Below are 107,746 nucleotides of genomic sequence, written 5' to 3' on the forward strand. Positions count from 1 at the left end.
GAGGCATGTCTGATGGGGGGAGAGAAGGAGGGCGCCCCCACCTTCCTCGGTTCTCCCTGAGGGACGTTCATGCCCGAGTGTCCTGTCTTCCAAAATATTGGTCAGTCTCCACTTTTCCGTTGTAGTTTTTTTTTTTAGACTTTTTTTTTAATTTATAGAGAGGGAAGGGAGGGAGTTAGAGAGAGAGAGAGAGAGAGAGAAACATCAATGATCAATGTGCTGTTGCTGGGGGTCATGGCCTGCAACCCAGACATGTGGCCTGACTGGGAATCGAACCTGCGACACTTTCATTGTAGTTTTGTCATTTCTTTCTCGTCTACCTCCTGTCCACACTCTCGTCCCCTCACTCGTTTGCTCTCTTCGCTCATTCCCAAAGTCAGTTTGATCCAACGTCATTCATTCGTTCAGCTAATTTTCATGGAACCCAGTGAGCAAGGCCGAGAATTAGGGACGATGGTGGGTAAGTAGAAAAATAAAATGTCAGCAAGTCAGCGTCCCTAAGAACTTTATCGACTAACCGTGGTGATGAAGCCTGACCCCAGATGATGTGACCACAGCATGACAAGTGCTCTAGGAGCACTGGCACTCGTGTCAGGGGCTTTAGGAGAGAGACATAACCTGAGAATGGGTAGCCCAAGAAGGCTTCGTGGAAGAGGTGGTATTTGAGTCGTCTTGAAGAATAGATAGCACTCTAATAGGTAGAACCGAATGGAGTCCCCTTTAGACCAAATAACAAGTGTTTAAAGTGGAGAAAAGAGCCAATAATTCTTCTCTTGTGTAGCATTTCCTACATTTTCACACACAAGAGAATCACTTGGGGCCTGTTTAAAATGCAAGCTCTAGTATTCCAGAGATACTCAACTCATTAGGACCGGGAAGGGCCCGGAAATGTGCATTTAAAATAAGCTGCTGCAGGTGGTCCTTAGGCTGGCCAACTTTGGGCCAGACTTTGAGTGACAATGCCTGTTGAATATTTGAGACGTATGGATTCTGGAATCTTCCCAGTGTGTCCTAGCTTACAGGAATCAGACCTCGAACTGCTATGGGCAGGAGAGAAGGTGGACACTTAGTCCCCAGAGCACTCCCCTGAGATCTTAAGTCTCCTGCTGCTGCTGCTGAGAAAGGACAGTACATGGCATTGGTGTGACCAGGGTCTGGGTGGGTGGCACTTCTCAGCAGTGCAGTGTAAATAAAAAATGAAAATAGAAGCCCAGATTAGCGAATGGACTCTGGTCCTCACAGCTCTGTGTGGCAATGCCAGAGTCAAGTTCACAGGAGGCTGGCCTGTCTCTATCCCTTCTGTTGCATTTTCCAACTCTCTTTCACCAAATCACATTCTGTGCTTTGGGGAGAGGCGGCCACACCACTTTGGCTCTGAGCTAAAATGTGAGTGCTCTGCCCAACGGGCGGAAATTTCCCCACGGTTCCAACGCCTACGAGAAAGAAGCATTAGCAATCTTAACACTAGGAAGTTTCTTTAATATTGTTCCTATTATATTTTTAAAAGATAACATTTCTACATATGAGACTCTCCCTTTTTTTCTCCCTTAACATTTCCCATTTTTGAAAATTCATTTGTGCCTGTGATGTCCTTTTGCTTCTTCTTCTTATTTACTTATTTATTTTTACAAATGACAGGAACCCATTCTCCTATGAAAGGTGAAAATACTGTATGTAAGACTAACTGGCAGGTATGGAGCCCTAATTTGGGGGCCAGGACAAGTCTAAGAGCACGTTACCTTGTTTAGTCCCCACCAATAACCATACATGGTGGGTATTATGCCTAAGGCCATTCTCTGGACGGGGAAATTGTTCCCATAAGGAGGGCATAGGCAGCTGTGCCCAATGTCACCAAAGAAGATGGGCAAGACGAGGACGGAACCAACCACTGGACCCAGGGAGATGGAGACTTGGAAAGTGAAACAGAAGGAATAGTACAGCGGGGCGAGAGTCTGATGGGAGGAGAGGAAAGAACGGGCAGAAGAGAGAGAGGGGGAGACGTGAGGAAGGGCGGGCAGCAGGTGCAGGCAGCCCTCTGTGAGACTTCGGCTCTAAAGCAGAGCAGAACGAAGAGCGAGGGGGCCAGGGAAGGGGTTTCAAATACAGGCCCTGCCAGGGCATGCCGTGTGGGCTGCAGGGAACCGTCTAGCAGGGAGGAAACTTCAGGGCACAGGAGAGGAGGGAACCGAGGCGCAAAATCCTTGCTGTTCAGCCCTTTTCCCAGGCAGGCAGCAACAGATGCGAGGAGAGATGTGGCTCAGCAGGGGGCAGCGGCGGTGGGAAGGTACAGTCTTGCTGTATCACTGGCTTCTGCTCTCTCAGTGAGATGAACGGGGTCGGCACACGCGATGGGGAGGGGGAAGAAGGCGGAGGTTTGTTCTGACTGGAAGGTATGACAGTGAGCTTCTGGGCTGCGTGGACCACATCGATTCAGGAAACACCGGCGGCGGCGGTGCTGAAGTCCCACTGAGATGTGTGACTGTAAACTTAAAAGAAGCCGCTCAGCCTGGTCGCGTGGTTTTAACCAGTCAAATCCAGCCCAGCCGTCTGGTTGCACAAACAGAGCCGGCAAAGAGCCTCGTTTAGCTGGGTCGGGGTCTTGCCAGGACGATGCGACCGAGGGAGGAATCAGCCAGGGTGCTGAGAGTGCGCGGAAGGCGCCAGACGCCGTGATGGGCCTCGGAATCTCAGCCGGGCAGGAGAGAGAGGTGGGAGAGTGTGACGGGGACAGAGCTGCAACTGGGGGTGGCGAAAAGTCTGGGAGGTGGACGGTGGTGACAGTGGCAAAACAATACGAATGTCTTTAATGCCCCTGAGTTGTACACTTTAAATGATTACAATGGTAAATATGTATATGTCACCCCAATAAAAATTTTTTTAAATACCAGCTATTTACAAATATTGATACATGACCTCATCTCACATAAATTAGAAATTAGAACCTCTGGGGTTGGCGCCTAGGCATGAGTATTTTTTTAAGATTTTTAAAATATTTTATTTATTTATTTTTAGAGAGGGAAGAAAGGAAGAGAGAGAGAGAGAGAGAGGAACACCAGTGTGCGGTTGCTGGGGGCCGCGGCCTGCAACCCAAGCATGTGCCCTGGCTAGGAATCGAACCTGTAATGCTTTGGTTAGCAGCCGCGCTCAATCCACTGAGCTATGCCAGCCAGGGCTGGCATGAGTATTTTAAGGGACTGTGTAACTGCTGAATTAGCACGTTTTCTTTCATTCGTTCGTTCAACAAACACACTGAATGTGCGTTATGAGCTGGGCAGTAGGGGTGCCCTGTTAACCTCAAAGGTCAAGGTTCCTGCTCTCATGGAGCTTACCATCCTGTGGGGAAGGATGGACAACAAACCTGTGAACAAACAAATATTGAACTGCAACTTCAGAAGCCTGTTCCAGCCCTGCCAGCGAGCTTTGACTAAGAGGGTGTGTTGAGCCCTGGCTGGCGTAGCTCAGTGGATTGAGTGCGGGCTGCGAACCAAAGTGTCACAGGTTCAATTCCCAGTCAGGGCACATGCCTGGGTTGCAGGCCATGACCCCCAGCAACTGCACACTGATGTTTCTCTCTCTCTTTCTCCCTCCCTTCCCTCTCTAAAAATAAATAAAATAAAAATTAAAAAAAAAGAGGGTGTGTTGGAGATGGACAGGATGTGGGGGGGCTGTGGAGACGGACGGACTCGAGGCCTTTGCTGCAGGGAAAAACCAACCACCGGCTGCAGCGAGATACGGCGTGGAGGTGGTGCTTGCATGGTGCTGATGGGTTGGGAGCCACAGGTGAGCGGGAGTGAGGAACAGGATGCCTCCCAGGCTTCCTGCCCGAGCACAGGAGGGCCACCCAAGGGATGCCAGAGAGGTAGTTCCCGTGCTAGCCTTCCTGCCAAGTGACTGTGTAACCTTAGGCATATGACAGTTTGTGACTTAATGTCCTCATCTGGAAAAATAGGGACAATGATATATCTCAAAACCAGAGCAGTAAAAATAAAAATAAAAAATAAATAAAAGTAAAAAAATAAGCCCTGGCTGGCGTAGCTCAGTGAATTGAGCACGGGCTGCGAATCAAAGTGTCGCAGGTTCGATTCCCAGTCAGGGTACATGCCTGGGTTGCAGGCCATGACCCCCAGCAACTGCACATTGATGTTTCTCTCTCTCTATCTCCCTCCCTTCCCTCTCTAAAAATAAAGAAATAAAATCTTTAAAAAAGTAAAAAAAATAAACGTATGGACAGTGAAAATGCTGCACTATGTTTCTTTATCGTAGCCTTTTAGACATTCACATCTCGGTTTTCTCATTCTTTGTCTTAACAGTCCCGTGTGGGTCCATTTCTGTCATCTGGAAAACGAACCAGGCCATGTCTCTGGGCTGGCTGTCTCTTGTGCTACCTCTACGCCCAACCACCCAGAGATCTCAAAGCAGTTTGTAGATGGTCACCACTATTTCCTGTGTAACCTCGTCAGGCCCCTCTGGAGGGGCAGCATCTGACTGCCATGCCACAGCCAGGCAGGAAGGACCGGGGTAGCCAAGTGTCTCCTTGCAACTCAGGACAGTCACTGCCAAGGCCAAGAGGTCGGGCCCACCCAAACCCATTCAGTGATTTTGTGTTTCACATACTCCAGGATTTAATTAGCAAGTGGAATAACTTCAGCTTGCTCAGGGTGTCCACCCTACCCGTCATCGTCAGCCCCAGGGCAGTGAGTGAGCAGGGCAAATCCTCAACAGGCTTCCGTTGGGACAAAGAGTCCATTTCTAGGGTGATTCCTCCACAGGCTGGAGAATTGAGCAGTTCCCCGTGGTCTCCAGTAGAGGTCACTCTAGACAGGCAAGCGCTGCCCCAGAGGCTGGAGCACTGACTGGAAAGGAATGCTGGCTTTTGGCTCCAAAAATGAATCTGACCCAGCTGCCTGGACTTGCCGCTCCGGAGTGCCAGGAAACGTCGGTTGCCAGTTCCCAGCGATGGAGCGGGGAGGAAATATCCAGTTGCGTCCCATGCAATGGAAAGCCCGCTTCCCTGGAACCAAAACAGAAACCGGGAACAAACACCACAGCCTTCCCCTCTGGCTCTCCCTAACCCCTGAATCCCAAACCACAGGCTTCATTCAATTCTCCGTGGTTGCAGAACAGAGGTCATATTTTCCGACGTGTTTAATAAACTCCAAAAGCTGCGTTTCCCTTGCCTTCTCGCCTGGAGCATGCCTTCCGCCTGAGCCAGCATTCCGTTTTAGGGCCCGAGGACAGCGCGTGAAGGAGTGTGTTTTCTCTTCCCTTCGCAGGCTTCTGCAGATTTAGGGAGTTCGGCCGGGAGGTTCCGGGTGTCTTCCCTTCTGGCAAAGATCCTCCGTTTCTGAACGTTCTGTCTTACGAGGCTGAGTGAAATAAAGCACGCAGTGCAGTGTGTTGAAGTCAGAGCCTGGCCCTCAGCTCTTCCACGAGTTCACTGTTATGTTATTACTGTGATTACGGCGTCTGGACCAGGACGCGAAGATGATTGTCAGGCAGGACCGAGAGGAGCACGGCCGGTCGCAGGGATGCAATGCTACCCCAAGGCCCCTCCCAAGGTGGCCGGACAACCTACACCAGACAGTCACCAGGAACAACCTCTCCCTTGAGCGGCTTGGCCCCGGGAGAAGGCGAGGCAGCATGGCATCACAAAAGCCAGTAATTCCTGTGTTAACAGGCACCATTTACTGGCTGTGTTTTACGTGACAGTATAGCTAAGGATTTTAATTGGCAACTAGAATAATGCCAAATGCATCACCCCTTTAACTCTTCTTGTTATCAGCAGTATAGTTCGGAGGAACTGACTCGTACTGGGTACTGACCCTGCGCTGGACACTGGCCCAGTTCTTCTCGCCCATCTAAGCTTCAGAGTCCTCGGCCGTAACAGCGAAGGGCACGGTGAGAACTAGCCAGTGATGGACATTTTCTGCTTTCTTTAGGCTCACTTAAGAATAGGATAGGATTGCTTATAAATCAAGTCCAATGCTTTCTGCTTTTCCAATTCCTTCTTTTTTATACTTCTCGTTTTGATCTAGCTGAGTGTTTTAGGAGATGTTGTGCACTCACAAAACGGCGGGGGTGGGGGGGGACGTTGACTAACGCCGCCGTCTCCGATCTTCCACTCTGAGCGCCAAAGAAACGAGGCAAGTTGCTTCAAAGTCTCGCTGGCAGCCTTTCTGGGGCCAGGAGTCAACGTCGTTCCCGAGGCGTTGGCTCTGCTCAAGAAATCAAGGCCCCACCCTCTCCCACGCCGCCGCCATCGTGAACGTGCAGGCTTTAGGAAAATCAGACCTCCACAAGCAGCACCACGAGTCAAGAACAGTGTAAAGAACAACCGCCCGGAGACCAGAGGGAGCACATTACTCACTCGTGCTGATATTTAGGAATGTCAGGTGGGACTGCCTTTTGCTGTACTTATCCACATGGAGGCCGAAGATGAATCAGGCAGGCAAGCCGCTCCAGGGGCTCCTGGGATGCAAGGGATGTGAGCCAGAGAGAAAAGGATGCCGTCCGGGCTCCTACCTGACATTCTGCACGGGGGCGAGTCCTGCGCCAGCTTGGCCAGGTGTGGAGGCCATGAGCAGACAGCGCGCAGACCTGAATCCCAGGAGCGACCGAGGGATCGGAAACGGAATGCAAATGGAAGATGGAAGAGCTGGATGGGCTTTCATTTAGTATTAGAGGGGCAGAGGCCAACGAGTGTCTTCGAGCACAGGGAGGGTGGTCACCACTGCTGCCCGTCACGACGGGGCGCCAGACACACTCCCGCTGAGCGAATTCAGGTTCAGTTCGAGCGGAAACTTTCCGACACACAGTTCAGTCCTGGAATGTGTTTCCAACGTCTCAGCATTTCTTTCGGTCGGGGTGATTAAGCACTCGTTTGTCTGACAGGAGACTGGAGGCCCATGAGCGGTCTTAGCTCTATATATACACACGGTTGCCATGCTAACGGCATGGCAACAAATACCCCCTTTATCCAATAAACAGGTGCACCTTAGGACGGGAGCAGGTTTAACTTCACCACGTTGATCCTGGATAAACATCAGATTTGTGCGTTCTGCAGAACAGAGACTGGACTCCGGCAGGTGGGCTGGGGGGAGAATGCGGGCGGGGGGATCCTTGCTGATCTCAGTGAGCCCCTGAGCACTGTCGCTCCAACCTGTCCTGCGGACCCTCCGGCAGCTGAAGGCAAAGCAGCGTGACCTAAGTCCCCGGGGAATGTCGGCAATGTGGGCTGGGCGAGCGGGGAATGTTGGGAATGAACCCACAGTCCAGAGTGCAGGCCTCACCGTCCCACTTCGCCCTGCCCTGACATCCTCCACCAACGATGAGGGATTCTCCGACTCTCCGCTCCGGGAGCAGTGAGTCCTGCATCTGAATCCTATTGTTTCTCTGAGCCCTTGGGTGTTACTGTAGCGAGAAAGACTTCGTCCAGCCTGGCCCAGCTGCGGAGGACTGAAAGTGTTGTTAAAACACTCCCTCGCCCTGGCTGGCGTAGCTCAGTGGATTGAGTGTGGGCTGCGAACCAAAGTGTCGCAGGTTCGATTCCCAGTCAGGGCACATGCCTGGGTTGCAGGCCACGGCCCCCCAGCAACTGCACATTGATGTTTCTCTCTTTCTCCCTCCCTTTCCTCTCTAAAAATAAATAAATAAAATCTTAAAAAAAAACACTCCCTAAACTTGGGGTCCACCAAGGCCACACGGGCAGGTGTCTTTATCATCAAATTGGTCTGCCCGATATTTTCCAAATTGTCCCGTCATGGTATTCTTCAAAGCTCATTTCCCTCAAAAGTGGTTTTTGTTTTTTTTTTTATATTGACAGTTTCTGGAAGGAAGCTCAGGAAACTCACATATTACTTGCTTCCGGGGAAAGGAACTAGGAGGTGGGGGAGAAGAGTGGGAAGGAAACCTAATTTTACTTTATACCTCTCTGTTTCTTTTAAAGACCTTTTCTTTCTTTATTTTTAGAGAGAGGGGAAGGAAGGGAGAGAGGGAGAGAAACATCAATGCGCTAGAGATGCGTAGATCCATTGCTTCTCCCATGCCCCCTACTGGGGACCTGGCCTGAAACCCAGGCATGTACCCTGACTGGGAATCGAACCTGTGACCCTTTGGTTCATAGGCTGGTGCTCAACCCACTGAGCCACATCAGCCAGGGCTCTCTGTTTCTTTTAAATGATTTATGCACATGTATTACCCATTTTAAAATAAATCTGATAATCTTTTAAGCATAAGGTTTTATAAAACTCTGGGTGGAATTCATCTTAGTTCCTTTCCTCCCATACCAGGTTTTTTCCCCCCTTTCTTATTCAGCTCTCCATGTCGCTGATAGCCACAGTGACCACACTGGCCCCTCACTGACCTCCGCCATGTACCATGCACTGTGCTCAGCACCGTCTGCTCCCCATCTCAGGTAAGCAGCCAATGAGAAGTTTCCGTTCTCCAGGTCCTACGGCCGAGGAAACCCAGGCTCACCGAGAGGCCCCCTCGAGCTAGCCGGCAGGCATCAGATCTGGAATTCAGATGTGGGTTTATCTGACTTGTGACCCGCACAGCCTGCTGCCTTGCTCAGCTGCAAGAACGCTGACGTCGAACATACGAGGAACTTTCTCCCAAATTCCTCTGTCAGCCAAACCCTTCCAGGGCACAGAAGCGGTGAAACACAGTTGATGCACATTCTCCGCCTGATAGCAGAGCCGGGTTTTCAGTCCCTCTGCCTTTTCGTGTTGGGGGCCCAGGTTACTCGGCAGAACGGCCGACTAGCCGGCTCATCCACATGTGAGGCCTCTGGTCCCCCACAACCAAACCCTGGGCAGGGAGCCTCTCAGTGGGGCCTGTCTTAAGCAGCATTCAAATGTTAAAGGGGACGTTTTTGGCATGAGTTAGAATATACCGCCAATACATACACCAGCCCTATTTCTGGCTTCAGGGGAAAGCTCTCGGGCTCAGAGCGGAGCCGTGAGAATCGCAGAGGCCCCACGAAGGGACAAGCGCCTGCATTACTGGTAGTTTCTATGGACACAGGAAGAAAGGAAGGGCTGCAGCGAAAAATAACCAAGCGGCCAGCAATCCGAGACAAGGCTGCAGAAGGCCAGGTGGGATGACAGCTGATCATCTATTACGCGCCCTCACGGAGTCCTTGTCACCCAAAGATAGAAAGGGGTTGCATAAACAGCCATCAGTTCCTGCAACTTTTGGGGGTGGAAATCAAGGCAAGGACCTGGTCATTGTCCTGATTTAAAATCGCCTTCCTTCCTGTAGCTCATTCACACAGCTAGGGGAGGAGGGTTTCTGATGGGTTTCATGTATTTTACAGTTCAAGAGCATCTTTTTTTTTTAAAGATTTTATTTATTCATTTCTATAGAGGGAAGGGAGGGAGAAAGAGAGAGAGAGAGAAACATCAATGTGCGGTTGCTGGGGGTCATGGCCTGCAACCCAGGCATGTGCCCTGACTGGGAATCGAACCTGCGACATTTTGGTTCGAAGCCCGAGCTCAATCCACTGAGCTACGCCAGCCAGGGCTCAAGAGCATCTTCACGTGCATTATTTCATCTGATTAAGTATCTTCACAGACATGATCTAATTTCTCCACCGAGGGTCCTCATCCTTTTCCAGCCCTGGTTTCCAACAGCCTCTCTCTCCACACTCCACGCCCCCAACAAGCAACCGAGTGAGGGGGGGGGCTGTCTGGGAGCAGCAGCAGCAGCAGCAGCAGCAAGGGTCTAGGTCTGCAGGTTCAGCCCAAGGTCGAGCATTTTTGTTGAACATGTACTTGATTTTAAACCACGAGGGTCACGTTCGCGTCCAGTGTGAGCACTAGAACAAAATTTAAGAGCGATTCCTTCCACCTTCTTTTCCAAAGTTTGCATTCGTGTCAATCATGAAATTAACCGCTTGCAAGCATAAGCAGCCATCCGTGGGCCACGTGGCTGGGCAGCACAGGGGACAGAGTCAGCCCGAGCCACGAGACACCGTCCTTTCCCGATGCTCACCCATCCCCACCCAAGAAGTCCCAGCGGGATGCCAGCCTCCTGGTTACTCAGGGCTGACCGCCGCAGTTCCCCTCGCCCGGCCCTGGGAGGCTGAGTCCCGACGGGTCGTTAAGATTCTGGAAAAGAGCTGAAACCGTGCTCTGGCGGAGGGGGACTTTCCAGGAGAAAACGAACCTTCTCAGAGAGCAGCGGTTTAAACAGTTACAGTTTTTTCATTGGTTCCTCCAAAACAGAAGAAGTCCATTGAATTTAAATCCCCCTCAATGAGGAGAAAAGTAAGTACTAAAACAGGAGACTTTGTTAGAGTCGAGCTTGGGAAGACCACTGACTGTTAGAGCATCTAAGATTCTTTTCATCGTCCAAGAACCAGGAATATCGTCCCCACTGAGAATGCATTTCATTAAGGAAACCCAAATGTTTATGTTTTAGGAAGACAATTTTTCTTCCTAGAAGACGCATCATCCTTAACTTGAAAATTATGAACTACATCAAGCAACAATGCTGAAGAGAAAAATAAAGTCTGTTGTGTTTTTTCTCTCGTTTAAAATTTCCTTCTTTTTTCCTCATGCCGTAAATTGGGTCTTCGTCGCTTTTTCCGTTTTTAAATCTGTGGCCTACAGACCGTCTGCCGTGGCCACGTTGCTCCTCTGCACCCCTGGAATGGCCCGGAAGAGCCTGGCAGAGCCGGGCCGGGGGCAAAGAAAACAAAGCTACATACGGTACCTTCCCGTTAAGCCTGGATTTTCCCTTCTAGTCCAGAGGCTGGAAGGGCACATTCGTGGCGGCTGGGGTCCCGGGCGTGTGCAGCCGGCGGCCGCTCCCTGCAGGACGGCCCCCAGTCTCACAGCCCGCGGTGGACCGGGCGGCTTAACTCTCCCGCTGTGGGCACGGTGTGATGAATGACAATCTTAGGGCGTGTTTTCAGCTTCAACCCACAGCCCACTTAGTGTGCGACCCCGAGCAAAACCACATAGCCGGGTCAACCCCCATTTTTGCCTTCCAGAGAATGGGTGCGATGCTGCTGGCCCTGCGGCTGTTTCCCAGGAAGGTCCTCGGCGGGAGGGAGGTCATGGGTGGAAAGGTGTGCGAGGTCCCGAAGGAACGGTGGCGAGGGAACGCAAGGGTTTATGATGAGAACGGCAAACAGGTCAGCCCAGGATAGACATCCGAGGTGTACTAAAGTTCACTTGATTCTGAACAGCACGCTGACCGCGCCCATGATAAAATCAAAACAAAACCAAGGCAACACACTGTGTACGTTGGCCTTGACAGCAAGAGGAACCGCTCAGCCGCGGGGCTCTCTTCTCCACGGCACCCACAGGGTGCGTGTCCGGGGAGGGCCCTGTGTTCCTTAGCTGACAGGGATCGCGCCATCGTCCCTGTGCCGACAGGCGACGTCCCAGGTGCTGCCCTCTGACAGGTCCCAGAGCAACGCCCCCTTCAAACCCTCCCGCCCTTTCTGGGGGGCTCGTCGGTCTTGTGGACCCCATAGATGACTTCCTGGAAGCTGTGACAAGCTCCCTGGGGAGGAAGACCCCTCACCGTGAGTGGAAGCAGCCTCTGTCCTCCAGCGAAAAGTCTGGGGAAGGCACTCATGTGGCCTCAATGGGACTCGATCCCTAAAACGACCCACGTTTTTGAACAGGAGTAGTCCATTTCCAGGCGATGCCAGCACCTCCGGGCACTGCCCAGTCAGCCCACAATTCCTGCCCTTAGCAGAAAGGGCCGTGGGCGAAAAGGTGCAGGGGAACTGACAGAATCTCCTTATTTCCCTTAGAAGAGGGACCGGCACCAACCTTGTGGGGGAAGGACCTGACCTCAGGTATTTGCGTCCGGCAACTATTTTTCCTCTGGGGGTGTTTCCCATCATTTCTGCTCAGGGGCGACGCCGCACGTCTCTGGTTTCAGGTCACATGATCAGGCCCTCCGGCAGGTGCCGACTGTGCTGGGAATCTCGGGAATGATACGCAAACCAAACCGGTCATTCGGTGCATAGTAGTCTTTCACTACGGGAGGCTGCGGAGCGGTGCATTTAACAGTCTGGTGTCTGTACCTGCACGACCAGGCACTTTCACTCCTGCGTGTCCACCCAAGGGAAATGAAAACACAAGTGCATACAAAAACCGATACACGATTATTATTCAAAACGATTATTATTCATAATAGCTAAAGAGTGGAAATACCCAAATGTCCATCAACGGCCGAATGGATAAACAACACGTGGTCTGTCTGTCCGTAGCATAGAATGTGACGGAGTAATTAAAAGAACACCTGTTCTTTTAATGGACGAGCCTTGAAAATACTGTGTTAAGTGAAATAAGCCAGTCACAAAAGATCTCATAGCGTCTGGTTCCATTTAAGTGAAATGTCCAGAACAGACAAACCCATAAAAATGGAAAGTAGACTAGGGGTCGGCTGAGGCCAGGGGAGGAGGTTGGGGACAGGGGGACGTGATCGCTAGGGGGTGCAGGGCTTCTCTTTGGGGTGCTAGAATGTCCTGTCATTGCTGGTGGTGATGGTAGCACGACTCTTGAATATACTAAAAGCCATTGAATGCATGTACTTAAAATATAGAGGAACTGTACGGCATGTGAATTATGTCTCAAAATGACCATTAAGAGAACACCACCTGGCCTCTGGAGCCGGACTCCCTGGTCCGAATGCTGCTCTTCCACATTCAAGCCGTGTGGCCCGGTGTCCAGTTACCCGGGCCCTCCGGCTTCCTTTGTTCTCGTCTCTGAAATGGGGATGGGAACATTCCTATCTTTATGGGGTTATTATGAGTTTTCAGGTAAAGCGCAGCGGTACCTCTGTGCTTATCCTCAGTTCGTTCCGGAACTCGTCAATGGGTGGCAAGCAAGCGCCCAGTGCTGAAACATTTTTTAAAAGATTTTATTTATTTATTATTTTAGAGAGGGAAGGGACGGAGATAGAGAGAGAGAGAGAAACATCAATGTGCGGTTGCTGGGGGCCATGGCCTGCAACCCAGGCATGTGCCCTGACTGGGAATCGAACCTGCGATGCCTGGTTTGCAGCCCGCGCTCAATCCACTGAGCTACACCAGCCAGGGCACTTTTTTTTTTTTTTTGGTCAAAATGCCATGAGTCCTGGGTCTGACAAGGTCGGGAGCTGACGAGTACGGAGGCATGACTGTTCATAGTAAACCCCACACGAGGACCAACTGTTCCTGATGTTACTATTAGCCAGGCGTCTCCCAGGACATCCCCTCGCTGGCTTTGAGGCCCCCACGGAGCTGAGTTAGAAGGGTGCTTCGACAGCACGAGTTCAGGGGTGGGTGGATATTTTTGTGGGCCAGCTCGTCAGAGGACCTTGGAAAGCCCTCCACTCGCTCATCAGTCGAAATCATCTGAACACGCGCCAGGGACTGTTCTAAGTTCTGGGAAGGCAGCAGGGACCAAAATAGACATTATTTCCTGTTCAGATGCGGCGTATACCCTAGCAGAGGAGACAGACGATGAACAAATAAACAAGAAAATGTAGCAGACAGAGGTCAGGACTGTGGAAGAGGAAAAAGCTGGAATGACGGTCACTGGGGATGCACCAGACTGGGGCCCAGGGGAGATGTCCTAGAGAAGGGGACTTCTGATGATGAAAACCTCTTGGGGCTGGGGGTGGGGCACTCTGGCTGTGGGAATCGCCAGAGCAAAGGTCCTGAGGCAGGAACACACCAAGGGTACTGGGAGAAAACGAAAGAAGGCCAGTGTGGCTGGAACATGATGAGTGGCAAGGCGTGGGGTGGTGGGGAAAAAGGTTGGAAACGCAGGTAGGAATCAGATCATGCAGGGTCATGTGACAGCATGACCCAGGGTCACCAGCCCCCAGCGCGGTTCCCAATGATCCCTGCCTCTCGGCATTAAATTCCTGTGTGGTCCCCTCCCACACTGAATAAAGCTGTCTTGTGTACCCAGCCAGTAGGACAGTATAGAAATGATGGCATGTGACTTCCAAGGATAGGTCACAAAAGACATCGGGGCTTCCGCCTCGTTCTCCCCTGGAACGTTCGCCATGTCCTGAGGTGACGCAAACATCCCTATGGAGGGAGGGTCCGAGAGGTGAGGTACCGAGGCCTCCTGCCAGCGACCAGCGCCACCTTACCAGGCATGCGAGTCAGGCACCTTGGGTCTCGCAGCCGCCCCCGAGCCTTCAGACGACTGGGCAACACCTGGATGGCAACCTCGCGAGAGATCCCGGAGTCCGGTGTTATCCGGCCAAGCTGCTCCCAGATTCCTGACCCACAGAAACCGCTCAAGATCACAGGCGTGCGTTGCTTCATAAACACCAAATTGGGGGCCAATTTGTTATGCAGCAATAGGAATCGAATACACCAGAGTGAGGCCCTGAGATTTTAGTGTAAGCGTCATGGGAAGCCATTCAAGGAGTTCAGGCAGGGGAGCGGCCCGATCTGACTTAGGCGGTGAAAACCAGACGCCTCTGGCAGGTGGGCGGTGACTAGACATGGGGCGGCTGGAGAAAAAGTAGGAGCCCGGTCATGGCCGGTGTTGATGGCGGCCTGGACTGGGCAGCGGAGTTGGGAGTGAGCGAAGTGGACACCAGTGGGATTGTGGGAGAATCCTGTTTGTCTGGGATTCTTTCCTTAAGATGAGACGTGGACAGGTTAGGGGTGTCATTCAGAGTTGGAGCCTAGAGAACGTGCTGATAATTGCATGTGGGAAGGGAGGAAGGGAAAGGATCCAGGTTTGGGCTGCAAAGGGGGGCATGGGAAGAAGGAAGCTGTTACAGGGGAGAGGCCAGGAGCTCGGTTTCAGATGTTTCAAACTGGAGGTACTTATTGGACATCCAAGTCGAGGTGTCAAGTAAGCAGTTGGGTCCCTGAAGCTGGGGTTTAGAGGAGAGATTAAGACTGATAGAAATAAATAGGGGAGCCATTTGCATGAATATGGTATTTAGGGACCACAGGACTGCGTTTGGCCACTTAGAGACTGTAGCCGAGAAGAGGAGAGACCCTCCCCTCCCCCCATATCTAGGGTGGGATAGGATCCCTGCCCCCCATCAGAGGTGGAGCTAGCCCAAGGGATGCGGCAGGGGGAACCATCGGGGTGGGGGAACCATCGGGGTGGGAGAGGACCAGGACAGAGTGGTGGCCCAGAAGCCAGCAGAAGAAAGTACTGTAGTTTTTCAGACTATAAGATGTACCACTTCCCCCAAATTTGGAAAGAAGGGGGGTGTGTCTTATAGTCCGAATGCAGCTTACCTGGCTCACTGTGCGGTAGGGTGGGGGGGGCAGTGGAGCGGGGTCACAGGTCATTAAATATTTTACCACATTTTTTGCTTCAAAAATCTGTTTTCCTATTTTCCTCCTCTAAAACCTAGGTGCGTCTTATGGTTCAGTGCATCTGATAGTCCTAAATATACGGTACTTCCAAGAGGGAGAGCCGGGAGCCGAGAGTAGCTGTTTGTGTGCTAGGAAGCGCCTCTGTTGTCCTCCACATCCTGACCTTCACTGACAACGAGCATTCCTCTGCGGGACCTTTGACTGTTTCTCCAGGGCTCCCCGTCCCGGTGCAGTCACGTGTCCCCCTCTGCAGCCGGGCGAATGTCCCGCTGCTCTGGGAGGAAGCTGGCCTTCCGCTCCTGTCCGCGCAGCTACCGGATTCGACCCGCCCAGTTGTAGAGGACCCCTGTGACAGCGTGCAGATGCAGCAGGGGACTTCCTCCGTCCTTTTAGATCTAGACAACATGAAGTGGAGCTCCATTTGCAAGAATTCTCTGCGGGACCTTCTGTCCTCACGGTTGCTTCTGGTTCCCAGCTGAACGGGATTCTCCCACAATCCCACCGGTGTCGTTGTTCCTTACCCAACAGCCCCGACCGAGATGTGAAACTCACCCCTGCCCCTTAATTTCTACTAAACCAACCACTCACACAGGCACCTATACATAGAGATATTTCTATTGAGGTTCGGGGTGGGGTTGGGGAGGTACACAAATTTACTACATTGTAGAAACACGAGCAGCTAACTTTAGAACTTATTCTCTTTCTGGTTTGCTGCTTGCAGACCGAGGCGTTTCGGGCCTCATCCTTCCTTAAAATATTGATCAAGCATTTTCCTAAACAGAGACAGTTTCCTCCCTATCGCTGTTGCTGACCCTGTCAGGGCACAGGTGTGCTGGTAAACAGCCGCTCTGATCACCTGTGAGGGGTCCAGAAGCAGCAGGGCCCCGTCCGTGCTCCGTGGCACCCACACCTGCGGTGCTAAGAAGCCGTGCAAAGCCGCGTCCGGAGAGCCAGACAGAGAAGCACGGAGCCGGTGCTCGGGACACGGTGCTGGAGGAGGCTCCCGGGGGTGGGCTGGGAGTAAGGCCGGCTGGCTGTCTAGGCAGCCGGGACCTGGAAGACATCCTGGGGCTTCCTGTCTCCACTGGCTCCTTTTTCTAGTTCATCTACGAACCCATCTTTCTTCCTCCCAAACCCGACTGTCCCGTTTCTCTGTTTCAAAGTGTCAGCGGGGGGTGTGCTCTCATTCATCTTCTGGCCATTCATAACGTCCTTGGTTCCTCCGAAGACGGCCCCAACCTCCTTCAGCAGGACCTTCGGCGGCACCCGGTCCTCGCTCCGCGCCAACCCCCCTGACCACGGCAGGCAAAGCAGATGAGTCTCAAGTCCCGCTGCTGCACAGTGAGGTGTGGCTTCCACTCGGGGAGATCGGCACGGCTCTTCCTGGGCACGTGGAAGACCCGGATGTCTTCAACATTTCTGGCCTCTACGGACTAGAGGTCACTGGCAGCCCCCTAGTTGAGACCACTGAAAACGTCTCCGGGCGTTGCTACGTAACCCTGGGGCACAATCACTCCCAGCTGAGAGAGGAGATACAAATATCTTACTGAGGCGTAATTTAAGAATAATAAAACACCCTGGCTGGCGTAGCTCAATGGATTGAGTGCGGGCTGAGAACCAAAGTGTCGCAGGTTCGATTCCCAGTCAGGGCACATGCCTGGGTTGCAGGCCATGACCCCCAGCAACCACACATTGATGTTTCTCTCTCTCTCTCTTTCTCCCTCCCTTCCCTCTCTAAAAATAAATAAATAATCTTAAAAAAAATAAGGTCTAGGTGGTACACAGCATTGTGTAAGTTTGTGAGGTTAAGCTGTGCCCATCTACACACAGCTTTGGAGTCATGTCCTAAAGTTGTGTTGCCATAAAAGGAGATGGTTAAGACAGAATGGATCATTTCAGGGTCTTTGTTACCGGCTGTCAGATTGCCCAGCAAAGATATTGTAATAATGTACATCGTAATGAAAAAAATGTATAAATGTGTGAGTTTATACAAACCGCAGCCTCAGCACGATGAAATTTTATCGTTTTATCTACCTGAATAGGTGAGACACGGCACCTCTGTGCCCGTTTTCGTTGAATTGTTCTTTGCTTACTAGTGAGATCAACGCCCCTCCCCCCAAATCAATTCCTGATATTTGGGTTCTTCTTGTGTGAACGCTCCGCTCACATCCTTTGACCACTCGGTCCCTCCTTTCAAAGAGCCCGGAGGCGGCCAGAGGTCCGTCTGAACCACAATCGTTGCTCCTCAGCCCGTGGCAGAGCGCGGGTCCCGACGCCGATTTCTGGCGAGGACCCCGGATTCTGAGGGTGGTGCGTACCTCCGTCGAGTTCAAAGAATCAATCGCAGCCCAGGGACCTGCAGCGATCACCATTCCGTCCTGCCACCTTTAAACAAATGAGGAGGCAGCAAGGGTGTTGCCAGGAGGAGGAGGCTGGGGTGGGAGGGGGACAGGCTTGTTGCTGCTTGGCTGTGAGTCAGCGTGTCCCTCCTTGTTCAAAAATGTGAAGCAGCCCTGCTGGGCGGCTCACGCTCTCTGACTCACCTGTCGTGTCTCCCACCCAGGCGAGGCGAAGCCTTATAAATAAACAAGTATGTTTTCCGGATGATGCTTTGTTTACGCTAAACGAGCTTTTTCGAGGCACCTGGGGCCGAACAGAGGCCCTTTGTTTGTGTAACTGACAGCACACGACAGCCAGGCTGTGGAAACCTGGGGGTTGTTCCTCCCTCTTTCTCCCTGCACTTAAGTCCGATCAGTCACTGCATCTGGCCTGGTCTGCCTGCTCAGCATCTTTCAAACACATCAGTGTCTTGCCACCCGGGCTGCTACCACCTCGGCAAGGGGCTCTTTCGCTCAGAGCCTCCTCTCTGGGGGTGTCAGACTGTTCTTGCTTCTCTACAACCGATTCTCTGCTCTGCAGCCAAACCGAGGATTTGTATACATGCCAATCAGATGGGGGCACTCTTAAGTTTCAAATGGGCCAATTGTTTTTCAACGCCCTCAGAATGAAGCTCAAAACTCTAAGACCCCGCATGAGCTGCCTCTGACTTCTCCAGCCAGCCTTGCCTCTTACCACTCCGCCCTTCCCCGTTCCTGTTCCGGTTTTGTAGGAGTTCCCGCATGTTCCTCAGTCTCATACCTTCCTTCCCCAGCGCCTTTGCACATGCCGCCCCCCCTACCCCATCTGCAATGTTTGTCCTCTTCCCTCTGTCCCTCTGCCTGGCTGACTTGCAGTCTTCCTTCAGACTGAAGCTTCCACATCGCTCCTTCGGGGAAGCCTTTCCCAGCCACCCAGGACGCGGTCATCAGGACGCCATGTAATCACTGATCTGTTTAAGGTCCTGTCTCTTCCGCTGCAGTACTGACTTGAAGGCAGGGGTCCTCTCGGTTTCATTCATCCTCACAGGCCTGGCATCCCGGCCCAGGCCTGGCACACACGGGGACTCAGTAAACACGCGCTGGCCGATCGGCAGGGCAGCCAACACAGTGTGTGCAATGTCACCGGTCAGTGTTGAAGGGGTTCATTCCAGGCTGCGTTGACAACTCTGAAACATCTTTCTTAAAGTCACATGACATTGCATTTTTCGGTTATATCTCTTCGATATTCCACAGGGTCGCCAAACGAGTGAAGCAGCGAATCTCTGTTGAGCGGAACAGCTCAGCTGAAGTCACTGGGTGTCACCACACTAGCTAGTGTAACAGAGACATAACACCGCAGAAGGGACGGGGGCCTCTTGCTTGGTGATTCATTAGCTGCATGGCGGAGAGTGTCACATAGGGCAGACCGCTTAACGCCGAAGGTCTCCTCCTTTCCTCCTCCTTTTCCCTCTCTCTCCTCCTCCTCCCCTTTGCCTTCTCTCTTCCCTCTCACCTGCACCCTCCTTCTTTCATTTTAAGAGAGATGAGAACAATGAAGGTGTTTATTCAGCTAGGGGAAAGAGCCAATGAAAAGGAAGCAGCTGAGGATACTAGAGAGAGAGAAGATAATTGGCTATCAGCTCATGTATTCAACAGACATTTATGAGGTACCTGCTATGTGCCAGGTACTTTGTTAATCAGCAGTGACACAGAGGTGACGGGGACACATCCCTGGAGTCAAGGGGCTCACAGTAAGGGAAAGGACACATAAATGCATAACATTATTCACTATATAAAGCCTCGCTATGGTATGACCCAGCTCTGTACAGCATTACACACAAAGAAAAGTCAGTTGGCATCCAAAATAATTGCGATGAAACTTCAAATCCTTTTATAAAGTGTCTTGAGGAAAATGCCACGGGGTGGGGGGAATTACATCAATGATTTACAAGAAACGTTCTTAAAATCGTACTTTTCACTTCCCTCTTCTCTCCTCCTATCTGCTAAGAAGAGTTCTGTCTTTACCTGTGAGGTTCCCAGGTCAGGTTACAGTATCAGGAGAACAAGGGAAAGGGATTTCACCTATCTGCCACTCTGCCTCAAAGCTGCTCCTTTCCCTTCCTCCAAACTTCCTTCAAACTTCCTCTAGCTCCTTCTTAATCCACACCCTCTTTGCTCTTCTCTCTTCACTTTCTCCTGCCCTCTTTTACCGCCCCCCCCCCCCCGCCCAGGTACCAGTAACTCCCCACCCTATCAGCTGCTATAACCAAATCACTCAGGGCTCAGCCCTTCCCCATCCCACCTTCCACCCACTATCCTGACAGCGTGCGGTGACCCGGGCACCTAACAGGCGCAGACAGCAGCCTCCTTAGCAGGCAGGAGGAGAGAGAGACACTGTGAATACTAATGCATTATTGATATTGTTTTCCTGCCAAAGATAGAAAACAATGTGGTAAGTGAAATGATACACTTATCTACAGAGACTTTTGAGAAAACAGAGCAGGGACAAGTCACCCTGACCTTGAAGGACAAAAGGAGGTGAGAAGGGCATTTCAGGCGCAGCAAACAATGTACGCGAAGCCCAGAAACGGGAACCAGGCACGGGTCAGGGGAGGGACTGAGGATACAGATGGGGAAAGGGAGAGACGTGTCTCCTCCTTGGAGGAGTGTTGAGAGGGAAATAGAAGCAGATGAAGTTGGATGAGAAATCTCCACTGGAAGGCCCTCGCCTTCTCCTCAAGGCCGTTTTGGTAGGGAGAGACAAGGGAGGCTGCAGAAAAATGAAGAAGGATGGGTATAGCCCCCTGGGGTTGCCAGACAACCAACTAGATGTGGCCATAGGGACGTCAGAGCCACCAGAAGGCCAGCCAAGGTGCAGCTAGAGTGGTTGCATCGGCACGCTTTGGCTCGAGTGACTTGACTGACTGCTTCGGCGAAGCTGTGTGGCTGGGAAGACTCAGAGGGGGTGGTCAGGAAAAGAAGGACTGCAGCACAGCGCCCGGAACTGGTAGGCACTTGCTCGGTTCAGCTGGGCTGAGTGATATTCATAAAACCCAATGAAGCAGAGAAACAAATGTGGCCAGCGTGGGGGTGGTGGGCAGAGCGGGGTACAAGGTGAGGCAGGGCAGGATTATTATTATTTTTTTTTGAATGTGTATTCTTTTTTTTTTTTAAAGATTTTATTTATTTATTTTTAGAGAGGGAAGGGAGGGAGACAGAGAGAGAGAGAGAGAGAGAGAGAGAAACATCAATGTGCGGTTGCTGGGGGTTATGGCCTGCAACCCAGGCATGTACCCTGGCTGGGAATCGAACCTGGGACACTTTGGTTCCCAGCCCGCACTCAATCCACTGAGCTACGCCAGCCAGGGCTAGGGCAGGATTATTATGTCGCATTCGTTAACCTTCCAGCTGTAGCCATGCGAACCTTCTGGGAGGAAGGGGAAAGACATTACGACAGAGGCCATCGACTAGTGCAATTCAGCAAGCATTTCCGGGCTACTCGGCCCTGAGTACAGCGCGGTGGGGACGGCCAGGATAAGCCAGCGGCCTTCAGGGAGCCTGAGGTCTTACAAAAGCAATGCTGTACAGAGCAGTTTTGCAGAGGACACAGTGGAGGCAACGAGAAAAGAGACACAGTGCTATAGAGAGTTTCAAAGACTAAGAGTCAGGGAGGGCTTTTGAGCAGGCAGAATTTGAGGTGGACCTACAGGATAGGATGGGCATGCATTGAATCTTGGCTTAATTGGTAGTGTGGGTCCTGAGAAAGAAGATACCTACTAAGAAGGGCTCCTGGTGGCTAACTGGACTCACATGTTAAAGAACAGAGCCCATACAGGGGCTGGTATTACAAACTGCACCTCAGGGAGACACCCGCACTGAACTACCTGCCTCTGCCCCAACCTGCTGTTCCGCAAAGCTTTGCTGCCATTGCAGCCAGCCCTTATAAAGGAGTTCCTGGAATCGTATTTTAACCAATAGGAAGGACTGAGGCGTTCCCCATTCAGTCTGAGCTGTGGGGACCGGGCAGGGATTTCTGTCCTTATAAGTCAGTTCCCCTCTGGCTCTGGGAGCGTGCTTCCCCTTTGCACTGAAGGCTAAAGATTGCGTTTCCCTGTCTGAGCTGGAATACCAGAGGTGTCTCTCCAGAGCAGAGCGGCACAGCACAGGCCAGAGCAGAGCCCACTGTGGCAGAGTGGAGCAGAGTGGTGCAGCACCAAGCACACTAGCGAGAAGCAGTGCAGAGCCAGCTGGAGCAGGGCCTGGCCCAGAGCTGCCTCACAGCAGAGCTGTTTCACCCTGAATAGTTCCCTTCTTCACCACATTCCAAATTGGGGATTCTTGCTGGTGTTGAATTGGTGCCAAGGACCACCACCATCTGTCAATAATAGGAAGGAAACTTCAAAGCACAGGCGGCCTCTAGGGCAAAGGAGCAGAGGTGGTAGGGTCTCAGGTGCATTTAGGGCAGTGACTTCAACAGGTGTGCTGCAAGATGTTTTAAAACATGCAATACCTGACTATTTCGTCGGGGGCACCTGACCTCTTTTCCCTTAGACTGTCAAATGAAAAACATGACAACAGCCAACACAACAATAGCCATCCGGTGTGAATGAATCAAAATTATATCTATTTTTTTAATCATCAGATCAGTGGGCTGCAGAATTTTAGTGATTCGTTTATGTGCTGCCACGAGATGAGAAAGGTTGAAAATAGCTGATGTAGGGGATGGTGGTGAGCGTGCGTGGCTGCAGGAGCGTTTGGCCCGTGGGGAGTTAAGCCTGGAGACAGGTCTCAGTTGATTTATGAGGGCTTTGAACGTCAGGCAGAGAGATACGGACTTTGCCTATTTGCAGAAACAAACTGCAGAAGATTTCTGCATGCAGGAAAGTGACACGATTCTACGAGTGTTTTAAGCAACAGCTAAAACAGTTCGAACATACAAGATTAGTTACTGAAATGGCAACCTTCTTGTCCAGCTGAGACGAGAGATTTTTAACTCCATAATTAAATTCATTTAACAGAGGGAAGGGGTTCTTATTTCCCAGGACCTTAGGACTGTCTTCCATCTGTCTTTATAAACAGATTTAAAAAGAAAGAAACAAAAAACCAAGTCTCCAGGCTTGGATCTCTGGGAAAGCAGGAGTAAATACTGACACAGTCTTGCTTTGTTTTCCCTAGAGAGGTCTCCCAGGCGATTTCTCTAATTTTCTAGAAAAAAATTTTTAACTTTTTTTTTTTTTTTCCCTTGAGAGTTCAACCGAGCTGAGGGAAAAACGGCAGTATTGCCTTCGATTTGCCAGCTTTGGTTTGGACGCAGTATTAGTCCCCGAGGGACTCCCAGCAAAGCGTCTCTGGGCATTTGTTCCAGGCAATAAGGACGGAGGTTAAAAGTACGCTCTCTCCAAAGGGCTTAGTTAAAACAGAAAAAAAAAAAAAGCGTGGAGATGGATGTCTCTATCCATCTTTTTAGGATAATCGAGTAAAGAAACTAATCAAGGAGGAAGCCCTGCCGCCGCTACTGGTCAGGACCTTTGCACCAGAAACCGCCTTGGTATTATTACACCTAAAGATGCATCTTAGTTGCGTGCTCTTAGGCTGGGATCACTTGGGACTTGATTCCGCCAGGCTCCCAAAGGGGCGGTTGCAGCTACAGCCTAGCGTGCTGCACAGCCAATAAGAAGCCAGAAGTCCCCGCCCATCTCAATTTTTGACCAATCGGCGCCCATAATTTTAGCTTGCTAAATGGCGTCTCCGTTGTCTGAGAAGGGAGGGAAGTCCCCTTATAGTTGCCAGCAACAGACATGGCTGCGGCCCCTGGAGGAGGGGACCCTAAGTGAGGAGGGGGCAGGGAGGGAGAGAACGCGGGCGAGGAAGACAGGCCCCCGGGCCCGGGTAAGTACGAGAAGCCCTGTGGCCCGAAGCAAGGGGCACAAGGGAGCAAGGGGGCGTGGGGCTCCGCTTTACGCGTCCTCTGATTCTTGGCTGAAGCGGGAGGAGGCTGGGGTCTGCACCCCGAGAATGGCCTCCGGGGATCCCTTCGGAGGGTGTGTCAAGGCACTGGCTCTGACCTCCAGGTCCTGCTCATTTCCTACCCTCAGGTGCTCATACCTGTCCTTGGCCCTGGCTAGGCCCGTTGTGGGGGTCCCAGGTCAAAAATCTAACTCTCCCACCAACAAAGAGACCTGCCCGGGGTTTGTCGCGCATGGGCCCTGGCCAGAGGGCTTCCACCGCTGACGTCTAGTGTATTTATAGGCATCTGGGAATCCCCATCCCTGGCCCCACCACGACCCCAACACAGACGGTTGTCTCCCTTGCGCGCGCCCACAGCTGCTGCCCTGGCCCTCGTGCTGACCGAGTCCCCTGTGTCTGGATGGATGGAGCCAGCCCAGGGGCTTCTGTGTCCTTTTTTTTTTCCTTTTCTGCCTTCCATCGTAACCAGACTCGTTTAAAGACTCATTGGAAGCAACCAGAGGAACACAATAGTTGGCATTCTGTAAACTGATATCTATGCTGTGTTCTCATTCCTCTGCCGCACACCCCTAAGGTCCGGCTCTTACAGTCCCTCGTGTGCCATGGTGATGGTGTGAGCCCCTGCGCAGTGCCCTGTGCCAGACAGGAGGGAAACCCCGCGCTCTTTCATTGGTGTGTAACCACAGGCTGCACTTTGGTGTGCTCATTGATTCGGTCACGTGCTGCGCTACAACCCACTCTCTGTTCGGAGTTTTTGTGTGGCTCTTGCGGGGGGGCGCGTGGTGGAGGGGAGCTCTGTATTGAGTCTCTTTGCTTCTAGTATGGGATTTTGCGCGTTGGGAGACGGGTAGTTTTCTTATGCTTGATCCAAGACATTCAGCTTTAGTGGCGTAATTCGGTTAGTTATGTCTGGTACTCTTAGAAGATGGAAGTGAGGAGAGGGAGGTTTTGTCTTTGTTTTTTTTTAAACACATGCATATTTCCTGTAGTATGCATCTTATCGGTGAGCTTCTAAGTCTGAGGAGAGGGGATTTTTAACTTTTTGGTTTTACGGATGGGGACTAACTATTGGGAGAGGCAGAGAGGCAGGGCCGGGGTCACCGAAAGCCAGGCTGGAACCCTGGAAGTCCCGATCCTTGGGTTTTTTATCCACTGGAGCCTGTTGTTTCCTGGTGCGATCGGACAAATTCAAGTTCCCTAACTTCTCTGAGCCTCTTACAGGGGACTTGGAGCTTTAAACGGGATGGTACACAAAGGATCTCTAGCCTAGGGTCTGGCACTTACTAGGTTCTTCACACATTTTTGCATCCATTCATTTTGAGTCACCAGCAGGCAGCTCACTGGCTGATTTCTTCTCATAATATTTCCTGCGATCTTTCTCTGGACTTGGGGACATACGTGATGACCATGATTCTCGGGGAAGGCAGCGAGGGGTGGAGTCTGGGCAGAGTGGCCTCTTCCTCCATTTTTGGGAACCACTGTAGCGCCCTTAGAGATGCTGCTAAGGGGCGTGTGTTGTGTCAGAGCACAGCAGAGCCGGTAAAAGGTTGGGAACCGCTGAAGGAAGAAGGAACGCCACTGCGGTGTGTCTTTATAGTGATCTTGGCAAAAAGAAGTGCCCATCTTAGTCTTCCAACGAGGGAGTTTAAATTAAAAACAACCAAACAAACAGCAATGGCACAAATAAGGTTCATTATCCAGAGAGGCAAATAAAGGTGACATGTGGATTAAACAGTTTGAAAATCACCGTGAAGACCCACACACACCAGAGCACAGGCTGTCATTAAGCCTGGAAAGGGTGGGGGAGGGCAGCGTGTTCAGATAAACGCCACAGATGCTCTGCACGTCTTATTTTAGCTGCCACGTCGTTAACTTGACTTTCTTGCTCGCTGGTTCTTTTTGTCAGAACCATGGGAAGGAAAACCACTTGTGGTTGGATACCAGGGGGGCAGCGCGTTGACCGGGGAGGTGGAGCACAAACAAACCCCTCGATGATCTGCTGCCAAATAATTGAGAGCTGGCCGCGCTTCGGCCCCTCCCCGGACCCCGCTCCCCGTGCGGTGACCGGTGACCCGGCATCAGCAGACCAGAGCCAGGCCGGGCCTTGGGAGGGAAGAACACAGAAAGCCCTTCACGCTTCTATTTTGAGAAGTTGCTAGGGAGTGCCAGCTCCTCGGGTTGAGAATCAGCCTTTGGGAAAGCTTAACTCCTGCAGGACAAATGGGAAACGAAGGTCGCAGTCCTTGGGTTCCCTGACCCCTCTCCCAGCTGCTCTTCCCCTAGCGCTGGGCTTGGGGAGCTGTTTCCACAGGGAGAGGGGGGAAGGCCAATGTGTCTGTGACCTACACCCAAGGCTTTAGTGGACCCCAGGTGACGAGTCAAGGGTGAGCTCTTCCGATGGCCGTCAGAGCTGGGAAGGCGCAAAGCCTCTCCGTCCATCCCTGGTGTCCAGACGAGAAAGTCCCGGGTCACGGATGGCACTTCTCCGCTGGTAGATGAGTGTCAACAGTTTGTACCTTGTTATTGTGTCCGCGCTGTTTCCATGACAGTGTGATTCTTTACCTAAAAGATAGGCTCCTTCCGAAAATACTGTTTGAGCCCTGGCTTCCCGGTAGGCCCGGATTGGTCGACAGCGGCACCGGCGCACTGCAGGGCGCCCGGGCTAGGCCGAGGTACGGCAGGGGTGTTTTTCTTCCCCACGGACCTGCCAGCCAGAATGTGTGGTTTGGTTGGTGAGCAGGGGTTTGTGTAATAATAAGCTTTGCCTGTGGCTGCCAGGACGGTAGTAAACAGTCGGTCACGTGGCATGGGGAGCAGGGAAAGGGCCAGATTTACACCCACACGCGGCCTGCGTCCTGCTGGGCACATCTCGCACTGATTGCTTGGGGGTTTGCTAGCTCCGAAGGCCGAAAGGGACTGAGGAGAGGGGTGTCCGAGGCAAGGAGACCCCTTCAGAACCTTTGGGAAACTAGAGATCTTAATGGAATTGTACAAGCCCAGTTTTCTTAACTTCAGGATCCTCTTGGAAAAAAAGATTCGTGGTAGAAGTCTCCCTTGGTAGAACAGGAAAATATAGGGAAACACTTGGATAGGACCTACCCTGGAGAGAGGCCCAAAGGCGCGTTTAAAAAGGGCATACCACATCTCTAAAGTTGACACGGAGCGTCTTTTCATGTGTGGAAGCCACTAAATTTCTTTTTTTTTATAGGGATTAAATCTTTTTTTAAAAGATTTTATTTATTTATTTTCAGAGAGGGAAGGGAGGGGGGGAGAGAGAGAGAGAGAGAGAGAGAGAGAGAGAGAGAGAGAGAAACATCAATGTGCGGTTGCTGGGGGTCATGGCCTGCAACCCAGGCATGTGCCCTGACTGGGAATCGAACCTGTGACACTTTGGTTCGCAGCCTGCACTCAATCCACTGAGCTACGCCAGCCAGAGCTGGATTTCTTGGTTTCATCATCTCTCAGGGTGAGAAGAGACCGTAGAAAGTCATCCCTTTCTTATTTGCAACCTGATGTGTTCCTCGTCTTCGTAATTTCCCAGCCTCTGCTTGGATCTCTGTACTGACGGGGAGCCCATCCCCTCCCGGGGCAGCCTATTGGCTTTTCTTAAAAGTACAGTCTTAAATATGTAAAAGATATAGTTCATATGAAGTCCCATTCTGTCTCCTTATATCTCGTACTAGACTTACCCCTCTCCTTCCTGGGACACGGCATGTTTGTTCACGCAGCCTGAATATGAATGAACTGTGGGCAGCCATGTCACTTGTATTGAAATTATATTCATAGTAGTTTGATACAATGGTTTCTGAACCTCAGGGCAGGACTTTGTATTGAAACGATTACAGTTAAATAGAATCCTTTAGATTTGGCCCATCATTCAGCCTGTTGAGATCTTCTTGGATTTTGACTCCGGTCTACTTTTCAGGTTTATGCCATCCAAGAATTTGATTAGCATACCATCTGTTTCCGCACTCAACTCATTGATAAAATTATCGACTGGGACGTCACCAACCAGAGAACCCCGAGGCTTGCTGTTAAAAGCCTTCCTCCAGCAGAACATCAATCAGTCCACCCGTTAGTACTCGTTGGCCAGGTTTTCCGGCAGAATACAGGTCGGCCAACCTGTGGTTGGGGTGTGTTGGGTGTGTTGGGCGTGTTGGGTGTGGCTAGAGTGCAAGCTCAGGTGATGAGGGTTGTGCTAGATGGGGTAAGAAGGACGGCCAACCCCTTGCCTCACCCTCAGCCTGAACCTTGGACGCCCATTTAGTTCTTTGTGATGCTGGTTTGTTTTTTTTTTTAAGATTTTATTTATTTATTTTTAGAGAGGGAAGGGAGGGAGAAAGAGAGAGAAAGAGAGTGAGAAACATCAATGTGCGGTTGCTGGGGGTCATGGCCTCCAACCCAGGCATGTGCCCTGACTGGGAATCGAACCTGCGATGCTTTGGTTTATAGCCCGCACTCAATCCACTGAGCTACGCCAGCCAGGGTGGTTTCTGTTTTTTAATATTGCTAATTTATTCTTTTTTTTTAAGATTTTGTTTATTTATTTTAGAGAGAGGGGAAGGGAGGGAGAGAAACATCAATGTGTGGTTGTCTCTCATGCACCCCTTGCTGGAGACCTGGTCTGCAAGCCAGGCATGTGCCTTGACTGGGAATTGAACCGCAACCCTTTGGTTCGCAGGCCAGTGCTCAATCCACTGAGCCACACCAGCCAGGGCTGTGATGCTGGTTTCCGAGCTTGGCAGCAGGAAGCCCCCAGCCGCTTGCTTTCGTGGCTTCTCTGTTTGCCTTTGTCTAGCTACTTGTCCTGACAAACCAAGGAGATTGTATCGTAATTTTCTCCTAACTCTTCTACCTGTAATTTCTTCCCCTCTCTTGTCTGATTTATTCTCCACCTTCGTCAGCCACTCAGGAACCTTCAGTGACTCCTCAGGGCCTCTTGGTTTTGGCCTTCAGGGGACTGTGCATTTCAGCCCTTGATTTCCTGCCCCCCACGTGGCCCCTCATTGCCTCGCTCTTCCCTGCCCGGCCTTCTGCTCTAACCAAACTAGTCAAATCACCGTCGTTCAAAAAGGCTCCCGCGTTTCCTCCTCGGTGCCTTTGTTGGGACCTCCAGTTCTTGCTTGGGTTGCTCTCATTCTTCTCACTCCTGAGCTTTCTTAAGGGTGTAGCTCTGGCCTGGCTTCGTCTGGGAAGCGACCCCTGGCTCCCAAACCCCCACGGGTCTCTTTCTCCTCGAAATGCTGCAGCTCCTGTTGGCAGCTCTCCTGTAGTATGTCAATGCCAACTTGAAATTTTTTTTTTAGATTTTATTTATTTATTATTTTTTTTTAGAGAGGGAAGGGAGGGAGAAAGAGAGAGAGAGAGAACATCAATGTGCAGTTGCTGGGGGCCGTGGCCTGCAACCCAGGCATGTGCCCTGGCTGGGAATCGAACCTGTGACGCTTTGGTTCGCAGCCCGAGTTCAATCCACTGAGCTACACCAGCCAGGTGAGGCATCTTAATATTGAGTCTTCCATCCATGAGCAGGACAGGATGTAACCCTCCATTTACTTAGGTCTTCTTTACTGTCCCTCAGCAGTGAATGGTCTTACACGTATTTTTGTTAAAGTTATTACTAAGTATTTTGTGTTTTTTTATACTATTATAAGTAATATTTTAAATTTTTCTTTTTAAAAATTTTTATTTATTTATTTTTAGAGAGAGGGGAAGGGAGGAAGAAAGAGAAGGAGAGAAACATCAATGTGTGGTTGCCTCTCAAGTGCCCCACTGGGGGATCTGGCCTGCAACCCAGGCATGTGCCCTGACTGGGAACAGAACCAGCGACCCTTTGGTTTGCCTGCTGGTGCTCAGTCCATTGAGCCACACCAGCCAGGGCTAAATTTTTAGTTTTCCTATATTTCATAATAGCCTATTGACATTTAATTTATATTTACATTTTGTATTTTGACCCTGTATCCTGAAACTTTGGCCACTTATTTGTTCTAATATTTTATTTTTATATTCCTAAAAAATATGTTTATATTCCTTTTACATGTACAATGTAGTCTTCTGCAAATAAAGACACTTTTCCTTATTTCTCTACAGTCTTTATGCTTCGTTTCCTTTTTCCTCCTTGCTGTGGAGTTCTCATTCCTTATCTCAGCAGAACCGATCACATTTCCTGTTTGCTGAGGACAGTAATGCCAACTGCTATGTGTCAAATACGGTTCTAGACCCTCGGCATCCAACATTTTACCTCACTGTTGCTGCACCTCTAGGATTGGGTATTATCATTTCCATTCTATGAGCAAGGTCACTGAAGCTCAGAGAGACAAGTCACTTGCGAAGGTCAGTTGGCATCCGATACGTGGTGGAGTCAGGACTTGAACCCAGGGCTATCTGGCTGTGAAGCCTGTGCTCTTTTTCCACAGCGGGCCAGGAACTGAACTGGCCCTTTAAGGACCCAGCTGCTGGTGTCAGATCAGCAGCTGAGCACGGCTCTCTCCCAGAACCCCATGTATGGAGCGATGGGAAAACAGAGGCTCTCAGAAGCATGCCCTGCTCCTGGCTGCCCTCTCTGAACCTCTGTGGTTCCAGCTGGCAGCAGAATTGTTTCACTGTTTCGGTGTTGGCAGGAGTTACGTGCAATTCCCCCCTGGCTCCCGGTCCCTTTCCCTGTGTGGCGACGACCTCATCCAGCCCCGCTGGGACGGAGTGTCATGGGGACCTGGAGCTGTACTTGTAAACAGGGCCCAGGCAGCCTGACTCAGAGTGGCCTCCGGGAGAAGTGGGTTCGGCCTCTCAGGATCCCGTTTCAGCTGCCTGCCAAAGAGCAAATGTCACTGCAATTCACTGCCTGTCTCCGACCCCCGAGGGGCTTGCTCAGCGTTGAACGCCCCGGCCGCAAAGGCAGGGACCGCAGGCTCGGCCGCCCTGGCCTGTGACGTCGGCCCTGGTGCCACCCTGCGAGGAGTTGGATGGGATCTCAGAGAGGGGCTGGTGGCAGCAGAGCCTCGGCCTCCTGCCTGGGGTCCCCTGGACACGGCTCCTTTTGTTTCTAAACAGTGCTCTCGTGGTTCGGCTCTGCGGCCTTCTGGCCGGCTCCTCTTAGCGCGGCTTTGCCGCAGGCCCCCGGAGAGAACTGCCCTCGTCAGCAGGTTAGCGGTTTCTGCACGAGAAGTCACCTGGCAGCAAACCAGATGACTCAGTGGCACTCTTTACCCAGGCACGCCCTGATCTGAAACCATGAAAGTGTGTTGGTTGTCAGGATGGGTGGCTGAGGGTCAGGGGTCATGTGGGAGGGGCCTGGAGTGGGGAGGTGGGGCTAACCATCACCTTCCAGATTGTAGTCGGAATAGCTCACGTGTGTTTGCGGAAGGATATCTGCTCAGGTGCCTGGTGAGCACCGCCCTGTCAGCAAATTGCCCGAGACGCCCGGCTGGCTGCGGGCAGGTGTGTGTGGCGTGGACGGCGTGTGTTCCCAGCACGTGGCATGTGCTCCGGGTGGCAACCTCAGCAGGAGCAGGTCTCTGCTTTCTGTCATCGCCACTGCCCCCACCCCCCCGCCACCCTCCTGCTTATTCCAGCTGTGTCTGCGGTCCAGTTCACCTTAAAGCTTCCCTTCACTTCCTCAAGAGCTGATAAGCCAAGGGTTGCCCTGCCTGCCCGGAGCAGCGAGTGAAAGCGTGCACACGAAAGGAGACACTCGTGCCTCTGAAGATGACGGTTAAGAGATGGAAAGCTCGCCCCCGCCCCCCGGGCATCCCCTCCGACGCCCTCGCCCTCCTGGCCCCGGAGACGGGACTGCCTGGGGAAGCTGTGCTCGGGGACTGGGCTGGCCGGGGCCTCTGTGGTCGGGGCGCCACTTCCCCCTCCGCCACTCTGTTTGTTTAGAGGACACTGTCCTGTTTCACAATAGCCGCCTGTCCCGGCAACCTGGACTGATGTGATTTCTTTCTCATTCTCTCCCCGCCCCCTCCCACCAGATGCTGCGACTGTGACAGAGTCACTGGGGTTTGTCCATGTTGGGGAGGAGCCTTCCTTTCGGGGGTGACCACACTCACCTGGGCATGCCTGCAGGACTCGGGGCCCATGGACCCGAAGGAGAAGCGTGCGGTAGGTGTATTCGGTTCCCTGGTGGGGATTGCCTGTGTGTCTGTTGCACCCTCCCCACTTGCGTTTGCCTGGGAGGTCCTCCTTTGGGGTCCTCAAACCGAAAGTGAGAGAGGGGCGGGGCTCTGGGGCTTGGGGGTTGGGCTCGGCTGGAAAGCAGAGGCTCAGGGAGCGGCGAGTGCAGGGCAGAGGCAGGCCAGGCGGTTAACACCGCTGCCAGGCAGCGCGGTTCTGCTCTGACTCGGGCTGGCCGCGAGCCAGTCTCTCACTTCTTGCCCGGGGCTGTGTAATTCCGTCTGTTTGCTCCTCGCCGGGGCTCTGCCCCAGCCTGCTGAGCCGCGGCGAGCGAGCACTGTCGGGCAGCCTGTCTGTGGTTAGGGCAGAGCTCCCGGTCAGACTGCAGACGGAACTGCACCGTCAGCGGGAAGGGGGCCGCTGGGAGGGCGGTACGGACCCCCCCACACACTCCCAGCCTGACCTCAGGTGCGCCTGCCTGCCGGCGCACTGGCTCTGTGTGCAGGTAGATTTGTCATCCGAGGGTCCCACTCCTGGATGAAGGCTGCCCTCGAGGAGATCCTTCGGCCTCTCGCCTGGGCTTGCGCCACACCTTCCAGCTGGCCCCTCCATCTCTGACTCCCTGACTCTGCTGCCAGAGAAGGCCGCCCAAAATGCGGGGCTGACCTTTCGTCGCCCCTGCTTACAGGTTGTCGGTGGCTTTGTGCCACCTGCTGAAACCTTTCTCGTAGAGGACAGAGCCCTCCCTGGTCCTGCTCCTGGCCATTGGCCCTGCGTCCCCAGCCTTCCCTGCCTCGGGCACACACTTCCCATTTAGGCAGTCACCCTGAAATGCCCCCCACCCTTCTCCCGGGCAAACCCCTACTATCCTTTCTTCCAGACTGAGTGTAGACATCCCCTTCTCCCGGTAAATCCTCCTTCCCCTGCCCAGAGGCCCCTCCTTTCAGCATCTTCAACCGCTGCCCTCATACTCGCTACACCGCGTTGGATAACCTGCCCGTGCCCTGGCTCTCAGCATAGGCCCTGGCTTGATAAATATGTATTAACTTGAACTTATGGATCGTGATCTTCCTGCCACAGAGATCTTGGGAAGTGTGCAGAGGGAGCTCCGGCCTCTAGTGGCACCTGGCTGGGTGCCTGCTTGTGCAGCTCTGGGCCTCCCGCGCCGTGGGCCGGCTGTGGAGTGACCTGTGTGCCTGGGCCCGCAGCGGGTGTGTCCAGCCCCCTGTTCACAGAGGCTTCCGGCTGCTCTGCGGGTGGCCACCCCAGCAGTGCCTGGCACACAAGGAAAGCTACAGTCACCCCTAGTGTGGGTGCACCTGCATGCCAGGGGTTACCAACTGCAACCAAGGGTTGCAATTCCAGGGAGCACCCCTACCTGCACCCCCCCCCCCATGCCCCGGGCTCTGTCTGGGTAAGGCTGACTATCCCCAAAACAGAGGACAGTACTGTCCTCTGGTCCCAGCCTGTTGCTGAAACCTCAGTTCCCAGTAATTTGGGGAAGCAGAGTTCTGTGACCAAGGGGCTGGCTTCTCTCTCAAGCCTGGGGAGGAGCACTTGAGAGCCCGGGCTGGTTAGTTCTCAGGGGCCATTTTTCCTGGAGGATTTCCCTTTTTGCTCGTCTTTCTCCGTCTGGCTCGCTGAGTCCTGAGCTGGAGAGCACCGTCCCCGTCCCCGTCCCCGTCCCCGTCACCATCAGCAGCTGCTGTACTTAACAGCGCTTCCCTTGGGTGTGTGGAACTGCAGGCTCCGCCGGGCAGGTGGCCCCTGGCTTGGAGAAGCTTCCGGCCTGGCTGAGGAATTAGTAGTACGAGCAGCTAAGTCATAGCACCTGACGGGCTTTCTGCCCGAGGTGCCTGGCGGCAGGCGGTGGGACTGGGCTTCTCAAAGCAGAGCCTGCGGCCTCCGCCAGTCACGGCTCGGGCGGGGGCGGGAGACGGAGAGCCGGGCGGTGGCCGCTGATGGCCAGGGGCCTGCCGTCCCCGGAGGCAGCCCAGGATCGGCGAGGCCGCTGCTGGCGGATGTTCTGCACCCTGTGCCCCATCTCTTTGTGACCTCCCTGTCCTCAGTGCGTCCCCTTCAGAGCCTCCCCTCCCCCCCTCCAGTCCTCCAGCGCAAGGTGGACACGCTGTAGCAGTGAGGTCTGGGTTCTGCATCTGAGAGGCAGAGAAGTGGGCAGCGTTGGGGGGATGGGGGGCTCCCGCAGAGCCCCTGGCTCGGACCTGGACCCCAGCGCTGGTCCTTCCAGGGCCTCTCGTGCAGGCGGGGGGCAGGGGGCGGGGACGGGTGGGTGTCGGCTTCACCATGGTTCCCCGGGAGCAGCTCCTTGGTAGAAAACTAAAGGGGGACCCTGACCCGGGAGCAGGGGTCAGGGGGGCAGGAGTCTTCCTCCTTGCGGTTTGCTAGGTGCAGCCCCAGGCACAGACAGCAGCCGTCCTGCCTCCCACGGGCCTGGGCCTCGGGGTGGCTTCCTGCCCTTAACTTCCCGAAGGCCGGGGCCCCTCCCTTCCTTCCCCACTCAGCCCTGGGTTTGGGAGGGGGCTGTGCTGGAGAAGGGGGAGGGGGTAAGCTGGCAGTGAGAAGTCCTCCCTTCCCTGCAGCTCCAGAGACCGTGTTGTCTAGGCAACGAGGGCCCGGGAGAGCCACGCTCAGGCTCCAGCCCGCGCTCGGTGGCTATTGGACCGTCGGGCTGTGTCCTCTCCCTCGGGCTCTTGCAGCCCCATCCTCAGGGCGGCCTGGACGGAGGCAGAGAAGTTTCCCACACAGTCCCGGGACCTCTGCCCTCCTTCCCCCAGGGGAAGTGCTGACGGCTTCCTGCTGTCCCCCTCGGGGGCCCAGAGAGATGCTGAGGGAGGGGCTGAGGCGGGAGCCCAGGTCACAGGCCTCCTCCTTCCGGCCGGGTGTCCGCCGTCTTCTGGTCCCAGGAGCGCGTAGGCAGGCCCAACTGCACCCAGGTGCTCGTCAGCTGCTGCCCCGGCTCCTCGGGCTCCTTGAAGAGCAGCTGCTGGGGTCCCGATACCACCTGGTGGGCAGGTGTTGGCTCCCAGATGCTGGAATCCTCACAGGCCCGCCCTTTCAGGGCCGGCTCTGCCCTCTGCGCTGGATTCTTCCACTCGCTTCCCGGCCCCTGCCCCGCCCCCCTGGAAGTCATGCTTCAGACTTCTCTGTTGCCAGCTCTTCCCCCTTCCTCGCAGGATGTGCTGCTATTAATAACTTGCAAGTCCCCCCCACCCCCTTCCTGCAGCTCTGGCTGCAGAAAGAGCTGTGGTTGGCGTGGCTCCACACTGGGAGTCTCGGTAATCCGGGGGAGCCCTCACCTGGCAGGCTGTCCACTGTGGGGCCCCTAACCTTGCCCAGTGACTTGGGCCGTGGAAAGGAGCCCAGGTGCTCCTTGATGCCTGCAGTTGCCTTGACGACCGCAGCGGCGTCCTGCACTGTTCCTCCTGGCCCCACACCCCGCCCCCTCTTGGCTGCAGGTCGCCCCCTCTGCTCACCCGCAGTGGCCTCCTCTGACTAGCAGGCCACCCCCTTGGACATCTGGCAGAGCATCTACAAACTTCTCCTCGCAATTCTCTCTCTCCTCCCCCCTCCCTCCCTCCCCCTGGGCTGCTGTGCAGCCTGCCTCCTCCTCCTCTTCCCTCCCTCCGTCTGCAGCGGGCCTGGAAATAGGCTGAATTAATCAGCAGATCGGAGCTCCACCGGGCTGCGTGCGGTCGCTGCGGCACCCGCGCCTCGCTCACACGCTCCGTAGCTCTCTCCCTTTCTTCTCTCTCCCTCTCTCTCTCTCTCTCTCTCTCTCTCTCTCTGCTGTGTGGGAAGTTCCGTAGCCGACTCCCCGTGGCTCATGCTCTTTAAGCAGGCAGAGCTATGGGTGCCTCTTCAGGGCAAGCGCAGCAAAGTGAGTATGCCAGTGTGGGTGCGCATTTGTGTCAAAACGCCTGTCCCCTGCTTGGTGCGGGGGGAGGCTTTGGGGACGCGGTTGTTGAAAGCGGTTGCAGATGGATGCCCACCGGAGGGAGGCAGCTCCGGTTGCGAGGTAGCTGGGGGGGTGATGGAAGGAGGCCGGGATTGGGAGCCAGCATGCTGGTGTGTTTCGGGACTGGCGGCAGCCAGGTCCCCAGGTCACCCGGAGTGGGAGTAGAGCCCAAGTTCCCAGGGGGGCACCGGCCGCCTAGGGGCTAGGACCTGGGTCTGCACGCATCAGCCACAGGCAGCTCTGGGCCCGGGTGCCGGCCCTCCTCGGGGGGGCTGCTGAGGGGGCTTTTCTCTCTGGAGAAACGGAGCTGGGGTAATTCCTTCCTCGGCCTGGGTGGTGCAGGCAGAAGCAGAGGGGCGAAGGTGCCACAGTCGGCCGGTGCCTGGACAGTGAGGAAGGGGTGGGAGCTGGAGGCGCTGGCTGGCCTGGCTGCAGGCAGCGTCAATTTGCATCTGGCCAAACTCAGGAGAGATTTATCATGGCTGCTAAAAAGCACCTTGGCTCTTGTGGCCAAATCTGTGCTTCAGGGATTCAGGTATCACGCGGTGTCCAGCTTTGGGTGCCGGCCCTGCCTGCCGTGGCCAAGGAGGCTGTGATGGTGGGGACCTGGTAGAGGGACCGGCCAGTTCTAACTGGTGGTTATCTACTGCCGTCAAGGCCAAGGGTCAAGGTCTAGATTCATAACCTGTCTACCTGAGCCTGGAGGACCTCGATTCCGCTTGCTCCCCAAACAGGTGGAGTAGGAAGGAAAAAATGGCCGTGCCGACAGAGCCTTGCAGGAGCCCCCAAAGGACAGGGGTTGGGGGCTGCGGGGGGCTTCTGGCTCTGGGCCAGCGGAGCAACCTGGCGAGGGGGGCGCAGGAGAGCACAGGTGCGCACAGGTGCGCTGACTCGCTCCCTTGACCCAGATGCTCGGCTCCAGGCCCTGCAGGGCTGGGCCTGTTTAGCAGCAGATCCCCTGCGGTTCTGGTTTGACAGAGGTCCCTCCCCATCCTGCTGCCCCCCCAACCCCCCCGCTCTGCCGGTGTCTCCCGTGGATGATGGGACAGAGAGAAGCAGCCCAGCGCGCGTGGGGGTTCTCCACGAGCCTCTCCCGAGCCCGGGCCTCCCGGAGCCTCGAGTGCCTCTCTCTTGGGGCCGGTTGCGTGTGGGCAGTCAGACCCGTGGGACTGGGTCGGTTCTGTCTGCAAAGCCTCAGTGGGCGGAGAAGCAGGGCCTGGCCTGGCCTCCCCTCCAGTGGAGAAGCCCCCTCGAGCCGTTGCTTGTCCCAGGGACGTCTCCGGAGGTGGAGGAGGTTTGTGGTTTCTGAGCATCTGGGAAGCAGGAAGAGCCTTTGGGTCCTTAAGGCCAGGCCGATGTCCCTCACCCCTGCTGGCCCCGGGGGAGGAGGGGGCAAGAAAAGCCGACCTCGGGCTGCACACACACAGCTCGGGTCCCCGTTTCTCAGACCTGCCATAGCCGGCCTCGCCCAGTCGCCCCAGTGGTGCCCAGGCACCGTAGGGCGCCCGGCCTAACTCGTGCCGTGAAAGGGGTTGGCAGAGCCCATCAGCCCTCTCGGAACTTCCCTCGGGAAGGGTGAAGGTCTTCCACCAAGGTCTCCCCGGCCGTGGCTGCCGCCCCACCGGGGAGAGAAACCATGTCCCAGGAGAGCAGCGGTGACTCTTCCTGGGACTGGGCTCTCCTGCCAGAGAGGGGCGAGCTGTGGCCTTTCGGGTCGGCAAGTGGCCGTGGCAGTTGGACGAGCGAGGTCCGGGCGCGGAGAGGAGGCTGGCCCCGCAGGCTGTGTGCTTGCCCCCGGGCCAGCCTGTGCGGGCAGGCACTTTCTCAGGGCGGCATGTAATTACAGAAGGACTTCTTTTCCCTCCGCCGTACTGTCTTTAATCATCAGTCTGGGGCCGGCGCTCCTGGCCAGACTCAACATGCGGGGGCAGACGCACACAGTCAGCTCTGCAGGCCCCCTCCTGCCCCCGTTGGCCCTGGCCCGGGAGCCTCTGCCGTCCCGTGCCTGGTGCCCGGAGAGCAGTGGCCGACAGCTTCTAGGAGCCTGGGGGCGGTGGGGGGTGGGGGCAAGTGCATGGCCAGGCAGGGGAGGAGGAGGTCCTGGGGTTGGGGCACCTGCAATAAGGCAGCAGATGTCAGGACAGCCCCAGGGTAAGCAGAGGGCAGTCGCCGAGTGTCCAAGTTCCACAGGCCTGGCTACAGGAGAGACAGTCACTGCCCTGGCTGGCGGGCAGCTCCTTTTAGCCCGTCCGTCTCTGCCTGCCCCAGGCTGGTCCCTGCTGCAGGCCGAGCAGCTCCCCAGGGGACCTGCGGCCCTTCCTTCCTCCCGCCCAATCCCTGCCTTTGTGGCACGAAGCCTTTTTCCTCCTCTGCGGGCCGGACCTGCCCTGCCTCCTGGCGGGGTTTTCTCCCGTCGTGGGTTCTGGAGGCCTGGCTAGGCAGTAAGGTCCAGGGCTGAGGACCCGCAGAAGGCTGAGCCCGAGGGAGAAAGGATCGGAGGGGAGGGCAGGTCCTGGCGACCCTGCTCTCTCACTGTGGCCATTCCCAGCAGCTGTGCCTTCAGACTCTCTCCCTCCCTGGACCGGGAGGGCCGGGCGTCCCCACCCCGGGCCAGCTGCTCGGACACGGGAAGGCCTGCAGTCTCCTCTCCCTTCTCGCCTCCCCTGACACCCTCCCAGCGGCTCCCTCCCCTTCCATGTCAGGAGTCAAGGAGGCGGGTGCAGACCTGAGCGCTGGTTTGGGCCACGGCCCCCTGGGGAGGCCCCAGGAGCCCTGCCAAGGGATGCGGGTGCTTACTCACGAGCACAGTATTTAGGGGGCAGGCTCCCTGCCCGGTCTTCCTGAGCTGGAATAAGCCGTTGCCCCCCTGGGGAAGAAGCAGCCCTTATCTTCCTAATCCCCCAAAGCCTCTGTGGAGAGTGGGGATTAGATGAGTTACCAGCAAGGGATCTGGGGAGCCTTGGGGCCAGGCCCGCTCCGGAGCCCACCCTTGTCCCTCAGGCCGTGGAGGCTGGCCCTGGGCCAGGGTGGGGACTCTCTTTGGGCAGGCGGGACAGGCCTGCAGGCGCAGGGACAGCCCCCCAGCCCAGCGTGCTCTTGCGGTCTTGGAGACGGGTGTCCCTCGAGGGGTGAGGCTGCCGAGGCCGGGAGCCTGCGTGGCAGAGCCCGGGCAGCCCCTGGGAGGCCGACAGATGGGGCAGCAGGAGTAGGGGAGGCTCGAGGGCAGTGGGCTGCGGCAGCCGGGGCGCCACCGGCCCGGCAACTTCGGTCAGGGCTCAGTGGGTGACCCCAAGTCCCGTTCCTGGCGCCCCAGGTCCAGGGCTCCTTCCACCCAGGAGCGTTGCCTGGCGGGAGCTCACGATGGTGCTCTTCAGACGGCTCTGCGATCATTTGCTCCGCCTACAGGCACTGCCTTTCCCGGGGTGTTCTTTTTCCTAGGACCCCCCACCCCGTGCATCGGATTCAACCCGGGGCAGGCCCCACCCGCAGAAGTTTTGGTTCAGTAGGTCTGGGGCAGGGCCTGGTCGGCCGCTTTTAAAGGCTCCAGGTATGCCTGCTATAGACCTGGGGGGCGGGGGCAGCCCCACTCCCCACCGCCCCCGCCCGATAAGGCATTGCTGGGATCCTCGAGGCTGCGTGTGTGTGTTCATTGTCATCGCTCGCTCAGCGAGAGCTCGCCAGGCTGCTGCTGGGTACTGGGCGCCGTCCCAGCAGCTGGTGGGGGACAGTGTGGGGGTGGGAGAACTCAGGACCCGTTTTTAAGGAAAGGGCAGCCTTGTGGGGCCGCCAGACAGGTGACTCTGTGACTGCAGTTCCGCACGGGGCAGCCCGTGGCCAGCCAGGGTGCCCAGGGTGCTACTGGAATATGAACCCTCCCCTCCAGGTGCAGCCCTGGGTTTTGCAAACTTTTCCTAGAGCTGGTGACGTTCGAGCTGAGTCTCGAAGGGGAGGTGAGAGCTGTCTGGGGCAGGGAGTGTGTTCTTGGCGGGGAAAATGCAAAGCGGTGTTCACGCGTGGGGGGGCGTGGCCTGTGTCAGGAGTGGCAGGCAAGGAGGCCGGCAGGGGACCGGGCACGCTCGGGACCCTGGACCTGGTTTCAAAGGAGAAGGGGCCCGGTGATCGGGCACGCACTCACGCTGGTGGGTGTTGCGATGGCTTTGGGCAAGGTGGTGACTGGGGGTTGGGAAGAGGAGGGTGGGCCGGGGGTGGGGGGTCCCCTGCTTTGGCCTGGGTGCCCCGTGAGGTGGCGACTGCAGAGGAATGCCGGCTCTGGGGGGGCATTGGGGGCAGGTGGCCGTTCCTGGGCTCGGACCCATGGACTCAGGTGTCTCTGAACCAGCCGTGGATTCGGGGCGGTGGTCGGGCTGGGGGTGAGATCTAGGGGGTGCGAGCTTATCGGTGGGGCGGCAGCTGCGTCTACTATCACTATGGCCGGGTCGCCCCGGAAACGGACGTCCTGCTGTGAAGATGTGTGGGGCGGACCATGGGGTCGGAGGAGGGGAAAGGGCAGAGTCGGAGAAGGAGGGACAGGAGCGGGGCAGGGGGCTCACTGAGCAGAGGCCAGGCCAGGGGGTCCCTGGTGTTGCCATCCTGAGGGAGGGGGCATAGGCGTCACTGGTGCACAGTCCTTTCCTGGGACTGGCTGTCGTTTCTGCCAGGTCGTGTCCTTCTGGCGTCACACGGCTCCGTCCTCCCTCTCTGGGAGATGATGGGGTTCCCCCTAGTATGTTCTCCAGGGACAACGAACCGCTAGCCTCCCCGTGCTAGCCACCCCCCGCCCCGTATCTAACAGCACGTAAAGGCAGCAGCAGTGAGGCAGGCAGGGTGGGGGGCCGGCGGTGACCACAGCCCTGGCGGCGCTGGGAGATGCTGGTGGCGGCGGGTTGAAAGATGAGTGGCAGGTGAGTTAGAAGACACGGGGTGTAGTTAGTTTTGTTTCTGTTTTAAACTTGGCTTTGAAGAGTAGGGGAGACCGCGTACTCAAACATCTTTTGGTCTGGTGGAGATTCGAACTTGCTTACACCCCAAGGGTCAGGGGCTAGTGGAGGAAGAGGTGAGGATTCAGGAGGAGGGAGGCAGGGCCTGGGCAGGGGCAGGGGGAGGGGAGAGCCCCGTCCTGGCGGGGACCTGGGGCTTCCGGGGACACGCCGAGTGCTTCCTGCTTCCCTGCAGGACGAGCTGCCCTCGGCCCTGGGCCTGTCCACCCGGAAGGCCCTCAGCATCCTGAAGGAGCAGCTGGAGGCGGTGCTGGAGGGACACCTGAAGGAGCGGAAGAGGTGCCTCACCTGGAAGGTAGGCCAGAGCCTGGCTGGGATGGCAGAGCAGCTCGGGGCCCTTCTCAGTGCCCCAACTCACCCTGATGCCCCGGCGGCGCGACGCCCCTAGGACTCACCGAAAATCAGAAAGGAGCTGGGGTCCCTTTCGCAGATGGCCCGGCCCCTCTTGCTGTAGGAGCCCAACAGACTGGACCCCAGCTGAGCCCGAAAGGGGAGACTGAGGCAGCCACAGGGTGGGGTGGGTACGGGGGGGGGGGTATGGGGGAAGGCGGCCCCTCACTCCGCGGCCCCTGTGCTCCCCAGGAGGTGTGGAGAAGCAGCTTCCTGCACCACAGTAACCGCTGCTCCTGCTTCCACTGGCCCGGCGCGTCGCTCATGCTGCTGGCTGTGCTGCTGCTGCTGGGCTGCTACGGGGGCCAGCCGGCCGGCAGGTGGGGGCTCCTGCCTGGCCTCTCCCTCCCGGGTCTGGGCTGCTCCTTGCCCCGCCCGGGACACCCCGGGGAGATGGGCTGCTGCCCCCACAGCCGGCACCTGGGCTGTGCAGCGATTCCCCAGTCCCTTGGCTGGCTGCTGGCAGGACGGGAACTTGACCCTCTTTTCAGGGGGGTCTGGGTGGGGCGTGAGTGAGGAGCCCAGGGCCCTGGGTTGGCCGCGCTGGTGCTAGTAGCTCTCACCCGTCCCGCCAGCCACGGGGTGGAGCTGGTGAACGCCTCGGCCCTGCTCCTCTTGCTGCTCCTCAACCTCCTCCTCATCGGGCGGCAAGACCGGCTGAAACGGCGGGAGGTGGAGCGGAGGCTCCGAGGGATCATCGACCAAATCCAGGGTGAGACCACGGGTCAGCCATGCTGGGCGGGGGGGAGCTGCCCCGTACTGGCTCGGCGCCCGAACAACCCCGTCCCGAGCGCCGGCCCGCAGGCAGGCGTTGCCTCTGGTCGGCACTCTGGGGGCTCCGGGCGTCAGCGAGTCAGCGGGGTGACCTGCCCTCTTCCCAGCAGCACAGTGAGGGCCGTGGGGGCTGCAGTGGGTGCCCAGGGGGGGCCTGGGCAGGCAGGCGGCAAGTCGCAGCCCCGGGGGCTTGTGGGCTTGCTCTGTCGCTTTGGAGACGGGCAGGGAAGACCCTCTCTCGGCAGGAGGACCGTCGGGAGTTCTCCTCCACGTCTGCTGTGGCAGCTGGTGCTGGGCCAGGGGCGGTGGGCCGGGGACCAGAGGAGCCTGAGAGACCTGCGAGCACCGGGGCTGGGGTCAGGGAGCCAGGAGCCCCGGGGGAGCTGCCCAGCTCCCGAGGGAGGAGGGACGTGCTCAGGCGGGCAGGTCTCTGCTCGTCCAGCCGCTCGGCCAGCGCTCCTGCAGCCCCCGGCCCCGGTGCCGGGGTTGCGGACGACATTAGGCTCTTTTGGGAGATGGTGGATCCAGCTTTCTAGGAGTGTGCGGTCTCGTGAGAGAAGCAGCACCTACTCTCGTGAGACCACTCTCTGATAGTGTGGGGCGGCAGGGGCCGAAGTGCTCAGTGAGAACCTGATGCGGTTAACGCACTGCAGCCGGGCGCTGGCTGCTGGGAGTGTAGCGGTGGTGACCGGGAACCGTGGGCCCTGCTCTCCAGGAGCTCCGTCTTTGCTCAGGAGCCAGCAGCGGCTCCCTCTTGCTCATCGAACCATTCCGCGTGGCTTCTCGGAGCCTCTGGCACGGGCTCTGACCTTCCTTTCCAGCCTCTGCTTTTGCTCCTCATCCTCACGTTAAAACTGCTCCCACGCCCAAACCCGCCGAGGGCTCCCCTGTCCCCGTGCCTCCGTCCTGCTGTCTTTCTCCCTGGCGTGCATCTCCCTCACCGCCTGCGGCTGACAAGAAATCCTGCCCATTCTTCAAGGCTTCTCTCCCGGGCTCCCTCTTCCAGGGAAGCCATCTCTGATTGCCCTAGCACTTCTGTGCTCCTGCAGCTCTGGGATCTTCCCTGAGCGTTCCTCGCACGTGCGCTTATGTCGGCGGAGTCGCCTGCCCACGTGTCTCTTCTTCCCTCCCAGGCTGTGGCTCCTCAAGGGCAGGGACCTTGCGGTCCTCGCTTTGTACATTTGTACCCCCGTGGGGCTCAGCGCACTCCTCAAAACCCTCGGCAGTGTCTGTGAAGTGCACCCGAAAGGGACAGGGGTACAGAGGAGAAGAGCTTCCGGTGTTCGGAGGAGGCGGCCATGCCTGGGGCTGGGTGCTTGGGAAAGGCTTCCCCGGGCAGGCAAAGCCCCGTGCGTGGTGTGTGCGGGCTCTGCCCGGTGTGCGGAGCCCTGGGTGAGGCGCTCTCCCTCTCCCCGTTCTCTCCAGACGCCCTCAGGGATGGCAAGGAGATCAAGTGGCCCGATGCCATGTACCCCGACCTCCACATGCCCTTCGCACCGTCCTGGTCCCTGCACTGGGCCTACCGAGACGGACATCTGGTCAACCTGCCAGTTAGCCTGTTGGTAGAAGGAGACATCATAGCCCTGAGGCCCGGCCAGGAATCCTTCGCCTCTCTGAGGGGGATCAAGGTAGCTCGGGGCTTTCCCCCCTCCCCTGGAAGGGCCGTGGGGGAGCCCACGGGCCACGGCGTGAGGGCCCCAGGCTGAATCCCAGAGCCTCCCTCTGACTCGCAGACTTCTGGGCACAGGCTGCAGGGGAACGGAGCGGGGCTGGCTGGGACAGCGTTCTCCGCCTTGTCCTGTTCTTTCTCCTCGGATCCTCCTGCTACCGGGAACCCAGTCCCACCGGCCCCGGCCCAAGTGACTCTTTGCCCGCCGACGGCCCCCTGACCCCATGATACGTCTCCATGTAGCTGGAGTCATCAAGGAAGGGGGGCCTCCCATGGAAGCCCTTCCTCGCCCTCACGCTCCTCCCCTTCATCCCTGGCAGGACGACGAGCACATCGTCTTGGAGCCCGGGGACCTGTTTCCCCCTTTCTCCCCACCCCCTTCCCCCCGGGGAGAAGTGAAGAAAGGGCCCCAGAACCCGCAGCAGCACCGGCTCTTCCGCGTCCTCGAGACCCCCGTGATCGACAACGTCAGGTAGGGGCGCTGCCCTGCCTTTCTCCCGCCGGCCCGACTTCTCTTCTCCAGCGCCTCCGCGAGCAGGAGCCACGGGGGAAGGGCCTGCCCCCGCGGCGGCCCCTCCGGGCAGGCCCCTCTCTCTCTGTGGGTTCTTCCCTCTGGCGTCCGGTGAGCACTCCGACCCGGTGGTGGCTCTCCCTGCCCCCCTGTCCCAGCTCTCAGGCGGCTCTGGAGGCAGTGCGGGCCACTCTCCAGGGGTCCCATGGCTGGGACTGGGGGACTAGCGGGAACCGCAGGCCTCAGGGATGCTCAGGGACAGCACGGGTGTCTGGGCTTTGCCCTGAGCCCAGGGTCACCTGTTTCTGCAGATGGTGCCTGGACATGGCCCTGTCCCGCCCCGTCACCGCCCTGGACAACGAGCGGTTCACGGTGCAGTCGGTGATGCTGCACTACGCCATGCCCGTGGTCCTGGTGCGTGAGGCGTGCTGCGCCGGGGACGGGGGAGGGCAGTGGGGGAGCCTGAGGGGCAGCTCGGGTGAGCGTGGGAGTGGAGGTGGGGGTCCTAGGCTGAGCCAGCCAGGGTTGGGGGTGAGCGGGCAAAGGGCCGGGAGGCTCAGGGCCCGGGTCCCGCTCCAGGGGACAGGGGTTAAAGCGGCGCCTCTCATGCTCCCACCAGGCCAGCTTCCTCTTCACCAACGGCCTGCGCTTCATACTGAAGGCCCCCGGCGTCACCTCCTGGCAGTACACTCTCCTCCAGCTGCAGGTGCCAGCCCCCTTCCTCTCCGTCGTGCTTTTCTCTTTCCCTGGGGGCTGGGTCCCCTCGTCCCTGACCGCCCTTCTTTCTCTGCAGCCCAGGGGTCCCCCGGGCTTCAGCTTAAGAACACTTGATTCCCTTGCTGCCTGCTGTCCCCGACAGCTGTCCCTTGCCACTCAGGGAGTGGCCCCGGGGCAGGGGAAGCCATGCCCTGCTCTTTGGGGGCCAGCAGCTCTGCGGAGCCGTCACTGTGGTTCCCTCTCTCTCAGGTGAACGGTGTCCTGCCCATCCTCCCCCTGATCTTTCCGGTCCTCTGGGTCCTGGCCACCGCCTGCGGAGAAGCCCGTGTGCTGGCCCAGATGAGCAAGGGCTCCCCCAGCTCCCTGGTAGGAGCCCGCAGGGAACGGCAGCGGGAGCCCAGCCGTCCCGTGGGCCCGGTGCACGGGTGGGCCCTGGGCGGTCCTCCTGGGTGTGCTGCCCTCCGGGGGCGGGCAAGCGTCCACCCTGGCTCTCAGCAGGCGGGGGAAACTGGGTGTCTGGGTGTCCGGCTGCTCAGTGTCCTTTGCCACAGACGTTGGGAGCCTTGCTGGTGCGGGGCCCCCACCTGCCAAAGTAGGGGCCTGTGTGCGGAGGGCAGTCCCCTCCGTGAGGCTCACGCCCTCTCCTCCGTGCAGCTGGCCAAGTTCTCGGAGGACACGCTCAGCAGCTACACGGAGGCCGTCTCCACTCAGGTGCGCTCCCCGGGCGGGTTCTCCCCGACTCCGCCACCTCCCAGCCCCCCCAGGGGGCTCTTGCAGCCCCAGCCTCCGTCTCCCCGCCAGGCAGTGTGTCGCCGCCTTGCCCACACCAATGCCCCCCACCCCCACCCCCACTTCCTGGTGCCTCCTGGACTGTTCCCCGTGGTGGCCGCAGAGGCCGGCTCCTGGGAACTGTGGCCGTGTCCCAAATGCCCCCATGGACTCCCTCCCCCCAGGAAATGCTGCGCTGCATCTGGGGCCACTTCCTGCGGGTGATCCAGGGGACGTCGCCAACGCTGAGCCACAGCTCCAGCCTGCTGCACAGCCTGGGCTCCGTCACGGTGAGCGCGGCCCTCCCGGCGGGAGGACCCTGCCTCGGCTGCCGCTCCGAGCCCCTCCCCCAACCCTGTCTCCCCCTGCAGGTCCTGTGCTGTGTAGACAAGCAGGGCATCCTGTCATGGCCAAACCCCAGCCCAGAGACCGTGCTGTTCTTCAGCGGGAAGATGGGGCCCCCGCACAGCAGCCACGAGGACCTCACGGATGACCTGTCCGCCCGCTCCTTCTGCCACCCCGAGGGAGAGGAGGAGGTGCGGTGGGCGGCCTTGGAGGGCCGAGGCGAGGAGGAGGAGGAGGAAGGAGGAGGGCTTGGGCACCGTGAGGGGTCTGCTCCTGAGCGGCTCAGGCCAAGTCCCCGGACAGGGCAGCGGGGGGAGTAACCGCCCTGCCCCCGGCCCCTGGCCGCTGTCGGGCCCGGTCCAAGGCCTGTGCCCCCGTTCTCCGCAGCCGCACGAACGAGACGCCCTCCTGGCGGGCTCCCTGAACACCGCCCTGCACCTTTCCGACGAGCAGGCGCGTGACAGCTGGCCCGGCGACGGCCCCAAGCCCCCCGAAGCCTGCTCCTACCACAGGGCGCCCGGCCGCGGCAAACACCCCTCCGGCTCGAACGTGAGCTTCAGCAGGGACGCCGATGGCGGCGACGAAGAGCCCGGCAAGGTGAGAGGAGGGGGCGGAGAAGAGGAGGGGGCGGAGAGCGGCCCCCTCATCGGGCACGGGGTGTCCGGGGCTGCTCTGCTGCAGGGGCCCACGGGGTCCTGCCCGGGCTGGGGGGGGCTGGCGCCCAAAGCCCAGGCTCTCGGGTCTCCAGGCTGGGCCAGGCAGGACACCTCCTGTGGCTTCCCCCACCCGGCTCCTCTGTGCGGGGGGGCCCTCGCCCCTCTGCGGGTCTCTCTGATGGCCGTGGGTCGGGGGGAGGCGCTGTCCCCCAGTCCCAGCCTTCTAAAGGCCGAGAGCCGGCGGCTCCTTCCGGAACGTCCTCCCCTCCAAAGAAGGTCCTTCACTGTGCCCTCCCTGGTCTGCTCACCCCTTTCTAGGGTGTTGCCAGCGCTGCTGGCACAGAGTCTGGGAGCAGTCAGGGGCCTCGGAAGGACAGCGAGGGGGTCCCTGGGAGGGAGGGGAGGGAGAAGCATGAGCATGCTGCGCTGGGATTGGGGTGCCTCCTCTCAGGGGCACCCTGCACCCCGCCCAGCCTGAGGCCCCCCTCTCGCCTCCCCGTCCCCCCCAGGGCCAGCCCGGGCTGGAGGGCGAGCCCTATGAAGCAGAGGACTTTGTGTGCGACTACCACCTGGAGATGCTGAGCCTGTCGCAGGACCAGCAGAACCCCCCCTGCATCCAGTTCGACGACTCCAACTGGCAGCTCCACCTCACCTCCCTCAAGCCCCTGGGCCTCAACGTGCTGCTGAACCTGTGCAACGCCGGCGTCACCGAGCGCCTGTGCCGCTTCTCCGACCACCTGCGCAACATCGCCCTGCAGGAGAGCCACAGCGCTGTGCTGCCCATCCACGTGCCCTGGGGGCTCTGCGAGCTCGCCCGCCTTATCGGTACGCGGCTCCCAGCGGGGCTGGCGGCTGGGCGCTTGGCAGAGGCCAGGCCACCGGCTCCAAACAGACCAGTCCCGGGCGTGGCGTCAGTCGAGATCACCGGGAACCCTTTTAGCTTCTGGGCGTCTCCTTCAGCCGGGCACTGCTGTTCGGCGGTGCTTCCTAACCCGGGAAGTCGCTGTGGCAGTGGCTGTGGCTTGCAGAGGAGGCAGGAGCCAGGCCAGCGTGGCTTTCACTCTGTGCCACCAGGGAGGGGTGCTGGGTGCTGGGTGCTGGGTGCTGGGTGCGGGCCCCCTCCCCCAGGCTGTGAGTGCTGCCCTCTCCGGCAGGCTTCACCCCCGGGGCCAAGGAGCTCTTCAAGCAGGAGAACCACCTGGCGCTCTACCGCCTCCCCAGCGCCGAGATGGTGAAGGAGAGCTCCCTGGGGAGGCTGTCCTGTGTCACCAAGCGGCGGCCCCCGCTCAGCCACATGATCAGCCTCTTCATCAAGGACACCACCACCAGTGAGTCTCCCGGGCTTGGCCCACATCGGGCCAGACCTTCTGGGAGCTCGGGGCAGGGCTCCTCATCTGTCTTAGGAGCGCCGGGCAGAGGGGCACTAGGCCACTCCCGAAGACCCCCGACACGGCAGGGATCAGGTGGGGGGACTAGGGCTGGGATGGCGGCGGTCACCGAGGATGGGACCGTCTGTGGCACGGGCAGCTCGGTGCCCACACGGCATGCCCGGGGCATCCTGCGCAGGCTGGCTGTGCTGCTGCGAGGCCGGACGGTCCCCTGCGCCCCCGGGGGCTCTCTGGCACCGTTCCCGAGGTCGGCAGTGGGTTGCCCGTGAGGTCAGAGCCGGGCGGGGGAGGCTCGGGCACTCACAGCCTGGCCTTCTCACCCGCGGCCCTCAGGCACAGAACAGATGCTGTCCCACGGCACGGCGGACGTGGTCTTGGAGGCCTGCACAGACTTCTGGGACGGAGCCGACATCTACCCTCTTTCGGGTTCCGACAGGTGGGTGAGGAAGCACACGCCCGTGGCCGGAGCCTCCGGCCCGGGCAGTCCGGGCGGTTGGCCTTCCCAGCTCACGGGCCTGGGGCGTCGCAGGACCGCTGGCCTCACGTCCGCCCCTCCTCCCCGGCAGAAAGAAAGTGCTGGACTTCTACCAGCGAGCCTGCCTGTCTGGTTACTGCTCCGCCTTCGCCTATAAGCCCATGAGCTGCACGCTGTCCTCGCAGCTCAATGGCAAGTGCATCGAGCTGGTGCAGGCGCCCGGCCAGAGCAGCATCTTCACCGTGTGCGAGCTGCCCAGCACCGTGCCCATCAAGCTGAGCACCCGCCGCAACAGCTGGAGCTCCGACGGTACCTTGCACAGCCGCCCCGGTGGGGGCCGGAGCGGGAGGGCTCCCCGAGGGCTGTGGGGTGATCCCCGCAGAGGGCACAGCGGGCACAGCCCTGGACCTGGAGTGCCGTGGCGGCACTCACTGTGTGGTGACACAGGCAAGCCCTCCTGTTCTCATGCATAAAGCTGGTGCTGCCTCTGTCCCCCTCCTCCCGGTTCCCTGGGGCGCTCCTCCAGTGGGATGACACATGGAAAGTCGCTTTCTTTGAAAGTGACACAGCAGCAGCGGTTACGGAGCCTCAGCCTACTCGAGTCGGACAGGAGGCCGGGTCACAGACCCTGCTGGCACAGAAGGGCCCAGCGCTCTGCTGCCCCCCACCCCCGACTCCCCACTCCGCCAACCACAGGGTTTTATGTAAGACCCAAGAGACCGTGAACTGAAGCAGTCGCCAAGGGTGGGGCCAGCCCCCTCGCCCGGGGCAGGGCTGGGCTGTTGCTGCTACTCCGTGGGATTGTCGCCGGACTGATGAGTGCCTTTCATTGTCTTCTCTCCCGTGTCTGTCGGCTCCGCCGTGTGTCCCGCTCTGTGCGTGCGTGGTCCGCCGTGACCTGCGTGCCCCTCGTCGATCTGGGTGTGGCATCGGTGTGTGCGCGGCCCTGGGCTGCCTCCCGGAATCTGCCGGTTCCTGGGTGTCCTGACCGGGCCTCGCCTCGGCTGGTCCTTGTGCTGCGTGCCCCCCCGCCCCCCCCCCCCCGAAGAAGGGATCGGGGAGGTGCTGGAGAAGGAAGACTGCGTGCAGGCCCTGAGCGGCCAGATCTTCATGGGCATGGTGTCCTCCCAGTACCAGGCCCGGCTGGACGTCGTGCGCCTCATCGACGGGCTGGTCAACGCCTGCATTCGCTTCGTCTACTTCTCTCTGGAGGACGAGCTCAAAAGCAAGGTGGGGAGAGCCCCCCCGCCCCGCCTGCTGGTGCCCCGCTGCAGCCACTGATCCTCATGCCCGTGGGCTCTGGGGCCCGTCTGCTCACGGCCGGGTGCCTCGTGCAGGTGTTCGCAGAGAAGATGGGCCTGGAGACGGGCTGGAACTGCCACATCTCCCTCACGCCCAACGGCGACATGCCCGGCTCGGAGATCCCGCCCTCCAGCCCCAGCCACGCCGGCTCCCTGCACGATGACCTGAATCAGGGTGAGAGCAAAGGTTTGTGGTGCGGACGAGGTGGGGGTTTGAGGTGGGGTGGGCCCCCCGCTTGCAGCTGTACTAGAAAGTGCCCCCTGGAGCCCTCTGGACACGCACATTCCCGTGGAAAGCGGCTGCAACCTCCCCGCAGTAACGGCAGCCAATAGGGGCGGGGAGGACACATAGGCAGGGAGTCCCCTGCCATAAAAGGGCAAGCAGAGGCCCTTAGAAGGCTGGCCCCCAGCTGAGGGACGGGCTCTCGTCCCCACAGTGTCCCGTGACGACGCAGAAGGGCTCCTGCTGGAGGAGGAGGGGCACTCGGACCTCATCAGCTTCCAGCCCACCGACAGCGACCTCCCCAGCTTCCTGGAGGACTGCAACCGGGTAGGGCGGTGGGCCTGCGCCCCGCACCCCTGGAGGGGGCATGTGGCAGGTCCGGGCAGGGGAGGGAGGGCGGGGGACCCTTCCCTTGGACCCCGGGGCCAGCGGCGTCTCTGCTTCCCGCAGGCCAAGCTGCCCCGGGGCATCCACCAGGTGCGGCCCCACCTGCAGCACATCGACAACGTGCCCCTGCTGGTGCCCCTCTTCACCGACTGCACCCCCGAGAGTGAGCGTCCTGTAGGCCCCTGGGGGGGTGTTGGTTTCCCGTGCAGGGGGCAGAGGAGCCCGGGCTGGAAGGAGCTGGGGGTTCTGGTGGGCCGCAGCCCTGGGTGTGCCCATTCTGGGGAGTCCGAGGTGCCGTGCGACGGGGTAGCACGGTCGCAAAGGGGAGCCCACTTCCCGCCACCTCCTTCCCGTGCTCCCGCCCTGTGGGTCTCCGCCCAGCACCTCCTGTGGCCTTGACTGCCTGACGTGGCACCCCGACTCTGCCCCCCAGCCATGTGCGAGATGATCAAGATCATGCAGGAGTACGGGGAGGTGACCTGCTGCCTGGGCAGCTCTGCCAACCTGCGGAACAGCTGCCTGTTCCTCCAGAGCGACATCAGGTCAGGGGGGCCCCAACTGGGGTTTGCCTCGGGCTGGGGCGTAGGTTATGGCCGATCTCACCCTGGTTGAGGGGACCGGGGGGCCTGGGCACGGTGGGGAGAAGAGGGATCGGACGCTTGCCCAGTCCTGTGGGAGACGGGGTCTTCGCGGAGGGCAGCCAATGGGAACCCGTCCCCCCTGCGCCGCGCAGCATCGCCCTGGACCCCCTGTACCCATCCCGCTGCTCCTGGGAGACCTTCGGCTACGCCACCAGCACCAGCATGGCCCAGGCCCCGGACGGCCTCTCCCCGCTGCGGCTCTCGGGCCACCTCAACAGCCTGCCCTGCTCGCTGACCTTCCGCCAGGAGGAGACCATCAGCATCATCCGCCTCATCGAGCAGGTGGGGGCTTGGGCTGGCGGTGAGATGGGGTCCCGGGGGGGTGGGCCTGCTTGGGGCGGGGGTGTCGTGACACGGGAGTGCCCCCCTTGGGCTGCCAAGGGCCAGCTCGCCTCCAGGCAGGTAGGGTTGCATCAGGGCTCCGGGCTCTTGGCTGAGGCTCGTTGGCTCCGGGGTCTGAGAGAGGCCACAGCCTGTCCCTCCCGATCCCTAGGCTCGGCATGCCACCTACGGCATCCGCAAGTGCTTCCTCTTCCTGCTGCAGTGCCAGCTGTCTCTCGTGGTCATCCAGGTGAGCCGGCCGGCGGCAGGCGTCGTCCCCTCCCTGCCTGCTGCTTTGCTCAAGGGCCAGCTCAGAGTCCCAGGAGCCCCCAGAGCCTCTCCCAACCCCTGGGCTTTTTTGGAGACGGCCCCACGAGCAGAACAGTGTGCCCACCAGCCCCGGCTCCTCTGGGCCGAGACGCGAGCGTCTGCCCAGGCACGGGGCGAGGCAGCCCCGGGTCTCCCAGCGTCCTCCTTGTCCAATCGTGCTTTCGAGTCTGATCGTGCTTTCTGGGCCCTCCCCCCGGTCCAGTTCCTCTCCTGCCTAGTGCAGCTGCCGCCGCTGCTCAGCACCACCGACATCCTGTGGCTGTCCTGCTTTTGCTACCCCCTGCTCAGGTGAGCAGCCGGCTGCCCCTCTGTGCCCAGGCAGGCGGGGCTGGGACGTCACCCCGCGCGCCCCCAGGAGCCCAGGTTCAGGGACCCCCCCGGGGGAGACGCCCCCTTGTCTTAGCCCTGTTGCCCACCAACCGCGCCCTCGCTCCCAAATCCCAAGATTCCTACGTGGGGATTGAGAGACAGAAGGCCACGGTGGCTGCCCTTCATCCGGTCTCTGCTTTTCAGCATCTCTCTGCTGGGGAAGCCCCCCCACAGCTCCATCATGTCGATGGCAACAGGGAAAAACCTCCAGTCCATTCCCAAGAAGGTGAGCGCAGCAGAGCCAGTGAGCCTTGCCCGGGGAACGTGGGCGCAGGAGGGGCTGGTCCTTGCGGAAGGGAGCGGGCGGGATGGGGCTTCCGTGTCAGTGTCCCCACCCAAAGGGGAGGTGGGGCACAGAGCCGGGTGGGCAGCTCTACCTGCCCCCCTCCGCCGGCACCCCCCGGGCCTGCCCGTTTACTGAAGAGCCCACTGGGTCCACGTGCCGCGGGGGCCGCGGCGCCTCTGGAGTCACGGCCTCCGTCCCCCCGACCCCCCCGCAGACCCAGCACTACTTCCTGCTCTGCTTCTTGCTCAAGTTCAGCCTCACCATCAGCTCCTGCCTCGTCTGCTTCGGCTTCACGCTGCAGAGCTTCTGTGACAGCTCCCGGGCCCGCAACCTCACCAACTGCTCCTCCATCATGCTGTCCAGGTGGGTCCCGCTCTCGGCCCCCTCCCCTCACCCCGGGGCCACTTCCCCTGGGGGGCCCAGACGGGGCTGAGCCCACGCCTTGCTTTGGCAGCCACGCCGACACGGCCCCCGCCTGGTTTGGTGACTTCGCCAACGGCCTGCTGCCGGCGCAGAAGCTCGCCGCCGCCCTGATCGTCCTGCACACTGGTGAGGGGCTTCTGGAGGGGGCGGCAGCAGTGGCCGGTGGGGCTGCCTCAGGGACCGGGCCCCAGCCCCTGGCAAGTCTGACCACCCCCGCTGACCCTGTTCTCTGCAGTTTTCATTTCCATCACCCACGTGCATCGGACCAAGCCGCTGTGGAGGAAGAGCCCCCTGACAAACCTCTGGTGGTCCCTGACCGTGCCTGTGGTGTGAGTGTGGCCCAGCTGGAGGGCTGGGGGGGCGGGGCTAGGCTTTGGCAGGGCTGTGATTGGAGGGGGCTGAGCCAGGGGTTCAAGGGTGCCCTTCTTGAGCTGGCGGCGCTGAACAAGGCAGGGAAGGGAGCAAGAAGACCCAGGCTGACGTGGAGCTGCCGACCCCGCCCCCCTCTGCCCCCCCCCCCCCGCAGGCTGCTGGGGCAGGTGGTCCAGACAGCGGTTGACCTGCAGCTGTGGACGCACAGGGAGAGCCATGTGCACTTTGGCCTGGAGGACGTCCCTCTGCTGACGTGGCTCCTGGGCTGCCTGTCCCTGGTCCTTGTGGTGGTCACCAACGAGATCGTGAAGCTGCATGAGATCCGGTGAGCCCCCAGCAGGGCGCTCCCTCCGGGCCCCGGCGTGTTCCCTGAGGTGCCGCTGCCCGGACACCGTTCCCCTGCCTTCTGGCGCCCCCCGGCCCCGCGTCCTGCCCCGCCCCCCGACAAGGGCGCCTGTGCTGACCTGGACTTCCCTCTCCTGCCCCGCCAGGGTCCGCGTCCGCTACCAGAAGCGACAGAAGCTGCAGTTTGAAACCAAGCTGGGCATGAACTCTCCCTTCTGAGCCACTGACCACGGTGGCCACAGTAGCCCCGGCCCCTGGGGCTAACGCCAGACCCAGTTGAGTCTGGGGAGTCGGCATCATCATGAACGATCCAGGGTTTGCCCTCACGCCCTGTGGCTCCGGAGGCCCAGGTCTGGGGTGAGGCCCGCTGGCGCCCTGGCCCCCGGGGCCACTGTGGAGGGGCCGGCGAGCGCAGCCTTGTCATGCAGCCCGGGCTCCTCCCTGGGCCTCCCAGGGCACCTCGAATGTACGGCCTCATGTGCTTAGCGGTGGGCTCCCAGCCCCCCTTCCGGGCCACCTGGAACCCAGGGACCTCTGCTCTGGGGTCTCTGGACAAGGCTGTGAACTGTGGGGCTGGAGCCTCGACATCGCCAGCCAGGGCGATTCGCATCCTCTCTGCACCCCTTAGCCTGTCTTCCTGGGGCCCGGAAGTGGCCGGAGACCTCCCCTCCCTCCCTCTGCGGGGGAGCCTTGCCCTGGACCCCCTTCCTGCGCCTGCCTTGGAGCTGGCCACGCGAGTCGGTCTCGGGGACACGGCCCCGGGCTCCTTCCGGCCCCCACCCCGTAATTCTCCCGTGAGAATGTTTTTACTGGTGTATATTTTTTACTGGAAATGAGCCTTTGAGGAGTGAATGTAGTCTGGTTTGTATTAAAACTTATAAATTGCTTAACAAAAACCTGTGGCTGGTCCATGAGGCAGCCGCTGAGGGGAGGAGAGAAGGCCCGAGCCTCCCTCCTCCTCCGCCCACCTCGACGGGAGCCCGGGGGTCCGGGGCGCACATCCACACACACAGGCCGGTCACGTGGAATGACACTTCATTGGTGTTAGTTGGGGTGAGAGGTGAATGGTTACAGAACCCGGGCCCGGCCGGCCGACCGGGGCGGGCCGTGGGTGCTCTTCCTGTGGTCCGAGGCCCCTCCCCCCTGCATCTTCTCAGGCAGTTATAGATAGAATAAATTCCATTTAAAATATATGCATTTCTCTCTGCTTAAAAAATATTTACAGTTGAAAAAGTCTGGACGTTGGGGGTCTGTGAATCCCACTGCCCCCACCCCCACCAGCCCTGCCTCACCTCCCCAAGGGCAGGCAGGGGAGGGCCCAGCGTCTGGCCTGGGCACTGCCACCACCGCCGGGCAGGCCCCCGTGGCTTATTTACATGTCCTACGTACACCTGTGGGGACCCTGCCGGACACGTGGCCGCCTCTGGCCTCGGCCCCAGAACGGCACAGCAGGTGGCGAGGGGACCTTGGCACAGGAACTGGAGACACTCGGGGGAGGCAGGGACGGCACCCCAGAGGCGCGGCACCACCTGCTTCTCCCCGGGGAGGGAGCTCTTACCGGGGCCCCCGTCCGAGGGGCAGGGCTCCCCGCTCGGGTTACACACTGGAGGGGTTTTCGCTGAGATGTCGGGTTCTGATGAGTCCCCTCGGACCCCCGTGGGAGTGGGCGATCGCCGAGGCCTCCACGGGACCGCAGTGCTGACAGCCACTGGCTTAGAGCAGCGGGAGGGGCCCTGACAGGGGAGCAGGAGCTCCTTTCACGCCAGGGCAAAGGCAGTGGGTGCTGGAGGTCCCCGTGGGCGCAGCCAAAGGCTGCGGAGAATGGTCCGGCTCAGTCCAGCATGGCATCCAGCTGGTCCGCCAGGGCGTCGAACATGGTGCTGATGTCGTCCAGAATGTGCTTGGTGGAGGTGCTGGGGGGGCTGTGGAGCGGGGGTGGGGGGCAGCGTCAGGTCAGCCAGAAGTCAGATCGCCCCGCCGGCCCCGGGCAAGGGCGCTGCTACTGCGCGTCTGGTGGGCGCCAAGCGCTTCCCAAGGATCTTAGTTCTCAAGGCCTCCAGAGTCGCTGGGAGGTACGGTCCCTGCCGTACATGTGAGCGCACTGGGGCTCTACGGGGTGGGGGGGTGACTTGCCCAAACCACGTGCCTCTAAGTGGCAGCCACTGGATTCCCAGCAGGTCAGACCTAGGTGACTGCAAGACCCAGGTTTCTCCTGTCCCAACAGGGGGCCCCCAGCCTGAGGATCTACCTGTGACGCCTCTGCTTCCCCAACCATCCCAGGACCCTCGAAAGAGGACGCAGGAGGGGCTGTTCCTATGCCACCACCTTCTTCCCCTCCTCGCCCAGCGCCCAGCACCCAGCGCCCCTCACCCCTCGCGCTCCTCAGCACCGATGCTCCTCTCCGCCGCCCGCAGCGCGGCTGCCAGGGACGAGCTGGTCTGCTCCAGTCTCTGCTGGGCCCGGCCCGAGCCTGCAGCCCCTGTGCTCTCCGGCCTCGGAGGCGGCACAGGGCGGGGGCCAAGTCGGGGAGCCAGCTTAGGGCCGGAAAATGCCAGCTGAGTGCAGGCCACAGACACAGGCTTGGGAGCTGTTCCTGCAGAGACAAAAAGGTTGGCTTTTGTGGCTCGACTGGGGAGGACACAAGCCGTGCAAACGCTGCCTGGTCCCCACAGGCCGGGCCTCGTACCTGCTCCGGGCATCTTGATGAGGGCAGCAGGGGGCGCTGGGGGCTCCGGCTCCCCGTGCCGCCGACTGACTGCTGAGTTTTCCGGAGCCGGCCCGGGGCAGGGGGGCGTGGGAGGTTGGGTTGGGGGGCTGGGAAAAAGAGGGGCCGGGGCTCCTTGCGTTGGAAGGCTGTTAGGGTCAGGCTGAGGAGGGCTGGGAGAAGCCACGGGGGACTCGGTGGGGGTCGGGGAGGGCACGGGGACCGCGGGGCCGGGCATGGAGTTGGCCACTCCGAAGGCCAGAAGTGCTGTCTGCAGCGGCTCTCTCTCCCGGCACCGGGGCCTCCGCTTTACAGTGTCCGACTCAGTGAGGTTGAACTCCAGGCCGGCGGGCACGGGCGTCTCCCGGGGCGCGGGGCCGGCGGGCTTCGGCCGCTGTTTGATGGTCAGGTTGCCCTCCTCCGCGAACGGGAGCCCCTCTCCCGAGCTTCCCCGAGACGGGGGTGTCCCCTCAGGTCCCGGGTCCTCCTCGTCCTCCGTGTCTGATGCGGGGCCCGCTGGGGCGGGCGGGCCGGGCGGCTCCGATGGCCCGGCCGGTTCACTCAGCGTTCGCCTTCGGGGCCCCGTGGCCCCCTCTCTGGGCCCCGGGCCTCCGTCCGGGGCAGGTGGGTCCGGGGTGGGGCCGGACACAGAGCTGAGGCGCTTTGGGGGAGGGGGCGGGGGGCCTTTGCGCCTGGCCCGCAGGGCGAAGGACTGGCTGCGGGGAGCCCCCCGAGCGGGGGTCTGGCTGGGGCCGGCCCGGGCGAGGGCGCTGCGTCCCGGTCGCCGCGTGAGGGTGGCATAGCTGCCCAGGGCACTGCCCGCCGGCCCCTCGGACTCGCCCTCCGCTTCCCCCTCCGTCGGGCCAGGGCGGCTCAGGCTGTGGGACCGGCGCTTGGGCCGAGGTGGGTCCGGAGGGGCGGCGGGCGGGCCGGCCAAGTACGAGAAGGCCCGGGGTGCGCCTGGGGGTGGCCCCGGGGCCGGGCTGGAGGGTGAGCCCTGGGGGTACATGAAAACGTAAGGGGGAGGCCCTTGGCCAGGAAGCGGGGAACAAAGCTTGGGAGGCCGCTCTGTGCCTTCTGGAAGGTTCCGCTCCTGTGGGGTGCCGGCATCTCCGCCGTTGGGCTGGGGGGCAGGCTGTTCCTGTGAGTGACCGGACCCCCGTGAGCGTGCCCCGATGCTCTCCTGGCTGGGGGAACGGGCCGGGGGCAGGGGGAGCGGCTCAGGGCCGCCCCCTGCCATGGCTGCCTGTAGCTCTGGGCTCAGCTCGCCTCCCTGGAAGGTGAGGAGGCGTGGGCCTGCCACGGCAGGCCCGTCCCCGTTCTCCAGCCCTTCGATGGCCATCAGCTCTGGGCCCCTGGCTAGGCGGCGGCTGCCCTCGCCTGGGGCCTCCCCCTGCAGCAGGCCCCGCCGGAGCTCGGCCAGGCGCTTCACCCCCAGCATGAGCTTCTTCTGGTGTCCTGCGGGGTGGACACAGGGGTGGGGTGAGCTAGCCGCCCGGGTCTCTCTCAGACCCCATTCTCTGTCCTGGGCCTGGACGCTGGGCCCTTGGGGGCCCCCGGCCGGAGGCCCCAGTGCACGTGGTGCTCACCCAGCTTATTGACGCCGATCTCCTGCAGCTCCTCCCAGGTGAGGTCGGCCACCAGCCCCATGGAGTCGTAGCCGCTGCTCACCAGCTGCTTGTGGTACTGCGGCAGCCCCAGCGCGCACAGCCACTCCAGCAGGTCCGCCTGGAAGAGCCCCGCCGCCGCCGCCGCCGGTCAGAGCTGGCTCCCAGGCCAGCAGGGCACCCCAAAGCCCCAGCGGAGGCGGGAGCCGCAGCCGGCCGCCCACTCACCGGGATGTAGCTGGGCAGCCACTCGGCGATGCTGAGCTGGGCGATCTCCGAGGCGATCTTCTTCCTGTGCCCGGGTTTGGTCACCCCGATGGCCGTCAGGTCCTGCCACCCAGAACAGTGCCGTCAGCCCCTCTCCTCTGCCCACGGGACATCCCCGCTGCCGCTGTCCCCGGGGGGTGGGGACGGTACCTACCTCGGGTGTCATGCGACTGATGGTGGGCACGTCGTAGCCAGCTTGCAGAAAGTGGGCGGTGTAGCCCTCCAGCTGAAACTCACTCAGCCAGTTATAGATTGCCTGCGCATCCTGGGGCGGGGCGGAGCGGGGCCGAGTTACCGGAGCCCAGGCTGAGGGGGGGCCAAGGCTGGGGCCCAGCCGTCCGCCCCCGACGCCCCTGGGGCCTGGCCCGAGCAGGGACTTCAGTCCACCCTGAAGCCCACCTGACCCCACCCTGGGCCCGCAGCCCGGGGTCCCCAGAGGAGGCTGCACCTTCCCCTCCAGCAGCTGCTCCGGCCTCACGTCCTGGGTGAAGAGCTGCTCCCCGGAGCGACAGTTGGCCAGAGGGCGGTGGCTCAGGTTGTCTTCAGGGAGGGAGAGGAACGGAATCAGAGGCGGCAGGACGCATGGGTGCCAAGCCCTCAGCCTCCCCACCTGCACCTCTGCTAGCCGCCCCCCCCACCGAGTCCCAGGTACCCTGCCCACCTGCCAGGGACGGGGGGTGCAGTCCCGGCAGCACCCGGTCCTCTCCGGTGGACGTCAGCGGCTGGGGACAGGGAAGGATGGGGCTGACTCAGTGTTCGGGACACGGGCAGCAGGCGGGTGGGCCTCCCCCGTGGCAACACCCCCTCCCCCCTACCTGGGCGTTCTCAATAAGGAGCCCGGTGCCGTGGCCGTTGGTGCCCTCGGAACTCTGCCCGCTGCCGGCACTGCGGACGCTGCCCGCGCTGCCCTCGCTGCCCACGCTGTTCCTGTCACCTGCTGCGGGGGCAGGAGCAAAGGGGGGCAGCACCCCAGTCGGCCTCGCGAACAGCCGACTGGCAGGCGGCCCGCCAGAGCCACACGTCCGCCCTGGCACCCAGGGCTGCCCTCCAGGAGGACGTACCTGGGCTGTCTGGGCTCAGGCCCACTCGTGGGAGCTGGCTATAGGTGAGGGGGTGCAGGGGGTCGTCAGCAGGGGGCAGCTGCGGAGTCCGGGAGAAGTTTGGACGCAGGGGGGCGGGCACAGAGGGGAGGCGGGATGTGAGGGGGCCCGCCCGCTTGCTGACCACTTCGACGATGCCAGGGGGGAAGTAGCCCACGCGGTCCGTGCCCCTCTGGCTCTCGTGGATGTGCCCCTTCCAGCGGCCATCGGGATGCTGCTCAAGCACCTGGGGCAGACGGGGGGCAGGGGAGGCACATGGTTACTTCCCGGACCAAGCCAGGGCACGGCTGCGCCTTGCAGCTGCGGCCCAGCTCTTCGTCTGCCCCCAAGAAGCTGGTCTCTGGTGCCCACGTCACCCACAGTTCCGCCCCTGCCGTCGGCACCCAGCCCAGTCCTCTGTGTGCCTCCAGAGCATGCAAACAACAGGCCTGGAGCCGGCCCGGGTTCAAATCCCAGCTCTACTGCGTGCTGGCTCTGTGGCCTTGGGAAGTCACACTAATCTCTCTTAAGCCTCAATTCTGTCACCTCTAAAAAGGGAAAGGTGACGGCCCCCTTCCCTGGAGCGGGAGCAAACCAATGACATAGTACATACGGAGATCGCGGTACAAAGCCTCACCCACCATGGGTCCCTAAGCAAGTGACGGTGACCACCTGTGTTCACCAAGGAACGCCTGCCCCAGGTCCTCACCGTAATGACGTCCCCTGCCCGGACATTGAGGGCAGTGGGATCGTGAAGGTTCCAGAAATCCTTGAGCGCGCGAACCTTCAGGATCCCTGAGGCCTCTGAGAGAAGGTGGAGGAGAGAAGGTGTCATCTCAGGGTCCTTAGGATGTCTCCCTACCCCTTATGTCCCCTCCAGGGCCCTCCCCCAGGTCCCTGCCTCCTCATCCCCAAGCACTCCCCCCGACGAGCCCTGGGCCCAGGACACCTCGCTCCTGTGATGCCCACTCCTGCCCCGCTCCCAGGTGTGCCAGGAGTGGGGGGCCCCTGGGGGGGTCTCCTCCCCCACACACGCACCCCGCAGCAGCTGCTTGATCTCGCGGCTGGCCTGGGAGGTGGTGAACTGATTCACGATGTCCAGCGCCGTCTGGTTGTACGTGTTCCGGATGTTCACGTCCACCCCGCCCTGGGGACACAGTGCGGACAGAGCGTGTACTAAGCACTTCGCTTGTCATTTCCCCCAATCCTCTCGACTACCCAGGAGACAGGTACTATTTTCAGATTTTACAGATGGGAAGCTCAGAGACAGGGTCAAGGACGAGCTCAAGGTCCCTCAGCTAATATGAGGCAGGACTGGGGCTTGAACCAGGTCCAGCCGCTCGGCCACTGCACATGCAAAATGCCGTGTTGGTAGGGAAGAGCCCTTCCCAGCGAGCGGGCCTCGGGCCCGGCGCCAGCGGGGTCTGTGTGCACCCGCGGAGACGGCCAGGCGCCCACGCCCACCTCCAGGAGCAGCCGCACCACCTCGGTCTTGCCGTACAGCGCGGCCTCGTGCAGCGCCGTGCCCGTCTTGGTCTGGCGGTTGATCTCAATTCCGGCTCTCAGGAGCTGCCTGCGGAGGGGAGGGCAGTCCCAAGGGTGTGGGGGGAGCGGGGGCAGGAGAGGAAGCCAACTGCTGTGGGCAAGGGAGTGTGATCCAGAGCAAGGGTGAAGAGGGCGGCAGGGCAGGGCATGGAGGGGACACTGCCGGTCCCACAGGAAGGGGATGAGGAAATGAAGGTGGGGACAGCGGCTGGGTACCTGATGACCTCTCTGTGGCCGTTCTTGGCAGCCAAGTGCAAGGGCGTGGTGTAGTTGGGGTCACACGGGTCCTTGGCCTCACCCTCCAGCAGGGCCACACATAAGTGGCTGTTCAGCAGCAGCTGGGCCACCTGCAGCAACCGGCACCCACGTGAAGCCTTCTCGAGACCCCCACGGATGCCCAGAACCCAGCCCCCACCAGGGGAGTGCGGGCCTCACCTTGAGCCGCCCAAACTCGCAGGCCAGGTCCAGGGGCGTCTTCTTGGCTTTGTTGACCAGGCAGGGGTTGGACTGATGCTGGAGGAGCATTTCTGACTGGGGGTGAGCGGGGAGCCGAGTGAGGCATCTGGCCTGGCCAGCCCCTCTGTGCCAGCCTGGCCCCCGCCCCTGCGCCCCTGTGGGCGGGCGGGCTCACATACCACTTCGTAGTGGCCGTACTGAGCAGCCAGGTGCAGCGGGATCTGCCCGTCCAGGGAGGCGATGTTGACGGCCGCAGAGGCCCGCAGCAGCAGCCTCACCGGCTCCAGCCGGCCCTGCCAGGCTGCGTAGTGCAGCGGGCGCATGCCTGCAGGAGGGGAAGGGGGTTCTGAGGGAGGTCCCGGGGCAGGGTAGGGTCCGAGCAGGGTCCGGAGCCACCCTGGCTGGAAGGGAGACAGACCCAGTGGAAGCGAGGCTGGCTTCGCGTGGGGTGGGTCAGGGAGAGGTGCGGCTACAGGAGGCCGAAGCCAGAATCACCCACCTTGCCCACCATGGGTGAGCTGGTGACTTCGTGACAACGATGTAACCTCAACCGCCTCATCTGGGAGCTGGGAGGTCAGAACCATCCACACCCCAGAGGCTACGAGGGTTAAAGAGGTGCAGCACCTGCAAGCCCAGAGGAGCCGTGCCGACATCTACCAGCACTGCCAACCCCGGGGTCTGGGTAGGGGGCGCCCTGGTGTCTCACCATTGCTGTCCTTGATGTCCACGGTGGCCTGAGCCTCCAGCAGCAAGGCGATGAGCTCCAGGCTGCCCCCCAAGGCGGCATGGTGAAGAGCAGAGAATCTGGTGTGGAGAGGATACATGGTGGGGGTGTCCGTGTGCAGCTCCCTGCCCCCCCCCCAAATCCTTGTCTTCCACACCAGACCCATCCCGGGGGCTGGCAGGGCTGGGTTACTTGCCCGCGGTGCCCCCCCACCCCCCGGCCGCCAGCCGTGCCGTGGGAGCGCGGAGCAGCCGGGCTCCAGCATGAAAGGGCTCAGTGTCTGGGCTGAGAGGCCTGTTTGTCTGGCCTCCCCCTGCAGCCGGCCCAGGGGAGGGGGCCGTGGGAGCAGGAGCCCGAGGGCTCCTATCCTCGAGGGAGAAAGGGGGGCCCAGCAGGAATCTGACCCAAAGAGGCCCCTCAGAGAGGCAACAGGGCCCCTCCCCTCCTGTCCTACACAGGCAGGGCCCAGAGCACTCGGCAAACACGCTCCAAGGGCCCAGGCTGAGAGACGAAGGGGCTCTGGGCCCCGGGTCCTCCCCCCTCCCCCGCCCCACAGCTCTCAGGAGGGACGGGGCGCACACTCACCCGTCTGCATCCTGGTAGTTGACGTTGAGCCTCTTGGTGGAACCCAGGAGCTCTGGGGGTCAGAGCAGGAGGCATCAGCGCGCCCCAGCATGACCCGCCCTCGGCCACCCCCTAACCCCACGCTCCTGCCCCACCCACCCCCAAATCCCGCTGACCTCCTGGTGTGCAGGAAAGCACCTGCCCCATGGCGCTCTCCCGTCCTGTCCCGAGGGCTCCCCACCCTGGCCCATCGGGGCTTGAGGGCGCCGGAGCGCAGGGAGCTGCTGCGGCGGTGGCCTAGCGTCCCCGGGCCCCCAGCCCAGCATGTTTATAGAGCCAAGGGGGCGGGGAGGGGGGACCGGCATGCCATGCCCTCAATAGACAGGCCCACGAGCGCATGGTTAGCATTCCTGCCTGAACGGGCCAAGGAGCGGGTCTCATTGTCCCGCTGGGCCGAGGGGGCTGGGAGAGGGAGGAGAGGGAGGCCAGAGGCAGGCGCCAGGGCTGGCCTCGAGGGAGGGCCGCGGCGCCCAGCCCCGCAGCATCCCTGGATGGAGCACGGTGCAGAAGGTGGAGTCAGACCAGACCGGCGTCACGCCCCAGCTCTGCCACGTACTAGCCGTGTGATCTGGGACCAGTCACTTAATCGCTCAGGCTCCGTGTCTTCATCTGTACAATGGGACGGTCACAGAACCTGCTCCCCAGGCTACGGACCTTGGCCAGCATGCAAAAGGGGGAAGCTGTCACCACTGAGCGCTCCCTATTGCCAAGACGCGGTCTGCCAGCAAAAGCTGGTACCGTCCCCCACACCGGCCTCTGGCCCTGGGGGATCCGCGGGCCCCGGGCAGGACCCTCTCTGCTGGGTGGGGGCAAGAGGAGCCAGAGGCTCTCGCCACCCCCCAGGGACCGGATGCACGCAGGTGTCTTCCACGTGGGAGCCAGGGCCCGGGAAGGGGCGGCCCCCCATAAGCGTTGTGGGGGCGGGGGATGCCTGTCACAGGCGGCTCCCCCCTCCCGCTGGAACCCACCCCTGCAGGCGAGGAGGAGGCCCGGCCCAACCCCGGCCGGCGGGGTGCCAAGCGTGCCGGTTCAGGCCTGCCCCCGGGCCCTGGTGGGCCCCCGAATACCCCGGCAAGACAGGGCCTCGTTCCAGCAGGGAGGGACCCACCCCGCCATGATGAGCGTGGGACGGGGAGGGTGGGGACAGCTACTTCTGGGGCCGAGCGGAGTCATGCCCCTGCTGAAGATGTAAACACGAGCCCAGGAGTGACTGGGAGGTGAGAGGTTGGGGGCCACTGGGAAGAAACGCGAGCCTCCCGGTCTTCCTCTGACCCCCTTGAAAAGTCCTGGTCACACAGAACCACTCGGGGCAGCGGAAAGAACAGGGACTCCGGGAGCAGGAAGTGCCTGGCCGTGGTCCCCGTCTGAGCCTCGGTGGAGATGACGAGGTCAGCAGGGAAGAGACGCAGAAAGTCCCTCCACCTGCTGCCAGCCCGGACGGCCTGGGCCGGCGCAGCAGCGTGGCGGTGAGGTGCAGCCTCTCTTCTCCGGGGAGTGGCGAGACAATGTGACAGGAGAGAGACAGGAACAGGGCCCGGGCCGGGCTGGGTGGCTCTGTTCTTCCCAGAACAATGGCCGGAAAGGCAGCGGGGGAGAGGCTCAGTGACTGGACTGGGACCTTGGTGGGAGGGTGGAGGGTCCCGGGCCTGGCCCGGCTCCAGGCACTTCCCCTGCAGCACCACCTCCTTTCCCGGCCCGGCCCGGCCCGGCCCTGGGGGTGGAAGGGTCCCTCCTGATTTAGGCTCAGGATGTGAGCTCAGTGGGCCACCCCCAGCCCACTCCCATTTCCTTTGGCCAGAGAAGGAGACAGCTCAGAAGAGGGAGTGGGGGGAGGACGGAGGAGGGCCAGGGGAAAGGCTAGGGCTGCGCCCCTCTCCTCCCAGCCACCTGGCCCCCTGAGGAGGACCTGGGTGGGCAGGGAGCGCCGGCCCCCAGTGACCGGATGTTCAACGGGGGAACTGAGGGAGTCCTTCTCTTTGGCCCGCTAGAAAGCAGCCCCCAGGAAAAAAGGGGAGGGGGCCCTGACACCTCCCTCCTGGCGGTTTCCTTGGCCTCTCTGTGGCCTGGAGCAGCAGCTCCCAGCCTGCCTTTTGAGAACTGCTGCGGAGCCGCCCGGAGGAACGTCTGACCTGCGGAGTCCCAGGCTCCCTGTGCTGGCTCTAACTCTGGGGGCAGAAGCCCAGGGAGCCTGCCCTGTCTGGACAGTCCTAGGGAGTTCCCATGAGCAGCAGCCGAGTGGGGGAGCGCGGGCAGGAGGGCTGGGCTTGCCTCGGAGCCGCCACACAGTGGCCGTGTGACCTTGGGCTCTCCGAGTGTCAGCTCCCTTATCTGCAAAGTGGATGCAGCGATAGGGAATGAAGGGAGTCACGATGGTTCATCAACTACAGGGTCTGCAAATACCCCCTTGTGATGTCCTTTTTGTTACTGGCCTGCCCGGCTTCTCAGACGACTGGGAAAACAGGCAGTGCCAGGGCTTCACGAGGGGTCCCGGGACCCCCGTCCCTCTGTGCCTGTGCCCACTCTGCACAAGGTTCTTTGGGGGCTCGGGGAAGGGGCTGCTTCACCCGCGGACATGTCCCTGAGAGCACAGGGAACCCTCCTGGGGCCTGGGAGCCCAGCTGTGAGGTTCCCATCACCCGCTGCCAGACCCCACCCTACTGTCCTCCTTAGGACCTCACTTTGAGGCCCCGGGGCAGTGAGGCCAACGGCAGCTCAGCCAAGGCCCCACTGGGCAGGTCGCCAAAACCAACACAGAGGTGAGGGCAGAAGGGTGAGAGGCTCCCACTCCTGGGCCTCCGGGGACTTCTCTAGCACCTTGCCCCCATCGTGCTCCCCTGAGTCCACTTCCCCAGGGCACAGACGCACCCCCACAGCTCCATCTCCCTGGGCCCTGGGCTTCCTGCCCTGGTGAGCAAGTGGCAGCCTCTGGTTCCTAAGGCCCCTAAAACCCTTCCTGCGGGCACCCACACTAGCAGGTGTGGGCGGGGGTAATTAGGTGTTTTCAAGTAGCCTCGGTGTGTCTTGGGGCTAGACCCCAGCACCCGCACCCCCCAGCCCCAGTGTGGTGAGCACAGCCACCTCCGGCCCCTGCTGCTCCAGGGACTCAAGGGGACAAGTCCGTGTCCTTGTAGGATCGCCTGGAGAGCTTGCCCTGCAGCCCAGAGGTCTTCTCTTTTGGGGTCTCCCAGAAGAGGTTCCCAGGAGACGGGGCTCAGGGGTGGCCACCTGTGCACAGAGCCCCAATAACCCCTGTCCATACTAGAGACCCCAGAAAATTAGCTTTGGCTCCGCCCCACCAAGGTACACAGGGAGATATGTCAGCGGGGAAGGGGCTTTAGCGAGTGATTACAGAGTGCTGGACTTTGTCTCAGGCTGCAGAACTTTCTTTTTAGCGCCATCTTACAGACATCCCCATTCAACCACGATGTAAATGCAGAGAGGACCTGGTTGAAGAGGTGGGGGTGGGGGTGGAGCTGTCTGTTGGTCTTTCCCAGCCCATTGTCAGCGACCCCGTGGCCCTGGAAGACAATCTAAAAACCACCTGCTAGAGGAAAACCCCATGAGGGCAGGAATTCCGGTTTGCCTCATTCGCTGCCCAGACCCAGTGCCTTAGAACAAACACAGCCTGGCTGACACATGACAGGCACTCAAAAAATGTGAATGAATGCACTGCAACCCTTTTACTCTACTGGTGAGGAAACCGAGCCCTAGAGAGCTGAAGTGATTTGTGCAAGACGCACAGCACAGGGGACCTGACTTCCTCTCTGGCCCTCCCACACAGAGGCACTCCTTGTACAGAACAAGATGGTTCTCTCGCCCCAGGCCCTCCCGATCACAGCGACCCCACAGGCTTCTGTCTGAGACCCGAGACCACAGGGGAGGGTCTCAGCCGACGGTCACCCCGTCAAATACTCACTTGTCTTTGCAGCCTTGACTTTAGCCACCAGCTTTTGCACACCGGTCACATCCCCATTTTTGACGGCAAGAATCAGGTCCTGTTCACGACCCATCCTGGTCCCTGGGCTGGGTTCTGGGCTCGGAAGTCCCGGAGAGAGGCACAAAAACTGTTCTAAGCCAAGGCGTCAGGGGGCCATGCCTTGGCCCTTGGGAGGGCCAGGCGTCCTGGGGGAACGCGTCTGGTGTCTCAGGCAGTAGGTTTCTCGTTAGGCGCTGACAGGTATTCCAACAAGGTGCTTCGTGAGCTGCCGCCACAAACAGGAAAGCAGATCTCTGAGGGGGTGGAGGCTGCTCGGAAATCTGGACAGATATCAGCTTGCAGCTTCTGACAGCCCTGGGCTGGGGCTGGGGCTGGGCGCGCCAATCTTCCTGGCTGGCTCCGGAGCACCAGTGCCCACCCAGAGAGCAGCCAGCATTCCCTTGGGCCTCGTGTGGCAGCGGTGGGCAGGTCTTGGGGGTCTGGAAAAGGGGCAGTACCTCTGCTGAGCTAGGCCAGAGCCTGCACTGGTCCCAGAAGCAGAGCGGGACAGAGCCTCCAGAACAGAAGCCCCCAAACCACCCCGGCTGGGCTTCTGAGCCAAGGGAGGAGCTGAGCCACTCAAAGCGGGAAGGGATCCACCAAGCATGAGGAATATTTGGAGGGGGAGGGGTGGCATTCTGGGAGGGGAGGCTGAGTCACTGAGGCCCCAGGGCACCTGGCAGCACCACCACCTGGGGCAGGCTGGGCAGCAGCCTGTTCTCCGCAGCCCAAGGGGCTGACACCCACGGACAACTGGCGGGCCAGGAGGCGGGGCCTGGAAGGTTTAGGCACAGCCAGACAGGAGGGGGTCACTCCCTGTTGAAGGTGGCTGCCCCCAGACTCCGCGGGGCTCTTTATGAATTTAGAGAGAGGAGTGAGGAGCTCACGGCCCCTCATTTCTGGCAGAGAGCTGCCTGCTGGACAGGGAGGCTTCACAGCACCTGTTGCTGACCTGTCCTCACCCCTCGTGCAGGATGCACAAGCAGCTGGGCAGAGAACGGAGACAAGAGCTGGGGCACCGCTGGCAAAGGGGGCTGCTTGGCCCCGCCAGCTCGAAGCTGAGGCCCAGAGCCCCAACTTCAAAGCTGAAAAGCCTACCTCAGTTCCTCAGTGATCGCGAACTTGTTGCCCGAATCCTGGGGCATGAGACCCGGGCAGGCCTGGGGCTCTGGCTGGGGACCCCTAACTCCCAAAACGTCCCAAGCCCAGCCCAGATGGCACTCCCTCTCATGGCCCGCGGCCGACATTGGGGGAGGGCGCCCCTGGCAGTGCCTGGGGTCGGGCTGGCTCCCCCGCCCCCCGGAATGCCCGCCCAGGGCCGCGCAAACCCCCAACCCCAACCCAGCCTGTGCCGACCAGGGGAACAAAGCAGCGGGAGGACCCGATTGGGCCAAGCGCCGGAGGGACTGATGCGGGAGCTCGGAATAAGGGGGCGCGAAGGACGACGGAAGGAGCAAAGACACGGAGGCGCCCGCGGATCCCGCAGGAAAAGTTAGTTTGTGCCCGCCCTCAAGGGTGCTGTCCCCCAGCTCAGGCCCCGCAGTCTCACCTTTCCCAGCCGTCCCGCTGGGGGTCCGGTTGGCCCTGCGCGGTCCCTGGCACTGTGGACCGTGGCTCCCACTTGCCCCCCTTACCTCCTTTCTCCTCCTCCTTTTCCAAGGCCGGCTCGGCGCCTCCCGCAGGAAATCCCGCCCCTCCCCCCTCCCTCCCGCCCGATCGGGAGCAGAGGGACCGTCCCGGCCGCGCAGTCGGACTGTCAGTCAGCGCCTGCGGCCCCGCCCCCATCCGCGCCAGGCCCCACCCCCATCGCTCCGGGCGGACTGGAGACGCTGGCCGGTATGCGCATGCGTGCAGGTGAAGTGTAGGGTGTTATGGGGCGGGGGCTCGGGCCCCCTGCGTTCCACTTGCGGAGCCGGGAGTACTTGAGTCTCCAGAGTTTAGGCCGAAGGGTTTGTGAGTAAGTGGGAGAGAAGACTTAGTGCGAAAGAGTCTGGAAACCGACACCCGAGTACCCCACTTGGGAAGCACCCCTTCTTCTTTAACTCCTCGCCCCTCTTGGGACTCCTGCCGCGACCTCCAACCGCGTCCGAGGCCCCGAAACACCGACTGATCGGGGCAATGGTGCCATCTAGCGGACGGCATCGGAGCGGTCCACGGTGGCGGCGGCGTGGACCCCAGCCTCGAGGAGGTGCTAATGAGGGACCGGGATTGGCGCTTCAGCACCACCCTGTGCCGGACAGCGCCTCCTGCCCCCCGACTCCTTGAAACCCGGCTTCCATACCCCTCGGAAGGGACCTAAAGGAAGACCCTGAAAGAAACCCGAACCTCCCCAGACCGAACCCGACATCTCCCGGAGACCTTCAGTTTGCGAAGCTGGAATTCGGGAACCCACCGCTCTCCCTTCTCTTAAACCCCTTCTTTTTGCGTCCTTGTCCAGCCAGATGGACAAGGACTGCGGAGAGGAGGCACATGCATTTGACTATTCATACTGCACTTTCAGAAGCCAAGGTTCCTCGAGTTTTACTAGAGAAGAACCTAGAGAAGGGTTAGGGACAGTAAAGGGAAACTCCTACGAATCCAGAAACCTGCAAACTCTCTGCCCCCGGAATTGAGGCACAAGTCTAAGCTAGGAACCAGGAGAGCTAGGAAGGTGGACACCCAGCCAGCGGGTTGACCTGGAGACCAGAGGAGCGGAGGTTGGATCCGCCGGCTTTAGGGCCGCCCGGAGTTCCGGCGGTGGGCGGGTCCTGGGCGGTGCGCGCGCAGGCGCAGGCGGTGGCCCGATGGAGTCCGAAGCAGACCTCGCAACCGTGGAGGTTCCCCCCGGGCGCGTGCTCAGGTGCGGCGCGGCCAGGCCTGGGGGAGCCACGGGGGCTGTGAGGTGGCCTCGGGGAATGGGACAGGGGTCCAGGACTGGCCCAGGCGGCCCCGACTTCGTGACTTTGACCCCGTGTCTCCCCCTTCCCCAGTGCCCGGGAACTCCTCGCCGCTCGCTCGCGGTCTCAGAAGCTGCCCCAGCGCTCGCATGGGCCCAAGGACTTCCTCCCCGACGGCTCGGCGGCCCAGGCCGAGCGGCTGCGCCTGTGCCGAGTGGAGCTCGGGCAGCTGCTGGCGGAGGAGCGCGTGGAGCGCCTGTAAGGGGGGCGGGCCGGACCGGGGGCGGGGTCGGGCCCGGCGGGGCGGACGGACCCTGCAGACTTCCCGGGCGCCTGACACGGACCCCGACCCACTCGTCAACAGGGGCAGTTTGGTGGCCGCCGAGTGGAGACCGGAAGAGGGGTTCGTGGAGTTGAAGTCTCCTGCGGTGAGCAGCGGGGTCCCTGGAGCAGGGGAACCGTCTCCTCTCCCTTCCTGGCTCCTTTGTGACTCCGCTCTGCATCCCACACAGGGTAAATTCTGGCAGACCATGGGCTTCTCGGAGCAGGGCCGGCAGCGGCTGCACCCCGAGGAGGCCTTGTATTTGCTCGAGTGTGTGAGTGGGACCTCGGGAGGGTGGGGAACGGCCCGGGACCAAGGAACCGGAAGAGGGTTGTGTGGGGTTTTTTTTTTGGTAGAAAAAGTGTACGCAACTGAGTCTAAGCTTCTAGCGAAAAAGACAAGAATGCGGGGCAGGAAGCAGGGATTCCAGCCTACATTAGTGTTGGTGCTGCGCCTCCCTTCCTGGCTGACAGTATTCTTGCTGTGATGCTTTCGGGGCTGGACAGGGAGGGCACAGATCTCTTTGAGAGACGGGGAGTTACCCCATTGGCAGTGCCACAGCAGGGAGGACTTACACGTTGAACTGCTGGCCCCACTCCCAGGGCTCCATCCAGCTCTTCTACCAAGATCTGCCGCTGTCTATCCAGGAGGCCTACCAGCTGCTGCTGAGTGAGGACACTGTGACTTTCCTGCAGTACCAGGTATCTGTCACCCTCTCTCAGGAGAGGAGCCGCACATCCACTGAGTCAGTTAGTACTTACCAGTACCTACGGGTGCTAGGCACAGAGCCGTGTGCTGGGGCTGCATGATACCCAAGGGCTCGGCTCTCGTGGAGCACACATCCTAGTGGTGGCCGTGGAGAATAAATCAGCAAGCAAAAGGAGGGGTGACTTCACAGAACTGAGGGCCAGGAAGAAGACAAAGTCGGGGAGAGGCACAAGGCTAGAGACATCAGCGTGGACATCACGAGCACGTGGGTGGTATTCAAAACTGAGGGCCATGAGGGTGTGTGGCCGGAGTGGGGGGCTGCACCTGAGACCTAGCGTACTCCAACACGAGGAGGTCAGGGGCAGGGGAGAGACCAGAAGCAGAGACCGAGAGCGTCTAGCAACACAGGAGAAAAACCAGGAGAGGGGGCATCGCAGAAACTGAGAGAAGGTCTTTCCAGGAGGAAGTGGGCAGCTCTGTTGAAGGCTGCTGAGAGATCGAGCAAGGTGGCTATTCCTGTGTAGCTCTCTCTGATGTGGGTATGGGGACAGGAGGATGAACGTGTGGTTCTTTACCAAAGACCACTCCCACCCTGCCCCTGTCTGCAGAGAGGGTGGTGAAGTGTCTACCACCTTTTGCCACCTTCTTGTCCCCTTTGTGATCAGGAGCTTCCCTTTGATCAGCTTTAGTATCAAAATACTTTAAGGTGTAGTTTTTGGCCTGGCCCATTGGCTATCAGTTTTTTGGGATTTGCATTTAAATCAAGAAGTTGCTATATGTTATTTGTGCCAAGTAAGGTAAGCAAGAGACAGGAATTCCCACTGAGACCTTAGTTTGGGGAAAGTCCTTGTAACAGAGTGTGGTCCAACCAGCCCCAGGATTTGGAATCTGGGGGTGGGTGGTGGAAGGGGGACGGGGAATGGCTTCTGTCTGGAGAAGCTTTGGTATTTTCACAAGTGGATGTATAACCTTTAGGGTGTTTGTTCTTCTTTTGAGGTCTTCAGCCACCTAAAGAGACTGGGCTATGTGGTTCGACGATTCCAACCAAGGTAAATCCCTGTGCCGTTGCTCTCCTGTTTGTTCTGGTCCTGGGACCTGGGTGACCAGCCCCAAAGCAGAAAGTGGCCACTGCTTACCTAGAGTCCTTGGCTGGAGCTGCAGCTCCGTGGACGTGGGCTGGGGGCCTCTGCTGGAAATGCTCTTTGGGGAGGCACGTTGGGACAATCTGGGTCATTTCAGCTTACCCTGGTTATCAGGTGGAGCCCCACCTTCAGCCCGTTCAACCCCACAGGTAATGACTAAGCGCCTACAGCTCATCATGAGCATGGAGATGTAATACCAGGGTAGGGCCTGGCACTTAGTAGGTGTGCAAGCAGATTCATTGAGTGCAGGCATGAAGGACCAAGTAAGGAATGAGCAGTTGAATAGAGTTTAAGGTTTCTTTGCTAGGTTAGGTGTTCTTTCCCCTGGGGCCTCTGAAGGTCATCACCGTAGTAACGCAGCATTGCCGAGAGCCACGGAGACCTCCACACTCAGAGTAGAAACTGGTGCAGCCTCTGTAGTTTCCCAGGATGTCACAGAGGCTCTGCCGCAGAGCTCTAACTTCTGAAAGTGGGATACGCCCGAAGGGAACAGTCACAGATGCGTGCAGAAGTTCACCCGCACACTCGGCAACGTTAGCTGACTCCTTCCCGGGTGCAGGCCCTGCGCTCGCTGATGAGGAATAGCAAAGGGCAGACCTCGGCCCCAGGCAACTTGCATTTGGTGGGGATCCTGCACGAAACACTGTCGCCTTGCAAAATCAGTGACCTTGGAAACGTCTCGGGAATCCGACACAGAGAGAGGGCACAGTCACCGAGTTAGTTTACCCCCCAGAACAGCACTGCCCGGTAGAGTTTTCTGTGGTGATGAAAACGCTCCGTGTTTATGCTGTCCAATATGTGTGGCTTGTACAAATGAGTTTTCAACTGTATTTCATTTTAATGGGTTTAAATTTCACTTAAATAGTTCACATCTAGTGGTTGCCGTGTTGGACAGTGCAGCCTCGCAGCCATAAAAAACAGCTCGTGGCAGGGAGGAAGGCTATGGGGATGAGGGCCCATGTCCGTGATACATTATGGACAGCAAAAGATCACGAAGCAGTATGTCCCTTCGGTTAGAAGAAACAAGCATGGAGACAGACAGTCAGTATGGTGTTTTTAAGAAGCAAAAAATGGATGCAGGGGTGCAGATGCCCTGGCAGGCTTGGGGGGGTGCTGTATGGTGACAGCCCCCAACACGCGGTCCCCCCGTCCCACTGCTCACCCGGGTGGCCCCTTCCCTCGTCCTGTCACTTCACTTGTAGCGGGGGCTAGAAAATGACAGCTGGGGCCCCGCAGCTGGCACTCAGAACGGTCGGGTGGAAACCGTGGCAGGAAGGCCAACCCCGTGGGGGTGGGAGGCGCCACAGTGGGCACAGACACAGGTTTGGCTCTGCGGCGCCAGCTGGCGCAGAGGCTGCGTGGGCGGACGAGGCCACTGAGGTGGGGCCGGAATAGGTGTCTCCTCGCAAGAGTCACCGGGTGAGGGCAGGCCGGGCTCCTGGCCGAGGGCCACAGAAGAACCTAATGGCCGCAGCTAGCTGCAGAGGCGTGTTCTGACACTGAGGACAGTGAGACACAGAAGGCTGCGCCTCTGAGGAGAGCTGTTGGCACCCAGGTTTGCGGTGGCGTTTTGGAAAACCAGCCTGTGGTGACTGAAAGGACCTAGAGTCTCGCACCCTAGAACAGTGTCGTTTCGCCAGCTTAGCAGGAGGAGCGATAGTGTCTTGCCCGCCTAGAAGTGACCGAAGCCAAGGGGCTTATCGGGTTCTTCTCCCCACCCACCGCTGAGAGTAGGGGGCTCAGCCATAGCGGAGGGCACGGCCACTCACCGCTGTCGGATTGACAGCTAAAGGGACCTTAGAGGCCATGGAGTCATCCCGCCCTACAGTTCTGCCAGGGAAGAAACTGACATTCCGAGGGGTCGAGTGACCTGCCCAAGATGACACGGCTGGGTGCCCCATGTCTGGAATAGTGCCTAGCACAGTGCGAGCCCCCTCTTAAAAAAAAAAAGCCACTAGGGTTGCTGGTTCAACTCCCAGTCAGGGCACAAGCCTGGGTTATGGGCCAGGTGCCCAGTAGGGGGCGTGCAACAAGCAACCACGCATTGATGTCTCCCTCCCTCTCTCCCTCCCTTCCCCCCCTCTAAAAAAGCAAATGAATTTAAAATCTAAAAAAAGAAAGAAAAGAAACAAAATGTTCTAGTGGCATCCTGGGTTTTATTTTTATTTCCTGTATTTCCCAAGTTTTCTAGTCAGTAATTAATCACTCATTGTTGGCTCTGCAGGAGCCCTGGTTCCAGGGAGACTGTTCCAAGGTGCCCTTGGTGAGACCCAGAGGCCTGGGCAGGCCCAGTGGCCACCACTGTGCACCCTGAGGGCAGGTCTGCCCGGGGCCTTGGCCCCCGAGTGTGGCTCTGACCCCGGCCGAGTGCCTTGGCTGGGCCAGTCCCTCACAAACTCCACCGGGAGCGCCCGGCTGGGAAGGTGGATCTATTGCTTGCCTCGTTCCCACCCCCCAGTGCCGTCCCGTCCCCTTACGAGAGGCAGCTCAACTTGGACAGCAGTGCCCAGAGCCTGGAGGATCAGAGTGGCAAGAGAAAGAGGAGGAGCTCCAGCTCTCGGTAGGGCTCCCCACAGGGCCACCACCCAGGGAGGTCTGGGGGGCAGCGCGGTTGAGCAAGGGCTGGCCTTTGGGACCTTGGAGAACGCACGGAGGTGCTGGGGGCTACCCTGGAGGCTCAGGGAGTCCGCAGGACACGCGTGGGATGTGTGCGCCTCGGCCATCGGGAGCAGACGTGCTGCGTTTCCTCCCCACGCCCCTCAGGTCCACTAATAAGAAGCCCAAGGCCCTGGAGAACCCCCTGCCGGGGGCGGATGGGACACCCGAGAGCCTGGCAACCTCCATCCCTCCGCCCAGCGACCAGAACAGCCGATGCCCGGAGGAGAAACCCCAGGAGTCAAGCCCCGTAAAGGGCCCAGCGGAGCCCTTTCAGCCGCTGGGGCCCCTGGGGCCCTACCCCGGCCTGGCCAGGGAGGTGGCGGGGTGCAGCCAGGAAAGTGGCAAAGTGGAGAACGGGCTCACGGGGGCTCCTAAGCCGCGCTGGGACTTCGAGCAGATCTCCTTCCCCAACGTGGCTCCAGACAGCCGCCACACCCTCCTGCCCGCCCCGGTCCCAGAGCTGCTCCCGGCCGGTGTCGTGGGGCGGGAGACAGACGCCGGGTCCTGGTGCCAGAAGCTGAACCAGCGAAAGGAGAAGCTCTCCAGACGGGAGCGGGAGCGACAGGTGGAGGCCCAGCACTTCCGGGAGGACGTCAACGCAGACCCCGAGGTTCGGCGCTGCTCTGGCTGGCGGGAGTACAAGCAGCTGCTGCACAGACGGCACCTGCGGCAGACCCAGAGCCGCCCGCCACACCTGTGGGACCAGCCCGTCACCCCCCTGCTGAGTCCTGGCCAGGCAGACTCGCCAGGTACCCTGCCTTAGCCCCACAGGCCACTGGCAGCTGAGGAATCACAAGACTTTGAACGGGGGGGCATGGATGGACCAGGACTGCTGGAGGCTTCAGAAAGGAGGGCGGAGAGAGCAGTCCCGAGGAGCAGGAGCCTCAGAGTCGGTCTGTTCTCCGGGGAGCAGCAGCAGGAGCCGTGGGGGGAAGGTTGCGGGATGGCGAGTCGGTGCCAGAGCAGAGAGATGGAAACCGCGACCGCATCCTTAATGCCACACACGAGATGTGTGGGGACGGCTCTGTCCCCAACTCGCTGTGACCCCCTGCTCCCCCAGCTCTGTCCGAGGGAACCAGGTGGCGTGGTGGCCAAATAGGAAGGTTTACGGTGTGCCCTGCAATGTTAAGAACGGGGAACGGACAGAGCAGCGATTTTCAACTGGTGTGTGTTGCGAGAAATGTTTAAGATGTGCAACACCTGACTTTAGTCAGGGACACGGACCTCTCTTCCCTCGGTCTGTCAAAGTAAAAAATGTCAACAGCCAACACAACAATAGCTGTCCCGTGTGAATGTATCAAAATTGTACCTATTTTTTTGTCAATCAGCAAAAAATACATATTTTGTGGCGTGCCACAGAACTTCAGTAATTAGTTTGTGTGCCATGAGATGAAAAAGGCTGAAAATCGCTGTTAATGGGACAAGAATTGTATCACTGGAGTCAGAGCCACTTACAAGCCTTAAGGGCACGTGGTAGATTGTAAGTAACTAGACCAGGTAGCCCGGCCGGTGACATTTCAGATAAACAACATGGGACATACCTGTACTTTTAAAAATCTGCTGAATCTGGGCAGCCTGCACCAGAGGGCAGGTGAGCAATGTCAGGGGGCCTGTGAGTGACCGACTCCCCCTCCCCCCACCCCTTTACTGCCCCTACAGCCGCCGTCCTCCAGCGCATCTCTGTGCTGCAGACGATGCACCTCGCGGACGGAGCCGCCGGGTGAGTTTCCAGGCAGTGCCGTCGCCACAGTGCTTGGGCTGCCAGCTGGGACTTGACCCCTCCAGTTGGGTATGAGCTCAGGGATCATTCCAGGGACGCCCTACCCTGGCCAATACTGGTGTATGTCTAGGGGAGAGGGAGGAGTGAGAGACAAGAGGTGGCTTTATCCCCGGGGTTTGGAGGTGGCAGTGGAGCGCCCCCTTACCTTCAAGAGCACCTCACAGCAGGACCTCAGGTCCCCGGCAGAGGCTGCTCCCTGGGACTGGGGGGAGGGAGCGGGTGGTGTGGAAAGACAGGGTGGAGCAGGAGAGTCCCTGAAGTTTCTCACTCGTTTCTCAGGCTGCTGGAGACGTCGGGGGGCGTGGAAATCAGCTTTGATGTTTACCAGGCCGACGCCGTGGCCTCGTTCCGGAAGAATAACCCTGGCGAGCCCTACGCCCGGATGTGCATCAGTGGGTACGAGCCCAGCAAGCAGGCCGCTGCCGGTTCTCTTGTAAACCAAGTGGACCTCTTCCCTGCGCCCCTGACCAGTCTGCCGGTCCCTGACAGGTCCAGGGAGATGATCAGATAGAAGCCAGGCTACACAGCCAATTGGGGCTATGGGAAGCCAAGCTTACCTGTCCTCAGCCCTGAGTTCTGGCATTTTGGGGTAGTCTTTCCTGTGCCACATAGTCCTGAGTTCAGGACTAGGGGGACTAGTGAGAACCCCAGTCCCCCAGCCCCCTTACCCAGGCAGGACTCTGGGTCTCTCTTGAACTTACCTGAGCCGTGCAGTTTGCAGACAGAAGAGCCCAGGGGGCTACACTTCCATACCCCCAACTCCTGTCTCAGTCTCCCTTCCCTGGGAGCCTGTGGGTAAGCTACGGCCAGGTCTCAGTCGAACCTTTATCCCTGCAGATTTGATGAGCCAGTTCCGGACCTCTGCACCCTCAAGCGGTTGTCCTACCAGAGCGGGGATGTTCCTCTGATCTTTGCCCTGGTGGATCATGGAGACATCTCCTTCTACAGCTTCAGGGACTTCACACTTCCCAGGGATCTAGGACACTGACCAGCTCTGGCAGGGCCTGGGGCCTGCTTGGGGGGACTTTGTCTACTCTCAGGGACAATCTCAGCTGCCTCCTATACCCAGTAGCTGCAGGGGTTAGTCGGGGCCTTGGCCCTGCATGTCCGATACTTGCAGAAGAGCCAAGCCCAGCTCCCCCTACCTGGCCGCTGCGGCACTTCCAAGCCCCAGGACTGAGACTGCTGCCTTGCAGTGACCCCCTTGGAACTCAGCACCGACTCTAGAGACCCAGCGAGGTGGGGCAGAAGAGGACTCCGTGCCTTTAAACGAGAGGGTGCCTGCTCATGCGATAAAGCCAAAGCCATAGCTATTAAAAAATAGATTTCTTTTTCTTCTGTGGCTGGATATATTGGACAAGTCCCCAGCCCCCGTGTTGGGGCACAGACCTCAACCCTCTCCCACTGTCCGTGGAAGTGGCCCCCAGACTCTCGCCTCTACTTTGCCCACCCACAGGGACCCTTGCTTTCTCTGGTGTGGAAGTTAAGAGAAGCCCTTGGGGGGGGGCGGGAATGCGGCCCCCCACCTTTCTCAGGAGATGCGCCGGAGGTCTGGAGAAGTCACACCTCTAGTCAGCGTGGCTTCACGAAGGGTAGTTCAGGGAGGGAGCCCGGCGCTCCTTCGGCCTTTCCCTGAACGCAGCCGGGTCCGGGGAGAAGGCCGGCCGAGAGGCGCCATGTCGGAGTGGTTTAACCCTGCTCCCGTCGAGCTCTGCGACGGAGCGCGCCGCACTCGTCCCGGGCCTCGGGCCTGGCCTCCGCGCCCCTTCCGTTACCGCCGCTCATCGCTCCAACCCCCTCCTTCGTTGCTGAAAACTTGGGTGCTGTTTTGGTTACCTCGGGCGCCTGCCAGCAAAAGCAGGGGCTCGGAGGAGGGGGTCCAGGCTTGGAGCCTGCCCCGAGGGGGGGCGCCTTGTAGCGACGCCCCCGTCCTCTCCCCATCTCGCTCCGGGGTCCAGAAACGTGGCCCCGTGTCTGCCGGCCACCTTCTCTGATTGGGCTGGACGCTCTCAGGAAGAGCGGCCCAGCTATGCCCCTCCCTCCGCGCTCCGGGCCGGGTTACGGGAGGCACGGCTCCTCTCGGAAGTCGGGCCCGGGAAGTGGCCCTGGGCGGTCCCGCGTTTCGGGAACTATTTCTTCCTCAGGGAGGCGGCGGGACACTGGGCGCAGCGTACAGTTCTGCGACCAGGTACTAGCAGGTGAGACCGGGGCGGGGCGGCAGCGCCTCGTGCATATTCACACAGGCCGAAGTCCCGCCCCCCGTCCTGCCCGGGGCCACGGATTGGCCCGAGCGCGGTCCCCACCCCCAGAGAGCACCCTCGGCCCGCCCCCACCCGGCCGGCGCAGGTCCCCCAGGGGGCGGGGCGAGGCGGGGCGAGGCGGGGCGGGGCCGGCGCTCTGGGTTCCGCTGGCTCGGGCGGCTCGCCCTTTATGTAAATAGAGGCAGCTCCGCCCCTCGCTCGCCGCGCCGGAGGTGAGCAGGAAGGAGGCGGCAGCCCAGAAACCTGTGGTCCGGCGGCGGAGTGAGCGAGCCGGCTGCGGGCGCCGAGAGTCGCCGAGGCCTCGGGCGGGGGCCGGCCTGGGGTTCCAGGTGAGGCGCGGGCCGGGGCCCACCTAGCCGGGCCCGCCCCCTCGGGGCGCCCGCCACTCCGGGCGGCGAGGCTGGGGAGGGCCGGGACCCTGGGCTTCCCGGGCAGGGCGGGGAGGGCTGAGCCCAGGTCCGCCCTCCTCGCCCTGGATCCGGTCGCTCGGCTCGTCTGGGGGAAAGACACCTGTAGAGAGTGCCACTGGGAACTTTTCTCTGCCTGAGCCGCCCGCGATTACAGATTTTGAGTTTTGGGTGTGCATAATGGTGTTGTCTTTGGGGAGCTGGGAAACAGGTGCCCCAACTGGCTGCGTGCGAGGGTCTCTGCGCGCGGAGCCTTAGTCCCCTGGTCTCGGTCCCCGTGTGCAAGGCGCCTGGCCCGGGAGGCCGGCGACTTGCGCCTCTGGTGGCCCTCTCTCTGCAAGCGACGTCGGCGGCTTAGCCTCTCCCCCTGTCCCTGCCCTATGGATTCTCTCCCTACCAGCCCTTTGTGCCTCCTAATCCTCGGACGCAGGAAACCCGCGGGAGGGACTTAGGGCTCAGGGCCTTTCTGCGTCTGGTGACTTTGAGGACAGTACGGAGACCTAGTCTGCTTTCCACGGCGACGGCGGCGGTGGGGGGGGGCGCGGGGTGTTGCGCCGGGGAACGCTGGGCATGGCGAGGAGAGAAAAATTCTGCCTTGCTAAAGAAAGTGTGCAGAGTTTGGTCTCGGTTTGCTTCGGCTGGGCGGTCGGTGGATACACCGAGCTCGGGCTGTGGGGAGAACTGACTGTAACCAGGAGAGGCGTGGCGTGGCCCACTGAGGCTTTCACTTGACTCAGGTGAGCTTTGGGTGAGGCGGGCGGGGCTTAGGCTCAAGTCCTTTCCCATGGGGATTGCTGTGCCAGATGCAGGGTGTCTCAACCCGGGCTCTGGGGACCCTTTGCAGAGTTTACAGCTCAAGGCTGCAGAGGGGATCCTGAGTTGAGGGGAGAGCTGGGAGGGAAGGAGTGAGTCCGGGAGACAGGAAACCCCGTGTGGGGAGAACAGACAGCAGCAGCAGCAGCAGCAGCAGCAGCACGGAGGACTGTGGCCCGGCTCCGGGGAAGCCAAGGTCAGAAGTGCCTTTTGAGGAAAACAGCCCGGGTCCGAGTGAAATGTGAGGTGCGGCGGGGGTCCTAGGGGTTGGTCTTTATTTTATGAACGGGGTGTCCAGGTTTGGTTTCCTTGAGTGATCTGCCCGCAGTGGTCACTTACGGCCGTCAGGCGTCCAGCCAGGCCCTGGGGGCGCTGACCAGGGCTAGGCCCTCTTCTTAGACGTTGGACCGGGCCCGTCTCTGGAGGCCACTGGACAGGGTTTCCAGGGCCTGGGGGCATTGTGCGCCCCTCCCGTACTCCTCAGTGGGAGCCATGGCGTGTCCCCTTTGGTGGCAGATGATACTATTTTAATAACTTAGTAATGTAGTACTTAGTAACTTCTTAATACATGGCATTAACAGGGAAAAAAAGCCCATAATTCCAGATGACACATGTCGGTTTACAAAATACAAGAGGTAATAGGAGCGCATAATGGGGGAGATGAAACGTTTTAGGAAATCCAAGAGGGAAAAACTTACCCCTCTTGCCTCACAGTCTTTCTTCGGAGAGAGTGTTCATTAAGTGTTTGGGTCCCTTTCTGGACTCGGGGGTAATTTTGAGTCATACCTGGCCAGTGTCCTCCTGCGTGACCTCGGCTCGGAATATTAACTGCCAGACCTCAGCTGAGCCTTGTTCTGCAGATGTGGATGAAAGGATGAAAAATGCCACAAATTCAAGCGGCCTGGCACCTAGCCAGAGCCAGGTGAGGGTGAGCTTAGCATCCCCACGAAGCACAAAGACCGTGGTCACTCGTGGGCCTTGGCCAGATGCCCGGGCCTCCTGGGTTTGCCTGGTGGACTCTGAGGGAATCTGGCTTCTCTGTCCAAAGACCAGCCAAGGGGTCGTGATTGTCGAGAGCCTCTGGAGGTCAGAGATTTTAAAACGAGGACGGGGGGCAGAGGCAGTGGCCTCTCCCAACCTCATCTCGTATTCCGGTGGCCCTTGGCAACTCCCCTGCTCTTCGGAGGAGCCAGGAGGAGGGCCCGGGGGCCGGACCCCAGCTGGGGCCTGTCTTGGAGCGTGCGTTCAGGGGTGTAGAATTTAATCTGCTTTGCTTTCTGCTCAGGGAAGAGCTTGCCTGTAGGTGTTACTGTTCCCTGTCCAGGGTGGGGGGCGCACTCTGTGCTGCTCTGTTCTCATTAAGAGGATCTTCCGAGAACTCCACGGTGCTTTCTTTCGGCCTTATTTAGAGAATGATCTCCTGGCCCCAGGACCCTCTCCCTAGGAGAAAGTGGTGCACGGAGCTGGAAAATTCGGGACCTCTGCTGTCAGTCTGTGACCCCCTGCCTGCCCCATTAGAGGCGTTAAGCATCCTGGGCAAGAGTTTCCAGGGGCAATACGGGGTCTTCTGAAGGGTTACTCAGCCTTCCTGGTCCACCCAGGTGTGTCGGAAACAGATGCTGAGACGCCTGAGTTGGGGTGGAGAGGCCAGTGGCCCCTACTCCTGGGTTGGCTTTGCCCGGCTGCTTTTGAGGTGACCTTCCCTCCCTGCCGTAACTCTCAGAGGAAGCAGGCCCTTTGAAGAGTCACCCCATTCCTCCTCCCCAGGAGCCACAGTGGATTCTTGAGCTAGGAGAGGCTCCTCTGGGCGTGGGGACGGGCAAGCTGCTAGGGACCTGACTCTGCCCTTCAGGAATTCAGCAGTGACCGGAGCCTTCTCTTGAAACACCTGTTTGATGAAAGGGACCTCTGGGCACAGGACTGTTTGACTCCTGTGAATCATGATACTGCTGGACTCTGCTTGCCAAGGGGCTGGCTGGCCTGGAGCCTCGGACCCAGGCAGGGCCCACAAAAGTATCCCCAGCAGGGTGCCAGGCATGACGTCCACATGGCCCCGGCCAGAAACTTGAGAACAAGGTGGGGGAGTTCCCCAAGGGACCTTATGGTGCCCCAACACAGTATCCATTGGGGTTAGGGGCCCCCACCTGGAGAAGACCTCCGTCTAGTTGGCCCCCGTTCAGCCCTAGGTATTCTTCGTTCATTAAACAAGCGCTCACCTGTGGTCTGTGTGTGCGGCGCGGCTCGGACAACAGGCACAACCCTCCCACGGAGCAAAGATCTCTGCCATCACGGGATTCGAGCGCTAAAGGGTGGGGACCTTGAGCGACAGAAAATAGTGCGAGTAATAAATAATGTGTTAAAAGGCGATGTGAGCTACTGAGCAGCAACTAAAGCAACGGATAGGACCCCTGTGGTGGGGGCAGGTTGCAACCCAAAAAGTGGTCAGGGCCCTGGCCGGGTGGCTGAGTGGGTTAGAGAGTCATCCCGATACACCAAGGTTGTGGGTTCGATCCCTGGTCAGGGCACATACAAGAATGAACCAATGAGTACATAAATAAGTGGAACAGCAAACACATGTCTCCTTCTCTCTCTCTCTCTCTCAATCAATCAATCAATAATAAAATTTTTTTTAAAAAGGGGAGGTCAGGATGGGCCTCGACAAGGTCCCATCTAAGCACAGACTTGCAGGGGTGAGGGGGTTCTTTAAATCAAGTCCGAGTGTCTTTCATAAGCCAGGGCACGAAGCACCGCTGATATGGCCGTGGACAGAACAGGGACCGTCTGTTTCTCCTGGAGCTGACGTCTTCTAGAAGCTCCTTAGGACAACAGTTGAAGTTTTGCAATAGGCGGGAGGCCGTGGGATGGGGCCTGATAAAGAGGAACCAGGCAGCCTTGCCCCTTTCCAGCCCAGGCCAGCTGCCCACCTTCTCCCGGGACGGCTTTGCTCTTCCTTGTGCTTTGCCGTATCCAGCCCATCACATCCCTGGGGAGAGTCCGATGCTGGGTGGCAGGAGCGGACTGAGGCCCCCAGAGATGGGGGCGGGGTTGGGGGTGGTGCGTGCATGCCCACTTCCCGCCCCATCCTCACAGCCAGGCTGGGGAGGAGACCCTGGAGGAGGAGGCTCAGGTGCGATAGGAGGACCTTTCCTGGCCTACGAGACTGGCTCGTGGCTCCTTGGGGTAGGTAGTGGGGTGGGCAGGTGGTAGCTGGCCCAGACCCAGCCAGGGACGGCCAGGTCAGGCTGTGGCTGCCGACCCCAGCCAGTCCCACCCGACTCCTGCAGGCTGGTCCCTTTGTCCTGGGAGAGGGGCCTGCACGGGGCTGAGGGTTTTGCAGTCTTGTCGGAGTTTGGGGACTTGGAGTCTTACTAAGTGCTCGGGCTTGATAGCTCTTGGAAGCTTGGTCCTTTCATAAGTAATCGTCAGAATTACACAAGATGATGCATGTAAAGTACTTAAAGTAGCAAATGGTCGTGGGTTTCCCTCAGTCCCCTGTAGCACCTAACAACAGCCGTGGCAGTTTCCCGGTTCCCGGCCCCCCTCTATCTGTGCCCCACCTCCGTGGGTGCCCTTTCAACTGAGGTTTGATTTGGTTGCTAAGCTGCTGGCCGGGGGCCTGCTTGGTGCCTCTGGGAGATTGGGTTTCCCGGGGCAACATGGGTGCTTGCAAAGCAGCTGTGGGCATCCGAGTTGGCGTGGACAGAGGCCGGAGGGAGCCGCAGCTGCCCCCGTCAGTAGAGCCCGCCGCCCCCCCCCCCCGCCCCGGAGGGAGGGAGGCGCAGGGGCGTGGTGCAGACTGGAGGCCCCGGCCGGCCGCATGCAGGTCTCACACAGGATGTCGGGGAAGTGGGGCGGCTTCTCGGCAGAGCGGGCTGTGGGGAGCGCGAGCGGAGGGCTGAGGGCGGCCTGGGGCTCACCCTGTGTGTGCTTCTGGGGGTCCCAGGGGGAAGAAGGCCCCAGATGGCCCGAGTCCCGCTGCTGGGGGCCACTTCTTCCAGCAGATCAGTGGGACTTCCCAAGCCATTGAGGGACCTTCTGGGGACCCGGCCCGTCACACACCTCCAGGACAGACGGGTGGCTCAGCTTGTCCAAGCCTCGGTCTCATGGGACCAGTGAGTCCAGGCCCCCCGAACAGTCCAGTGAGGGGCAAGCACTTGGCCTGGGGAGCCCCTTCTTCCTTCCTGGGGCAGAGAGAAGTCTGCCGCTTCTAGAGGGGGCCCAGACCAGCCCACCCCATGCAGGCGCTCCCTCTTGGCCTCTGCTGGTCTCTGTACTGAGCTCCTGAGATGCAGGGGTGAGGCAGGGCCCCTGCGTGGTGTCGCAGCTGCAGGGTCTGGGCCAGGACGGGGGAAGGGAGACAGGGTGCGAATTTGCTGGCCTGTTGCCGAGGACAGCTCTCCCGTTTTTTCCGTGGTGGGCGTCGGGGCGTGGGGAGACCGAGTCCCACTCGCCGGCAGCGACGTCGGATGACTGGGGCAGCGAGAAGGGAAGGAAACCGCCGGGTGAGCTGGCCACAGGGCAGACTGGGTGGAAAATGAGTAAGAATCAGCCACGGGTCAGCAAGCCTCATGCAGCCCGGCCCTGAGCCCCGCGTGCCCGCCCCCAAAGGCACAGCGCAGGGCCGAGCGGGCAGGGCGGCTCAGGGTTTGGTCTGGTCAGGGACAGGGGGCGAGCGGGGCAGGCAGTCTGGAGCAGTTCGGGGATGGAAAAGGTGGTTCCTAGGAAGCCCCCGCCTCAGGGGTCGTGCTCTAGCCAGGTGGGTTCCCCTGTGCAGGAAGCCAGGACCCTCGGAGCTCCTTACGCGCCAGTGACCTTGCCTCAGGCCCTTTGCGTCAACTTGAGGGGCTCCTCCGCTTGGGGGGGGCTCCTGCACTTGTGTCTTCTCCCACACCCCTGGAGGCGGAAGCGGCACTGAAGTGGACAGCGCCCGCCAGTCTGCCAGACCCCGCCCGGGCCCCCCCGTAGGCCTTCACGGCAGTCCACTGGTCGGAGCCTGCGTGCGCACTAGGGAGGTCCCCCTACCCCAGGGCCCGGGGGCCCAGGGTCACACAGACGGGTCCTCCTGCCCGTGTGCTCCCTGCCTGTGTGCCCACTTGGGGTCCGTGTCCAGGTTTTCTCGGGCGGCTGGAGAGGAAGCCAGCCCCTAGGAGAGCCGGAGTGACCCGCCGCCCCCCCAGCAGGGCCCGTGCCTTCCGTGAGCTGAGGGCCACCCTCACCCCTGCCCACTGCCTGGGCTGCACCTGTTCAGTCCTCTTCTCGGTCCCGCCTGCGAGGCAGACAGACCAAGGGAAGAAAAATCAGCGCCGAGCCCACGGCCCCTCCGGTGGGCTGTCTGCTTAGGTCTGTGAATATTTTAACTAGATTCCCTCCGATTCCTGACGCAGTGCCCACGGGTGTCCGCGTCTTCCGTCTGCAGCCCTTCCAGCACCCGCCGGCCCCCCGTGGCGCTGAGCACCCCCCGCCCCGCCCCCTGTTGTCGGCCACTTAGGTGGTTCTGATGTTCCCCAGTAGCGTAGTGGCCAGCCCAGCCAGACCGAGGAGGACGCCCTCGGAGCTGCATGGGTGCCCCGTCCACGGCGGCGTGGGCAGAGGCTCGGTCAAGGGCTCGGGTGAGAGTGGTCGGCACGGGTTCGGAGGGCTAGGGAGGACGTTTTGGGAGGCGATTTTTGACGTGCTGCTTGAAGGACAAGCATTTCAGACTGAAGCATGGAGACCACCGTGGATGGGGGCTGGGGCGGGGGCTGAGCAGATGGACTGGCTGACACAGGCCAGACCCGGGGACGTGGCGGGGGAGGGGCGAGGGCAGACCCCCTCAGGCCCCTGGCCAGCACGGCCGGCGGGGGAGGGGGGGCTCCCAGTGGAGTCACACTGAAGCTCTGCGGTGGCCCCCCCACTAGGGCCCCCTCCCCGGCCCACCTCCTCTCCCTCCGTGCTGCCTGCCCTGGGCCCCCGCGTGGTCTCCATCCCCCCGGGAACAGGCTCGCTGGTTCCTCCGGCTGCCCGACACGCCCTGCCCCTGAGTCGCACGCCGCTGACCACTTCCTATTATTCAGGTCTGGGTGGGGGCTCTGCCTCCTCCGTTCACGCAGCGCACGTGGGCTCTGCAGCGAGGGAGGGGCCCGAGTCCCCGAGTAGGAGTACCAAAGCGAGTCCTCGGAGGGTTGAAGGGGTCCCAGACGAGAGCAGTCCGTAAACCAGGCCGCTGGCCCGCCGGGTGCTGGGGAGGAGAGCGAACAAAGCTGGGGAGCAGGGGAGAGAATGTCGGGGGAGGGACTTGTGCGTGGAGACGAGGGCGGGGGGCATCCCAGGCAGAAGGCAGGGCCAGTGCGTGGGCCCGGGTGCAGAATGGCCACCGCGCCCTCCTGACCACAGAGCCCTGGTCACTCTCCCTCAGCATCTGCCTTGATTCTCTCGCTGGCCTGATCTCGATGTGAAACCGTCCCGCTGACTAATTCGTGTACCTGTGAGTCATCCCCCGCTCCCCGCGAGGCTGTACGCTTGGGGACCCACGGGATCCTGCCTGTCACTGTTGGATCCCTAGTCCCGCGACAGTGCCGGGCACTCGGCATTTGTCGTCGCCCCGCTTCTCCCAGCGGGCCTGTGTGCGCCCCCCCCCCCTTTACAGACAAGCTCGCTGGGCCTTAAGGAGCTACCCTGGGGGGCCGCCCAGCTTGGAGGAGCTGAGCTGTGGGGGCGGGGGGGTCCTGGCTGCTGGTACCAAGCCCCGGGCTCTTTCTCTTACGCCCCCCACCCTCCCCAGGGGCGGACTGAGTAGGTAGGAGCCGTACCACACCGGGAATCTCCAGCCCGGGTTCCTGAAGCTTCTCTGCAGAGAACCTGTTGTCTGGGGTGAGTGGAGCCCAGGGTCTGCCGGGAGGTGAGAGGGTCCAGCCAGGCCCAGGCCTGTCCCCCTTCAGGAAGAGGTGGCACTTTTGTGTGCCTTCACCTGGGCAGGTAGTTCTGTGCCGGGCGCTGCACCGAGGGGCTAGCTGGAGTGCGGAGCAGATGCTGTAGCGGGTCCCCCCCCCACCCCACCCCCCGGTCCTGGCTGCGTCTCCCGGCCCTGGCCCCGGCTCCTGCCTGACCTCCTCGATGTCCGCCAAGCCAGGGCATTCCACTCACCCTCCAGGGAGGCCGGTGTGAGGTGAAGGAACACGGGTCTGGGTTCTGGCCCGGGTTCCGGTGTGCCTGGCTCACCGTGCGCAGAGCGCCAAGGAGAGGGGCGCTCCGACACGTACCGACAGACGGCAACACGCCGCCTCGCTGCCCTGGCCTGGGCGGTGGGGTTTAGGGTTTCCCTCCCCAAGGTTGTTTGCTTTTTTTTTTTTGACAGGGAGCACAGATTCCTTGAGCAAGATGTTTGAAAAAAAATAGTAAAAATAACGCGCAAGGGTCTGGTGTAGTGCCTGGCGGGCAGCAGGTGCTCGGAGGGGCATTTGGGGGGATGGAGCGTCCACCCATCCCTCCTGCATGGGGCCTCCTCCCCAGCACCGCCCCCCCACCTCGAGTCTCCACATCCTGTCTCCCTCCTTCCTACCTGCACCTCCTGCCCCTGAGACCGTGCCACAGCATCCTTGAGCCTGTGTGTCCTTGGCACAGACGGCCCGGCGCCCTGTGGTCCCCACCCCATAGCCTGCGTGGGCGCTGCGTGGCAAAGCCCAGGTCAGCTTCTCCCTGGAGTCTGCAGACCCCTCTCCTCCTCTGGGGCCCCACTCCTGGCTTCCTGTGACTTCTGACCCACAGGCCTAGGCCTGGGGGAGAGTGACCACCCCCAGGACCTGGAGGGGCCCGTTTATGAGCTTGCGGGCCCTCCTCCGAGGCTGGGCCCTCCCCCGAGGCTGGAATGCCGGGCCCCAGCTCAGCTGTTTGTCCGGGAGGCTGATGGCACTGCAGGCCCAGGGGTCCGTTTCACGCCCAGGTCGGTCCAGGAGCCTTGGGGGCTGCCCGTGCGTGTTTCCCGAACCCGCGTCAGGGCCTCGGGTCAGTCGGGTGGGCGCCTGGGAGCTTCCCGGCTGCCTGCCGTTCCGAGGAGAAGTGGGGCTCCCCGCTCTGCTGCGGCTCCCCCAAAATGTGAAGGCACAAACCTCCCATACCCACCCCTCCCCCCTCCTGCAAGTGGTGGCCTCTTGGGTGTCCCCAGATGGTGATGGTGCTCTGGGGGCTGGCCTCTGTCTGCTCCCCGTTGGGGTGTCATTTGGAATGCCCCCGATGGGTGTCCCTGCCGAGCCGGGTGACCTCTCCCAGCAGTCGGCCCTCAGTTGCTCTGCCAGAAGACTCCCCCACATTCTGCCCCGCACGATGCCTCAGAGGGACCCCCCCTCCCCCATCTTTGACCACACAGGGTACTTCCACGTACGAAGTTGGTTGGGGTTTTTTGGTCACTAAGGTGCCACAAACTTGAGGACATCCTTCAGTCTCAGCTCAGACACTTTCTGTCCCCACAGGACAGCCCTTCCCCCACGCCGGGCCGGGGGTCCCTGTGACCCCGCCCAGCACTCAGCACTCTGCACGGCCCCCTCCGTGACGCCCGTAGCCCAGAGTGGGCCCCTCCAGGGCAGGGGCCAGCCCCGTCCCTTCCTTTCACAGTGTCTGTGGAGTGGGCGTGAGCTCATGTTTCCAAGGACAGATCTTGGCGCTCTGTGGTCAGTGGGTGGCCGCGCTCCTGGAAGCCGGAAGCTAGAGCACGGTTGATCCTCCCCCCTCCCCCTCCCCCTCCCCTCCCCCCCCTTCCCCCCCAGGACGATCCAGAAATAGTTTCCCCTCGGACGGACTGACGAGGAAGGCGCTCTACAGTGGGCGGACGGTTTGGGAGCCGGTTTCTGATTGGGAGTGTGTTTCTCCCCTCACCAGCCTCCACGTGGGCCCATGGGAAAGGAAGCCGGGGCTGAGGCTGCGGAGGTCCCAGCAGCCTCGGGGGGCGGGCACAGCCGCACCGTGGGTCCCAAGTGTGGGGCGGGATGGGCCAGCGCCCCTGACTGCGTGCCCTCCCACCCAGGCTCCCGGCCGTGGTGGCCGGTGGGAGCATCCCCAGTGGAGTCCTGCAGCGCCTTCCCTGCAGTCAGCAGGCAGAGCCGCCTGCCCGGGACGGGACGCCCGCTCCCTGGAGCTGCCAGGCCCCCGCCCCGCCCCCACCAGGCTCCCGTCTGGGAGCCCAGCTGGTCGGCCCGCCTGCATTCCCACCTCCCAGCTGCTCAGGAGAGAGGCTTGTGAAGTTTCCCTTTCTGTTCAGCTGGAGTTTTATGGTTTTCCAGAAAACAGGTTAACAATTAAGCTAATTAACCTCAGGGCCTCTAGGCCTCCCTGTTCCCTGCAAAGCCCGGGCAATGGCTTCCTCCCCCAGCTTCTCCGCGGGTTTTATAAGGCTGCAGGTGGCCAGAAGCAAGCGTTAGAACACTAACCAGCCCTGGGCCCCCAGGTGGGCAGGGACGGGTCCCAGAGGGAGCACGCCGCGCAGACGGAGCTGGGGAAGCCGAGGGTGGTGGGGCTCGTCTGGCCCGGGGGCGGCCCCCCCGGGTACGGGGCTCGGCCTGGGGGCCGGGGCCGGGCTGTGCGCTGGCCATACCGCAGTGCTCGACAGTGTCTCCTTCCTCCCCAGGGGGCTGCGCACCAAGCAGGATGAGGCGGTTCCTGAGGTCGGGGCATGACCCTGCCCGGGAGAGGCTCAAGCGGGACCTCTTCCAGTTCAACAAGGTAAGGGGGCAGGAGCGGGGGAGACGCGGGCAGGTGCCTGTGGTGGGCAGGTGCCCTCAGCCTCCCCACGGGCCGGGGCCGGGGGCGCCGAGGTGGTGTGTGCCCGGATGAAGGTACCTGCTGCCCCTGCCTGCAATGCCTCATGGGAATCCGACTCTGGAAATAGGGTCTGATTGGAGGGCTTTCCCAGGCAAGGGCCGTGGGTGCCCCGGGGGGCTCCTTGTCTCAAGTTTCCCACGAGCTGTGTCACCTCTGCAAGTCAGTCTGCCCCTTCCAGACTCAGTTTCCCCACCTGCGAAATGGGGACCAAAAAAATCTGCCTTGTCTACCTCCTCACAGGGTTGTGGCGGAGGCTCACGGACAGGAACGGTGAAAGGACGGTGACCCCTGTAGGGTGTCATGTTCTGTGGCGCCAGGCCCCTCGGGGTCATGGCCACAGGCCTTGGCTGTTTCCGTCCTCCTCAAATTGCCCCCAGGCAGAAAACACAGGATCCCCCTCCGCAGGCTGCAGGCCTGGGGAGTGGGGTGAGGCGCCTGGGGGAGCTGCCAGGGCTGGCATTTGACTACCCCAACCCCCCGCCTGTTCCAGGGCCCCCGAAGCCAGAGTGGCCTGTCACCTGGGCCCCCAGGGAGGGTCCCAGGAGCCCCACTGGGCTTCCCCAAGGGGACTGGCACCTGAGAGGGCCGGAGCTGTAAGTAGGAGGAGCCCGGCTTGGTTTATGAGCTCCTCGGCCACCCAGCAATCTGCGGCCAGCTGGCGGTCATTAGCCTCTCTCCTCTGCTTTGATCTAGGCCCTTGGCCTCCCTGCCCAAGCTTCCCTCCGCCCCAGACCGGGAGACAGGCGCCGGGGACCCCGCCAGCAGGTGGTGACGGTCAGGGGTCCAGACCTGCCTTTGCCGCTCAAAACCGGTGACCCTGTGCTCGTCCCCCGCGTGGGAGCCGGCGGTGCTATGTGCAAGACACAGCGGTCCAGGAACTCTGGCTGCTGTCCCCAAGGCGGCCTCCCAGGGCAGGAGAGCTCCCGGGTGCTCCGGGTGGCCGGGGTCCCGGCGGGCCCTGCCATCCTCCCCTGACTTTCTCAGCCCGAGGGAGGCGCTGCTGTCCTCCGGGCTCTGCTGCGAGGCCCCTGGCCCCGGGCTGCCCTGAAGAGTACCTCCTGCCACCGGCAGAAGGAAGCTGTGGGCGGGGCTTTCGGGTCCTGGGGAAATGGGATGCCCGTGTTGGGAATGGGGCAGCTCAGGATTCTCGGGGGGCCTGCCACTGCCCCCCACCCCCGCCCCGGGGAAACAGCCCATGGTTGCTGGGTGCCGCTGTCAGATCCCCGCACCAGCTGGGGGGTCCGGCGTGACCCCCTGTGTGCCTTCATTACCCCTGGTGACGCCAGGAGCTCACACCCTGAAAAGGTGGCCAATTTCAGGGAAACCGGATGAACAGGCTCAGCGAGGAGGGGCGAACCCCCGCCCCAAGTTCCACCGTTCCGCAGGGTGAGGCCGGGGTGTGGCCTGGCTGGAGGAGTCGTCCCTTCATGCCCCACAACCAGTGGTCCCCACACTTGGCCCCCCACCCCTAGGCCTGGTAAGGAAGGGGGAGGGGAGGCTCCTGGGATGCCTTCCTCCTTTCATTCATTTGCAAGAAGGAGCACCTCCTGTATACATTAGTATAGCCCAGGGCTGGGGTTGTGGGCGCCTCAGATGATAAGGCCTCAGCCTCATGGGAGGGAGGGGGCTGGCGGTCTGAAATTCCACTTGTTGGGAGTGGAGAGGAGGAGGGGAGAGTCTGGTGGGGTGTGGGGGTTGTGTGTCATCTGGGCTGGGATCGGAGGGTGAGGCCAAATCCTGGAAGATTTGGGAACCCAGATGGCCCCACCCACACTAGCTCCTCCCCAGGCTTCCCCCAGGGCTGCCGGGTCGGGGAGGGCTGGGACCCGGGAGTCCGGGCCTGACACAGCAGAGCCAGGGGTGGAGAAGGCCGTGCAGGTGTGTGACACCCAGCTGGTGCCGTTCCGGGGTTGGCCTCGTGCTTGTGACGGCTCACAGGTGGGCGGTGCCCCTGTTCTACAGGCCTGCGGGGTGGGCCTGCGCGTGGTGGGGGGCACCGGCTGGAGACGAGGGGCCCTGGTTCTGTCTGCCAGCCAGCGTGTGGCCACAGGGCGGCGGCTCCCCCCCCCCCACCGAGCCCCAGTGACTTTGCCTGGGAAGCAGTCGTCCGAGGTGTGTGGCGGGTCCTCAGGCCGCCGGGAAGGCAGAGGAGGCGGCTGGCGGGACTGAACGAGGGGACAGAGGGACCCGCTGGGCACCTCAGCAGAGAGGAAGTGACTCGTGTCAGAGGAAAACCCCTTCCTCGAACCCCCCCACTCCCAGGCCTCTCCCTCCCCTGGCGCCACGGCCGGCCGGTCGATCAGGCTGCCTGGGCCCCTCTCGCCCGAACGGGCCGTGTGCTCCCGCCCGGCCGCCCCGTCCACTGCCAGGTTGTTTTGTCTTGGCGTTTTCGTGGCTGGGCCCCTGGTGTCAGGTGACAGCCACACGGGGCAGGCCAGGTTGCCGCCACTGCCAGGAATCTGAGCTGACCACACCCGGCGTGGGGCAGTGCCGCCCAGCCAGCCTGCTGTGCCCCCGATGGCCCTGGGCGGCCCTCTCCTTCCCCACCCCCCAAGGGCTGGGCACTCCTCCGCCCTCCATCTTGGGCGGGCGCCCCTTGCTCAGGGCAGGACGAAGGCCCCCCGAGCTCCCCGACAGACAGACAGACAGACAGACAGCCTCTGCTGTCTCCCTTCTGGGCACCGAAGTGGGGCCCCGGGGCCAGCGTGAGACAGACGGCTCTTTCTCTCGCGCACCGGGCTCGCGTTGCAGTTTGGCGGCTCCTGCAAATCTCTCCTTTCCCAGCTCCCTGTCAAAGGGGCTCTTTGTTCTCTCCTCTCCTGGCGGAGGTCACCTGAGCCGGTAGCAGGTGGGGGCAGGGCCAGGTAGGCCGGAGGCTGAGCCCAGGAGGCAGGGGAGGGTGGCCCCCGTGGCTGCCAGGCATTGGTCGCCCTCCCAGCTTGAGCCTGAGCTGGAGAAGCTGGGGGGTCAGGCTGGGAGGCCCCCAGAGTCCGTGCCTGCTGTCCCCGCCCCAACCTCCGTCCTGGGTAGAGGCATGAACTGGGGGGGCAGGCTGTGTGCCTTGCGAGTTGCACAGCGGGCACCCCTGAGGTGAAATGGAGCCCACCCCCGTGCCCGGGCGGAGCCTTCTTTCTATAAGGGAGGCCATGTACCCTCCCTGCCCCGGGGACTGGGGGCTGTGCCCAAACCCGGGCTGGAGGGAGGTTGCCCACCTCGGGGAACCAGTGCTCCAGGAGGGGAGGGCCTCTCCCTGGGACCTGGGGGTCCCCTGTCACCACACTACTCGCATTTGAACCCAGTCTCTTGGCCCCTGGCCAAGTAGGGTCATTGTGGAATTCCCTCCCTTCGTTCATTCTTGAGGGAGCCTCGGTCCCTCCAGCGCCGTCTGCTTGGAGAAGACCTCCCAGAGGCACAGGGAGTGATGAGAACCTTGGAGAAAAGCCGGGCCTTCCCGAGACTGCCAGGGGGTCTTAAGGTTCCCTGAGTTTGCCCCAAGGACATGGGTCCGCTCCCGTTTCTCAGATGTGCAGTGAGGCTCAGGGAGGCACCTCGGCTGCCCCAAGGCCGGCCCCCTTCTAAGGGGCAGAGGGCGACTCAGAGCTTAGTGAGCCAGACTCAGTCCCTGTCTGTTCTTTTTCAATTGTATTGATTGATTTTTGGAGAGGGGGTGACAAACGTCAATGGGCTGCCTCTCGCCCACACCCTGAGCAGGGGCCGAACCCGCAACTCGGGCACGTGTCCTGACCGGGAATCAGACTGGCTGCCTTTCGCTTTGGGGGACGACGCCCAGCCAGCTGAGCCACACCGGCCAGGGCCTCCGTCCCTGCCTGCCTCAGCCGGTTACGGGGAAAAAGGGAGGGAGGGGCAGCGCGGCGACCCCAGGACCCCGAAGGAGATGAGTGAGTAGGGGTGAGTGAAGGGTGGACCGGACGCTTGTCCCCCTCTGGGCTCCGGAGCAGAGGCTGGCCCGCAGCAGGAGGGACTCGGGTGCGATGTTGGAGGAACTTCCTGCCAGCGAGTTGGTAGGGCGGCGCACGGCCCGAGAGCCTGACCGTGACCTTTGGGCTGTTTTCCCTTTAGCCTGACTTCCCTGCCCCCGGCCGGAGGCGGGGTCATCCAGGGCCACGTCTCGTCCCAACAGGGAATCAGTATGAGCCACGTATGTGATCAGAAATATTCTAGAAGTCACATTGCCCAAGGTTTTTAAACAAGTGGAATTAATTTTGATAGGTTCTGTTTAACCCAATATATCTGAGATATTGTTTCAGCATGTAGTCAGTATAAACGCATGAGACTTTGTGTGTGTGTGTGTGTGTGTGAGAGAGAGAGAGAGAGAGAGTGTGAGAGGGAGAGAGAGAAGTCTTTGGAATCCCAGTTGTATTTTACTCTTACAGCGCATCTCAGTGTGGACATTAAGTTTGCTCTGGAAATACATGATCTGTATTCAGAGTCTGGAAGACTGACGGATGGAAAAGGAGATTTACAGCCCGGTCTGCACAGCCCCAGCCCCTACCTGCTCCTTTGGAACCCAAGAACATACCTAGAAAGTTTTCCACTAGCTGACGTGAATGTCCTTTCTTAGGTTTGAGTGAATAAAAATGGAATAAAGTTAAAAGTTCTGTCCCTGGGTGGCACCAGCCACGTGGCAAGCACTCAGCGCCAGACTGTGGCTGTCGCGCTGGGCAGCTCAGGGGGCGGGCCTCCCGCCGGCCGCCAGGCTCCTACCAGACACCCCCAGAGTGCCCCCGAGTCCCGGAGGCCTTGGCCCAGAGCTGCAGCTGGCGCCGGTTCCGGTTCTGGGGAAACGCTGCCATCCCAGGAGCCTTTCCGGAGCTCGGGCTCCTGACTTCCTGCGGTCCCCGCAACTTGGGGCGGGCTGAGGCCCAGGGGGGGCCCCATTGTGTGCCTTGCCCTCCTCTTCCTGGGGAATGTTTACATTCCAGACACTCGGCTGTCTCCCCAAGGCTCTTCCAGGCGCTGCATTTTTCGCATAGCTGAGCGGGGACCTGGGCAGGCAGGGGGGCTCCTGCCGGGTCACTTCTGCCCTTCCGGCCGGCCGTCCACTCCAGGTGCGGCCATTTTCAGGGTGGACTGTGTTCCTGGGCGAAGAGCCAGGCCTGAGGGGGCCTCCCACACCTGGGTGTCCCCAGACGTCCCCAGAACAGGTGCCTTGGAGCTCTCCTCTCTGGCCTGACCCCCGCATGGGGCCTCTGCCCGTGGCCCACTGGACTGGACATGACAAGCGTGCGGCAGCAGTTGGGTTTGCTGCGTTGCCATGGCAGCCGTCCCCGGGACTGTCCCCTTTCTGCTCCCCTGAGGCCTGACGGGGCAGCCAGGTGCAGACCGAGGAGCTGCCGCCCTGGGGCCGCCTGCTCCTGCAGGGTGGTCTCCGGAGCCGAGGAGAGAAGAAAAACTAAGTCTTCGAAGCAGGTGGCTGGCCACCGCGGGCGGGTTCCTTTGGAGCCGCGGTACAGCCGGGCCCCCTGAGCGACGGGGCGCCTCCACTGTGCCAGCTTCCCGAGGCTGCCCGCACCCCCCGTAGGAGGGCTGGGCCGGTTACCCACAGGATGCACGGTGGGGGAACTGAATCGGAGTTCTTGGAGAGCGAGTGGCCCGCATGGTGGCCAAGGACAGGGTCAGAAATGGGCTGAGGATGGGGCTCAGGTGGGTCTGGAGTCGCCCCCACCCGTGGGTGTCTGGGTAGGAGCCTGACTAGGCCTCAGTTCCTCCTCCCTGCTGGGGACGGCTCTGTGTGTCGGCTTCTCCGTCCGGCACCGGCCCCTCGGCTGCAGGGGCGGAGGGGACGCGTCTGCAGGCCTCGCGGTTCTCATTGCAGACGGTGGAGCATGGCTTCCCGCACCAGCCCAGCGCCCTCGGCTACAGCCCCGCTCTGCGCCTCCTGGCCATCGGCACGCGCTCCGGAGCCGTCAAGCTGTATCCTTTCCGTTCTCCCAGCTGCCACCCAGGGAGGCTCCCGAAGGGGTGGGGGCCTTGGCATCGGTGAGATGCAGCAAGGACCCCCACCCTCCAAAAAAAATGCGAGTGTAGGTGACCCCTCTCATTCCCGGGTGTCCCAGATGCCCTCACAGAAATCAGCCCTGAGCGCAGTCAGGGGAGGCAGGCGGTGGGCCGAGAAGTTCTTTTAAACCTTTTTTCCGGCAAGAGTCAGTGCACTGGCCCCAGGGCCCTTTCCACGCCAGAGGGTGGCCCCGGGGCCCTTTCCACACCGCAGGCAGGGTGGCCCCGGGGGAGGGGGGCAGGGCCAGGGCCAGGGAGCCGCTGTCCCCGAGTCCCACCCACCGTGTACGTCCCTCACACATGCACTGGAGAGCAGAGTGGGCCCCTGGTTGGCGGGGACAGCCCTTCCCCGGCTGAGGCTGGACATTGTCCGGTTGGGTCGTCTTTTATATAAAGCATTGGCTCTGAGCCGTTTCGGGGGCAAGCGCACAGGTCCCGGGACAGGGGACCGCTGCTCGGCCAGGCTGGCCTGAGCTGCCCGTCTCAGCGCAGTTCTGCCTGATCTAACCTGAGCTCCCGAGGGAGCTGGGGTGGGACCTGGGGGCACGGGGAGGTGGAGAGCCACCCTCTGGCGCCTCCAGCAAAACTGTAACTCCCTGGTCCTCTCTGCGAAGCATAGGCGGGGGTGGGGTGTGTGTGTGTGTGTGGCTGTAGCCAGCTGGGCCGGGCTGGGCTGGACTGGGCTGGAGGTGGTGTAAACATGGGGGGCAGGGGCCCAGGTCCCGGTGTGGGCTCAGCCCTCCCCCAGCTGGTTAATCATTGCCAGGCCACGCCATATCCTGGTCAGCAATCCCCTTGCCAAGACTCATGGCCATAGCTGTTGGGGGTGGACCCACAGGGGTGCCCTGTGTCTCCTCACAGATGCCACCAAGCGGTAGCTGTTGGGTCTGTTCCCGCCCAGGTTGCGGGCTGGGGCTGGGGCTGGGGGTAGGGGTGGCGGTGAGCAGCCTGACAGTTGCCAAGGTCTCACCTTCGTACAGAGTCGTTTGTCCCCACCTCCCTGGCTGGGAAGTTCTACCTGGTTGGCTGTCTCCACACTCAGGGGTCAGGGCACTGGCCAAGGCCCTCCGGCCAGGGACGCCCTGTCTCCCCGCCACCCAAGGCCGGGTCCTGCTGTCTGGGGAGAGAGTGAGCCACCTGGTGTTGACACTCCTTGCCATGGGGGCCCAGAGGGCCTGGCACTCCTACGGGGGAGGGGTGGTGTCCTGCCTCCGGGAGCTTTTCCTGAGCCTGCCGCTCCTAGCTACGGCGCCCCCGGGGTGGAGTTCATGGGCCTGCACCGGGAGAACAATGCCGTGGTGCAGGTCTGCTTCCTGCCTGGCCAGGTGAGGCCCCTCTGTGCCCTTCCTCCTCTCGGGGCTTCCGGGAGGGGCACGTGGGGCGGCAGGCGTTTGGTGACCCTGGCTGTGGAGCTTGCTGATGGGAGGACCTGGGACCACCACCCTTTCCCGGCTGTGGCTCTCAGGCTGTGCTAAGACTAGCTAGGGGCCTTTCGGTTTCGGGGCTCTCCGAGGCCGCCCTGATGGGTAAAGGCCCCAGCGAGTGCTGGCCCTCCCTGGTCAACGAGACAGCGTGTGCCCGCCCCCATCCCCTCCCCAGTGCCAGCTGATCACCCTGCTGGACGACAACAGCCTCCATCTGTGGAGCCTGAAGGTCAAAGGTGGGGTGTCGGAGCTGCAGGAAGACGAGAGCTTCACACTGCGGGGCCCTCCAGGGTAAGGACTCAGGCCCCTTGCTCTCCCAGCCAGCCCGACCTGTGCACCCAACCCCAGGGCGATCCCCGTCCTGGGCACGGCCTTCCCTGGGGCCGGAGAGGGCAGCCGGGGGTCGGGGGGCCTGTCCACGGGGACTCGCCTGCCTGGGCGGCAGCCAGCTCACAGGTCGCCGTTCCTGCCCACAGGGCTGCCCCCAGCGCCACGCAGATCACCGTGGTCCTGCCACATTCCTCCTGCAAGATGCTCTACCTGGGCACCGAGAGCGGCAACGTGTTTGCGGTGCAGGTGCCGGGCTTCCGCACGCTGGAGGACCGGGCCATCAGCTCGGACGCCGTGCTGCAGCGGTGAGCCCGCGGCCCCTGCGGCTGCTGCTACTAGGAACCCGTCGCGCAGAGCTGAGCGCGGCCCCCTCCCTTCGGTCCCTGTAAAGTCTCAGGAGCTCACAGCTTCCCTCCTGGGAAGTCTGTGGGGGCAGGAGGAGGGGCTCAGCTCCCCATCCGTCCCCCAAATCGAGACTCGCATCCCATAGTATGTTGGCAGCATGGCACTAAAAAGGGGTCTTGCAGGTGACTCGTCACCTCATTCAGAGGCGAGGAAAATGAGGCTGCAAAAGGGTTGTGTGGCGCCGCCAACTCAGTGTTCCTGGCACTGATGGCGTGTATTTCGAAACCCCAGGGGCTGCGCAGGGGGCCGGGGAGGCGCAGAGCCCCCGGCGTGAGCAGGGGCAGCTCCTGCTAATGTCACGCTTCAGGGTCTGTGCTGGGTTTCCGTCGGCACATGGGCTCCGTGGCCAAGAGCCCGACAGCCCCAACCCTGCAGGTTCCTGCAGACCGTGTGGGAAACTCTGCTCCTTGTGGTGTCTGCTGCAATAGTGAGGGCGTCAGGTCGGGTGGGTCTGAGGGACAGGGAGGAGGCGAGGGGGCTGAGACTCCTGCAAAGGAGTGGCCTGGTGGGGGCGGGGGGGCCTCTGTAGGCTCCTGGCTCCATCCTGCTGCGCGGCTTCCTCCCCCCGCCCCCACATTTTTTAGGGGAAGGGAGGGCGAGAGAGAGGGAGAGAAACATCAATGTGTGGTTGCCTCTTACGCACCCCCTACTGGGGACCGGCCCACAACCCAGGCACGTGGGAATCGAACCGGCGACCCTTTGGTTTGCAGGCCGGCACTCACTCCACTGAGCCACACCAATCTACTGAACCAGGGCGGTTTCCTTTTGATATTATTCCTCCTGATGCTTCTCTGTATTTTCCAAGATCATGTAATTGTTGCATTGCATACTTTTAATTTAGGAAAAATTTATTTTTAAAAGTATAGAAGTGATATATCATAGAACCCTTGGAACATTACAGATAAGGTCAAAGGCCCCTTTGACCTCTCACTCCCAGTTCTGGGGCCGGTGCCAGCAGGGCGTGGTGGACGGTACTGGTGCGTGGGGATGTACGTAAACATACGGGGGTTTGCCCTGACTGCGTAGCTCTGTGGATTGGGCGTCATTCTGCAAACGGGAAGGTTGCCAGTTCGATTCCCATTTGGGGCACATGCCTGGGTTGGGGGCAAGAGGCAACCAAATGGATGTTTCCCTCTTTTTCTCCCTCCCTTCCCTTCTCTCTGGAAATAAGTAAATAAAACCTTTAAACACACACACACACACATACATATATACATACATACATACATGTATACACAGGGGTTTGCTTTGGGACACGGAGATCCCCTCGGGGTCCAGGCTGTTTCCATTCCCTACTCACCATCCTCAGTGTTGGCTCTCGGTCCCCTGCCTGCCCCCTCATGGTCTTCTGTTGGCTGCCACACCTCCAGACATCACATCAGCATTCCCAGCCCAGAGAAGGAGGAGAGGATAGAGCTTTGTTTTGTGGGTCTTAAAAACTTTTTATGCAACACCACCTCCTTACAAAAGTGCACGAAATATGAATGGACCATTTAGTGGATTGTGAAGCGGCCGTCCCCACGCCCACCCCGGGCACAGAAATAGAACTCGCCGGCCTCCCAGGAGCCCCCACCTGCCCTTCCGGGCATTGGCTCCCTCTCTCCGCCCTCCCACCGCACCGACCTTTCTGGAGACCACTCCTTGCCCAGCCGGCACTTACGTCCTGGCGGGCTTATAAGCGCCACCGTCCTGTTCTGTGGGTGGCTTCTCTCCCCTTGGTGGCGTGCTCTAGCGGTCTTTCCGCGCCGGCACACGCAGAGCCCGCCGCCGCCGCCGCCGCCGCCGCGTGGAGTGCCATGGGAGGCCCCTGGGCGCACATCGGCGTGGGCTCACCGCGCTCCCCTCGCCCAGGTTGCCCGAGGAGGCCCGCCAGCGGCGGGTGTTTGAGATGGTGGAGGCCCTGCAGGAACACCCTCGAGACCCCAACCAGGTCCTCATCGGCTACAGCCGGGGCCTCATCGTCGTCTGGGACCTGCGGGGCAGCCGCGTGCTCTGCCATTTCCTCAGCAGCCAGGTAGGCGGCGCCCGGGACGGTGGCGGGCGCCAGGGGGGCTTTCCCAGACCCCACCGGCACACACACGGCCCTGAGCCAAGGTGTACGGGGGCGGGTGATGGGGCCGTGGCCCTGATCCCGGCCTGCGGTCTCGCCCTCTCCTCCCCGAAGCAACTGGACAGCGTCTGCTGGCAGCGGGACGGCCGCCTGATCGTCAGCTGCCATTCCGACGGCAGCTACTGCCAGTGGGCCGTGTCCGCCGACACCCAGCCGCTGGAGCCCGTGCGCAGCTGCGTGCCTTACGGTCAGTGTTCCGCCCCCGCCTCCGCCTCCGCCGGTGGGCCTGGTCCTGCTGCAGCGTCCCCCAGGGCTGCGGTTCACTGTGCGAGACCGCGTCCTCAGGGTCCCCAGTCCGTCTTCTCCACATTCAGGTGTAGGCGCCCAACTCACAGGAGACAAACCTGGGCCCAGGGAGGTGACAGCTTTGTGACACCCACTGCGGCTTCCTCAGGGCAAGACTCCCGATGGGAGCACAGGCCTGCCGGGTGCGCGTGGGGTGAGGAATCTGCTCGCGCAGACCCACGTGCCTCTGGGGTGGGAAGACCCATTCCCGCTCCTTCCCCTTCTTGCAGGTCCCTTCCCATGCAAAGCTATCACCAAGATCTTCTGGCTGACCACCAAGCAGGGGTAGGTACCGTGCTCTGCGCTTAGCCCTTTCCGGTGTCTTCCTGGAGCCAGGCTGGGGGGCCTCTCGGGTCTCTGTGGGGCCGGGGGTGTAGAACCGTGCCTTAGGGTCCCAGGTTGGGGTCTCCACCCCCCCACCCCGCCCCGGAGAGATGCTTCGGATCAGCGGCTGTCGGACTGTGTTCGCAGCAGGCCGGTTTCTTCTAACAGAGTCATGTGGGGGGACCCGACGCATAAGCAGAAGGGGGGGCAGCTCTGGTTAAAGCACAGTGGCTGAGACGCCGCACCCACGGTTTGCGGGCCACCACCTCCACCCGAGCCCGCCTGGGCTGTGGCAGTCAGGAGGAGGTGGGGGGGTCCGCCCCAGCCCCTGCCGGGGACCTGGCGTGGTCACCCCCCCTGAGACCAGGTCCTGTCGGGAGCCCCAGCCCAGCCCCCTGCCCTCTGTGCCTGCAGGCTGCCCTTCACCATCTTCCAGGGCGGCATGCCCCGGGCCAGCTACGGGGACCGCCACTGCGTCTCGGTGGTCCACAATGGCCAGCAGATAGCCTTCGACTTCACTTCGCGGGTCATCGACTTCACCGTCCTCTACGAAGTGGACCCTGCAGCGGGTAGGCGCGCTCCGGGAGCGGTGCGGAGGGCTGGCCCCTGGCAGGTGCGGGGATGGCGGCCTGTCCGTGAATCAGCAGGAGGGGCCCACGTGGACGCTCCCAAACCAGCCGCTCCCCGAGTCCCCGCTGCTCCCCTTCTTGGTGCCCCGAGGCAAGCAGCCGCAGTCCGTCCCTCCCTCCCCACCTCATCCGGCCCCTGGCCGCGCCCCCTGCCTGCCCCACACTCTCTCCGCCCTTCCCTGGCTCAGATGGGGCTGGGTCCAAAGAGGGCAGACCAGTACTGTTGGGGTTACCAGCCGCCCAGCTAAGAAAAGGGGGCCCTGGTGTGTAGACAGGGAGAGGACCGTGTGGGCCGGGGCAGGGGGTGCGGTCTGGCCAGCTCCGAGCCAGCTCCCTGAGCCCAGGCGGGACGGCAAAGCCCGGCGCCGGCCTTGCCGGGAGGGCTGGTGGCAGCGCCTGCAGAGGAGCCTGGTCCGGTAGGGGGTCAGCTGCCGCTTTTTCACAGATTCGCTTTGTCCGGTTGAGGAAGTTCCCCTCTATTGCTAGTTTCCTTAGAGTTTGTATCACAAACGGGCTTGGGGTTTTATCAAATATTTGTACACAATCACGCGGCTTTTATCTTGTAGCCTGTTGATGGGTTGCATTAACTGGTTCTCAAACGCCGAAGCCGTCTTGCACACCTGGGGCGAATCCCACCTGGGCGCGGCTTAGATTTCTTTTTATGCGCCGTGGGACTTGGGGCTTGTTTCTGAGATGCAGACTTTCTGGCTCCAACCCTAGAGTGTCCGAATGCACGGGGCTGGGCCAGGGCTGACTGCTTCCTGCCGGCTCCCGCAGCCCCTGACCCTTGGCCTGTCCCCGCAGCCTTCGATGACCCCTGTGCCCTGGTGGTGCTGGCCGAGGAGGAGCTGGTGGTGATCGACCTGCAGACGGCGGGTTGGCCGCAAGTGCAGCCCCCCTACCTGGCCTCCCTGCACTGCTCTGCCATCACCTGCTCCCACCACGTCTCCAACATCCCCCTGAAGCTGTGGGAGCGGATCATCGCCGCCGGCAGCTGTCAGAACACACACTTCTCGCCCATGGTAGGCCCGGCCCCCGCCCCGGCCCTGACCCCGGCCCGGAACCGAGCTCTCCCACCCACTTCTCCGTCTCCTTCTCCAGGAGTGGCCCATTGATGGTGGCACCAGCCTGGCCCCCACCCCGCCCCAGAGAGACCTGCTGCTCACAGGGTAGGCGATCGAGGGAGCGCACCTGCTGTGCAGCAGGGCGTACGGGGGTGGGCAGAGCCCAGAGGGGTGCGTGCCAAGCCCTGGCCCCCCGGCCCGGCGTCCTGCTCACGGCCACAGGCGGGCTCTGCCCACAGGCACGAGGACGGCACGGTGCGGTTCTGGGACGCCTCGGGCGTCTGCCTGCGGCTGCTCTACAAGCTCAGCACGGTGCATGTGTTCTTCACCGACTCGGACCCCAGCGAGCACCTCAGCGCCCAGGGCGAGGACGAGTGGCCCCCGCTCCGCAAGGTGAGGAGGCCCGGAGGAGCCTGGCGACCAGGAGGCTGGGGGAAGGCTGGGGCCCGTGCTCGTGGCCACTCCCGGGCCTCCTCTCTCTCGTCAGGTGGGCTCCTTCGACCCCTACAGTGACGACCCCCGGCTGGGCATCCAGAAGATCTTCCTCTGCAAATACAGCGGCTACCTGGCTGTGGCCGGCACGGCGGGGCAGGTAGCAGGCTGGGCCGGGGGCGGGAGCAGGGAGAGGAGGGACTGTGTTGTGTCTGCGCCCACGAGCTTCCTCCCCGGGACGGGGGTCGGCAGGGACGGGGGTCATCAGGGACGGGGACCAGCCCCCGAGCGCCAGTGCCCCTGGGGGGTCCCTGAGGTCCGGGTGCCCCTGGTGCCGGGGTCGGCTCAGCCCGCCTGCCGCCCGCCCAGGTGCTGGTGCTGGAGCTGAACGACGAGGCGGCGGAGCACGCGGTGGAGCAGGCGGAGGCCGACCTGCTGCAGGAGCAGGAGGGCTACCGCTGGAAGGGCCACGAGCGCCTGTGCGCCCGCCCGGGCCCCGTGCGCTTCGAGCCGGGCTTCCAGCCCTTCGTCCTGGTGCAGTGCCAGCCGCCGGCCGTGGTCACGTCCCTGGCGCTGCACTCCGAGTGGCGGCTCGTGGCCTTCGGCACCAGCCACGGCTTCGGCCTCTTCGACCACCAGCAGCGGCGGCAGGTCTTCGTCAAGTGAGCGGCCGGCCCGGGCGACGGGGGCCTGGGCATCTGACCGGAGTCCGGCTGGGGGCGACCCTCGCGTCCTGGCGGCGCCAACGCCCTAGCCCCAGCCCTGATGTCTCCCCGCAGGTGCACGCTGCACCCCAGCGACCAGCTAGCCTTAGAGGGCCCCCTGTCCCGCGTGAAGTCCCTGAAGAAGTCCCTGCGCCAGTCCTTCCGCCGGATACGCCGCAGCCGGGTGTCCAGCCGGAAGCGTCGGCCAGCGGGGCCCACGGGAGAGGTAAGGCCTCCCAGGGAGAGCTGGGAGCAGCCCTCACGGAGCCAGAGCCAGTCGACCCCTCCCCTTCCCCTTCCCCCCGCCCTTCCTCGGCGGCGAGCACAGGCTCTGGCACAGCGAGTGGGTTTACGCCCCACCCCGTGGCCTCAGCTGGGTCGCCCGGCGTCTCTGTGCCTCCGCGTCCCCGGCCGTAACGGGCAGTAGTTGTAGCACCTCAGCGCCGAGTCCTCAGGCAGTGCGACCGGGCGGGGGGTGGCGTGGGCAGCGACCGGTCTCCCCCTGGAAGGATCGGTGTTGGGCTACAGATTCCCCCAGGGAGGGGGGCCCAGAGCCCCCCGCTCAGGCCAGCCCGTCCCCCCGCAGACGCAGGAAGGGGGCGCCCGGGCGGAGCGGGCGGGCCTGCAGAACATGGAGCTGGCGCCCGTGCAGCGCAAGATTGAGGCCCGCACGGCGGAGGACTCCTTCACGGGCTTCGTGCGGACCCTCTACTTCGCCGACACCTACCTGAGGGACAGTGAGTGGCCGGCCTGGGGTGGGAGGGGCCCGGGGAGTGCCCCCTGGCAGGAGGGCAGGCCAGTGGGACACTGAGAGGGGTTTCCCCTTGTGAGGCGCAGGGTGGGGGGGCACCAGGACCTGCCTCTACCCCTGCCCTGCCCAGGCCTCCAGATCAGTTCGTCCTGGCTTCCTGCGCAGGCTCTGCCCCCTCTAGGAGGCGGACCGGGACGCGGCACCTAGCCTTCCTGGGTCTCAGCCTCTCCCCCTGTGGATGGGGGAAGGGCTGTGAGGGCCGAGGCGCCGTGGGCCTCTAGGAACTCCCTGGCTGTTTCTCCCTTCTGCCCTCTTGCCGGGGCAGGGCGGGCTGTGGGCTGTCCGCCCCTGTGTTTATGGCAAGGGTCGAGCTGGCCTGGGTTCAGGACCGTCAGTGCTTGGGGCCCGTGGGTGTCAGGGAGCCTTCCCAGCCTTCTCCCCACCTCCTCCCCGCCTGCACCCCGGAGGCCGGCAGAGCCCGCGGCAGCTCCGTTTCACAGGGGCGGGAACCGGGGCTCACGGGGTTTGCTGGCTTGACCTTGGAGTCACACAGGCAGTGAGTGGCAAGGCCAGGACATAAGCGCAGGTCACCCGGCTCCAGCTGACCTCCAGACCCAGGGTTAGATAGATACACACCTGTGCCTCCTGGCAGGCTCCCGTCACTGCCCCTCGCTGTGGGCCGGCACCAATGGGGGCACCGTCTACGCCTTCGCCCTGCGCGTGCCCCCCGCCGAGCGGAGAGCGGACGAACCCGTGCGGGCGGAGCAGGGTGAGTGCTGAGCAGGGGCGGGGGTGGGGCAGAGGGTGCTTGTCCGCCTTGGTTGGGGGCAAGGCGGCATCCCCGGCCTCACCCTGCACCCGCCCCCCGGCCCCCGCCCCCCGGCCCCCGGCCCCCGGCCCCCGGCCCCCGGCCCCCGGCCCCATCGTCTGCTCCCTTCCCCGCAGCCAAGGAGATCCAGCTGATGCACCGGGCGCCCGTGGTGGGCATCCTGGTGCTGGACGGGCGCAGCGTGCCCCTTCCCGAGCCCCTGGAAGTGGCACACGACCTGTCCAAGAGCCCGGACATGCAGGGGGGCCACCAGCTGCTCGTCGTGTCGGAGGAGCAGTTCAAGGTGTGACGCGGGGGGGGCGGGGGGGTCCCCGGGACACCCAGGGGCTCGCACCTGGGGCGCGAACGACAGGAGCTGGGACTCGCTGGCAGGCACACACATGCAGCTGGCATGTGAGGGGCCGCAGAGGCGCAGGAAGGGAGGGGGTCCGGGTGTGCAGGCCCCAGACCCCCAGCTCCGAGGCGGGACCGCCGAAGCGGGACCCACCTGTGGGAGGGACGGAAAGCGCAGACCTGGGAGAAGGCGGCCCCGGCAGCCTGTGGTCCAAGCTCAGTGACCGCAGGTCCTGGCGCCGCGGGAGTGCCGGGGCCGCGCAGGCGTTGCCGGGAAGCCGGGTGGCAGCTGGCGGGCAGGGCAGAGGGGCAAGTCCTTGCCCGCGCACCGGGGTCTGGCCGTGGGTGTGACCGCCGCCCCGCGCGCCCCAGGTCTTCACGCTGCCCAAGGTGAGTGCCAAGCTGAAGCTGAAGCTGACCGCCCTGGAGGGCTCGCGGGTGCGGCGGGTCAGCGCGGCCCACTTCGGCAGCTGCCGCGCCGAGGACCACGGGGAGCACCACCTGGCTGTCCTCACCAACCTGGGCGACATCCAGGTGGTGTCCCTGCCCCTGCTCAAGCCCCAGGTGCGTTACAGCTGCATCCGCCGGGAGGACGTCAGCGGCATCGCCTCCTGCGTCTTCACCAGACACGGCCAAGGTGCGCAGGTGGTGGCTGGGTACAGGGCTCCCGCTGAGCCGCAGGGGCTGCTGGGAAGGGCCGCCCGGGGTGTTGCGGCCGAGGCCGGGCCCTTCGGGCCGGGAACTCCGAGGGAGGCTCTGGCCCCCACCCCCTCAGCGGAAGCCGCAGGCCCCAGGAGACCAGGCGGGCCTCACCCATGAGGTTTCCCCACTGCCCAGGTTTCTACCTGATCTCACCCTCGGAGTTTGAGCGCTTCTCTCTGTCCACCAAGTGGCTGGTGGAGCCCCGGTGTCTGGTGGACTCAGCAGAAACCAAGAACCACAGCCATCCCCGCAACGGGTCAGGCCCCGAGAAGGGCTGGGGCCGAGCCAGGTGGGTGAAAGGGCAGCCGGCCTTTGCCCCAGCCCCTCCCTCCCCCGCACCCCCTCCCCCCTGAGCTCAGCCCACCCTCCTGGCTCTGGCTCTTTGCCCCACCTCGTGTGCCCCTTCCCCCGCTATGAGGTGCCACCCGGGACGGGGCTTGGCTTGCCTCCCGGGGGCCCCCTGCTCGAGGAGGCCAGGGCAGCTGACCTCATTCTCCATGGGGCCAGGGCTTTCAGACGGAGCGGAGAGCCCAGTGGCCCTGGCCTCTCACTCTCCGCCCTCCCCCCCGCAGGAACTCAGGGAGCCAGAGTGACGGAGAGGGTAAGGCAGGCCTCGCGGGGGCCAGGGGAGGGGTGGGGGATGAAAGGGGGTGGGGGGGCGGGGGCAGCAGCACTGTGAGAGCACCTGAGCCAGCGGGCCCAGACTCGGGGAGGGAAGGAGGAGAGGGGACCCCAGGTGAGCAGGTGGCGGGCGGCGCTCACGTGGGGGCAGAGGCAGCACCCCGGCCCCCCTGCGGAGGAGCGGAGAGGAGGGCCCAGGGCTCTGCTGACCCGCCTCCGCCTTCCAGAGAGGAGCCCCGGCACTGTGATGGAGCACGCCCTGCTCAACGACGAGCGTGAGTCCGAGAGGGAGCGGGGAGCTGGCGGGAGGGGTGCTCCGGGGGAGGTTCGGAAGGCAGGGTGGGGTCACCCCCCCCAGCACCCCATCGGTGAAAGGGGCGAGGCTTGTGTCGGGCGCAGCCGCTGCCGGCCTCACCGGGCCTCTGCCCCCAGGGGTCCTGAAGGAGATCCAGAGCACGCTGGAGGGGGACCGCCGGTGAGTGACCTTCTGCCCAGGCCACGTTCTCGGGGCGGGGGGCGGGGGGGCCCAGGGTGCTGGGGAGCTCTGAGAAGGGGGCCCGGTGCCGCGCCGCCCTGAGTCCCCGTGGAGGGTGACTGCCTGCCTGTGCCCGTGCAGGAGCTGTGGCGATTGGCGTTCTCAGCAAGTGGCCGTGAGGTACAGCCTCAGCAATGGGGGAGGTAGGAACCCTGAGCATGCTTCGGGGTGGGGGGCGGCTGGGAGGGCAAGCTCCTGGGGAGGGAGAGGAGGAAGAACCCCCATCCCCTCCCCCAAGCCCCTAACACCAAGGGCCCCTCCCAGCCCTGACACACGCCCCGGTTGTCCCGGGAAACCGCGCGTCCGGGCTCAGCGTGCGTGACTGAGGCCTCCTCCTGCCCAGGACGCGCCTGAGCTGCTGTCGCTCTCCCTCCTTCCGCAGTGGAGTGAGCGGGCCGCGGGTCCAGGCCGCGCGGTGAACACACACTACTGAGGGCCCCTGCTCGGGCCGCGGGGCCGCCGGGAGAGGCCCGGGCGCCGGGCCGGGCCGCGGGCTGGGGCCCCCTCAGCTCCCTCTCTGCTGCTGCTCCCGGCCCCGGGGCCGCCCCTCCCCCGGCCTGGTCCGTCTCCGTCGTTTTGTCAATGTTGCACAGTTTTTATCATTGTCCCCCACCCCCGCTTTTTGTAGTGGGCTGGGTTTTAAATTATAAATTTTAACTGCCTCTGGGTGAAAGAGTTTTTAATAAACACCTGATTACCTCTTCGCTGGTCCAAGGGCTTTAATTTTTTAATTGTGCAGAAATTTTCCATGTTAAGTGGACACAGTCATTAGCGGGTTCCTGGCCTCCGCCGTGGGGTTCGTGCCCTGGACCGGGCCGGGGCCCCCCCGAGGAGCTGGAGCAAGCGGTGCCTGCTTGTGTCGGAGCGCTGCCGCGCCTCCTGTCCTGAGGAGTAAACGGCAGGAGGGGACCCCCTTGGGTGTGCCTGGCTGCTGTCGGAGAGGAAGGCACCCACAGCATCTCAGACCTGGTGGCGTCCCCCAGACTTCCGGGAAGGCCCGTGGGGCGCTGCTGAAGCGGGGGGCAGTGCCTGGGGGTGACAGGCCTTGCCCACAGACGAGGGCCTGGATCAGACAGATGCTAAGGTCTTTCTACACCAGGGGTGTGAT

The 107,746-nt window shown here is 61.4% G+C and overlaps 4 protein-coding genes across 20 annotated transcripts; 3 read left to right on the forward strand and 1 right to left on the reverse strand.

Moving 5' to 3' along the window:
- The first annotated feature begins 23,430 nt into the window (after positions 1–23,430).
- TMEM94 (transmembrane protein 94) lies at positions 23,431–54,300 on the forward strand. Of its 7 annotated transcripts, none has more exons than XM_045837412.1 (32): positions 23,431–23,553; positions 31,599–31,728; positions 40,889–41,008; positions 41,296–41,423; positions 41,679–41,815; positions 43,303–43,505; positions 43,867–44,018; positions 44,369–44,471; positions 44,677–44,763; positions 45,024–45,140; positions 45,429–45,485; positions 45,728–45,832; positions 45,914–46,078; positions 46,275–46,484; positions 47,053–47,368; positions 47,698–47,871; positions 48,265–48,367; positions 48,498–48,715; positions 49,455–49,636; positions 49,744–49,894; positions 50,145–50,257; positions 50,381–50,480; positions 50,751–50,859; positions 51,051–51,240; positions 51,452–51,529; positions 51,812–51,897; positions 52,123–52,204; positions 52,479–52,627; positions 52,719–52,813; positions 52,923–53,016; positions 53,214–53,384; positions 53,551–54,300. In XM_045837412.1, the coding sequence occupies exons 2-32, from the start codon at positions 31,705–31,707 to the stop codon at positions 53,621–53,623; spliced, it is 4,092 nt and encodes a 1,363-aa protein (XP_045693368.1). In that variant the 5' UTR covers positions 23,431–23,553; positions 31,599–31,704; the 3' UTR covers positions 53,624–54,300. The 7 variants fall into 7 exon arrangements, with proteins under 7 accessions (XP_045693368.1, XP_045693370.1, XP_045693369.1 ...); XM_045837414.1 differs by lacking the exon at positions 23,431–23,553 and adding an exon at positions 30,749–30,770; XM_045837413.1 differs by lacking the exon at positions 23,431–23,553 and adding an exon at positions 31,116–31,138.
- Positions 54,301–54,422: 122 nt separating this feature from the next.
- On the reverse strand, positions 54,423–68,078 carry CASKIN2 (CASK interacting protein 2). Of its 5 annotated transcripts, none has more exons than XM_045837416.1 (20): positions 68,021–68,078; positions 66,327–66,826; positions 62,372–62,423; positions 61,769–61,866; positions 61,242–61,387; positions 61,042–61,137; positions 60,823–60,953; positions 60,526–60,634; positions 60,100–60,208; positions 59,771–59,865; positions 59,044–59,308; positions 58,798–58,919; positions 58,644–58,704; positions 58,431–58,522; positions 58,137–58,247; positions 57,944–58,045; positions 57,698–57,836; positions 56,091–57,566; positions 55,775–55,997; positions 54,423–55,326 (listed from the first exon to the last, which is right to left on the reverse strand). In XM_045837416.1, the coding sequence occupies exons 2-20, from the start codon at positions 66,418–66,420 to the stop codon at positions 55,236–55,238; spliced, it is 3,612 nt and encodes a 1,203-aa protein (XP_045693372.1). In that variant the 5' UTR covers positions 66,421–66,826; positions 68,021–68,078; the 3' UTR covers positions 54,423–55,235. The 5 variants fall into 5 exon arrangements, with proteins under 5 accessions (XP_045693372.1, XP_045693374.1, XP_045693371.1 ...); XM_045837418.1 differs by having other exon boundaries at positions 58,798–58,916; positions 67,936–68,052; XM_045837415.1 differs by having other exon boundaries at positions 67,936–68,052.
- An 846-nt stretch (positions 68,079–68,924) lies between these two features.
- On the forward strand, positions 68,925–77,178 carry TSEN54 (tRNA splicing endonuclease subunit 54). 2 transcript variants are annotated; one of them, XM_045836581.1, is made up of 11 exons: positions 68,925–69,225; positions 69,356–69,520; positions 69,627–69,690; positions 69,775–69,858; positions 70,187–70,285; positions 71,289–71,341; positions 73,893–73,994; positions 74,198–74,841; positions 75,752–75,812; positions 76,152–76,264; positions 76,710–77,178. In XM_045836581.1, the coding sequence occupies exons 1-11, from the start codon at positions 69,170–69,172 to the stop codon at positions 76,778–76,780; spliced, it is 1,512 nt and encodes a 503-aa protein (XP_045692537.1). In that variant the 5' UTR covers positions 68,925–69,169; the 3' UTR covers positions 76,781–77,178. The 2 variants fall into 2 exon arrangements, with proteins under 2 accessions (XP_045692537.1, XP_045692536.1); XM_045836580.1 differs by having other exon boundaries at positions 68,941–69,225; positions 76,152–76,268.
- Positions 77,179–78,327: 1,149 nt separating this feature from the next.
- On the forward strand, positions 78,328–107,342 carry LLGL2 (LLGL scribble cell polarity complex component 2). Of its 6 annotated transcripts, XM_045836657.1 has the most exons (28): positions 78,388–78,462; positions 85,748–85,816; positions 86,114–86,202; positions 88,949–89,043; positions 94,979–95,076; positions 96,404–96,485; positions 96,760–96,875; positions 97,061–97,219; positions 99,171–99,333; positions 99,484–99,616; positions 99,945–99,999; positions 100,453–100,607; positions 101,472–101,689; positions 101,769–101,836; positions 101,971–102,124; positions 102,219–102,323; positions 102,533–102,825; positions 102,943–103,093; positions 103,454–103,604; positions 104,271–104,387; positions 104,564–104,730; positions 105,153–105,417; positions 105,618–105,771; positions 106,055–106,083; positions 106,331–106,378; positions 106,536–106,578; positions 106,720–106,758; positions 107,021–107,342. In XM_045836657.1, the coding sequence occupies exons 4-28, from the start codon at positions 88,969–88,971 to the stop codon at positions 107,055–107,057; spliced, it is 3,075 nt and encodes a 1,024-aa protein (XP_045692613.1). In that variant the 5' UTR covers positions 78,388–78,462; positions 85,748–85,816; positions 86,114–86,202; positions 88,949–88,968; the 3' UTR covers positions 107,058–107,342. The 6 variants fall into 6 exon arrangements, with proteins under 6 accessions (XP_045692616.1, XP_045692617.1, XP_045692612.1 ...); XM_045836658.1 differs by lacking the exon at positions 85,748–85,816 and having other exon boundaries at positions 78,390–78,462; XM_045836660.1 differs by lacking the exons at positions 85,748–85,816; positions 86,114–86,202 and having other exon boundaries at positions 78,328–78,462; positions 106,720–106,781; positions 106,982–107,342.
- Positions 107,343–107,746: the final 404 nt, after the last annotated feature.

The sequence above is a fragment of the Phyllostomus hastatus genome, unplaced genomic scaffold (assembly GCF_019186645.2).
Source record: "Phyllostomus hastatus isolate PE091 unplaced genomic scaffold, TTU_PhHast_1.1 phas_contig_210, whole genome shotgun sequence".
NCBI lineage: Eukaryota > Metazoa > Chordata > Mammalia > Chiroptera > Phyllostomidae > Phyllostomus > Phyllostomus hastatus.

Coding starts and splice junctions, on each gene's coding strand:
- TMEM94 (XM_045837408.1), top strand. CDS start 35,585: ATGCTCTTTAAGCAGGCAGAGCTATGGGTGCCTCTTCAGGGCAAGCGC. Junction 45,141..45,428: donor AGGGCTCCCCCAGCTCCCTG/GTAGGAGCCCGC, acceptor TCCTCCGTGCAG/CTGGCCAAGTTCTCGGAGGA. Junction 47,369..47,697: donor CGAGCTCGCCCGCCTTATCG/GTACGCGGCTCC, acceptor CCTCTCCGGCAG/GCTTCACCCCCGGGGCCAAG.
- CASKIN2 (XM_045837416.1), bottom strand. CDS start 66,420: ATGGGTCGTGAACAGGACCTGATTCTTGCCGTCAAAAATGGGGATGTG. Junction 62,424..66,326: donor AGTCAAGGCTGCAAAGACAA/GTGAGTATTTGA, acceptor TCTGACCCCCAG/AGCTCCTGGGTTCCACCAAG. Junction 61,138..61,241: donor AGTACGGCCACTACGAAGTG/GTATGTGAGCCC, acceptor GCTCACCCCCAG/TCAGAAATGCTCCTCCAGCA.
- TSEN54 (XM_045836580.1), top strand. CDS start 69,170: ATGGAGTCCGAAGCAGACCTCGCAACCGTGGAGGTTCCCCCCGGGCGC. Junction 69,226..69,355: donor CCCCCCGGGCGCGTGCTCAG/GTGCGGCGCGGC, acceptor CCCCTTCCCCAG/TGCCCGGGAACTCCTCGCCG. Junction 69,521..69,626: donor GAGGAGCGCGTGGAGCGCCT/GTAAGGGGGGCG, acceptor ACTCGTCAACAG/GGGCAGTTTGGTGGCCGCCG.
- LLGL2 (XM_045836656.1), top strand. CDS start 88,969: ATGAGGCGGTTCCTGAGGTCGGGGCATGACCCTGCCCGGGAGAGGCTC. Junction 100,000..100,452: donor TGGCTGACCACCAAGCAGGG/GTAGGTACCGTG, acceptor CTGTGCCTGCAG/GCTGCCCTTCACCATCTTCC. Junction 102,826..102,942: donor CGGCGGCAGGTCTTCGTCAA/GTGAGCGGCCGG, acceptor GTCTCCCCGCAG/GTGCACGCTGCACCCCAGCG.